We start from the raw sequence: 144,179 nt of genomic DNA on the forward strand, positions 1-144,179 counted from the left end.
GGCTAAGAGTTAGGCTGTACTCACTGTTTGCTGCAGCTGTGGTTTCAGAAGATAAAATCTCCTCTAATGTCCCCGTTTTTGTGTCCCTGTTTTGTCTCTGTTGTCTTTGGGTTTCTCCAGAGAGTCCTTATTAAATGGGTCTCAGGTTTGCAGTTCTTCCAGTGCAAGCTCCTATTATTACACAGAAGCCCTGTTGACAGGGTGGTGAGATGCAGGGAGAGAGGGGAAGAGAAAGGGGAAGCATTCCAAGATCCTATAATCAGGTCTCAGCCTTTTGTAAATCTGTGTCTCTGGGTTGTGAGTTTCACAAATGTTTCTCAGCTTCCTTCCCCCTGTCCAACCTCAGGGGATATAAGAGGGCTAGAGGGGGCTAGATTTGGGTATCTCCCCTCAGGGCAGCTAAGCTTTAGTAAAAACCCCAAACAAACCCTAGTAAAAATTAGTTTCCCTTGAGGGCAGTCCTTGTTAAGGAGAACAGGGAGCTCTGGGCATTTTTCAGAATGGTTACTTTCCTTTGTCTCCCTCCAAAAGCAGGAGGGCTTTTTCTCTGGTCTTTACAGAACCTAGGGAAACCTCTGGAGGGAAAACTCAACAGCAGTTCATTACAAGGGCAAATTGTATCAATGCTAAGAATGAAAAGTAGGGGGTACTATGATAGTACATAATAAGGGAAACTGAGAAAGTCTGTGGGAGCAACGAAGGTTTTCCTAAGGAAAAGAACTTTTCCTAAGGGAAAACTTTTTTGGCAAAAGAAATAGCATGTGCAATTGCTCAGAGTTAAAAAGGAATATGGAATATTTGAGTGAATGAAGGAAAAATCAGGGTGCCTAGGTTGCCGACAGAGTGGGGAGAGTGGCTCCAGATGAAACTGGAAAGGTAAGGAGGCCAAGAGCTTTGATAGTGATTCTAAGAACAATGAGAAGCAACTTTAGGATTACTGGAGTCAAAGACTGGCAATGAAGCAGGAAAAATAATGGACATTTTCTGAAGGTTGTTCCTTTCAGTTGCCCTTTTCCCCTAATTTATCACTTTAGTTTTTCTTTCACTTTGAGTCTATGCCACGGGTTCTAATCTAGGGAGTTAGACTTCAAGGAGTCCCTGAACCAGCAGAAATTATATGCAACATTTTGTATGCACAGACACGTGTATTTTGTGAAGGGTACAGGTTCACAGTTTTATTGAAGAATTCTGCAATTCTCCCACCAAAATTGAGAGTGAGTGATATTATGTTCTTCCATGAAGTTAAAATTAATAGCCAACATCTTGCTAAATGGAAGTTGTATCAATGTAAAGTGTCAAAACCAAGTATTAGTTCATTTAAAAAGAGAGGGATACAGGACAAATAAACGTTAAAGACTAATTAATATACAGTTTAGGGGCGTCTGGGTGGGTCAGTCGGTTAAGTGTCTGACTTCGGCTCAGGTCACCATCTCATGGTTCACAGGTTTGAGCCCTGCGACAGGCTCTGTGCTGACAGCTCTGAGCCTGGAGCCTGCTTTGGATTCTGTGTCTCCCTCTCTCTCTCTGCCCCTCCCCTGCTTGCTCGCTCTTTCTCAAAAATAAGCATTTAAAAATTTTTTAAAAATATATATACAGTTTATAGGCCAGATATTGTCCCATCCTTTATACCTTCTTCAAGTTGGAGGTAATATAAATTAATAGTACTAGTCATGACCTTAAATATTGCAAAATTATGAATTCATACTTACATTATCAAAAAAGGATTAATTATGCCAATATAGTCTTAAGGTTAATTTGAATTTCAATTATTATAGAACAAGTAACCCATGAACTGTATTATTTATATAGGATAACCTTCTGCGTTGCCTTCGCCTTCAAGGTGATATTTTCTCTACTCATCTGCCACACTCCATAAGAGGGGGAAGAGCAAAAACCTGGACTTCCTTGTTTATCCTCCAGTCTCCTGAGTTTGGTCGGCGCAGATGAGACACATTTGCCTTCTAAGCGCGAGTCTTGAACTCTCCTAGTCCGCCCATCTCATTCATACCTGCACCTCAGGATTCCCAAGGTCTGTCTGTGCCTGGGTCTGGGTCTCTCTGCCAAACACACACACACACACACACACACACACACACACACGCATTCTGTAAATGCATTCTCTCTCCAGGAAGGCACGACTCGCCCCTTTCCGAGCAACATTCAGATCCTGAAAGTTCTCCAGCGCTGGATCAGGACTCGAGGCTCCTCCTTCTTTGTTCCCGCGGCGCCAGACCGGTTCTCAGGTTTCCAACCAAGACTGGTCAACTGCAGGTCGGATTGGCTGCGGTAGGAAGAGGAGCAGATGCTCCACCAAATCACAAATCTAGGATTTTAATTTTACTTGGTCTCCTCCCTAGAATCCTGGCAACTGGTGTGCATTGTTTCTCTTAGAGGAGGAACCCTTGCTTGCCTGGGTTGCTAAGGAGATGGGACGCTGTAACTTGCTGAGCAGTTGGGACCCTGAAATCCTTTAACTGACCTCAGCAAAGCGACTGCCCTTCGTTGCCTCTTTCCATATCTGCACTCCTCCTTCATCCAGAATTTTTTTTCTTGACTCTTTCCATGGAAGACTCGACGTCCCCGAAGCGAGAAAAAGCAAACCAAGATCCGAGGGAAGCAGGGCAGCCATGGGAAGAAGTAACAGCAGCTTCTTCCCAAGGTCTTGAGTCTGGGTTATCTGAGCCCTTGGAATTGGAGCAGGGGCTGGAAACTGGACCCCAACCCAGAAGCCCTCCTCAGAGCCCACAGTCCAGAGCCAGCATCCCTCTGGATGACCTCACAGGACCAGGTGCATCATATCCACCTTCCCCTCCACAGGAGGCCTCTTACACTCCTTCTCCCCCGGCTCTGGCCAGACAGGACCTTGCAGCGCCATGGCAGTCAGACAAAACCACTAGTGTGAATCCCGAAGCTGGGACACCTCACTTCCACCATTTGGAACAATCGTCTGATAAAGGAGAATCGACTGCTTCTCACACATTCCAATCAGAGGGAAGCACCTTCCGACAGTCTCAGCAAACCAAACATCACCTGTATGGACCAGAGGATGTGAACTATAACAACTCTAAACAAAAAGAGCTGAGATTTAACATCTTTCAGGACGAAGACTCAAACAGTAACTATGATCTGGATTACGCTGAACCTGGGGTCTCTGAACTGGCCCCCAGCATGCTTGAGATCACCATTCAGAGTGCTAAGGCTTACCTACAGAAGACTAGTAGCAAGTCTGGCTTAAATTTGTAAGTCCTAAAGGGTTAAAGGGGTGTATGTGTGTGTGTGTGTGGATTTGGCAAAGAAAAGGGGGTGTGAGTATCTGTGTATGAGAGTTTGTTTCTGTGGGTGAATGGAAATATATTTGAAAAGTTTGCATTGGTAGGAGAGAGTTGGTGGCTTAATAACTCTTTGCATCACAGGACTCAAAATAGGTCTTTGGTGGCGATTCTTTTCATTTCTTTACAAACCCTTGGCACACAGAAATAAAACCTAGGAATTATGGAATCTTGGGTTTACAGAGATGATGAAGATAGTGAAGTCCAAGAATCTCTCCAGGATCCTTATAAAAAGTAATTGTCTACCAGTGATAGGGAGTGCATGGCTCTACTCTGAGCATCATGGTAGTTGTATGGCTTGGTTTTGAGTTCCCCTGCAGGCCGGCGGGGCGGAGAGGGGGGGGCAGAGGCAGGGGGAGGGCGGGGGGGGGGGGGGAGGGGGAAGGCCCAAGGCGGGGGAGGGGGGGACGGAGGAGGTGCGGGGGATCACCAATTATCTCACTTATCTCAGGACTGTCTTGATTTGAGCACTGAATATTCTGTATCCCGAGAAAACCCTCAGTCCTGGATAAACTAGAAGAATCGATCACAATAATTTTAAGTCTGAAGAATTCTTTATTTAATGTGAGAAATCTTCCCCTAAACCTGAGATTGACACTTTAAAATATTTCTTCTAAAGTACAGTTTTTAAACTATAATTTACTAAGCTTCAAGGATGTGATTTATCCTTAGTGGTTATTCTACTTGAATTTCTCATATGAAGTTATTGTCATAATTCTCTGGGTTAAATAACAAGCATAAATTTACAAACTTTGTTAAAATTCCAGAAAAAATCATACATACTTGAGAGTTAGTTAACTAAAATTTAAAACTGAACACAAACATAAAAATGGAAAATTTTCCTTTATGGAATTGTTTTATAACCGATATTAATTAAATATCAAATTTTATTTTATTTCCAAATGCTAAGTCTCTGAGGTAATAAATATCTTCTATAATATTCACTATTGTCTTCTAAGTACTTTAGAGCCTGCAGTTAAAAACCATTTGGTAAAAATGACTTTAACTCTATCTCTTATATGCAATTCTTATTTGACAGCCATGAAAAATATTGTTTTTGTTGCAATTGAAACAGTCTCTTACTAAAATACAAGATCTGACATTGGTTTTGCTCTGTTGAATAAAATTAGCCTACAAAAAAGAATTGCTTCCTCCTTCTCTGCCATTCTATTAAAACAAATTATTAAACCTCCCAAATTGAAAAAGCTATAACTATGAATTAAAATCCACATTTTATAATTTGACACAAAGGCATTTTCAGATGTGGACCTCTTAAAAAACCAATGCAATATCTTGCCTGAAGAACTATAAATAAAGCACAAGCAGACATTATATTAAAGCCTGAAAAATAAAATAAAATTTGGACTTAGAGTCCTCAATTCAATGGCATATATGGTCCCTACTGGAGCAAATCAAGAACTCCAGTTACAACCCAGCTGCCTAGTAAGCAATAATATTTTTATCCTGACTCATTCTCCAGGAGTTTCAATACTGAACAAATATTAAGGAAGCATGATGAAGTTTTAAACAAACTCCATTTCTGTTCACCTACAAGAATAGCAATATTTTGGGAAAGAAGGATTTATTCTTCACATGTATTTTTAAATGGCCCTTCACATTGGTTGCTCACATAATCTGCATATTTTTTCTTTGATATTCCTGAGACCCATTAGATAAATAAAGATATAAAGAAAAAATGAAAAATAATAGTTATGGGCAACTAGTAGAAAGTGGGCAGTTATTGAGTATCTATTTTGTTTCACTCTAATAAGGGAGAGGATGCATTAAAACAACAACATCAAGAACTTAGTTTTGGCCACGTAAGAACCTAATGCAGTTGCTGAGTGGGAAATATATCATCTACACAATTGCATAGCAGTGGATTGGTGATCTCAGAGAAGCCCATTGAATGGTTTTCAGGAATGACTAGAGTGATAAGTCCTCAAGGACAAAATATGTTTTAAATGATTTCTTGAGAGAAATTATATATATGGCACATAGCAAGCAAAAGCTCTCAGGTTAGGACTTAACAACTATGTGAAACTGATTTTGAGTAGATTTACCTCACTGGGGCAGACATTCTAATTGAGCTAATTATTAGAAATGAAATTGGAGAGATGTAATCCTTATCTGCCAGAGGAGAAATTCAGGCAAGTTTGCAAATTGGACAAAGGAATTTCTATCTAACTGAAGAGCACTTTGACAGACATTTTTTGCTCTTAAATAGTAAATTCACACAGAAAATCTGGTATTTGAAAAAACACACCTGAGCAGTATAAAATGTAATGAATTAACCACTTTTAGGCAGTTTCACTAATTCAGTTATGAAATAAGTACCTAGGACGGTGTTGTTGTTGTTGCTTTTAAATGTTTATTTATTTTTGAGAGAGAGAAACAGAGTGCAAGCTGGAGAGAGGCAGAGAGAGAGGGAGACACAGAATCTGAAGCAGGCTTCAGGCTCTGATCTGTCAGCACAGAACCCGACGTGGGGCTCGAACTCACCAACCGTGAGAGCATGACCTGAGCCAAAGTTGGATTAACCGACAGAGCCACCCAGGTGCCCCCTTAGGGCTGTGTTTTTAATAGAATAGGACAAAAGTGTTAGAGTACATCACATTTTAATAAAGATGAATAATATTTGATGACATTTTTCAATTGTGTGTGGGGAAGGGTTGCAATATGTAATGTATTTCTTATAGGTCTAAAAACCACTGAAGTAGATAATTGGTCCAGGAAATGGAAAGGAAGAGAACATATTTAAGAGTCAACAGGATTTAGAAATCAAATTGGATTTGATGAGTGTAGGGGAAAGGGGATGAAAAAGAAGTTAAGGGAAAAAATGTAAAATAAGGTTAATCTCTTAAATATATAACTAAGAGATTTCAAATCAAATAAAATGTGAAAATGTATCTGATTCAAAATATGTATCTTGCCATAATATGTGTTTTAATAAGTTAAATATTCATATCACATTGGAGGCATTTCTTTTTTTTTTTTTTTTTAGTTTTTTTTTCCAACGTTTTTTATTTATTTTTGGGACAGAGAGAGACAGAGCATGAATGGGGGAGGGGCAGAGAGAGAGGGAGACACAGAATCGGAAACAGGCTCCAGGCTCCGAGCCATCAGCCCAGAGCCTGACGCGGGGCTCGAACTCACGGACCGCGAGATCATGACCTGGCTGAAGTCGGACGCTTAACCGACTGCACCACCCAGGCGCCCCTCACATTGGAGGCATTTCTTAAGCAAAATTCTAGCATAGGTTCTTTCTGGCAGTGGTGAAATTAACGGTGTTTATCCATTTACGATATCTGAAGGCTTTGAGTTCTTGAAGTTTCCTAGAAACCAACTAACTGAGTCTGCATGTGATGCTTCTTCAAAGGCTTTTTGACAAGGATATTATCTGGAATTTTCTCTTTTCGGGTAGGTATGATCATCTTTCTGATATGCTCGCCAAGGTCTTAGATGAGCGTCCGGAAAATGCTGTGGATATCATTGAAAGTATCAGCCAAGATGTGAAGATGGGACATTTTAGGAAAAAATTAGATACACTCCAAAATGAGAATGAGATGCTTCCAACATATGAGATAGCAGAGAAGCAAAGGGCTCTTTTTCTCCAGGGAAATTTGGAAGGAGCTGATCAAGAACTAGAAGATGAAATAGTAAGTCACTGCTGTAAATTTGAATAGCTCAGTCTTAGAGTTTTATTTCAGATGAGTGGGTGTGGGTTTAAATTCATATCAACTGTCTTTTATAGTTTCCTAAATAGTATGTGTAACCTCATTTCACACCATACATTTCCCTGTTATACTTTCTGATTTTTTTACATTGTGTTTCACAGGGTTGGTTGTTTGTTATATGTTTGTGGGGTTGAGCTCCTTGATGTCAGAGAAAATGATCTCTTCATCTTTTATATCTTCCAAAGTACCTGGTACAGATCTGGGTCTATAGCTGTTTCTTATTAATTTATTAAATGAATTGATTAATGTCAGATAGTTTAAAATTGGACTTTAAAACAAGTTGCATATTTTCCCCTTTAATTTACTAGAATAATTAGAAGTACCTCTAATGTCATTTGCATTCTTTTCCAAGGCAACTTCTTCATATTATGTCTTGATATTATGCATGTTACATCAATGAGGCATGATACGAGGGGAGAGGGATAAGATAGTTATTTTAATCTCTATAGACAAAGCATTGAAAATATTTACAGAGAAAGCTGGCGACAGAGATAAAAAATTATCATTAGAGAATAAAATTAGTTGTACTACAGAAATTTTAGCTCCAAATATTTTTAAATAGTATCAAGCATGCTTTTTCTGTATGTCCATATGCTTGTCATTTATACTACTGAGTAATTTACACTATACATCTACTGAGCTTCCATGTTTTGTTAACCACTAGACTACTTAAATCTGCCTATATACTTGCAAATTTGATGTTTGGTGTAAGATAGTTTCAGAAAAGGATGGAAAGTTCAGTCAGGAAAAAGGAGGGAGGGATCTAGACAGTAGGTACACCATCTAGGGCTCTGCAACCTTTGTGTGGGGATCCAACCTGACACAGTGGGATACAGGGTACTCAGAAGGAACAGGCGATAGGTGCCAAGGAGTTGACATTGGCTGCACCTTTTCTGAAAATATCTTACGCCAAACATGTGGTTAAATAGCCACATACAGTGATGATAAGTCTGGGGGCAATCAGCATGTAGGGATTAAGCAGATAGGTAGACACTGTTATGGAGGAGCTTATCAAAGAGAAGTCAGACTCCAGTATTAGAATGGGGCATTGGGCCATCTATAGGCACAGTATTACAAAGTAGGGGTCTGCATCCTAAAACTAGGGAAACTAGGGGTGAGAACACAAACAAGGTGTTTTGGTCCTGGAACTTGAGCTCTTTAATCAGATTTGATAAATTCTTCCTAAGGAAGAGTAGGGTTGGTTTTAGGGCCAGGAATAGCTGAGCCATGAGATGAAGATTGAAAGTTCTATCTGAAAGAGTAGAAAGATGTAGGAATAGAAAGACACATAGACCTTGGAAGCACTGAAATGTGAGCTTTGTGACCAACTCATTAACTCATTAAGTTGGAATGCCAACTTAATGTTTAGAGTGTTCATGTTTCTATTCCTGTCTTTGACCACATCAGAATTCCTGTTCCTAGTTTTAGCATTCATTTATTCATTTACCCATTAATTCACAAACATTGTGACTACCTACTGCATGCCAGGTACACATGAAAAAGATACACACATGAAATGATATGCACAGAAATGTATTTATTTTTTTTAATTTTTTTAACGTTTATTTATTTTTGAGACAGAGAGAGACAGAGCATGAACAGGGGAGGGGCAGAGAGAGAGGGAGACACAGAATCTGAAACAGGCTCCAGGCTCTGAGCTGTCAGCACAGAGCCCGACGCGGGGCTCGAATTCACGGACCGTGAGATCATGACCTGAGCCGAAGTCAGACGCTTAACTGACCGAGCCACCCAGGCGCCCCTGCACAGAAATGTATTTAAATGTTTATTTATTTTTGAGAGGGAAAACACAAGCAGGAGAGGGGGCAGACAGAGAGAGGGAGGGAGGCACAGAATCTCAAGCAGGTTCCAGGCTCTGAGCTGTCAGCATAGAGTCCGATGCAGGGCTCCAGTTCACAAACCATGAGATCATAACCGGAGCCGAAGTCAGATGCCCAACCAACTGAGCCACCCAGGCAACCCATATACACAGAACTTCCTGACTTTAAGTTGCTCACGGTCTACTGAAACAAGCAAAAAGGACTGTAAAGGTATTTAATTAGTGCAATAATAGAGATAGCCTCATATGGTGGGGCAAACAGAAGATTTCATCTGAATTAGGATCCTAGCTCGATTACTTACTTGCTGTGTGACTATGAGTAAATGATTAAACCTTTACAAGCCTCAGGAGTAATCAGATGGCAACAACTCAAGGGGAGAGTACTATTTATGAAGGGTTTGGCACATACTGGGAGCTCAATGGATAGCAGCAATTGTTATTATGTTGTTTTGACAATCTATGAAACGGAATGGAATGACTAACTCCACTACTGGGAATTGTCCTGGAGGTGGTATTTCATTTGGGTCATGAAGGAGAAGTAGAAGTTCATGAGATAAAGACTGTAAGGAATAAATTCTGAGCAAAAAGAACACAGAAAGTCAGGAAACATTATTTAATATTTGGGAAAGTGAAGCACGAGGGAACAATGAAAACCAAGCAAACAAGATGCATAAAGCCAGACTGCTCTTGTGCATTGTGCATTGATAAGAAAGTTTTTTCTTCTCCACAATGGGAAGTAAGTAGAAGCTTTTACTAGAAAATAGCATAGCCTGTCTTGTGGTTTAGAAAGGTAACCCTGGTGATAATGTGGAGGAGAATGGAAGGAGAAAGACTAGAACAGAGCCTTCTGTGACAGGACAAGTAGTCAGGATGGAGACTCATATGGTAGAAATAAACTAAAGAGGAGGTAATAATGCCAACAGCTTTTTAGGTGGTAGAATCAATATGACTGTAACTAATTAAGTACAAAAGAAGAAACAAGGATAATGGAATTTTCTAATTTGGGAAACTGAGTGAATGGTGATGTTATTGGCAAAGATAGGACATATACAAAAAAAGGGAGATTTTGAGAGATACATGACTTCAATCTTAATTTGAGGTATATGTAGACTATTCAACTGAAATTTCTAGAAACTGGCTAGAAACATGGGTGTAGAACATGGGAGAAAAGTCAGAGTAAGAGAGTTGGGTTTTAAACAACCCACATAACACTTGAAGTAATGTGGGAGGAATATGCCAAGCACAAAGTACTGAACGATGGCTGAAATTTTGAAAACAGCAATATTTAGGACCCAAATAAGGAAAAGGAACCAATTAGAGACTAAGAACAAATAGTTACAGAAGGCACAGTAGGATCATGAGTGAGAGCCAGTGTAAAAACAGTATGGAGATTCCTCAAAAAATTAAAAATAGAAATACCATATGATCCAATAAGTCCACTACTGAGTACTTACCAAAAGAAAGCAAAAATACTAATTCAAAAAGCTATATGCACCCCTATGTTTATTGCAGCACTATTTACAGTAGCCAAGGTATGGAAGCAACCTAAATGTCCACTGAAAGACAAATGGATAAGGACACTGGAATATCACACAGCCATAAAAAATAATGAGACTGTCCCACTTATGACAGCATGGATGGACCTAGAGGTATTACACCAAGTGAAATAAGTCAGAATGAGAAATACAAATACCATATGAGTTCACTCATATGTGGAATCTAAAAAAACCCAACAGATTTATAAACAAACAAAAAGTAGAATCAGTCCTATAAATGCAGAGAACAAATTGATGGTTTCCAGAGGGAAGTGGGGGGTGGGGCATAGGCAAAATGGGTAAAGGGGAGAGGGAGATACAGGCTTCCAGTTATGGAATGAATAAGTCACAGAAATAAAAGGCACAGTATAAGGCATATCATCAATGATATTGTAATAGTGATGTATAGTGATGGATGGTACTACACCTGTAGTGAGCATAGCATAATGTAGAAACTTGTCTAATCACTTTGTGTATATGTGAAACTAATGTACCATTGTGTGTCAACTACACTCAAATTAAAAAAAAAAGAAAAACAAGTGAGGGGTGCAGTAGATGTCAAACATGAAAGAGATGAGGATTGAAAAAAAGTCTTTATGCTTATTTTGACCTCAAAATTACAGTAGAAGTAAGAACGGATCATTTGTAAGAATAGCAAAGTGCTCTCAGTTTCTCCATCTTCAAGGTCTAAAATTTGCAAGTGATCCCTCTCTTAGTTAAGGTTATTTTCTACTTTCTCACAGATGTTTTCTTACAGTCTACTTGAGACTTTGCTTTTTCATGTCTCTGTATTTCTTTTATGAAAATGTTTTTTAAATTTTCTTCCTTATGTTAAATCCAAAAGTATTTATTGTAAGCAGGGGAAAACATCTGACTCAATTATGTTTTCAAAGGAAGTCATGTCTGAGCGCTTATTTTATTATATTTTCCTTTTATTTATCTTGTATATTACCCTATATAGAGGGCTATATTGATTTTTATTTACCCTATCGATTACCATATGTATATAATAAATATTTATCATTTATAAAAATATGGTAACATATACAAACATATAAACATTTTTTCCAAATATATATAGGAGGTAGACTATACTTTATTATTTCAGGATTGTAAAGAGCCCACTTAAATATTTTTTATAAAAAGAGGATGTTGAATTTTTATTATTCATAGTAGCTTAAATTACCTTTACTTAAGATACACACAGATAACAAGGCAACTGTTATATTGACAAGTATAAGACACAATAGAAGTCACATTTATAAGTAATAAGGGAAAAATTGACATACAGGAATTATCAGAGTTTGATCTAAATGTTGCAAGAAATGTCAAAGACATGGTGGCCAGAGAAAGTAAAGCTAACACCAAGATCTTTAAAAAGGAAACAGGAAGCAAGCAGTTCTCTTATAGATAAAACATTAACCACAGCATTTGTATCCCCAGGCAGAAAACGCTCTCCCAAATGTAATGGAGTCAGCTTTTTATTTTGAACAAGCTGGAGTTGGTTTGGGCACAGATGAGACTTATCGCATATTTCTTGCCCTCAAGCAGCTTACTGACACCCACCCCATCCAAAGATGTCGTTTCTGGGGCAAGATCTTGGGTCTGGAAATGAATTATATTGTAGCTGAAGTAGAATTCCGTGAGGGAGAGGATGAAGAGGATGTGGAAGAGGAAGATGTAACTGAAGAGAGGGACGATGCAGATAGCGAAGCTGATGAAGATGACGAAGACCAATTACCAAGGACCTTTTACAAGACCCCACAGGCTATACCAAAAGAAGAAAACAGGACGGGAGCCAATAAATATGTGTATTTTGTTTGCAACGAACCAGGAAGACCATGGGTGAAGTTACCCTCGGTTACGCCTGCACAAATTGTTACTGCAAGAAAAATAAAGAAATTTTTCACTGGGCGTTTAGATGCTCCCATCATAAGCTACCCACCTTTCCCGGGAAATGAGAGCAATTACTTACGAGCACAAATTGCCAGAATTTCAGCAGGGACCCACGTCAGTCCTCTGGGATTCTATCAGTTTGGTGAAGAGGAAGGAGAGGAGGAGGAAGAGGTAGAAGGCAGACGAGACAGCTATGAAGAAAACCCCGATTTTGAAGGCATCCAAGTGATCGATCTCGTGGAATCCCTATCCAATTGGGTTCATCACGTGCAACACATTCTGTCCCAGGTAAGGGTTTTCCAATTCTCAATCTATCAGCCAATCGGCAAATATTTGTTAAATTCCCTCTACAGTGTACAAATGTATACAAAACAAAGTTCTTCAGACCCTAGACAAAGAAACCTTTGAAAAACCAAATGAAGACACAGGGTACTACGTAATTGCCAAGTAGTATAGACCTGGGATCTTCAAACAAATTTTTATTTCCAAACAGAAATAAAGTAAGTATTTCTATGGAGAATTTGACAAGTTATGCAAGGATTTCGATTTATGTATGTTGTGAAATTATGTGCTTTTTAAAAAAAATTTTTTAACGTTTTATTTATTTTTGAGAGAGACAGAGACAGAGTGCGAGCGGGGGAGGGGCAGAGAGAGAGAAAGAGACACAGAATCGGAAGCAGGCTCCAGGCTCCAAGCTGTCAGCACAGAGCCTGATGTAGGGCTCGAACTCAGGAACAGTGAGATCATGACCTGAGCCAAAGTCGGACGCTTAACCGACGGAGCCACCCAACCGCCCCATGAAATTATGTTTTATATGTTAAACATAGATAGGTACTTCAGTTTTTGGAACAGTTGTTTTATTCTATTTCTCTAATACATGGAGGTTTTATATCAAGAAAAATAATATATTATAACAAAAATGAAAACAAGCAGTGCTATATAGCACCTCTTCTGCCAGGTGCTCTTAACAGCACTTTCTGTATATTATCTCATGTAATCCTCCCAACTGTATAAAAGACATATTATCCTTATTTCACAGATGGGGAAATTGAGACAGAGAGTTTAGAAAATGTGACAAAGAGAATATAGCCAATAAGCAACAGGGTCAGATGTGAATGGGCAGAATGGATCCAGAGTCCATCCTCTTAATCACTGTGCTGTGCTGCCTCATCTGCAGGCAGAAAATCCTTACACTTTGATCTACGTAAGAGATACTCTAATATGTCTATGGATAAGAGTTAATTAAATGAAAAATAGCCCCAAGCTTCCTTACCTGACTTTATTATCACATTTAAAAATTTGTTATTACTACTACTAATCGTACCTTACCACTTTCATATAAACTACATGAAAAATTAGTAAAATGCATTATTTTTTCACAAGCGTTTGGCTAATTTTAAAATATATGTTACATGTTCTGTAACTTTAAGAAGTTGGCAAATTTCTGAAATAAATTGTACAATTTTTTTTTTTTTTTTTGCTAGACATAAACGATCAAAAACCTAGCACTTGGCATGTATGTTGAATGAATAAATGATTGACTGGTTAAATTCCCACACAATAGGACATCTTGCAGATAATTGCTTCAATCCAAATAAATATTCCAATATTTCAAGATCCTCATGAGATTACTAAATCTTGTGATACTCATTCCCAGGGCCGCTGTAATTGGTTTAACCCCATACAAAAAAGTGAGGAGGAAGAAGAAGAGGAAGATGAAGAAAAAGAAGAAGAGAAAGGAGAAGAGCCTGACTATACAGAACAGGAAGTGGGGCCACCTCTTTTGACACCAATCTCTGAAGATTTAGGTAATTTTACACAGATTACATAATATACCGTGTATATTATATATACTATGTAGATTATATATATGCATATATGATATAGTATATGTAGCATCCATATATATACTAGGTACTATAGTATATTTTTATATATGTATATATTACATACTATGTATATTATATGGCAAATGGGAGTTGATTACCTATAAAAAGTGGATAATAACCAAAATTTCCTCCTCTTTCCCCTTCATGTGTTTTGGGATAATGGGGAACAGAGAATATAGCTGGCCTCACCGCCAACTTTCTTGGACAGAGGGTGGAGGAGTGATGCAGGGAGGAAACATAAATTGGCTGCAGCTCTCACTGGAAATGCTGACAGTTATCTTGTGTATCATTCTTGTCTTGCATTTTGCAGACCATAAAATATGGCCATAAACACATGACATAGTTACAGTAAAGTATCATATGAGGTACTGTGGCTTTTTAAAATCTACTACTATCTTCATATTCTTGTTTCTTCCTATTCGGTTTTGGGACATTTTTGCTTGTAATCCTTGTTCTCTTCCATAATAAGAAAATTTTAATCTTTTATTTGGTCATTAAGTAATATTCTCTCCACCACATAGGCCTCCTCTCCCTTAGTAAAACTTTTCCCTGTTGCACAGATGGACACACACACGCACACATACATGCATATAAATAATCAAATTTGTTGTTCCACAACATTCGTAAAATATCCTTCTGATTTTATGTTAAGCTGCTTATGTTTAATTTTTATGTCAAGTATGTGTGTTTTAAGATTTATAAAAAGAGCTTCTCTGTTACACTACAGTAGATCCTTGTCTATTTAAGAGGTAAGCTTTTGAATTTCTCTTTGGTTTACAGAAATCCAGAATATACCACCTTGGACAACACGGCTATCCTCAAATCTCATTCCTCAATATGCTGTTGCAGTCCTTAGATCCAACCTTTGGCCTGGGGCATATGCCTTTTCCAATGGCAAGTAAGTGTCTGACGAATTACAAAGCCATTATTGTGATTATTTAAGTGCTAAAAATTGTAACTTATCACTGGAATGTTATGTTCCAGTTTTGTTTTGTTTTCTTTCTTTCTTTCTTTCTTTCTTTCTTTCTTTTCTTTCTTTCTTTCCTTCTTTTCTTTCTCCCCTCCCTCACCTGCTTCTCCAGGTGAAGTACCAACCTGGGCTCAGGAGTTAGAGCAACCCCAGAGTAAGAGACAAGGCTGCCCTGAGTAGTTGTTCAGGGCAGTCATTCGCAATAACCAGGGGAGAGACCCAAGGCCAGGATGGGAGGGGGAAAGGGCATGGGGCAGTCCACCCAGAGTAGGGAGTAGGGAGAGGTGATACCCAGGAAGGTCCAGGCCATGAGCTAGATGTCATGTGCAGCACTGGCACCTACATCTTCCCCATGCGTTCTTATCACAACTGAGAAGAGAGGTCCGCATTTCACAGATTAAGAAACTGGGCTGGGATAAAGAAAGAACAAAAGGCTGGAGGCAGATGATGAAGTCCCCAGACTCCACAGTGGGTAAAATGTCGCTGTCCAGGATGAGCTTCCTCCTGTTGCCAAGATAATCATTTCCAGGGAGCCTACACCACTGCAGTCTGGTAAGCTATTTTCTCACCGGAGCTGTTTTCTCACTGGTGTTCATTTCTAGAGCTGTCTGGTGCCAGGAATGCTTGGTAAGGAGGAAGCGGGTTACTATGGCTTTAATTCATGTTGGCATGTCAAGTGTGTGTGCCATAAGATTTATTCAGATAACATCTGTATTACACAGTGAAGCATCAAATTTAGAACATTAGAGTAACTCAGACTTCTGTCCTTTTAATTAACCAATTAGTGGAGCTAAAATATGGCTTTTATTCTATGATTAATAGATATACTCGTTTTCTAAGATTAATGGAGGTAATTCTATGCGGTGTTTAAATTAATCTCAACAGTTTTTGTTGGACATCTTGATAAAAAATAATTTAAAATATGTATTATTTAAACTATCACTTTCAAGAGAATCAGGATCAAAGAGGATACTCAATGTCCTTTTATTCCTCACCCAGAACATACACTTCCATTTGTCTTATGCTTCCATTTCTCACCTAAGAGCCCTCTGTCAGAAGCTCAGCTAAGCTGGAGAGAGAGCTGAGCTGTCACATGTCAGAGATGCCATTAAAGCAACAAGTCCAAAATGAAAGAGTTAAGCTTGTGAACATTTACTGTGATAAGCAAGAGAAAACTCTGACTGTCCCTGTCCCGTTTTCCCTTGTGGAATGGCACACTGAAGGAAGATCAGTGGATCAGTGTATGTATGGGGGTCATCTCACTGAGGAGTCCCCAGATACCAGGCTTCTGCAGTTTTTATGGCCTTGAAGGCCCAGGAAGCTGGTAGAGGGTGGAGGGAAGGGCTAGAAGTGAAGAAGTACTCGGTACTGAGTCTGGGTGGGGAGAAGTGTCCTTGAGGTATATCTCCTTCCCTAACCCCATAAGGAGGCTGTGGCAGAGGCACCTGAAGACCTCTGCTTAAGGCCTCAGATAAGACCTAGAACGAAGGCACCTGTGCTAGGAACTCAACCATGCAAAGAGCACGGCAGGCCAGATGGCCCAGAGTCCTTGACCACAGCTTCCCTTAGAGACGTCGATGCACTGGCTGGGCATCAAGTCTGGTGTGGGAATGGCAGTCTTCCCCTGTGAGGCCTGTCGGGCAAAACTTGTAATTGCATGCGGTTGGGCCTGAAAAATCACACACAGGTTTGTAACCAATCACAAGAATCCTCCGCCATACCAGCAACGTACTCGTTGTGGTCTAGGTGTAAAGTAGAATTTGACAGGGTCTGGTGGCCTCTTAATCCGCTTAGGCAGTTCGGATCATAGTCATTTCCTGTGGTAGGAGAATCATTGAGGGGTATTTCATCTCTAGCACTTAAAATGTATTGTTTTAAAATTATGGGATTATGACCCTCGAAGAGTGATCGACTTTTAGAGAAGGAGCGATTTTCTTACCGAAAAATTATATAACAATCACCTACTTTCTTTTTTAAACTTTATAGAAAGTTTGAAAATTTCTACATAGGCTGGGGTCACAAATATAGTCCAGACAACTATACACCCCCAGCTCTACCGCCAGTTTACCAAGAATACCCCAGTGGAGCAGAAATTACAGAAATGGATGATCCTACTGTGGAAGAAGAGCAGGCTTTCAGAGCTGCACAAGAAGCAGCTGTTCTTTCAGCTGAGGAAAATGAAGAAACTGAGGAAGACGAAGAGGAGGATGATTATGACCAAGAATAAAATTAGCCCAGGTTTGGGTAAGACTGATCCACATATACCTTATGGGGAACCGATTTTATTTTATTTTATTTTATTTTATTTTATTTTATTTTATTTTATTTTATATTTTATTTTATTTTATTATTTTATTTATTTTATTTTATATTTTGTTTTATTTTTTATTTTATTTATTTTATTTTATATTTTATTGTATTTTATTTTTTTTATATTTTATTTTATTTATTTTATTTAATTTTATATCTTATTTTATTTTTTATTTTATTTTATTTATTTTATTTTATATTTTATTTTATTTATTTTATTTTATATTTTATTTTATTTTAATTTACTTTTATTTATTTAATTTTATTTATTTTATTAATTTAATTTAATTTATTTATTTTAGAGAGAGAGCGAGCACAGAGAGGGGCAGAGAGAGACAATCTTAAACAGGTTCCACACTCAGCACAGAGCGCAGGGCTCAATCCCACAACCCTGGGATTATGACCTGAGCCGAAATCGAGTCAGACTTTCAACCCATCCAGGTGCCCCGGAACCTGTTTTACATACATAACTGTAGCATATAATTACATAAATATTGGCAACTATTCCTGTGCAAAATGTCATTCCTTGAAAATGTCAAGTTTGGAATTTCATACGTGCAGCTATTAATATGTACTTGTAGAAGGAAGCTCAATGGATTTTCCAGAGGCTAGATGACATGTTCTTACATCACTGTTCTGATGACTACGGCTGATAGAAGCATGTGTATTCTTTAAAAAAAAAAAAAAAAAAAAAAAAAGTTTTAATTTCTAATATGGCAAACCTGGGAAGATGTAATCCACAATCTCTTCTTGGTGGTCTTTAATATATTTTGTGTCAATGGGAACTGTGACCAAAAATACTGATAATCACTGAATTAAAGCATGTACTTTTAACCAGTCTGTGATACTATATGCAAATATTGCATATGTATATATGTGTGGGGGGGGGGGTTGGTTTTGTTTTGCTGGGGACAGGATTTATAATTCTATCACCTGCCCAAAGACTGGGAACGCTCAAAATGTTAATACTTTTTGTTACTTCTTAAAAAAATGCTCTCAGTCTGACTCCTTTATCCTAAAAAAAATTGGTTTTATATGATCTGCACAGAGATGGCTAGCTGGGATATCCAAAGACTTAAGATTACTGTTTTTATAGCACTGCATCTCTAAAACTAGTTATTATTTCCATTCCTAAAAATGTATTTTTAAATCCTCTTTGTGCTGGACACTCTGAGATTACTTTTAAAAACTAGACATTGCTCCTGAAATCTTAGAGCTTCCATTCATCAAGGAAGGAAGTATAAAAAGAGAAATAGAAAGTCAGAATAGATTGCAACTTAGCATGTACTGTGAAATAAATATCACAGGATACCACAGAACAGTGCTTCTTAAATCCTGTGATGTACCAATTTAAAAATTAAAATTCGACTCCAATGTCATTATTTTGGAAAATAAAATATCACAATTCTAATTTCTATAATTATCTTGTCAGACTGCCAGTTCACAAAACACTGATCTATGCTTTAAAAAAAAACAGTGCTATCAAACACTTAGAGGGTGCATTTAACCTGGATTTCAGCCATGAAGAAAGCACTCCCAAGAGGTGGACAACTAAGGGGAGAAGGGTCGTAGGTAGCGTAAGCTATTTTTTTTGGCAAAGGACTCTAGGCTGGAAGGAGTGGAACTTTGAGAGTGGGGAGAGACGAGTCTGGAGGTAAGCAGGGTCCAGATTGTTGGAATCCAGGAGCAATGAAGAGGACTCAGGTAGGAAGTGATAAAATCGCATCTATACCTTAGAACATTTGGCTTATATGTGGAAGACTGACTAATAAAGGATCAAGACTGGGAGACGAGTTAGGGGATTATCACATTATCTAGATAAGAGGAAATGGTGGCATGAAACAGGATAAAGTAGAAGCCTGGTTACCAGTCTGAAGGACAGAATATTAGAACGGATGATTTCCAGAATTTTCCAATTGGCAATATTATTCATTCGTAGGAACGCAGCTTTTACTATTTGATGGAGTAGATGATATTTATAAAACTTCAAGTATGTTCTTTTTATTCATGGTGTTGCCTTTGGTTGTTGTTGTATAATATCCATTTTCTTATCTACCGTCCCATGGCATAGTCTCCTGCCAATCAGATGTGCCCTCTCTAGAATCTGAATTTTGTACAGAGACATTCTACCTGGGCTCCTAGACGGATTATTCTGCTGTAAATCTAGCCTCTAGAACTGCCTTTGTTCCAGCACAGTTTCTTAGTTACCTGTGTCTTCTCTGAGCTCTTGACAATCTTTCAGTGCATTCCCTTCTGCTCAAATTGGCTCTAGTAGGTTGCCTGCTTGCAACCTTACTTGACACATCCAACATGAATCTGAAAGTTTCTTTCCTACAGGACATATTAAACACGAAATTCCAATTCAAAGTTGTATGGGTAAGGTATAAACATTTAACAAAAGCAAATCCCTCTGTTAAATATTAAGGTTATTTCTAAGTAATGAGCGGGGAATTTCATTATATATGTTTTACAAGAGAGCAGAATGCTATAACGGAGAGAGCTTCAGCTTGGAAATGAGAAAGCCTGGGTTCACACCCTGGATTACAATCATTTTCTTGGGCAAATTACTAACCTTACAGACATTCAGCTTCCTCACAGGACTAACGGAATTTGTCTCACAGAACTATTTTGAAGATTAAACTAATTAATACATGGAACATACTAAGAATACCTAACACCACTAAGGACCCAATAAATATTACATATGACTATCATACAAAACTAGTTTCTAAAATACGGATAAGAGAGGAAACACAGAATTCATAATGCAAATGAAATAGTTTATTGAAATAATTACTGAACAATGAGGTACTCAAGGTATGATTTAGACATTTTATAAATTAAATTACAAGTTGAATATTTAGAGAATTCAGACTCATAAGTTGTATTAGGGAGTTTAGTATCTCAATTTGGAAAATAAAGTAAAATTCCATAGTCACTGACATGCTTAATTCTTCAAGGAATCTTCTCAGCTGTAAAGACTTGAGATGCTTGTCTCCTGGCCTTGAAAAGGAATTTAAAAAAACTGTTAATTTTAAGCAAGAAGTCCATTATTTAGAATACATATTATTTATCTAACATAAGAAATAAAATCTGGAAATTTTTTCAAGATAATGAAAATTCCTTAAGAAAACTTACAACTTCAAACTTAGGTGATTAGGGATAAACATTTTTAAAGCCAGGCAAAAAAAGAAATTAAACAAAAATACCAGATGAAGACAAAACAAAGTAAAAAGGAAATGTCACTATTTTAAGGAATAAGGAGTCAAAAGTAAAAATGCAGGGCCCCTGGGTGGCTCAGTCGGTTAAGTGTTCAACTTCAGCTCAGTTCATGATCTCATGGTCTGTGAGTTTGAGCCCCATGTTGGGCTCTGTGCTGACAGCTCAGAGCCTGGAGCCTGCTTCAGATTCTGTGCCTCCCTCTCTCTGCCCCTCCCCGACTCACGTTCTGCCTCTCTCTCTTTCTCTCTCTCTCAAAAATAAATAAACATAAAAAAAAAAAACAAAAAAAACATTTTTTAAGTAAAAATGCTGGCTCACAGAAAGAGACATGTATAAACAGATAAAGAAATTATCTCTAAACGTGTTCTATCTTCAGAACGTGAGTTACAAATCAAGGCTAATTTACCAAGCTAATTTAAAACAAAGTTAAGTCTAGAGTGCAAGGATTACACAATGGAAAACAAAGAATGCAGTGATGTAATTTAACCACAATGTATCAAAATATGAAAAGAATTGAGGAACATGGCTATTAAATAGATTTGTATGCATTACTGAACTGAAATGCATTAGAAGTTATTTTCTAACATAAATGCTTTCACCTAAACAAGTACTTGAACATCTACAACAGTTTGGAATTATTAGATATTCAAAATATGGTAGGAATGTATTAAGGTAATTATAAGACAGCTGCCAGGATAAAACAAAGTTTTGTGAAACTTGATTCCTCTCCTTGAGTAAGAGCTGCATATTATTACAATTTATAATTAATTAAACTCCAAATATGAAGAACAAAACATAAAATTCAGTTACAAACATCTACATTTTGGAATATTTTAAAATACTAAATTTGTTCTGAAATTCCTACAATTAAAATCATAGTTCTCACTTAGGGAAAAGATGTTTTAAAATGAGCTATAAAAAAAATAAAAACAAACATGAAATAAAAGTAAAGTCATTAATGTGCCCTTATTTAAAGGTGCAGGTTTCTACCTGGTGATATCCAGATCAATCAGTATATCAGTATTTGCTGACTTCCTAGAGTGTATAAAAGCACTGTAAAATTGACAGAATAACTAACTGTAAGACACAGTGATTAAAAAAAAAAAAAAGGAAGAAACAAAAACATAGGTTTGAAAGCAACATGCAAAAACGTTTACTGATTTTTTTTTTTCAAAAATAGTATCCTATGTTTTCAACAATGAAAGTGAATTGTTCACACATAAGCTTAATTAGCAAACATGAAAATGATGAGACTTTGTATTCTCACAGAAGAAGCAATATAGGGCAGGACTCTGGATGTAAATGGACTGAATCGGAATCCTGCCTCCTGTTACTTAGCAGCTGCGTGACTTTAGAAGTATAACAACTTTTCTGAGCATAAACATCCTCATTTGTAAAATGGAAATAATAGTGCCTACTCTATAGAGCAGTCATACAGCTATTAGTTAATATATGTGTAAAGTGCTTATGATGGTGCCCAGCATAAAATAAGCATTAGAAAGTGTTGCTTTTATTAAAATTACAATTATATCATATTATCATTTCTTCTCTATCTGGCACTATTGCACATCGTCAGCCAAGTTCTAATTCTTTTCGGTTAAAGACACAGCTACTCTCCATGACTCACAAAAAAAAAAAAAAAAAAAAGGAATAGAGGAGCAGTAGCAAATGTACATTTTTAGTATTCTAATATTACTACTGTCTCAGTTTTCAAAACAAGAAAGTTAACAGCTAACTAAAGTGTTCAGCCAGTCTCCATGATAATATTTAACATCACCTATGCTTTCAAAAAAGTTATCTGTGTATTGATTATCAAGCACTTTTGTATTTTATAATGATTAAAATTAATCAAAATAAACTCTTAACTATAGAGAACAAACAGATGGTTACCAGAGGGGAAGTGGGTGGGATACATGATGGGGATTAAGAGTACACTCATCTTGATGGGCACTGAATAATGTATAGAATTGTTTTATCACTATATTGTACACCTGAAACTAATATAACACTGTATCTTTATTGGAATTAAGACAAACCCGGTATGTTTACTGGATTTAAGAAGTCAAAAATAAATAAGTAAATAAATAAAATTTGTTAATCTCTAACTTTTTGCAGCCAAATTTATGACAGAGTGAAAAAAATGAATGCAATTTTGGCATTTAAGTCACTGCAAAGAAACCTTTAAGATATCATAATTAAATGGAAGAACCTCTTAAAACAATCTTAGCCTTTATATCCCAAGTTGTGAGCCTGAAAAGATTGCTCTAGTTCTCTCATTTCAAGCAATTTCAGTCCTTCCTCCCATAATCCTGTTACTCTTCATAAATGCTCTTCTCTAGTCATCTCTTGTCTCCTCAGAGGGAAACAAATCTATGTGGAGTATTCTAATAGGAACATTTTTTTTTTCTTTTAAGATTCTGGGAACTGTGCATTTTCTAGACTTGATATGCCACAACATAGCTTCAGTTTATACCAAGTGGAGGAGGGTTTTCAATCTCTAGAAATTCTTCTATAATGTACCAGTCAACACTTAACTTGTAAGGGATAAAGAGGCAACTGTACTGAAGTTGAATTCTAGAACTGTGTATTATCCAGTAAGTCCAAGTGCATAAAACAGAGCCTTAAGAATCACAAGAATCACATTTAATGAACAATAATTAGATTAAGACCAATATACATTAGGTCTTCTTGGAATAAGTTAGGTTTCCTTAGACCATATATGTTGCCACTTTCATTACTTGTCTGACATTAACAATTACATATTATACAGTTAAATATTTTTATGAAGCTCTGAGTAAAGTATTGGAAAGTCATTAGGTAGGGCGCCTGGGTGGCTCAGTTGGTTAAGCATCTGACTTCGGCTCAGGTCATGATCTCACAGTTCGTGAGTTTTGAGTCCCACATCAGGTGAGCAAAAGCCCTGCTTCGGGTGAGGCCCATTTCTCTCTCTCCCTCTCTACCCCTCGTAGGATTCTTTCTGTCTCTCTATTTCTGTCTCTCTTTCTCTCTGTCCCTTGCTCACTTGTGCCCTCTCTCTCTCAAAAAAAAAAAAGTAAAAAAAGTCATTAGGTAGCATTTGAAATTTAAAGATGCCCACTCCAGAAATTAAATGATACAAAACCAATATATCTTTGCCAACTTAGTAATGCAGAATGAGATACAAAGGGATAACACTGATTTTAACTAAAAAATTTAAACTCCTGAAAGTTCAACTTGTTAAGCATCACATAATCAAATAATTGAGATACTTACAACTTTCTCCTCTGAAGAAAGAACACCCTCTACTGCCACTATCTGGTATTGCTTATGTTTTAAATTTCCTACAAATTTCCGAAGTTGCTTGAGATTGCTAGCCTCCATGTCTTGCTTTAATAGTTTCTGCATTTCTCGAGAAGGACATCCAGGATCAAATATTAGTAAACATAATGTTCGGTTTTTTCTCTCTTCAATTCCAACAACTGTTCGACTATGACCTATCAAAAAATAAAATAACAGCTATATATATGTGTGTGTGTGTGTGTGTCATAACTATTTCTATATGTATAGACATAAGTTACTACATACACACACTATATTATATACTCTCTGTATGTAGTGTGTGCACACGTGTGTTTTGAATATAAATACTGCCAGTCCCTCTGACTGTAGGTATTTGAGCTCTCTCACTCTGAAGACACAATAGTTTTAGTTCTATTTCCTAACCTTCAGTTTTGTCTTGTTCAACTTTTCTTTTCTAAAGGCTTCATTACAAAAAATTCTGTCTACTGTGCCATATATTTTAGTTTTTCTTTCCTAATCCCTTGATCCTTCTTATTCAAATGATCTCAGATGAAAGCATTTGAAAATTACCTACCATGGAACAAAACGTCTCATGATTCCAAAAGGTCAACAAAAATAAATTTATATACTAGAATTTCAATGGAGAGGGTTTGATCTTTATAGCTTATATTCCTAAATGATGAAATCCTCAACATTTACTTCTCCTATTACTATTGATTCAAATCACCCATTCAACAAAATTTACCAACTATCCATGTGCTAGGCACTATTCCAGGAAGTTAGCTTTACAGAAGCAAACAGAACATTCCTGCCTTTGTGGAGTTTATATCCTAAAATGAGGAAATATCCTATAAACAAGTTAAATAAGTAAGCATATATTGTGTTAGATACAAAAAAATAAAGCAGGGAAGAAACACAAAAAATACTAATGGTGAGGGTTTGAGATAACAAGATAGAATTTTAAATACAAGGTGATCAGGGAAGGACTCACTGAAGCGACAGAGGTGAAGACCTAAAAGAAGTAAGGGATAAATAAGAAAGGAAGAGTGAAACAGGTGGCCCAGAATATGCCAGGGATAGCACCCTTCGTTACCCAGGAAGGTACTGTAATGATAATGTGGCTCTGAAAATCAGACTAAGGTCACAATACTCTCCCCCTCCCCATTATCATAATCTTAACCTGTCCTAAAGCAAAAGCCAACTAGTTGTCCTATATAAAGGTATTATCTTATAAGTTACACTTACTATCTAGTGTTATACCAACCTTGATGCTGAAGATAGATAGGTGGCTTAGATGTACACACTACTTTTGGACTCCCTTCTCTCTCTGAAGAATAATAGTTCAATATCCATTCAAATAAACGAGGATGTGTACCCAAAGGGCCAGTTGACTTATGAAAATCAACAATGTGGCACCTATAAAAAATTGACAAAATGGATTATTTGGAGAATACTTTTAATTTTTTATTTTTTTAATTTTTATTATTATTTTTTTCAATATATGAAGTTTATTGTCAAATTGGTTTCCATACAACACCCAGTGCTCATCCCAAAAGGTGCCCTCCTCAATACCCATCACCCACCCTCCCCTCCCTCCCACCCCCATCAACCCTCAGTTTGTTCTCAGTTTTTAAGAGTCTCTTATGCTTTGGCTCTCTTCCACTCTAACCTTTTTTTTTTTTTTCTTTCCCCTCCCCCATGGGTTTCTGTTAAGTTTCTCAGGATCCACATAAGAGTGAAACCATATGGTATCTGTCTTTCTCTGTATGGCTTATTTCACTTAGCATAACACTGGAGAATATTTTTTAAAACATTTTCATCAATGGAGTTATCAAATACAAAAAAAAGTTTTAATTTAGAACTACTTTGATCTCATCAGTATTTTCCTAAGAAGAAAATGAATATAAATTTTATTGTCATTTTATGAATAATTATTTAAATAACTTCATAATAAGGTTGATGACTGATCTAAAAGTTACAAACCTTTTCTGACATAGAAATCTCCATGAATAGTAAATAAGGACCATATTTGGTTTTTAAAAGTCCTCTTCATATAACCTGAGACACAACTTTCATTCTAAAGTCTCTAAACCTGATGATCAATTAGAAGCTGACTTCTAATTTTAATTCTGCAATAGCCATTTACATGTGTCAAAAAGATCCTGAACATTTTTCCTGTTGGCTCTCACAAATTCCAATAATAGACAAGAAAATAATACCTGGAAAGATCTCAGAAAAACCCTGCATGTGCTCCCATCTGTACACCCACCCATCCCCTATTTGGCACTAGACCACAGTGGTATCCCTTCCACAAGAGAAAGTCAACCTTGAGTAAACAAAATTATTTTAACTAGAAGCACTGTTGACATTTCTCATCGATTATTTTCAAAAGGTCAGGTATAACCAAAAGCAATTACAAGCTTTACTGTCATTTTAAAGTATAGCATGGATACCCTGTCCTTGTCTTTCCTAACAATAAAATCTCCAAATACACCAAAACTATAATGGTTGCTATCTTTAGCCTTAGCAAGTTTTGTGTTGGTAACTTTCAACTGATTACTACGGAGTTTCAAATGCTGAAATGAATTTCTGGATAAACTGTGAAAAAGTAGGTACAGGGTTTTTGGGTTAGAAAATTGACCACATGTTTAGATTTAGAATTTGAATAGTGCCCTATAGAATATAACTCATAAACAGGAAAAGGAAGACATTTAAACAAGTAGTAAACAAATGCAGAGAAGGGCATCGAAAAGGCTTTACTCAAAGATTAAACTATTTCAGTCACCCAGAAAAAAGCTGGATATATCAGGTATTTTAGACAGAAATTTTCCTTTCCTTAAACCTGATTTAAAACTCAGTACATGACATATACATAACCTGAAAGTGTGAAAAGACTGGCAAGAAGAAAAAAAGAAAAATAAATAAATTTAGAGGGCATTAAAATCGTCCTTTTGATTTAAAAAATTCAAGAAAGTCATTATACGAAGTTTTCCTACTTAAAAGTTAAGAAATATTTTTTACTGCTGAATCTAATCAATTAATATGATAGAAATGATGTAAAGCAAACATAAAGGAAAACACAGAGCCATGAAGCTTAATGGCAAACGTTCCATTAAAGATGATCACAAGCATCTATCTCTGTTCCCTCTTGAAAGCCCAACAACATAATACTGAAAAGTAAATGATCCAAACACCCAAAGACAAAGAAAATGGAGACAGACAAAACTGCCCTGCATTTTTGGAAAATGAAAAGCAGAAAAGAAAACATAAAAGTGAATGCAAAGAAATAGACAACTGTCTTAAAATTCCAGAGAGGCTAGAAGCTTAGAGGCACTAAGTATTAGGGAGAGTAGTAATACAGCTATAAATGTGAAATGAATTGAAAGTTTGCATAAAGAAGGCAAATCTCTCCTTAAACACCCCCTCCATCAATGCAGGAGCTCAAGGCAGAAGAGTGAGAACTCTTCTCTGAATGGCCTCTGAGAAAACATCCCTTCCTATATTGAAATTTGAGAGTTCCCCAACCAAACAGCAAGCTTCTACCTAATAGTCTGCTCATCTGCTAGCTCCATGCAATCCTACAGGACCTTTTTAGTGCCTCATTCCTCACCCTAGGAATGGACAACTAAGGATTTATAAAAGTTAGAAGAAAGCCCTCAAAATGCAAAAGATTAAAATAGACATGAAAACAAATTAACACAGAAGAAAGTACAAAATGCAAGGAATAGAAAGAAACAAAATGTTGGAAAAAAATTTTTGCAACATAAAAGACTATGATGCTATGAAATTACCCTTAAAATTAAAAAACATGATTGCTAAGATACAAATTTGAATAAAATAGTTGGGAGATAAAGTTGAGTAAATCTAGATAGTAAAACAAAAACAAAGATGAAAAATGAAACTTAACCAATAAACTTAATATCGAGGTTCACTGGCCAACTAACAAAGTTCTAGAAAGAAGAATAAAAAAAATGGAGAGATCATAATTATCAAACAACAGTTAACCTGAGCTCTTAGTACATGCCAGTCACAGTTCTAAGGACTTTATGACCTCATTTAATATTACTACAACTCTATGAGGCAGTTATTTTTACATGTTTTTTTTCAATGGTGGCACAAGACTACAGACAAACTAAGTCATACAGCTAATAAGCAGGAAAACTAGAATCAGTTGTAGGCAGTCAGACTCCACAAAGTCCAAGCTCTAAACCACTACACTGAGATCTTACAACTCATAATTCCAGATTCAGAAGGAAAAACAAATGCCCAATGCAAGGAATTGAAGCCTCACATTCACGGTGAAATTTCATAACAGCAGGGCTAAGAGATGATGCAAAAAAACTTTCAGAGAAAAGAAGTAGGTTACACATAAAAGGAATGAAAATCAGATGACATCTTACCTTCTCAATAGTAATACTGACTGCTAGAAGTCACCAGGGTAAAAACTTAATTTGATCTGAAAATGACTTTGAATTTAGAAGAATATAGCCACCCAAACTATCATTTAAGTAATTAGGACTAGGCATCTTTCCTTAGGAACCTAATGAAAGATGTGTTTAAGCAGAAGAGTAACCCAAAAAAGATAAAGACATGGAATCCAGAAAAAAATCCAGACTCCACTTCAAGAAAACAATGAAGAAATGCTAGATGATTATAGCTTTCAAGGGGATCTAGGAGGCAAATAATCCAGACTAGAGCAAAGACAATAGAGGACTTCAAGGAGGAGGTGTTCAGGAATAGGAAAGCCGCAGATTACGTTAAGTGGAGTGTTTAGAAAAGCTTGAGACCATGATGCAGTCAATAGTAAAAGGGGAAAGAAAAGGCAATCCTTAATTCAAGTAAATTTTTTAAAAGCTTTTCAGGAAAGGAAATAAAATCAGCAATGAATAATATTAATACAGTCATGATGTAAACTCTGACTTTAACTTAATAAAAAAGTGAAATTTAACTAAATTACAAGGATTGAGGGTGAACACAGGTAGGACATGTCAGGGAAATGCAACAGACATCTAAAACTGATAAACCAAAAAAAGAAAAAAAAAGGCCCTGAACGCATATTATTTGGAAACAATGGGAGTAACAGCTGCCTCTGAGAAATAGGACTTGAGAACAGAGAGGAACATGAGATAGGGACTGAACTGCTGGTTTTCAGTATAAGTGTTTCAGTGCCACTTAAATTTTATTTTTTAGCGGTCTCTTTGATAAACGAAAAAAACAACAACAAAGGAAACTTCCCAGAGATGGCAATAACCTTAACTTGGACTTTTAGGTACATACTTTACCCTTAGGGAGGTCAGAAGTGTATACACTTCACATGCTCCGATCCAGGCCTTTGTTCCCTGTAACCTGTTATTAAGTTGAGAGGCACCCTGAGGATCAAAACCTTCCTTCCATGCATCTTCAATCATAGACTGGATTTTTGGAATGCAAGGAATTGACATACCTAAAATTATACAAGCAAACATGTTACATGACAGTTACTAAAGTACTGAATCATACCATTTAGCTGTATGCCATATACTCCACAGGACCTACAACACACTTTTTAAAGACCATCATTCTTGACATTTTTATTACAACATTTTCTCTTTCTCCAACATGAATTCAGGTTTTTAATGTAAATATCCACTAAAATGCTTCCTCATTAAAGCTATGAATTGTGAATACGATTTATTAACTCATTCCATATTATATGTATAGTTGATCCTTGAACAATGCAGGGGCTGGGGCACTGACTGCCTGCACAGTCAAAAATCCGCATGAAAGTTTTTGCTGGTCAAAAACTTCACTACGAATAATTTATTGTTGACTGGAAGCCTTATGAAGAAACATAAACCTAACAGTCAATTAACACATATTTTATATGTTATACATATTATATACAGTATTCTTACAATAAAGTAAACTAGAGAAAAGAAAATCCTAAGGAAAAAAAAGAAAAGCATAAGGAAAATACATTTACAATACTGCACTGTAAACAATTCTGTATAAGTGCACCTATGCGGTTCAAACTCATGTTTTTCAAGGGTCAACTGTACGTTATCATATCAGCTGACAGGTTCAGAGTCTTGTATTTCACATACCTTTCAAGCAATCATCATAAGCATCATTTCGCAGTAATGATGAAAGTAGCATTTGGAAATTTCTGTAACCACAACCCCAACCTTTGTCACCAAAAGATGAATGAAAGTGATCCACCTCTGTAGAAAGCCACACACGCCTCACCTCTGTGGCAGCATTCTGATAGTATCTATAAAGTGCTTCAATAATTCCTAAAATAGAAAAGAGATTTAGAAGATTTAGAAGCGTAAGCTAACATTTTCTATGGCTGTCTCATATATTTCTAGTTATCAGTCTCTCCCTCAGGGTCCCTTCTAAATCCTGTCAATTCCATTTTATGTTTTTACTGTTACAACCTTAGTTCATGTCTTTCTTATTACTATGATACAAGTTTCCTAACACTAGCACACTACTAATTACATTGAATTGAAATTGTCCGCACCTTTCATTTCTGCACCTACCAGGCCGAGCACATAAAAGCATACTATTGAATGAATGATATTATTATCTATTATTATACATACTGCTAGATGTTACTCTCTCTGAAGTTCAGTCCTAATCAATTTGCTCCCAATTTAGAAACTTCAATAACTTTGCTATTATCTATAGAATGGTTATAATCCATGGTATACGAAGCCCCACAGCAAGCAATCTTCTGACTTACCTTTTTTCAAACCATTCTTCTTGACATAATTCTGGCTGTGGCCTAACCGAACACATTAAACGTTTTGCCCATGGAATTTCCATTCAATTATAATATCTGATAAGCACTTTTTATATACCTAGCACTATGCTAAGTACTAAAATTACAAAAGATATATATAATAATGTTCCTTGAAATCTCGTGGACTCAGACTATTATAGTAAGTGCTACAATATAGATAAACAAGATGTTAAGACAGGGTATATCAGACTCTGTCCCTTCCCTCCATGCAATCCTGTAATACCAAAATACCCTATAGGGTATTTTGAAACCCTACAGACACTCCAAAGATCAAATGCTCATGTCTTTATAGACCCCTTTCCTGATTCCAAAACCCAAACACAAAGGTCCTCTTTCTCTGAACCCTCACCACATCTATTTGCTGTGCCTCCTACGCATTAGGTATATTCTGTCATGGCAGAACACTACAGTTTTTTGTGTATACTATATTTACAGATTCTGTGAAGCTTATGGGCAGGAAGGTCTTAATTGGGTAGCTGATACTTTCTCCTACAGTATGTGGCACGAAAAAGGCAATCACTGGATTCTTTTCATTTGAATTGAGGGTATCCTATGGGAAAATGGGTTTTGTCCTTAACAAGATGAGAGTCGATAAATCAGAACAATTAAATGAACCAAGTGTTGTAGTTGTGCCTAGCATACGAAAGATAGAAATATATGTAAACCATTTCCAAGGAACTTTAAAAGACTTAGAATCAAGAAAAAGAACAATTAAAATGCTATATAATTGATTATTAAATGTTACAGCATGTTATATTAAATGTTACAGCATTGATAAGGAGATATTTTTAAGTGATTAATTCATCATAAAAATAGAAGTACAGAAATTTAAAAAATGGTTTATTTTAAAATAATTATTTGAACAGTCTCACCTAAAAGTAGATAAACTATGGCTTACAAAAATTAAGCAAAATTCAAATAATTCTTATTATTACTTCGTTGACATATGAAATATTAAAATAATGGTTTGGATGTTTAAGAACTCACCAGAAGTTTTTGTTTTTCCATCATCAATACCAATAGCTAGTGATTCCATCATATCAGCTTTTCTTCTATGAAATTCAGATGGATGCATTCTTCCCCTATTGACTTCTATCTCCATATTACGTAGTTGCTGTTGTTTGTATCCTCCAGAATTATCTAAACCATATTGTCTCTATCAAACATAAAAATGAATCACTTAATTTTTATGCCTCTTTACCTCAGTGAGGATGGAAACGTACTACAATTTTATTTGGAAATGCATTTTGAAACATTCTGGTTTATAGACTTTTATACAAATCAACTTAAAGATTTTTATTAAAGATAAATAACACACACACACACACACACACACATCCCTGAGTTAATGACAGCCTTTCTCTATAAACCACCACCATAGCGAGAGATTTGCTTTCCTTGTAGTAGGGAAAGTAGTGAATCCTGTCTTCCTACTAAACATACTGAAAAAGGCAGATGAGTTCTGAATATAGCACTGATTTATTGAAGAAAATTTGTCCGTATTTGTTATTTGATTCTGAGGCTAGCTTATGAAGGCTTACTTAATCCATACTTCATTCAGGCAATGATTGTACATAGTAAATTAATTGGGTTTTTTTGCATACTGTATAGAGAATCTCAAATGTATAACACAGCCTCTATGGAAAAAGTTTTGAAATCTAAACAACTTGCAAAGTTCCATAGCAAACTCCCTTAAATACTGGAAACCTTGTGTATTGATAATGTTGAAAATTATGTAAGGTAAAAAAAAACATAGGAAACACCAACTTATTTTCCTCCTCTGAATCCTAATGGGAAAATGTTTTGCAAATAAATGAATCACCAAGGAGAAAAATAGCCTAAATCAGATATTCCAAAGCGAGAATTGCACAGTCCTATGTGAGGTATCTGAGAAGACAAACTCAGAAGTCAAGTAAATCTGAGAAAATTATGATTATGTACAATGCACATTAGAATATGAAAGGTTCTGAGAAATCTTGAAGTATACAAACCTGTTTAACTGAATACTTTCAAACCTATTCAATCATAAATCCTTTTTATTTATACATAATCCTATCAGCACATGGAAAAAGAACATTTAGAAACTCTGAGCATTATTAGCACAGATAACACCATAGTCCACAGCAATTAGGATTGAAAAAAGTAGAAACATCTATTAAAAATGTAAACGCATTCGGGGCACCTGGCTGGCTCAGCAGAGCATACAACTCTTGATCTCAGGTTGAGTTCAAGCCCCGCTCTGAGCATGAAGACTACTTAAAAAAAATAAATTAATTAAAAATACATATATATATATATAGCTATATATATATATATATAGCTATATATAGCTATATATATATATATATATATATAGCTATATATAGCTGCTGCCAGTTTAGTTCAGCAGATACCACCATCAACCTAAGATAAAGCCTCAAATATCATCAAAAACACATTTTCCATTAAAAATTGCTCTTTTTGAGTACCTGAATTGCAATCGTTAAGAGTAACACTCAGATGGGAGAGTAAATTGATTAGCATTGAGCTTCAGAAAGAGTAATGTTTAAGAATCTGTACAAACAGTTAAATTCTGAGTCTCAGTTCCCTAATTTGCCCTATCAATTTACATGAGTTTGAATCCAGGCTTTAACCATTTAATACAGCCTGAACCTGAAGAAGTTAAGCTATGTAAGCACTCTTTGTCTCCATTTCTTCATCTGTCACTTATGGAGTTGTAAAGATTTTGAGATACTACATATGAAGTGCTTATCTCAATACATGACCAGAGTAAGTACTTACAAATGGTGGCTGTTATGAATTATAAATGTATATGTAAAAAAAAAAATACTTTGGGGGGCGCCTGGGTGGCTTAGTCAGTTAAGCATCCGACTCTTGATTTCAGCTCAGGTCATGATCTCACTCTTTGTAGGATCAAGCCCCGTGTCTAGCTCTATGCTGCCAGTGCAAAGCCTACTTGGGATTCTCTCTCCCCTTCTCTCTGCCCCTCCCCTGCTTGTGCTCTCTTGCTCTCTCAAAATAAATAAATATTTACAAAAAATATTTTGTATATAAACACAGACAAAAATAATAGGCTGCAGTCTTGACAGACTGAAAAGAACTCCACCAAAGCAAAATATTACATTGTTATTTAATCTTTGTACCTGCAGCTTCTGAAATTCTCCCATTTCTTGTTGTGATTCTTCAGATCTCCTCTTTCTGTCTTCTTCTTGTTGAAGCTGATGAGCCAATTCTAGATCTCTAGAACACTGGACTCTATCTATGCCTATTAGATATTTTTAATGTTTAGAATAAAATAACTTCTGAATATAAATCTGACTTATTATATGTTAATTCATATTTTTAAAAGGGAGTATATGCTATTATTTTGATATTTATTCATGACTGTGATGTCATGGAAGCACTATTTCTGGCAGAACGTGAACAGCTTCCACAAGGGTAGAACCTCCATTTAAATCCCTACTATTCACTGAGTAGTTAGGCTGTGACAAGCATTTTTCATTAATTACCTCATTTGATCCTCGTAACAAACTTAGGAAGTTAGGTATTCTCTACTAAGGAAACCAGAACTTGGAGATATTAAGTAATACTCTTCATTGGTGTTCTTTACTAACACAAATAAGGCAGGTTGGCATTTAAAATAAACTGAAGGGAGAAAAGGAAATAATAAAGAGCATAAAAATATGTTTGCAAAGTGCCACTTAATTACAGTCTGATCTCAAACAAATAGTACAACTTTGTAACATTTTGCCCTGTTTCCTCTCTAGCCAATATCCCACAGATCCATTAGTCAGTGGCTTCTGGCCAGCATCTTGTTTCCCTGACCTCCAATTTGATAGTTTAATATGTATTTGAATATTCTTTCTTTCCTTCCAAATCTCTCAGCCTCTATCACATCTTCCTATTTAGTTATTTGGTCCCCACTTTCACTGCTAGAGATAAGCAGTTTCCAACTGATTTTTAGAGTATTTTGATGCTATCTACAGTGATTCACTCAGGCCATACTTTTCATTATCCACTATAGGCTTACAGAATAATTTATGTACCCGTACAAAGTCTATCATAAACAAAATAAGAATTAGTGGACATTCAGCTTCAGAGAGTTATTTTCCCACTGTAGTTAGGAGAGAACTACCAGAATGGGAGGACTGTTCCATCTTTGTTCCAATAATTTTCATTTGGGGATTAGGCTGAGTGAGCAAGGAAATGTTGTCCATGAAACTCACTGACTGGTATTAGGAACAATAATAATGGACACTAAAGACCCCTGAATTAACAGGAGATAACAATGTAACTTAAGAAACTAAAACCCAATAGAATACAATTGGTTGCTCTTAGGGTCTTATTTCAGTGGAACTCTGAAACTCATATAGAATCTTTCCACTTGTAATGTACCACAATGATTACTTAATCAATGCCACTATTTAAAAAGATAGGAGGCAGAGAAAAAATTGTAGAGTCACTAACAAAACTAATAAGCTATAATATAAGAAACTAGGCAAATTGGAAATGAACCTGAAAAACGTTTAAGTCATATAGTTCATATATACTTTTTAAATTTTATGTGCCATTTGACAGCTTCCTAGTTCATTAAGCCTTTCATGAAGCCTCAACTTCATCAAACAGATTTTTTAAATTATACCATATATCACTGTTTTCTCAATATTGGTGTTCTGGGGCAAAACACTGGGGTACACACCACGAGTTTAGTTGTTGGTTACAACAATTCATCCCATACAACTTTTCTGTGAAACAACTTCTAAAAAGTTGAAGCTACATTACTTTTTTTCTCTATATCACTACTCCAAAAATTAGATGTATCATAGGAAGTAGAAATTAAACCATGAGATTCTTATTTTGAAATATATCAACATACCTTGTCCAAAGCTGCTTTCTTCCAAATGTAAGTCAACATGTTCCTGGAGAATATGGTAATTTGTACAGATGAGCCCACACATAGGACAGTCATACAGTGGTTGATCATGGTCTGTTTTAGAGATATAGTTCAGTTGGTTTTATTTTTAAAACTTTTAGATTTTTCACCCTAAGTCAAAGAATGTCCACTGCCCACTAACCTTATTAAATAAATCAAAGATCTTTGTAGTTGGATTTAAAGCTATTTTCTACTTCTAGGGTCAAAATGGAAGACTGAACAAAAGCACAAATCTCTCTTACCACGATAATAAAAGAAAAAGTTAATAATAAACATTCAGATCTATAGTCAAAGCAAGAAAAGAAAAGTATAAAGGAAAATCAAAATGGTAAGTAGGGGCCATTTTAGGAACTAAATTCTCAGTACCCTCTCCCCAAACTAAGTGGTGAGATGTGAAATTAAGCATAGAGCATTCAGCATAAAGCTTGGAATTGGGATTGGAATTGGGATCATAGCCTGTTTGGGAGCAGAAGATCAAAGAGCTGCATTTATCAAGCAGTACTGCAAGCAGAGAGGTGCAGCTTGCCCAGGACAGAGGCAGTACCTCCCCAAGGCCAAGACCTTATGTCAGTCACGAAAGAGGAACCCATAGTGAAAGGACTGAGCTAAGCAACCATGCATGTAAGGCCTGGTCTGGAAGTGGAATAATAGTATTTAGAAAGTTGCTGAGACTGCTATGAAGCTGTTTATTTCCACAAAGTAGATGTGACTCGTCTCATTTTAGCTGGATCAGCTGACTTTAAAACTGAACTAAGTCAATCTGATATGTCTGGTCAGAGGCTGCAATCAAAAGATTTAAAATTAGTTGATATACCCCATGGTGGTGAAAATGAAAAACAAGCTATTGAGTTATGTACTGATGTTCTTTCCAATGAAATTCATTCAAAAAGAGAAATTAATTCAATACTTGGGTGAAATCAGCCAAGAACAGACAAGTACTGTTTTGGAGCCGAAGATACACTAAAGGTTTTGGAAGTGGGAGCTGTAAAGATTCTAACAGTTTATGAAAATCTGGATATAATGAGAAATATTCCTCATTGTCAAGGCACAGAAGAGGAGAAAATTCTCTAACTGCAGAATAAGATGATAAATCTCATTTCACTGACAGGACAGGTACATGAGCTGATTAAGAACATGTCCCTGCTAGAATGGTTTGCTCACAACTATAAAAAATTTGGAGCTACACTGGAAATTGTGATAAGAAAGATCCCAGTCTGTGAACGGATTTGGTGGAATTGGAAGAATCTTGCAATACTGAGCTCAGTTCCACAGAACACAAAGGAGGACACGATGAATTTTTTTACCTTGATAACTAATAGGTAGTTGACATGAGTCCCACAAAATGTGCCTCACCCTGCAGCATCCAACCCAAGAAGCATACCCCTGATGGAATCCAAGCAGATCCCTGCCTTAAAATTGGACCATTTTCAGAACTTAATCCAGGAGCATCAGATACTGAAAAGAAAACCAAAACAAAACCAGATCCAACCCTACACTTGGTTTTGCCATGGTGCCAACATTGCAACCTACAACTAAGTTCCTAAATGCTACTTTGGACTAATTTAGAAAGAAACCCAGTTTTTACTTTACTTGATGATGAATTGGTTGCTCTTGAATTTTCTGGAAAAAAAATTTTTTTAACCTTCATACACATAAGCAAACATGATTTAAGTGCTATAAATCTTCAAAAGTTAATAAAAGTGACATGAAAAAAAAGAAATGCTAGAGATCAACACTTGGGCTCATTAGTAGGCTGAACACGGCTGAGGAAAGAATCTCTGTGTGTGAGGATATGACAAGAAATATTTCCCAAAATGAAATGAGAAACATAAAATTTCCTAAAATGTAAAGAGAAAAAGATAAAAAAAAAACCTAAAAAACAAAAAAACCCCTCAATATCCCACATATCCAAAAACTGTGGGAGAACTGCAAAAGGTGTAACATACACAAAATACACAAAATTTTGTGTAAAATACACAAAAGGTGTAACATACACCAGGAGAGAAAGAAGGGAACAAAAGTATTATTTAAAGCAATGATGACTGAGAACATCCCCAAATTAATGTCAGACATCAAACTATAGATCTTGGAAGCTCAAAAAACACCAAGCATAGTAAATGCCAAAACAACTACATCTAGGCATATCATATTCAAACTTCAGAAAGTCAAAGATAAAAAGTCTCGAAAGAAGCCAGAGGGAAAAAACACCCTACTTATAGAGAAACAAATATGAAAATTACATACGACTTCTCAGAAGCCATTCAACTAATAAAAGACAGGAGTGAAATATTTAAATTTTCCAGAAAAAAAAAAAAAAAAACTCTACCAACCTAAAATTCTATATCCTTCAAAATAATCTGTCAAAAGTGAAGGAAAAATAAAGAATTTCTCAGACAAATAAAAACTGAGAGAAATTATTGCCAGTAGACCTGACTTGCAAAAAATGTTAAAAGAAGTTATTCAGAGAGAAGGAAAATGATATTAGTCAGAAACATGGATCTCCATAAAGGAAGAGCATCAGAAAAGACATAGGTGAAGGTATAATAAAAACTTTGATTTTTCTCATTAATTGATGTAAGATGTAAGACTTAAGTTTATTCAAAATAAAAACAGCAACAATGCATTCAATTATTTGTGTGTGTATATATATATATATATGCATGTATACATATGTGTGCTTACATTTATGTGAAATAAATGACAACGATGACACAAAGGACAAGGGAAGGAATTAGGAATATTTTATTAACATAAGGTCCTTGTACTCATACAGTGATACAATGTTACCTAAAATTAGACTTAGATTAGTTCTTAATAAAACTGCAAACTCTAGGCCAAGCACTAAAAAAAGTAAAAACAAGGATAATTGATATGCTAAGAAAGGAGAGCATTAATTGAGCAAGTGACATCTCTTGCCTATTACCAGGAGTAGAAGTCCAAACACTGCATCTTGACCCCAAAATCACCAAGGAAAACACGCAGTCAAGCACTGGAGAGAATATTTAACTCATAGTAAACATAGAGAAACACACAGAGAAGAGAAAGAATAAGATCACCTTCAGTATTAGACATTAGTCTGCAATGCCCCATGGGTCTCTTCCAGCAGCCATCACAGGGCAACTGGTCTCTACACACTGCTCTTGTGTCACAGAATGAAGGACAGAGGACAGATCTAGTAGAATGAAGGAGACAGGATAGATCTAGCAGGTGCCATATGACACACATGCTTAAGCAAAACAAAGGAGTATACTTGTTGCCTGAAACAGGGAAAGATATTTCCAAATACAGGCTGTGAGGACTCTTACCTCTTGATAAGGAAGTATTCTGGGCCCAAGGTTCATTCTTATGTGGCCAAGTAGGGGTAGAAAGACTGCATGCATGAACTGTCTTTCCCAACAGAGATAAAATGAAATCATATGAAATGCTCAATTAAACCACAAAAGACAGAAAAAAAAGTAGAAAACAAAAGAAGCAAAGAACAAGGGCAAAAAATAGAATACAGTAAAAAATATGGTAGATATATTAATTCCACTGTAGGAATAGTCACTTTAAACATCACTGGTCTAAACATACCCATTAAAAGACAGACTGTCAGGGTGGAATAAAGTACAAAATCTACCTGTATTTTGCTTATACGAAATTCACTTTAAATATAAATACACTTACAGATTAAAAGTGAAAGAAAGGAGAAAGATGCAGCATGCTAACACTAATCAAAAACAAATACAAACAAAGTACCAGGAGTAGCTCTATTGATTTCAGAGAGGGCAGATTTCAGAACAAGGAATATTATCCAGGATAAGGGGGGGCACTACATAATGACAGAGGGTTCAATACTCCAAGCAGACATAATAATCCTTAATGTGTATGTGCCTAACAACAGAGTGTCAAAATACATGAGGCAAGGGGCACCTAGGTGTCTCAGGTGGTTAAGCGTCAGACTTCAGCTCAGGCCATGATCTCACGGTTTGTGAGTTTAAGCCCCACATCAGGCTCTGTGCTGACAGCTCAGACCTGGAGCCTGCGTTGGATTCTGTGTCTCCTTCTCTCTCTGCCCCTCCTCCCCTGGCACTCCGTCTCTCTTTCTCTCTCAAAGATAAACATTAAAAAAACTACATGAGGCAAAAATTAACAGAATTGCAAGAAGAAACAGATGGATTCGCTATTATACAGTTAGAAAATTTTTAACACTCCTCTTTTAGAAGTAGACAAATCCAGCGGGAGGAAATAAGTAAGGATATACAGTAATTGAACTCAACTGTACCATCAATCAACTGGATATAATCGACACCTCTACACAAGTTCATCCAACAACAGCAGAATATACTTTCTGCTCAAGCTTGTATAAAACATTCACTAAGAAGGTGCCTGGGTGGCTCAGTCAGTTGGGCATCCAACTTCAGCTCAGGTCATGATCTCACAGTCTGTGAGTTTGAGCCCCGCGTCGGGCTCTGTGCTGACTGCTCAGAGCCTGGAGCCTGCTTCAGATTCTGTGTCTCCCTCTCTCTCTGCCCCTCCCCTGCTCATGCTCTCTCTCTCTCTGTCTCAAAAATAAATAAAAACATTAAAAAAAAATTTTTTTAAATAAATAAAACATTCACTAAGACCACATTCTAGGCCACACCACATAATCTAGGCCATTACATCTTAAGAAATTTAAAGAATTAAAATGATACAAAATCTTCTCTCAAACTACAATGGAAATAAACAAAAAGTAACTAACAGAAAGAGCTGAAAAATCCCCAAATACTTGGAAATTAAACACACACCTAAATAATGTATCAAAGAAATCCCAAGAGAAATTTTAAAATTTTGAACTAAATGAAATTTAAAAGGTGCATGGGTGGCTCAGTTGGTTAAGTGTCCAACTTCAGCTCAGATCATGATTTCGCGGTTTGTGGGTTCAAGCCCCGCATTGGGCTCTGCTGACCGTGCAAAGCCTGCTTGGGATTCTCTCTCTCCCTGTCTCTCTGCCCCTCCCCACTTGTTTGTTCTCTCTCTCTCTCCCTCCCTCCCTCCCTCCCTCTCTCAAAAGTACATAAATAAACCTAAAAAAAAAAAAATGTAGTCTTTAAAAAAAAAATAAATGAAAGTGAAAGTACAACTTAAAATGTGTGCAATGCAGCAAAAGCAATGCGTAGAAGGAAACTTAGAACAATGAACACATGTATCAGAAAAGAAGATAAAGTATCTAAGTTTCCACTTCAGAAAACTATAAAAAGAACAAATCAAACCCAAGATAAGCAGAAGAAATAATGAAGAAAAAAAATTAGAGCAGAAACCAATGAAAGAGAAAACAGAAAATCAACAGAGAAAACCAATGAAACCAAAAGGCCTCTAGTCAAGATAAGAAAAAAGAGAACACAAATTGTTAACTCTGAAATAAAAAGGGGGCATCACTACATGTCCCATGTACATTTAAAAGAGAATAAAGTTATAATATGAACTATGACATAAATTTGTAAACTAGATGAAATGGACAAAGACACGATAAGGCAAATTAAAAAAAAAAAAAAAAAAAAGAAACCCTTAGGTAAAAACCTAACGAAATACACAGGGTATACATGAGAAAAAATACAAAATTCTGATGAAAGAAATCAAAGAACAACTAAGGTGAGAGATATTTCTTCTTCAAAATAGGAAGACTCAATATTGCCATGTCTATTTTTCCCAACTTGATCTATAGATTCTATGCAATTCCAATAAAAATCCCAGCAAGTTATTTTATGGATATCAAAAAACTGATTCTAAAATGTATATGAAGAGGCAAAAGATTCAGAATAACCAATACCAACAATATTGAAAAAGAACAAAGTCAAAGGACTGGCACTACCTGCCTTTAAGATTTACTATAAAGTTATAATATCAAGATACTGTGGTACTGAAAAAAGAACAAATAGATCAATGGAACAGAGCAGAGCACCCAGAAATAGACTAACAGCCCAGTCAACTAATCTTTGACAAAGAAGCAAAGGCAAAACTATGGAGCAAAGAAAATCTTTTCAGCAAATGGTGCTGCAACATGGGGACATCAAAATGCAAAGAAAATGAATCTAGAGTCAGACCTTACATCCTTCGAAAAAATTAACTTAAAAATGGATCATAGACCTAAACATAAAATGCAAAACCATGACATCCCTAGAAGGTACCAGGAGAAAACTTAAATGACTTAGGGTATGGCAATAACAACACCAAAGGCAAAATGAAGGTGTAACATAATTGATAAGGTAGACTTCTTTAAAAAAAAATTTCTACTCTGCAAAAAACAGTGTCAAAAAGGATAGGAAGTGAAGCCACAGAATGGGAGAAAATATTTGCAAAAGATACATGTAATAAAGATCTGTTATCCAAAATATACAAAGAACTCTTAAAAATCAGCAATAAGAAAACAAAACACAAGATTAAAATGTGGGCCAAAGACCTTCACAGATACTTCACCAAAGAAGATATACAGATGGTAATTAAGCACTTGAAAAGATACCCATGTTATATTAATGAGCAGCACTTAAAATTAAATTGAGATACCACAACACAAATATCAGAATGGCCACAATCTGGAATACTGACAATACCAAATGCTAATGAGGATGTGGAGCAACAGGAACTCTCATTCACAGCTGGTGGCAATGCAAAATGGTGTTGCCACTCTTTCAGAGTTTGGCAGTTTCTTGTTAAAATTAAACACACTATTATTATACAATCTAGTAATGACATTCCTTAGTATTTACCCAAAGGAATTGAAAATTTCTGTCCATACAAAAACCTGCACCTGGATGTTTATAGCAGCTTTATTTCTAACTGCCAAAACTTGGAAACAACCAAGATGTTCCTTGGTAGGTGAATGGATAAATATACTGTGGTACATTCAGACAATGCAATATTATTCATCCCTAAAAAAAAAAAAAAGAGCTGTCAAGCCATGAAAAGATGTAGAGAAAACTGAAATGCACATTACTAAGTAAAAGAAACCAACCTAAAAAAGCTATATACTGTATGATTCCAATGACATTCTGAAAAAGGCAAAAATACGGAGATATTAAAAAGATCAGTGATTGCCAGGAGTAGCTTGGGAGTAGGGGAGGAATGAGTAGGTGAAGCACATAAGATTTTTGGGGAAGTGAAACTACTCTGCATGATAACTAAAATGGTATTTGTTATTACACATTTGTCAAAACTTGTAGAATATATAACACCAAGAGTGAATTATATAGACCTTCCATTAAGGTCTGGAATGGAAACTGTTGACTTAATGGACACTGTCGACTTTGGGTGATAATGATGGGTCATTGTAAGTTCACCGATTATAACACATGTATCACCTGATACAGATATTGATAGTGAAACAGGATGTAAGTATACGGGGACAGTGAGTATATGGGTATTCTCTGTACTTTGTACTTAATTTTGTTGTAAACCTGAAATGGTTTTAAAAAATAACACTTATTAATTAAAAAAAATGAATCTAAATACTCTCCTTACTCCTTTAAAAATATTAACTCAAATGAAACACAGACTTGAGTGTAAAATTCAAAACTATAAAACTTCTAGAAGATAGGAAAGGTGACTTTAGGTTTGGTGATGAGTTTTTAGAAACAACATCCAAAGCACAATCCATGAAAGAAGAAATCAAGGAAGTTGCACTTCATTAAAAGTGAAAATTTCTGCTCTGGGAAAGACATTGTTAAGAGAATGAGAAGACAAATTCCAGGCTGGGAAAAAATATTTGTGAAACACATATCTGATCAAGCACTTGTATCCAAAATAAATTATTCTTAAAACTCAACAGTAAGGAAAAAGAGAAGATTCTCAATGTACTGTATGCATCAGCAACAAAGCCTCCAAATACATGAAATAAAACCTGATAGAGCTGAAAGAAAAAATAGACAACTACACAATTATAATTGTGAACCACAACAGCCCACTTTCAAAAACTGGTAGAACTACTAGATAGGAAATCAGCAAGGATACAGAAGATCTGAATACAAACAAAATGATCTAAGTGACAAATTTAGAACATTCAACCCAACAAAAGCAGAATATACTTTTCTTTCCCAAGTGTCCATGGAACATGTACCAAGATAGATCATATACAGTATCTTGGGAGATAAAAGAAGCTTCAACACATTTAAAAGAGCTAAAATCACAGAGTGCATTCTCTGATCTAAAAGAGTCAAACTCAGAACCACAGGAAATCAGAGCCCAAGCCAGTTCAGATGCCACTGAGCTAGAAGTAAGTAAAAGAATGCCCCTTGGAAAATGACTGAGTGTATTTCTCCTCAGAAAGGTTTTAAAACTACTCTCAATGTAGTTGAAACACTTATTATCTGAATCAAAATTCTTTTCCATAATAGTATTTTTTATATTGCAATAATAGCAAATGAATAATACTATAAACTGAATTTCAAAACACATTGGCAATAATTTGATTTACAAGCCAACTTTTAGGATACCACATATTAAACCAGGACTACTGTTACTTATTACATAATATTAACATCTTACCTTCTGATGGAGTGTCTAAAAGATTAGCATGTTTTGTTTTCACATGATTTTCCATATCTTGACTACAATCTTCTATTCTTCCACAGAAGGGACATTCTGGAGGACTATACGTTGTTTCATAAATTGATCCTTTTATTTTGGATAGGTCACACTCTTTTTCCTTACTTTTGAGGAACTTTCTAGCTTCAGTTAAGTTCTCTGAATAAAAGGCTTTCTGTTTTAAAGTACCATCATTAGGCAGGCTTTGAGCCAAAATTTTTGGATGATTAGATGCACAAGCTGAATGGACACTAGAATTAACTTCCATTCTACATTGTAAAGTGTTGTCCTTCCTGTTATCTGAAGTTCTATACTGTATTGTATTGATCCTGGCAAAGCTTCTTTCGAGTTCATTCTGCTCAAAATGAGCAGTTTCAATATGAAAACACATTTCATCATAATTCATGCCTGACAACTTGCAAAATGGACATATAACTTCATTTTCCATGTGAACAATTAGAAGGTGAGCCTTCATGTCTGGTTCTGAGGTTACTGTTTCACCACAAATATCACAAGAAAGCATAGTACATCAGGGAGCTAGAAAAAAAAATATAATACTATGTTAAGTTTGAAAATAAGACTGAAGAAAAAGAAATGCACTTTATAAAATGATTTGGAACACATTTTTAACAAGTATTTACTTAAAACTGGATTGTTTAGATGAAGATATCTTCAATGAACTTAATTGTCCCTCAAATATACAGACTTATTTACAAATCTGAACCAAAATTTCACTACTATATTTCAAGTTTATGGTTTCAATAAAACAAATTTATTTTTGAATAAAAATCCAAAAATTTGAATTTTAATAATTCAAATTAAAATACATAATATTTAAAGTATTTAATAATTTTTTTAACGTTTATTTATTATTGAGAGACAGAGAGACACAGAGCGTGAGTAGGGGAGGGGCAGAGAGAGAAGGAGACACAGAATTCCAAGCAGGCTCCAGGCTCTGAGCTGTCAGCACAGAGCCTGATGTGGGGCTCGAACTCACAAACTGTGAGATCATGACCTGAGCCAAAGTCAGACACTTAACCGACTGAGCCACCCAGGCACCCCAATATTTAAAGTATTTCAAAAAACATGTCTGGTCTGAGATAAAGGAAAAAAAAAATGTTTATAAAACTGTCCAAGTAAGATAACTCAGTTAAGGGAAAACTAAAAACAAAAAACAAAAAACCTTATCAACTGAAGTATCTAAACACAGAAACTTAAAGTTGTTAACAATGGGGAGGGTAAATAAACACATCTTAACTCAGTAGTTAACAGTTAAAAAGCTTTAGGTATATCAAAGTAATTTAAGTACATTATCATCATTCTATCTGGAGGAAACCCTGGCTCAGATAGGTCACCACAGCCAGAAAATGGTTAGGCAAACCTTTTGAGAGGCTGTCCTCTCAACTCAAAGTTGACCATGGTAGAAAAGAGCACCAATTCCAGAGCCAAGAGACCTGGATTACAATTTCAGGTTTCAAAATTTTAGGTAAAACATCTCATCTCTTTGAGGTTCAATCTATAAAATGAACTGTACTACACTGGCAGTCTTTTTAAGGTTTTATGGACTAATAAAATACTGGATGCCGAAAAAATGTGATTTTGTTAGAATTTTTAAAAAGCCATCACTGCCACAACCTTTGTCCAGCTAAGGATTATTGAAAAACAAGCAGGAAAAGAATAAGGAAATTCCCATCATTTAAATAAATTTAGTTTCATAAGAACTCCCTACATGGTCCTTAATTTTCTTATTCCCCTTAAGACAAGTGAAAATAGTCTTCGATTTTAGAACGAAATTCCAAACCACCAGCTGAACCAACGTCATGCCTAGACTTTCTTCTTTTCCCGGGGCTGGGGCACGGCTAGACTCAGAGGGATACGCCTGAACTCCCAGTGTGATCAGAACAAGTGGGTGAGAGATGTAAGAAGGCTGGTGACAGATGCCAGGGTAGGTAGGTGGTAAGAGAAGCCGTAAGGGCCGAATGCCGCAAGGCCAAGTGTGCCCAAAAGTCGGCGCCAACGTCCAGGAACCAGAAGCAGAGCAGGCACTGAGTGGGTTAAAGTTTAGGCCGGGGGAATAAGGGATGGGACCTTTAGTTCCTACCGGCCCGAAGATCCGGCCGCGGCCACACTGTCCTATGCTTGGCTTCCTCTTCGGGTCCGCAGCTGACTCCTTCTGGCTCTCGGGCAGAAAAGGGCACGCGCCGCGTCGATTACCTTTACCGGCCTGAAAGACTGAGGCAGGCTCTCCCTATATCCAGAAGTTCACAGTTAACCAAGAAAAAAAAAAAAAAACTGACGACTTCAAAATACTTTCGCTTCCACACATTCAAAAAAGCTCTTCCTCTGACCCCGGGAAGGAAAAGGCTCCCAGCATGCACCGCTCCATGCCAGTCTGGGTTGTAGTGTTTTCTGGGAGTTGTAGTCTTTTTGCATCCTCTTTCCCGGGTTCGGACTCTTAATTTACTAGGAGGCACGCGAGGCTCTGAGAATTTTCAGAATGAATTCGTACGACGGGTCCTAGGACATTACACGAATCCATAAGAACCTAGGGCCTGACTACCGCTATGTATCGATAAAGGGCTTATAATACTACTACGTTCCAAAATCCAAACTATGCTCCACAGATGGAGGATAACTAAGATGAGCTCGTGCCTCAAGGTTACAAGATCACACACACCTTATTTTTAGGGTTCAGTTTTCATTTCATTCAATAAATATATAGCGAGTGTCTATTCGAAAGGCATTTTGCTTGGAACTGGGGCTGCAGAAGTCTTCAAAATATACAAAATGAACACCCTTTGAAGCTTACATGCTAGTGAGGCAGAAAATAAACAAGGAAACGAACTGATCATGATAGGTGCTATGAAGAAATAAAACTGGGTTATTTATAGGGAGGACTAATGTAGTTAGAAAAGGTCTCTCCAAGAAGGTGAGTGTTGTGATAAACTTTGCACCAACAGGAGGAAGAGCATTCCAGGCAAAGAAAATAATTAGAGCAAAGGCTCTAAGATTGGAGCAAAAAGATCATTTTGTGACTTGAGCAGAATGTTCTTGAAGGAAGAGTGGTTACTATATAAGGTCAGAGTTGTAGACAGGGGCCAAATCATGTAGGCTCTTGGAGAAAACTATTTTAATATTTACATAGGAGAGTGGCAAAACCTGATGATGTACAGTATATTTACGGTTTTGTAGTTAAATATGGCAGATTGGACATGTACATTTATATTCCCTGCCTCTCGAAATCTACTAAAATGACAGAAGACTAAAAACAATAATAAAAATAAATGCTGATGAAATTTTAACAAAATGTGAAAGCTAGGAAAAGGATAGATGAGTAGAAACTAACTTGGGTAAGAAGAGAAGTCAACAAAAACAAGTCACTTCATACACCAGAACTCAGGAAATGTTCAGAAATTAAAGACCTGACACATCTGAAAACCATATTAAAACTGGCCTGAAAAGAGGAACATTTTGCTGAAAAGTCTGAAAAAAGAGCAGTTAGAACCATCTCCAGATTTCCTCCAACACTAGGTTGCCAAGTGACTGATCTTTCCGTCCAAGACAGAAGGCTACAGGTTTGGTTTTATGAAGAAAATGAACCAGCAAGGTTATAATGTCAGAAATGCACAGCTAAGTGGAGGGGGGCAGGGAGGAGTCAAGGTGTTGGACTGTAAGTGGGGAAGAGTGAAAGCTAAATACTGAATTACGAGGCTCCTAGCCATTTCCCCCAACACATTCTGATGTCTGATATGTGTCTTCCAGTCAGGAGATTAAAAAATTCTTCTCCAGGGAATATCATTGGTCCAAAAGATAAGACCTACAGATAAGGAAAGTCCTTCAATGAAACAGCCAATATCCCAGGTTATTACTCTGTAGGGAGGACAATTGGCAAGCAGACAATGGGCTGTTAAACAAATTTACAATAGTTTTCTTTAGTGTCTCATTCTTAAATATGAATGGATACTCAAGGATCACTAGGCATTAGAGTACAGCCTGTAGCAGTAAAGTTGAAAACCAAATGATGAAAAAGGAAAAAACAAAACTCTGAAGAAACAGAGACAACAAATGAAGGAGGAAAAAAAATACTTAAAGGAAACTACAATGAATATCTTCAGAGAGACAAAAAAAAAAAAAGATATTTAATCCTTGAATCAAAAAGGAAATAGCTCTTGGGATTAAAAACACAATAGCAGAATCTATGTATGTATGTATGTATGTATGTATGTATGTATCTATCTATCTATCTATCTATCTATCTCGATAGAGAGCCAAAAGGTAACCACGAAATTCTCAGAAAAGAAAACAAAAAGAACAAGAGATAGAAAACAGGATCTTCTTCAGGGCAGCTATCATGTGTTATCTACTATACTCTGTGCCCAGCATTACTTCTGGAAACAGATCTTTTCAATACTGTTGAACTCCAGGGTGGATTACAAAGCTTATGTGTGTTATAGTAATTTAGAGTTCTTTATTTGGAATTATTCATGTATCAATGACTATTTTTTGGTCAAAAATCCACAGATATTATAGAATCCAAATTCTAAATAAATGGCAAATTGAAAAGCTTGAAACAAACCAGCAGGACATAGGAAGAGGTTTAATGAAGCTCAAGAAGGAAAGAGCCTCAGTAAAGCTCCACGAGGTTGAAATTTTTCCAGAGTGCACACTATTTCAGCTCCAATATCTAAAACAGTGCCTAGCTCAGATTAGGCTCTCCATCAATACGATCTTGTAGGATGAGTGACTGAACAAACAAACCAAAAGAACGAATGAGTGAATGAATGAGAGCTCCCATAGAAGACTTAGGGCAGTAGAACTCATTGCTGCCACAGCTACCGCGCCCGATTGAAATCCCGGAGTCAGCGCAGGTACCGGCTCCTCCTTCGGTGGGTGGAGCTCTGCGCTCGCTTCTCTCCGCCCCTCTTGCCGGTCGGTGCAGCCGCCGCCACCACCGCCGCCGCGGTCGCCGCTTGCAAGGGCTTCTGGGAGCCGAGTCTCGGGGTCTCGGGGAAGGGGCGCAGGTAGCCGCCATTTTGAGTTGCGAACCTTGTCGCTACGCTCAACGCTAGGGGCGGAGTGGCGACCCCACTGTTACCTGCAGCGGACGCCGCAACCGGGGACTGGGAAGTTAGGACAGCAGATCGTGCCACATTAATGGGTAAGTGGGAGTGATACAGGCCAGTTTGGGTGAAGCTTGGGTTTGGTCCCTTTGGGGGTTGCTGGTTCCAGGGGTCACTGTATTTAGCCCTTTCCTTGCGAAGGCTTGAGGACCAGGCCATTCTGCCAGGGTTTTTTGCAGGGTTCCCTAAGGGACACATTGGTGGCGGGGGCGTGGCAGCCGGACCTTTTCCTTGCTGACGCGACGGTGCGGGGGATTACAGATCCTCGCAGCCAGCCGGGCTGGCCCTCGGAAGGAGCCTTAAACGGCCGAGCTCATCCTGCCCGGTGCGGCTTCACCGTGCCTTGGTAGCTCCGTTCTCGGAGGTACACGGTCTGGTCAAATGTTGCCATTCAGTCCTGGGACCTAGCGTCTGTGTGGGTCCGGCAGCTTATTAGAAGTTCCACAGTGTCCAGAATACTGCACGGCTGGCCCCGGGGGCCTACTTGTCGCACGCTCGCGGTCCGCCAGCTTCCCTCCTCCACCTGGATGTCGACGCGGGACCGGGTGGGATAGATGCTTCTAATAGCTCCGTTCCAAGATGAAAATTTAACAAGTGTTTCCTCGGTAATGCATGAGAGGCGAAGGATTCGAAAGGTGTGCAACGAGATAGTGATACTTCAAAAGAATATGACATCGGCATTTACTCTTAGGCTTTTAAAAGCATTTTACGTCTGACTTGATGTCTCTTAATAACAGCACTCAGTAAGCGATTTTCTTTTTTGGTAAACAAGAAACAGCCTTATCCTTTAGCTCTTTAAGTACTGCTTGTTTGGTTATAGGGGATGTAGTCAGAACACTTACCCCTTTGTACCAGCCTTATATTTTTACTAATACGCATCCAGACCCGTAGAAATGGAGGCTTTAGGGGCACAAGAAATTCCGTTAATATATATTAGAAGTTCAAGATGCAATTACTTGCCCAACCTCAAAACAGTTTTTCAAAAAGCTGAGTGAAAAATAAGCTTATAACTGGGAGAAGAGAGAGAGAGAGAGAAAGAATCTCTGTCCTGCAGTCTCAAAGTATCTGAATGGCATTTCTTATATTTAAAATAACTTGTATGAGATGGTAACCTTTGAAGTAGTCTTTAAAGTTATTTTACAGAAAAGGGAACAATCCTCTCTGGTGAGGTACCTTTAGAGATTGTTCTTGGACTATATGTCTCCTTTAAAGCAATTGCAGTGAGGATGCAGGTATTAAATAGTACCAGAAAAAGGAACAAATGATACATGAGTTGTTGGGGGTAGATTTTATTTGGTTACCATTTATATTAAAGATTTTAATGTGGGCACCTAGATTAATGATTAATTAGAAGTGCTGTCCAGTGTGTAGGCTGGAGAGGCACAAGGTAACTGAAGTAGATGTGGGGAGAAAATACTAGAACTTGTTTCCTTACCTTTTAAAACTATTCTATAAAAAATTTTTCTATTTGTGAATTTTGTAATGGGAGAGATTATTAGGCTAGTAATACTTGTATATAAATAAACATTGAGGATGAATACACAAATTTATTTATTTATTTATTTATTTATTTATTTATTTATTTATTTAGAGAGAAGAGCACAAGTGGGAAAGGGGCAGAGGGAGAGGGAGAGAGAATCCCAAGCACGCTCTGCACTCTTAGCCTGGTGTGTTGTGGGGCTTGATCTCATGAAGTGTGAGATCATGACCTGAGCCCAAATCAAGAGTTTGATGTGTAACTGACTGAGCCACTCATGCGCCCCTGCACAAATATATTTTGCATACGTAAGGATATGTGATCAAAAAAAGATTAGAGGCCGATGGCCTCGAAAAGCCTAATGTGTAGGTGATAAACATTAAGAGACTTATTACTATGAACATTTCATTTTCCTAAAATATTTTGTATTTATTGAGCATAAGTCAACAACTAATGTTGAAGTCCAGTTTGTTCTGTAGTGAACTCATCTTTTTCTCATCTCAGAGCCAAAGCTGTTATTAATGAGCCAGAATGTTTATATATGAAATACTTAGGGAATACTGCTGCACACTGTTTTTATTAATAAAGTTAGATTGAGCTGTTTCTAATGATAAGTATTTGTAGGTCCACACAGTATTATTGAAATCAATTCATTAATTATTTTAAAGAAGGATTTTGGTCAAGTATAAATATACCTTAATTGCTATAATGTACATGTGTTAAGTTCAGAGGCACAAAGTATCTTTCACATCATTCTGAAGTGCTCAGCCTTTTCCATTCTACTTTTAGCTCCACCACTAATGAAATTTCTCTCACTGTCTTTACCAGTGACCTAATTATCAAATCTGATGCCTTGTGTGGCACCTGGCTTATTGTAGGCACTTAGATTTGCTGGATGAATCAAAGAATGAATAAATCAAGTGGTCTGTTTTCAGTGCTACTATAAATTAAATACAACCTTGTCTTTTGAATTCTCTTCTCTTTCCTCTTTCTTCTGGTTCTCTTATTTCTCTGACCTATTTCTTTTTGGTCCTTTGCTCCTTTTCCCACTAAGAGATAAACATCCTCAAGATTTCAATCCTTGGTCACCTTTCTTTTATAGCTGTACATGATCGTGGATTATCAATTAGGATTCTTCCTGGGGTTTGACCCATATTTTTAACCATCTATAGGTCTAAATTTCCTGTATGTGTCCTAAGTATTATAAATTGAACACATTTAAAATGAAAGTTACTATACATGTATTAGAATGGCTACAATTAACAACAACAAAATTCTGGCAGTACCAACTGTAGCAGAACAAAGAGCAACAGGAACTCTTACACATTGCTGATGGGAGTACAAAATGGTACAATACTTTGCTGTTTGGCAGTTTCTTATAAAATGGGAGGCATAAACTTACCATGTTATCCATCAGTCCTACTTCTAAATATTTACCCGAGAGAAATGAAAACATATTTACACAAAAACCTGTACATGAATATTTATAACATTTATTCATAATTGTACTAAATTAGAAACAACCTAAATGTCCTTCAACTAATGAATCGAGCAACTGTGATATAAGCATGCAATTGAATACTACTCAACAATAAGGAATGAATTATTGATATATGCCAACAATATGGATCTCATAGATACACTATGCTAAATGAAAGAAGCCAATTCAAGACTATACACTGTTTTTATTCCACTTACTGTGAAATTCAGGAAAAGTCAGAACTGTGGAGATAGAGAACAAGTCAGTGATTGCCAGGTATAAGGGTGGAAGAGGGGCTAATTGGAGCAGCATGAGGAAGTTTTTTATTTTTTATTAAAAAAAATGTTTTTTAATGTCCATTTACTTCTGGTGGGGGGGGAGGGGCAGAGAGAGAAGGAGACACAGAATCTGAAGCAGGCTCCAGGCTCTGAGCTGTCAGCACAGAGCCTGACCTGGGGCTCAAACCCACGAACCGAACTGTGAGATCATGACCAGAGCCAAAGTCGGATGCTCAACTGACTGAGCCACCCAGACACCCCAGCATGACAAAGTTTTTTAGGGGTCATGGAGCTGTTTGTATCTTGATTGTGATGGTTTTATGCTGTGCATTTGTCAAATTCATAGAACTTTATACCAAAGGAGTGCTTGTTTTACTGTATGTAACTTTAAAAAGAAAAGTTTATTGTTTTCATCTCAAAAACAAGCTAGCAATCAAACAAAACCATCCCTCTGATACTCCATCTGTATTCCCTGTCTTGGCTTATTTTGTCATTGTACTGAAATAGCTCAAGCTAAAAACCATAGGGTTTCCTAAACTCCTTTTTCTTATTCACCTCATATTTCTTATATTTATTTGGTCTCTTATTCTTTTTGAATCAATTTCTGCAATGTTTCTGGAATCAACAGTCTTCTACATTTCCAGTGTAACTATTAATTTAGTTCTGGTCTTCATCATCAAAGTTCAAAACAATCTTCTCTTTAATTTCTTTAATTCTGTTCCTTAGGATCAAATCCAAATTTCTCAACCTCATTGCAGGAACCATAGGTGTTCTTAGTTACATTTCTAGCTTTATCTCCTGCCTTTTCTCCCATGAATTTAATTTAGGCACACTTAATTTCTTACTGTTTTGTGATTATGCCAGTTTTCTGCAAGAACTGTGCCTTTGCATGTATTCCCTCTGCTTGAAATGCTTGTTCCTTCCCTTTCCCTTTTCATCCTCTTTCCTGGCAAATTCTTGCTCTTCCTTTAAGATAACTGTGAAGATTTTCAGAGCTCCCTGAGGCACAGTTAGCTGCTAGGTCTTCTGGGCTTTCACGGGATTCAATGCATATGTTTCAGCTACTCTACTAATTACAGTATAATTTGCTACTTCATTAGTCTGTCTTTGACATCAGAGATAGCAGATAAATGCCAACCTTCTTTTTCTTCTGTTTACTTCATAGTGTTAATTGATCACAATATTCTCTTTGGTTTCTGAAAGTAAAATTATTATATTATTTTAAATGTAACATGTTACATAAAATACTGTAAGTGCATTTGTAAGAAAATGTTTATATAAATGTTAATGTTTTTAAATACATTTATAATAAAACTACTTAAAAATATATAAGTATTTCAGCATTTAAAGAGAACTAATTATACCATAGTACTGCAAACTAGTATTGCAGTCATGACTGAAGTCATGACCCATGCAGCCTTAGTTTTTGTTTTTTTTTTTTAATTTTTTTTAACATTTTATTTTATTTTCGGGGGGAGACAGAGCATGAACAGGGGAGAGGCAGAGCCACCGACTGAGCCACCAGGCGCCCCCAGTCTTAGTTCTGAAGGCAGCACTTTAAGTAAATAAAAGAAGCCAGACCCCCAAAAATATTTGACCTGTGCTTATTGAAGCCTAATACCATGTTCCCTTGAAAATAAGGTATTTCATTCTGGCCATTTCTTGATCTTGTTGGGAGCATAACTTAGGAGGTTTTTTTTTTTTCAATTCTTTTTTTTTTTAAATGTTATTTTGGAGCCGCCTGGGTGGTTCAGTTGGTTAAGGATCCAACTGTGGCTCAAGTTACGATCTTACGGTTCATGGGTTCGAGCCCCACGTCTGGCTCTCCGCTGACAGCTGAGAGCCTAGAACCTGCTTTGGATTCTGTGTTTCCCTCTCTCTCTGCTCCTCCCCTGCTTGTGCATGCACACACTCTCACTCTCAAAAATAAATAAACATTAAAAAATAAAAAGTTTTTTTAAAAAAATTATTATTATTTACTTATTTTGAGAGAGAGAGGGAGAGAGAGAAAGAGAGAGAGAGAATTCCAACCAGGCTTTGCCCTTCAGCGCAGAGCTTGATGTGGGGCTCCATCTCACAAACCATGACATCATGAGCTGAGCCAAAATCAAGAGTCAACTGCTTAACCGACTGAGCCACTCAGGCACCCCTAGAAGTTTTTTACCCAACTATTTCATGATTGATAATTTCCTGGCTGACAGTGAATATAAGACGTTTCCTACTTCAGAAAGGTTAAAACAGCAGGCTTTGGGGAGTGCGTCTTAAAACCAGTGAAGTTAGGGTAATGACTTTATCTGTGTTTAGACCAAAATCTATTATTTGTTTGATAGTTTAGTCCTTAAAATATTTGGTCCTTTTGCCCCAATTTTGTTATGGGAATGAGGGAATGTATTCTTTGTACATGATCTTTAGAATGGATTTTGTAATTCTATTTAAGCAGTAAGCATGAACTTAGTTTTCCTAGAGTAAACATTTCATGTTGTTTTGAGAGTTACAAGTATCTGTTTCTTCTCTCCTAACCTTAAGATGCCATGGCTAGTCCAGGGAAAGATAACTATAGAATGAAAAGTTATAAGAACAAAGCCCTAAACCCCCAAGAGATGCGCAGACGAAGAGAAGAAGAAGGAATACAGCTTCGAAAACAAAAAAGGGAAGAACAGGTAGGTGTTTCAAAATATTTAATTCTGTTTATCACAAAACTGTATAGATTTTAGAAGTTGCGGTATTATTGCTTATTTTTAGATAATTTTAAATGAAAAAGTGTTTTAGGAAATTGAATATAAGCCTATCCTTTAATTTGTTAGACTCCAGGAGTAATTCATGAATCAGAAACCTGTACTATTTTTAATCATTGAGAGGAACAGCTTTTCTGTTCTATTGATAAAACTTTTCTGTTAATTATATTTTATCCCAGTGCTAAGGATTTTTTACCCTTAAGCCTGTTTAGATCACTTCTGTTTGTCATTGTAAAATTCTTCCCCAAAAAATATTGTATTCATTTGTTGCTTTGTGGTTTTCACAGTTCTTGCTTTTAAGTTAATTGTAGTCATCTTCCTATGCTGATCATACTGTTCCTTCTGCAGTCTCATCAGCCAGCTAGATCTCTAAGACTTCTCTGTTCTGAACTTTGTATATGTGACATAAGGAATAGAAACATCATTAGAAAGAGTGCCTCTCAATGCTTTTCATTCCAAGTTATACTTAAGTTTAGAAATATTTATAAGTAATTAAGAGGGTATAGTCTTCACATGCGTAAATTAAAACTAATGTGCAGAAAGGGCTAGCAATGAAGAAAGTAGAGAAAGACCCTGTTTTATAAATATGATTTGTCATCTCCCTATCTGTATTATCTAGCACAGTCCTAACTATATTATAGTAGGAACTCAAAAAAAAATTAAAAAAATCTGTTGAGTGAATGATTAGAAAGAACTATAGTGGCTGAAGAAGAGTGGTAATTATTTAGCTATCAAAAAGAATATGATACCAGAAATTTTCCTCTCTATTTTGATGTAGGAAATGTATCTATGCATCCTACTCAGTGACTTCTCTATGCTTTATTTCTCTTATCTTTTTTTTCTTTATTATTTTTTTCACTTCTGAAATAATAAGGATAGGGCCATCTTTCCTGAGAGTTGTTCTCTATTCCTTATTAATCTGATATACTAAGTGTGTTAATATGCCACATTATTTTTCTTAGGTAACTAATTTGCTTTTTTATTAAGATTTCTTGGAAAAAATTTTGAAAAATTTTTAGACATCTCATACACTAGTGTGAGCATATGTGCTTTTACAAGTACTATAAAACATAAATGTGTACTGCACTGAAGGGACCCGCCATTGGTAAAAGATCTGAAATTAAGAATGACTGACAGCAATCTGCAGAATAGAGGCTAACCTAGCTTGGAAAGTTTAACTTCTCAAAGATTATTAAGGTCTTCATGGCATAGTGATTGAGAAACACCTAAAATATTTGGAATTTTAAGTGATAAGATTATTAGTTTGTTTTGTACACTTAAATGAAAAATATAATTCTATGGGAATTCAGTGTTTTGTGTATAAAGTGTTTGTTCTTTATTACAGCTGTTCAAACGCAGAAATGTCTCTTTGCCCAGAAATGATGAATCTATGCTAGAAAGTCCAATCCAGGATCCAGATATCAGTTCCACTGTACCTATTCCAGAGGTAGATATTACAAAAATATATTTCAGATTCTACTTCAATAATATTTTGGAGGTAGTGGATACAGCAAATATTATTCATATAAAATATTTAAATGATAAATTATATTTTCTGTGTTTTAGGAAGAAGTTATCACCACAGATATGGTTCAGATGATTTTTTCTAATAACGCTGATCAACAGCTTACAGCAACACAGAAATTTAGAAAGCTGCTTTCTAAAGGCAAGAATTATTATTTTACGAATTGATTTTTAATAAGCAATTTAATTTAGTACATTTATCTTATAAAACCAGAAAATTTAATCATTTAATAAAAGAAGGCTATGGGTCATTACTTTTTCTAGATCAACATGATAAAATAAGCTTTAAAATTTGCTAATGCTAATGGATAATGAACTGAACTAGTAATGACACGATTTAAAATTGATGTCACTTTTTTTTTCCCTCCAAATTTGTATTTAAATTCTAGTTAGTTAACATATAGTGTATATTGGTTGCAGAAGTAGAATTTAGTAATTCATTGCTTACATATAACCTCCAGTGCTCATCATACCAAGTGCGCTCCTTAACCCATCACCCATTTCAGTATGCTTATTTGATATTACAAGATTCTGCACTAGAGTTTTATTTATTGGATTTTTTTTTTAAGGCACTCTTCTTTGTCTGTACGTCTTAATTTTTCTTTAAAATGTACTTTTAAATAAGATATATTTTTGGAGGGGGTCCCTGGATGGCTCAGTCGAGTAAGCGTCCAACTCTTGATTTTGGCTCATGTCATGATCTCACAGTTAGTGAGTTTAAGCCCTATGTCAGGCTACACAGTGATAGCACAGAGCCTGCTTGGGATTCTCTCTCTCTCCTTCTCTGTCTTCCCCTCCCCTGCTTGCGCACACGCACGCTGTCTCTTTCTCTCTCAAAATAAAAAACTTTTTAAAAAATATCTATTTTTTTTAATAAAGTTAATTAATTAATTTTTTTTTTTTAAGTAGGCACCACACCCAGCATGGCGCTTGAACTCACTCAAAACCTGGAGCTCAAGAGTCTTATGCTATACTGACTGATAAATAAGGAACACTAACCGAGAAGTTGCTTGGGAACCATAAGAATATACTTTTTGTTGAAACCAAGGGAGAAGAAAGACTTTTTGGTACTTAGATTGCCAATTGCTAAAATATCTTGGTTTTATTTTTGCGTATCTTTGTTTGAAAATTTCCTAGAGATTTTGTGGTTCTCAAAAGTCCTCTGCATTTCATGAAAATTTATGAAGAATACTAATAGTTCAGTAGCATTTCTGTAAATAATGGATTATACTCTGACAAAATGGAACATAACTTGACTGGAAAGCATTAGCAATGGTTGACAGGGAAGGGGACATCCCTGGAAAGTGGAGTATGCTTATGAAGAATTAGAGGGAACATTATCTTTCAGTTGGTGTTTCGAATGTTAGACTGAAATACTCCATGTTGCGAAGGTGACCTTTGAAATAGCCTTCAACTTACAAAATTAAATATTTGTATAGGAAATATTTTAGGATTTGTCTTACTGTGGTCAATGTAAAAGAATTTGCAGTAAACATTGCAATTAGGAGAACATTTGTTTACTTCAATTACATATACCTGAGGCTTTTAAACTTGGTCAGTGAAACCTAGGAAAGTTATTTTGTGTGTCCTGTTAATTGACACCGGGACCAGATTATTGTCTTTTTGTGTCATGTAATAACTTAATTCTTTTTAATTTTTAGAACCTAATCCACCAATTGATCAGGTTATACAGAAACCAGGAGTTGTACAGAGATTTGTGAAATTTCTTGAAAGAAATGAAAATTGTACTTTACAAGTGAGTTCTAAAGTTTTCTTTCTTAATTCTTTCCAGAAATAACATGTGATTAAAGTTTCTAGTGAAAGTAAGTTCTACAGTACTGAATATATTTAAGCATTCAGGAATAAAGGGAGAGGTGGTGCCACCTGTCTGGCCCTGGTCATGTTTGCAATGCTGGTTTCTCCTAGGAACGTTTGTTCTGTTAAACAATTTTGGGAAAAGTATATAAAGTCATTCTTAATTTAATAAAAATTTTGTAGCTGTCAACCTTTAATAAATTTTTTGTTTTAGAAAACCTCAAAATATTAATGGGTAAATTTTTTTGACCCTTAGCTAATTAGGGTTGTAACATTTTAGTATAAGCTCTTTTACCTCTTAAAATATTTTTATGTGATTAAGTTTTTTTTTTGAAAAAAAAAAAAAAAAAACTAATCAATATAATTTACTGATTATAAAAAGTTAGGTTTGTCCAAAAGAGCATTGCTTCTGTCAGAATACCTGACTCTTTAATACTAAACATTAGTTTTGTGAATTATAATTTCAGATGTGTTCATTTATTGTTCATGATTTTATACATTTTCATTATATTTTTTTCAGTTCTTATTTTTCCAGATTGAGTCTTTTTTTTTAATGTTTTTATTATTTATTTTTGAGAGAGAGAGCAGGGGAGGGGCAGAAAGGACGACAGAGGATCTGAAATGGGCTCTGAGCTGTCAGCACAGAGCCTGCTGTGGGGCACAAACTCACAAACCTTGAGATTATGACCTGAGCCTAAGTTGGACGCTCAACCGACTGAGCTACCCAGGCGCCCCAGATTGAGTCCTTTTTCAAAATTAAGAGTTTTTATTTATGAAATCTGATTAATTTTACTAGTTGTAAATCAGTCTTCCAGGTTGTTCAGCTAAGTCTTTACTCTCCCTCTTTCCTTTCTTTTTGACATTTCTTTGGTGCTCTCACTTATTCTACTTCTATTTTTCCTTAGTTTGAAGCTGCATGGGCATTAACTAATATAGCATCTGGAACTTTTCTGCATACCAAGGTAGTGATTGAAACTGGAGCTGTTCCAATTTTTATCAAACTTCTTAATTCAGAACATGAAGATGTGCAAGAACAGGTATATGTTTCTAATATGAATGGTTATGTTTACTAGATTTTCATGTTTTCTTGAGAGTTGCATGTGCATTTCATTTCTTAAAACACAGTAATTTCTATTTGGTGTCAAATTAGAATGAAAGTAGAATGCACTGTCTCAGGCATAATCCTGGGTTCTCTGTATGATCTCAACTATCAAAAATTACTATTCCCATGTATAACAGAGCATACTGAGACCCAGAAAGTTAGTAATTTACCCAAAGTCACAGTGAATGGCTGAACCAAGTTTTAAACCTGGGCTGGTCTGACTCCTCATTCTTTGCTTGTCCATAGATTATTTTTTTGTTGTTGTTGTTGTTTTTAAATATCACATTATTTTTAATAGAACTGTTTTAAAATAAACATAAATAAATTCTCATAGTTGTTGTAAGAGGTAAATTTTAATCACATATGATTTGTACCAACAAAAGAAAATAAAATGTGGTATTTTTGTTTTGAACTGTTTTTATGGCAGATTTATCTGTTGTCCATTCATCTGTTTAGTTTTATATATACAGTATATGGGGTTTTCACCCCACATAGCATTGATATTAGGAGCCTTTTCTAATGACATTAATTATTCTTCCAAGAAGATTTATTGATTACTCATTATCTAGTCAGATATATTACCATAATTTGTTATCTATCCCTCAGTTATATTATACATCGTGTTATTTCTAGCTTATTAATGTTACTGATATGTGAGGAACATTATATATCAATCTTTATCTGTCTCTTGATTATTTCATTAGGAAAAATGACTTAATTATGGTAAAAGAAAAAATTTTAAGTTCTTATTACATATTTCAAAGTTGACCTCCAAAAAAGTTATATGTATTGATTTCCCCACCAATAGGATATCAATTCCACAGGGTGAAAAATATCATTAATTTAAAAGAGTTTTCTTAAGGTAGCTATATATGGCTTACTTGGTTAAAGCACCTATCTCATAAAAGATCTTTCTTTTTTTTTTTTGAGTTTATTTTATTTATTTTCAGAGTGAGACAGATGGGGAGGGTTAGAGGGAGAGGGAGAGAGAGAGAATCCCAAGCAGGCTCTGCAATGCCAACACAGAGCCCCAATGCAGGGGTTGAACTCATGAGCCATGAGATCATGACCTGAGCCAAGATCAAGAGTTGGACACTTAACCGATTGAGCCACCCAGTGCCCCTTATAGAAGGTTTTTCTTAAAAAAAATAGAAAATAGGGGCGCCTGGGTGGCTCAGTCGGTTAAGCATCCGACTTCGGCTCAGGTCATGATCTCGCGGTCCATGAGTTCGAGCCCCGTGTCGGGCTCTGTGCTGACCGCTCAGAGCCTGGAGCCTGTTTCAGATTCTGTGTCTCCCTCCCTCTCTGACCCTCCCCCGTTCATGCAGTCTCTGTCTCAAAAATAAATAAACGTTAAAAAAAAAATTAAAAAAAAATAGAAAATAAACTTAGGTCTAGAGTTGATGTTAAAAATATTAACTCATGTTTTAAATGTTAAAACTTTGTCAATTGAAAAACGTGACTTGTCTACTTGTGTACTTACTTGAAAAATTTGATTAAGAATATAATGAAATGATGATTTGTATTTGTAGAATTTATCATTTAATTGAAGTTTAATAAGTGAATCTTTATTTCCAATTATTTAAAAAAATTATGATGAATCTGGACTAATTCTAAACTTATTTTCAAAGATCAATCCCAAGCCAATTCTGATATTAGCTTTACCTCACTTTTCTGTGTTTTGTGTCTCCTTCCCTTTTTTTACAAATCAGTCCCTTCCCAGTGAGTGGATTCCTTGGCATAAGAGCAAACCTCTAGTATAAGTAATTAAATAATTCACTAAATTAATATATCTTATCTGAATCCATGTAGATTCGGAGTAGACAGTCTCTTTGTTGAACAGAATAAACATTTCACTAGTATGTAATGAAAAAATTGTTTAATGCCCAATCCTTGAGTTTGACTAAAAATATTAGTAAATGGCACTTTTAAACTTTTCTTACTGTCCATCTAGAATGTTTTGTTTTTTTAAACATCTTGGAAGCTATTACTTTGTTCATTCTGTACTAAAATCTTATTTGTAAGAGAAAGCATCTTATTTAAGATATTGTTGTAACGGGATATCTCTTTCTCATTTTTCTAAGGCTGTTTGGGCACTTGGCAATATTGCTGGTGACAATGCCGAATGCAGAGATTTTGTTTTGAATTGTGAAATACTTCCACCTCTTTTAGAGTAAGTACTTTATCACAAATGAATACTAGTTTTGGGAAAAAAATTATATTCTGCAGTATATTTCTGTATACACAATTGCGTTCTTCAGTGATGCTTTTAAATTTGGCTTCTGTTTAGCTGTACCAAGAGTAATAGCTTGAAAGTAGATTAAAAATGTTTCTACTTTTATCGTATCCATCTTTATTTTTTCTTAAGCAATACTTAACAGTGTTCATTGTGTGCTTGATGCTTACTGTGCTGAAATAATTCTATAAAATGAGGATATAAGTAGTTGCACTACAGTAAAAATTTAAGTTTTGCTAAAGCATGGAATCTTTAGTGCATGAACAGATGATGTATTTAGGATATCAGGTTTTTATATTTGATTTTGAAATGTTCAGAGAACAAAGATCATAAGAGGTTTTTCTTTCAGAGTTAGAATTTTACTTAAACGATTTATCTAGTGGTTTCTTTTTCAAATACATTACACGTTTTTTTTAAAAAGGAATTATTCTAAATCCTTTACAGAAATTTCATGAAATTATTTGAAAGTTAAATTCCTTTATTCATCTTGGCTACCTTTCACTAAAAAGATCTTTTTTTAGGCTAATTGCCACTGGCAAGTAGTGAAAAAGAAAAAAACTAGTTGAGATGGTTGAAAGGAAAAATTTTGTCATTTCTGTGCTATTAGTCATTCTCTCCAAGCTGAAAAATTGAATAGGAAGAATAAACTTTAGATACTAGTTTGCAAAAGATATTTTATTCTTTTAGAGAGGGTAACTTTCCATGAATAGAGTGATTTCTCAGCATTTCACTCAATAACATCGAATATTTAGTATGTGCAGGCCACTGAACCACTTGCTATGTCATTAACTTTGGGCTTGTTCAAAGTTAATGTTCCAAAGTGTTGGAGAATTTAGCTGTGCTATAAAATAAAATACTGATTTAGAGTTCAATATCAGAGTTATTTTGAATTTCATACTGTTAAAAGTATCTCTTAAATTTTCAATTTGAGATTTTTCTGGCCTGATTATAGGGTTTGTAGATTGAGCACTTTGTTTCTTTTTACTTTTGCTGTCTCATTTTCTTATTTGTTAGTATTTCAAGTTGGTAATGGTTTATGAAATAATATGTAAGCATTTCTTAATTCTGATTCCTTTAAATGTTTAAGGAAATTTTAATCATGACCAAAGAAACAAAACAAAACAAAAAAATAAAGCTCTAAAGGAGAACAAAAGCACCCAGCTAAATAGTTATAAACATAATAAATTTCAGAAAAAGAATAGGCTTAAAAAGTAAGTTTCAGTTTCATTAAAAAATTGAGAAAGATAGTGAAAAAGAAATTATGTCAACTTAGCTACCAGATGCATACACTTTAGTTGGGCAAAAGGATGAAAGTTATTAGCTTAAAAAAGATCATGGATTATCTGTTGTTCACATTGAAGTTCACATTTTAGTTGATAAGTAAATGTAAAACTTCTGTTAATGGTTTTATCAATTGTGTTTGAGTTTTAATTTGTTTTACTTTACTTCATTTGATATCAGTAAATATAACTTTTCAGTAAACATAAACCTCTCGGTAAATGTAAACTTCTTACTACTATAGACTTCATATACTGACACATTTGTTGTTTTAATTTAGTTCAACTTTAATTTATATAATAACCCCATTAATATAGTTAAAGAAGAGTAGTATACAACAGAGCTTGGACAACTGCAGTCCTCAGGCCAAATCCGGCCTGCTTCCTGTTTTGTAAATTAAATTTTATTGTAACATAGTCATTCCCATTTGCTTACTTAATATCTATGGTTGCTTTCATGCTAAGTCAGCACAGTTGAATAGTTACTACACAGAAAGGTGTGCAAAGCCTAAAGTATTTATTTAAAAAGTTTCTCAATCCCTGATATAAAACGTCAATATAATTATTTTATTTCTAAATGTGTTACGATTTTAGGAGGTTTCAAAGACTGTAGGAAGACATGTAGAACAGATTTTGTTTTTATGTATGATAAAAGATAATATAACAAAATTTACCATTTTGCCTGTTTTAAAATATACAGCTCACTGGCATTAAGCAGTGTTTTGTACCTATCACAATTATTTAGTTCCAGAACTTTTAACACCCCAAGCAGAAACTGCATGACCCATTAAGCTGTCATATCCTATTTCCTCACAGCCTCAGCTCTGGGAAATCACTAATCCACTGTTTCTGTGGATTTGGCTATTCTGGATATTTCATAAAAATGGAATCATATGTTGTGTGACCTTTTGTATCTGGCTTCTTTCACTTAGCATATGTTTTCAAGGTTCATCCATATTATAGCATGTATCAGTACTTCATTATTTTTGTGGCTGAATAATCTTCTATTGTATTTTGTTCCCTTATTCATCAGTTGATGGTCATTTGGGGTTTTTTCCCCCCCATCTTTTGATTATATAGTATTCCTATGAACATTCATTCTTTTTAGGTATATACCTATGAATAGAATTGCTGGGTTGTATGGTAATTCTATCTTTAACTGTTTAAGAATCACCAAACTGTTTTCCATAGCAGCAGTACCATTTTACATTCCCACCAGCAATGTATGAGAGTTTCAGGTTTTCCATATTCTCATCAGCGCTTGTTATCTGTTATTCTGATTCTGATTTAAGGCTGTAAGACGGTATCTCATTTTGCTTTGATTTGCATTGAACATCTTTTCATAGGTTTGTTGGCCATATGTATATTTTCTTTGGAGAATGTTTATTAAGTCTTTTGAGTATTTTTTTTTAAATTTAGTTATTTGTCTCGTTGTTGTGTTACAAGAATTCTTCATAGGGGTGCCTGGGTGGTTCAGTCAGTTGTGTCCAACTTAGGCTTAGGTCATGATATCACGGTTCATGAGTTCAAGTCCCGCATTAGGCTCTGTGATGACAGCTCAGAGCCTGGAGCCTGCTTCAGATTCTGTGTCTCCCTCTCTCCCTGCCCCTCCCCTGCTCGCGCCCTGTCTCTCTCTCTCAAAAATAAATAAACATTAAAAAAAAAGATTTCTTCGTATATTCTGAATAGATTCTTATCAGGTAAATGATTTACAGTTTGTTTTGTTTTGTTTTGTTTTGCGTTCTCTGGGTTGTCTTTACTCTCTTGATAGTGTCCATCGATTCACAAAAGTTTTTTAAATTGATGAAATCCAATGTATCTGTTTTTTCCTTTTGTTGCTTATGCATTTGGTGTCGTATGTAAGAAACCATTGCCAAATTTAAGGTTGTGAATATTTGCCATTATGTTCTCTTCTAAGAATCTTACGGTCTTAGCTCTTATATTTACATCTTTGATCCATTTTGAGTTATTTTTTTTTTTATATGATGTGAGTTGCATTTGGGCACTCACTTATCCCAGCATGATTTGTTGAACAAAATATTCTTTCCCCATTGAACAGTCTTGACACCTTTGTTGTAAATGAGTTGACTATACATGTGTGGGTTCATTTCTAGAGTCTTAATTCTGTTCCATTGATATATACATCTATCCTTATGCCAGTACCATATTGTTTTGATTTCAGTACCTTTGTGGTAGATTTTGAAACGAGAACACGTGAGTCCTTCAATTTTCTTTTTTTGGTTAAGGTTGTTTTAGCTATAGAGGGTTCCTTGCAATTCCATATGAATCTGTTTTCAGGGTACAGAACTGATTAAATTTATTCCTAAGTATTTTATTATTTTTTTGATGGTGTTTAGGTGAAATTTGTTCCTGGATTTCTTTTTTGACTTGTTCATTGGTAGTGCTTTGTGATCTAACATAAAGTATATCCTGAGGAATGTTTAATGTGCACTTGAGAAGAATATATATTCTGTTGTTACTGAGTTGAATGTTGTATAGGTGTCTTTTATATTTAGTTGGTTTATAGTCTTGTTGAAGTTCCCTGTTTTTTTGCTGATCATCTATCTAGGTGTTCTATCCATTACTGAAAACAGTGTATTGAAGTTTCTAACTATGATTGTTCAACTGTGTATTTCTTCCTTCAGGTGTAACCATTTTTGCTTTGTATACTTTGCTGTGTTGTTAGGTTTTATAAGTTTTAAGTGTTATATCTTCATTATGGATTGATTTTTTTTTATCAATATATAGTATTCGTGTTTGTCTCTTAAAATAACTTTTTTTTAAGTTTATTTATTTTAAGAGAGAGAGTGAGCGAGCAGGGGGAGGGGCAGAGAGAAAGAGAGAATCCCAAGCAGGCCCCACATTGTCAGTGCAGAGCCAGACTTGGGGCTCGAACCCATGAACCATAGGATCATGACCTGAGCTGAAATCAAGAGTCAGTGGCTTAACCAACTGAGCCACCCAGGCACCCCACCTTAAAATAACTTTTAACTTGAAGTCTGTTTATCTGATACTAGTATAATTAGTATTTATCTGATTCCATCCTTTCACTTTCAGCCTCTTTGTGCCTTTAAATCTAAAGTGAGTATCTTGTAAAGTTTATTATAGATGGCTTATAGATTGTTGCTTGTTTATTTTTGGGTTTTTTAAAAATGTATTCTGCCAGTCACTGCCTTCTAATTGAAGGCTTTAATCCATTTGTAATCAGCATAAATACTGACAAGGAAGGACTTCTGCCATTTTATTGTGTTCTGTATGTTTTATATCTTTTTTGCTTCTCAGTTCCTTATTGCCTTCTTTTGTGTTTGATTTTTTGTGGTAAGATATGGTATTGATTCCTTTCTCATCTCCTTTTCTGTATATTTTCTAGTTATTTTCTTAATGATTAATCCAGGGAGTACAGTTAACATCTTAAACTTACAATAACCTTGTTTAAATTAATACCAATTTAATCTCAATCTTATGAAAAAACTTTGCTCCTGTATATTACTGTCCTACCTCCTTTAAGTTGCTATTGTCAAAAATAACATTGTACATTGTATGCCAGTTAACATCGACTTATAATTATTACTTTATTTATTTTTTAAATCCTATAGAAAAAAAAGAAAAATTACAAATCAAAACTACTAGCTTTTATATTAACCTATATACTTATTTTTAGCAGTGTTCTTTTTTTTTTCTTCTGGTTTTGAGTTACTGTTTACTGTGCTTTCAGTTTTAGTTACTTTTGTAAAGCAAATCTACTAGTGATGAATTTTCTCAGCTTTTGTTGTGCAGGGAATCTTTTACTCTCTCTTTGATTATTTTGAAGGATAGTTTTACATGATATAGAATTCTTGCAGGATACAGAATTCTTAGTTGACAGCTTTTTTTTTTTTTTTTTTTCAGCAGATTAAATATAAATCTCATTGCCTTCTGTCCTCCATGGATTTTGATGAGAATTTAGCTGCTGGTCTTAATGAGGAGTTCCTAGTTAGACAAAACAAAGTCAAGCCCCCTGCATCAGTCCTGCAGGCAGCACCCACACAGATCAAAACAGACAGACACAATTTCTCGGAAACACGTCTCTTTAGCTCTATTTTTAGAACCAGGAACTCACAGTGGGAGCTCTAGCTTTCTTCTTCAAGACTGTTGCCAGGGAGTGCCTGGGTGGCTCAGTTGGCTCAGCTGAAGCCTCTGACTTCAGCTCAGGTCATGATCTGTCGGTTTGTGGGTTTGAGCCCCACCTCAGGCTCTGTGCTGACAGCTTGCTCAGAGCCTGGAGGCTGCTCCGGATTCTGTCTCCCTTTCTCTCTGCCCCTCCCCTGCTCAACTCTGTCTCTGTCTCTCTCAAAAATAAATAAACATTAAAAAAAAATGTAAAAAAGACTGCTGCCAGAGTGGGGAGGGAGTTGGGCAAGGGTAAATTATGCTGTTTAAAACCCACCACATTTTAGCCCTTTCCTATTTAAAAGTTTTCTTTGTAAACTTTTGACTGTTTTCAAGAGTTCTTTTTTTTTAAATATGAAATTTATTGACAAATTGGTTTCCATACAACACCCAGTGCTCATCCCAACAGGTGCCCTCCTCAATGCCCATCACCCACTTTCCCCTCCCTCCCACCCCCCATCAACCCTCAGTTTATTCTCAGCTTTTAAGAGTCTCTTATGGTTTGCCTCCCTCCCTCTCTTTTTTTTTCCCTTCCCCTCCCCCATGGTCTTCTGTTAAGTTTCTCAGGATCCACATAAGAGTGAAAACATACGGTATCTGTCTTTCTCTGTATGACTTATTTCACCTAGCATCACACTCTCCAGTTCCATCCACGTTGCTACAAAAGGCCAGATTTCATTCTTTCTCATTGCCAAGTAGTATTCCATTATATATGTAAACCACAGTTTCTTTATCCATTCATCAGTTGATGGACATTTAGGCTCTTTCCATAATTTGGCTATTGTGGAGAGTGCTGCTATAAACATTGGGGTACAAGTGCCCCTATGCATCAGCACTCCTGTAAATTCCTAGCAGTATCCCTTGGGTAAATTCCTAGCAGTCATAAGATAGATCTATTTTTAATTTTTGATGAACATCCACACTGTTTCCAGAGTGGCTGCACCAATTTGCATTCCCACCAACAGTGCAAGAGGGTTCCTGTTTCTCCACATCCTCTCTAGCATCTATAGTCTCCTGATTTGTTCATTTTGGCCACTCTGACTGGCGTGAGGTGATATCTCAGTGTGGTTTTGATTTGTATTTCCCTGATGAGGAGTGGCGTTGAGCATTTTTTCATGTGCCTGTTGGCCATCTGGATGTTTTCTTTAGAGAAGTGTCTATTCATGTCTTCTGCCCATTTCTTCACTGGATTATTTGTTTTTCGGGTATGGAGTTTGATGAGCTCTTTATAGATTTTTGGATACTAGCCCTTTGTCTGATATGTCATTTGCAAATATCTTTTCCCATTCTGTCGGTTGCCTTTTAGTTTTGTTGATTTTTTCCTTTGCAGTGCAGAAGCTTTTTATCTTCACGAGGTCCCAATAGTTCATTTTTGCTTTTAATTCCCTTGCCTTTGGAGATGTGTCAAGTAAGAAATTGCTGCGGCTGAGGTCAAAGAGGTTTTTTCCTGCTTTCTCCTCTAGGGTTTTGATGGTTTCCTGTCTCACATTCAGGTCCTTCATCCATTTTGAGTTTATTTTTGTGAATGGTGTAAGAAAGTGGTCTAGTTTCATTCGTGTGCATGTTGCTGTCCAGTTTTCCCAGCACCATTTGTTAAAGAGACTGTCTTTTTTCCATTGGATACTCTTTCCTGCTTTGTTAAACATTAGTTTGCCATACATTTGTGGGTCCAATTCTGGAGCCTCTACTCTATTCCATTGGTCTATGTGTCTGTTTTTGTGCCAGTACCATGCTATCTTGATGATTACAGCTTTGTAGTAGAGGCTAAAGTCTGGGATTGTGATGCTTTGGTTTTCTTCAAAATTACTTTGGCTATTTGGGGCCTTTTGTGGTTCCATACAAATTTTAGGATTGCTTGTTCTAGCTTCGAGAAGAATGCTGGTGCAATTTTGATTGGGATTGCATTGAATGTGTAGATAGCTTTGGGTAGTATTGACATTTTGACAACATTTATTCTTCCAATCCATGAACATGGAATGTTTTTCCCATTTCTTTATATCTTCTTCAATTTCTTTCATAAGCTTTCTATAGTTTTCAGCATACAGATCTTGTACATCTTTGGTTAGGTTTATTCCTAGGTATTTTATGCTTCTTGGTGCAATTGTGAATGGGATCAGTTTCTTTATTTGTCTTTCTGTTGCTTCATTATTAGTGTATAAGAATGCAACTGATTTCTGTACATTAATTTTGTATCCTGCGACTTTGCTGAATTCATGTATCAGTTCTAGCAGACTTTTGGTGGAATCTGTCAGGTTTTCCACATATAGTATCATGTCACCTGCAAAAAGTGAAAGCTTGACTTCATCTTTGCCAATTTTGATGCCTTTGATTTCCTTTTGTTGTCTGATTGCTGATGCTAGAACTTCCAACACTATGTTAAACAACAGCAGTGAGAGTGGACATCCCTGTCGTGTTCCTGATCTCAGCGGGAAAGCTCTCAGTTTTTCCCCATTGAGGATGGTATTAGCTGTGGGTTTTTCATAAATGGCTTTTATGATGTTTAAATGTGTTCCTTCTATCCTGAGTTTCTCGAGGGTTTTTATTAAGAAAGGATGCTGAATGTTGTCAAAAGCTTTTCTGCCTCGATTGACAGGATCATATGGTTCTTATCTTATTAATGTGATGTATCACGTTGATTGATTTACGAATGTGGAACCAGCCCTGCAGCCCAGGAATGAATCCCACTTGATCATGGTGAATAATTTTATGTGCTGTTGAATTCAATTTGCTAGTATCTTGTTGAGAATTTTTGCATCCATATTCATCAGGGATATTGGCTTATAGTTCTCTTTTTTTTTCTGGGTCTCTGTCTGGTTTGGGAATCAAAGTAATGCTGGCTTCATAGAATGAGTCTGGAAGTTTTCCTTCCCTTTCTATTTTTTGGAACAGTTTGAGAAGGATAGGTGTTATCTCTGCTTTAAATGTCTGGTAGAATTCCCCAGGGAAGCCATCTGGTCCTGGACTCTTATTTGTTGGGAGATTTTTAATAACTGATTCAATTTCCTCACTGGTTATGGGTCTATTCAAATTTTCTATTTCTTCCCGTTTGAGTTTTGGAAGTTTGTGAGTGCTTAGGAATTTGTCAATTTCTTCCAGTTTGTCCAGTTTGTTGGCATATAATTTTTCATAGTATTCCCTGATAATTGCTTGTATTTCTGAGGGATTGGTTGTAATAATTCCATTTTCATTCATGATTTTATCTATTTGGGTCATCTCCCTTTTCTTTTTGAGAAGCTTGGCTAGAGGTTTATCAATTTTGTTTATTTTTTCAAAAAACCAACTCTTGGTTTCATTGATCTGCTCTACAGTTTTTTTAGATTCTATATTGTTTATTTCTGCTCTGATCTTTATTATTTCTCTTCTGTGCTGGGTTTGGAGTGTCTTTGCTGTTTTGCTTCTATTTCCTAACAGCACACGCTGTTAGATTTTGTATTTGGGATTTCTTTTTTTTTTTTTTTTTTAATGTTTATTTTGAGAGAGAGTGCTGCAAATGGGGGAGGGGCAGAGAGGGAGAGAGAATCCCAAGCAGGCTCAGCACTGCAATGCCCACTAGGGGTTAGGCTCCATCTCACTGATTGTGAGATCATGACCTGAGCTGAAACTCCAAGAGCTGGATGCTTAAGTGACTTAGCTGCCCAGGTGCCCCTGTCTTCAAGAGTTCTGATAAAGTTGATTCTGACAAAGTTTGCAGATTTTTTTGTTGTTGTTTATATATTTTTTTCTAGTGGGGGACAAGCTGTAAAAGTTACCTTCTCTACCATTTTTGCTGATGTCACTACAGAATAGAGGTTTTTTTTTTTTTAAACCTAGTTTCTGTATAGCTGTGGCAGGTTGCAGATCAAATATACTGAGAGACAATCTATTCAGAACAAAACATCTCTTCTCAGTAGCTGATCTGCATTTGATTTGACCCTGTGTACATACCTTGCTTCCTAAAAGTATAATGTATTATTTTCATGGTAAAAAAAAAAGTAATCCAATACTCTTTTTAAAGTATATAGAAATGAGTCAGTTTTCCATGACACCCTTTATTTTGACATGTTTTATGTCTTGTAAAAATCTATTCAGATCATAGATTCCAATTTTTAAAAATAAAGTGGTGATATATATTTTTATTTCTGGGGATATAATTATTTTTAAAATTCCCCTTTCCTAGTTTACCACTTGGGTTTGACTACCTTATGAAATATATTGCGAATTTTTATACTTTATGATACAAAATAGCTAAAGAGAAAAAATGAATGTAAAGTGACAATTTTCTTTTTTCTTTTCTTTTTTTTCTTTCTTTCTTTCTTTCTTTTTTTTTTTTTTTTTTTTTTTGGCAGGTTATTAACAAATTCAAACAGACTAACAACAACCAGAAATGCTGTATGGGCCCTCTCAAATTTATGTAGAGGGAAAAACCCTCCTCCAAACTTTAGTAAGGTATGAATAAAATATACAAATTAAGGAATCTATCTATGTAAATGTTTAAATCTCCTTATAATAGATTTTTAGAGATTGAAGGAAACATTATGCCTTTTTTTGGTAATTATTTTCTTTATTGACCAGACAATATTGAGATATACAGTGGAAAAGAAGTTTCCCTTCTGCTCTTACTTTACCTCATGATTGCCCCTCAGCAACCATTGTCACTTTGTTGTTTATGTACGTTAATGTTGACTTTAGAAATCCACTAGTCTAGTCCTTTTCATTTATAGGAAATTGAAGCCCCTAAAAAGGTAAAGGTAATTCATCCAGGTCTACTCTTAGTTGTAAAATCTGAAAAGTAATTAGTCCATGGTGGCTTCTGCTTTCCCAGTGTACTTTTTATCTGTTTAGAATATCTTTTTCCCCATCTCCTCATATTCTGCTAAAAGAGTAGATTATTATTAATAAATTCCCAGTCTAGTTCTATTGTCTTACCAATAAGATGCTGTTAAAAAAATAGAATGTAGGTAAATTTCTGGGCTATCATTATACTTCTTCTGAATTCAGTATTAATTAAAGAGGAACAAGAGCTCAAAATCTGGTGTGGATTTAGTGATAATGTTTCTGGGGGCAAAAAATAATAAATTCCTTATTCAAAAATATGCATGAATTAGTATGCCTTCTCATTTATGCTTTAACCATTCCAGTTTTAAAAATGGATGATTTGGCCACATTTCATGTGAACTGCCAACACGACTTTAAAATCTCATTGGTACCATGATTCTGTTGATCTTTCTCCACACCCCATAGCATGTTATGGGTTCAATCATAGTTCATAAAATTCTTATACTACCATCTATGCTTATTCTATTCCATGTTTGTTGACAAGTGCATAATATGACTAAAGAGCTAGTTTAAAGCATTGTAAAGTATGCTAAAAGGAGGAACAAAATTATTATTTTAATCAGAAATTTGGTTTAATAGATCTATATCTTAGAAAAGTTTTGCATAAGTTGTACCACAGCTCCTCGAGGAAGCATATTATAAAACAATGTTGCAACAATGGCCTTATTCAGTATAAAAGGATTTTTTATAATTTTCACTTTAATAGTGAAAGAAGAAATGAGTATTTGGACTGTGTATAATACAAGGAAAAGAATATTATGTGGTACACAAGTACCCCTCAAACAGCCTTAGAAAAAAACCTATATAAAAAAGCTGATTATTTGGCATGATCATTATAGAATTGGAAGGAAAGAAAATGTTCATATTTTATCTAAGGAGATGATAAGGGTCCATTCAACTGATGGTGGTGAATCTTTCACCAGCTATTTATATGTTTAGACTTGCATGTAGAATTTGCTTGCTAATTATATTTATGGTTTTAGCAATCATTGTAATCTATTTTACCTCTTAAAAATGCTACTTTAATTGAGATTTTACTCCGTGAACTTTGGTTTATGCATTGCTTTTCATTTTAAATTTCTTTCTTTAAAATACATTCCTTTTAAGCGTTTGGGGTTTTGTTGCCTTCCTCTGCTTTTAAAATAGTGTGGATCTGTATGTGTATATTTTTAAATAATAATTATGAGATAGTTGTAAATATATAATTAGTTTAAAATGCCATGTTTGATTTTTCCTTTTTCCCTATTAGTAACAGTATTGGATTATTTTTTTAAATATATATTTATTTATTTTTGAGAGAGAGAAGGAAAGACAGTGCACAAATGGGATAGGGGCAGAGAGGGAGAGACAGAATCCCAAGTGGCTCAAACTCATGAACCATGAGATCATGACCTGAGCTTAAATCAAGAGTCAGCTGCTTAACCTACTGAGCCATCCAGGTGCCCCTTAAAATATATTTTATATGTATATATATGTGTATGTGCATATTTCCCATTTCATCTTATAATGTATTCAAAAAAACCTGTATTCAGGAGTTGAGATTTAATAAAATTAGTAGTTTTAACTGTTTCAACAAGTTAATTCTTAAATGAAACTGGGTTTCTCTCCCCTTCTAAGTATGTGGAGGTAAAAAATTCAAAGATCAGTGGTACACTTTGGTACTACTGCCTTGATTTTTTTTTTTTTAACGTTTTTATTTATTTTTGAGACAGAGAGAGAGAGACAGAGCATGAACGGGGGAGGAGCAGAGAGAGAGGGAGACACAGAATCAGAAGCAGGCTCCAGGCTCTGAGCCATCAGCCCAGATCCTGATGCGGGGCTCGAACTCACGGACCGCGAGATTGCGAGATCGTGACCTGAGCTGAAGTCGGACGCTCAACCGACTGAGCCACCCCGGCGCCCCACTACTGCCTTGATTTATACTGAAGTACTGATAGTTTTACCCACCATTGCTTTTGTAGCTTTAGTACAAATGTCAACAAAGTGAAAAAGACCCATTATGTGTTAGAATAATTATGAAAATGGTTTTGGCATTAAAGAGCCCCCTGAAAGTTTCAGGAATCCTCCAGGGGTCCATGGACCACACTTTGAGAACCATTGGCCTACAACTTAATGCTTAGTATCTGCTTAATATGTACCTAATTCCCTTTTCTTCCTTAACTGCTTGCTTATAAATCACCTTTTCCATGAGCTCTACTCTGATTACTGTGTATAATAATGTAATCTGTCACTGCCTCCAGCCACTGACTTCCACATTTTAATCTAATTTTTTTCCTCAGCATCCTTTAACATAGTATGTGTTTTTAAAATTTTTTACATATATTAATTTAAAAAAATCTTCCATTAAAATATAAACTCCTTAGAGTTAGGAATCTTTGTCTCTTCTTGTTTACTTATATATCCCAAGCTTATAGTGTAATTCACGTTAAAAGGGCTTAAGACTTTTGTTGCGTACATTTTCTGTGATTTTTCTATGAGAGATTTTTCCTGTATTGTTGACTTTTTTTGAAATTTTTATTTTTACAATCATATTTTATATTTTCAAGATTTTTTTTTTTGTTTTCTGCTCATTTTTATATAGACTTCTTCTATAAGCTTCTTTTATGGACCTAGCAAATTGTGTATCTGTGAGGATTTACAGTTTTTTTGAGCTTTTATTTTTTCTGGTGTCTCTTTTTTTGTATGTTTTTGTTTTGTTTATGGTTTGTTTGTCTTAGTCTCATTTTTACTGGGGGATCTCCTCATTTAACTGGTGGTCTTGGGTACTCTGGACATACTTAGGAAGCAGGCAGTAAAAGCTAAATGGAAAATGGGTAGATAGGTGGGTGTTTAGACTCATCATTTCATGGACTTCATTACAGAGTAATTGGACAGCAAAACCATGTTTTCTCTGAGGAACTCCAAATTTCAGTATGCTTTCTGAGATCATACTGTCTCCAGAGACGATTTTCCAGTCTCCTGCTGGAAAGTAAATAGATTGGGTTGAGGTGTGGTGTATAGATAATACTACTGGAGATGTGAGAATTGGGTATTGGAAGACGGCTAGAGGATTTCTTCAGTTAGTATGTAAACTTTTACTCTGGAATTTCTGATCCTGTGCTTTATTTCAACCTTGTCTATGCCTGATACCCCAAAGTTCAGTTTCTGTAGTTCACTTTTTGTTGTTCAGCTTCTCCTTAAAATAAACCTCTAGGGGCGCCTGGGTGGCGCAGTCGGTTAAGCGTCCGACTTCAGCCAGGTCACGATCTCGCGGTCCGTGAGTTCGAGCCCCGCGTCGGGCTCTGGGCTGATGGCTCGGAGCCTGGAGCCTGTTTCCGATTCTGTGTCTCCCTCTCTCTCTGCCCCTCCCCCGTTCATGCTCTGTCTCTCTCTGTCCCAAAAATAAATAAAAAACGTTGAAAAAAAAAAATTAAAAATAAACCTCTAGTCTTTGGTAGCATTGAGAATATTAGACACCTACCTATATGGTAGGGACCCAGAGTCTAACCTGTTTCCCATTTAGATTTTTAAGCTCTTTCTGTTTTAACACTGTTCCTCTTCTGTGTTTTCTGTGATACCTGGTACCTCTGATTCTAGAGATCTTTGGGATGATAGTTGGATGATAAATTAGCTTTCTTCTTCTTTTTTTTTTAAGCTTCCTTCTTATTGGTAGCTACCTCTCCAGGCATTGAGGTGCCACCTTTCCCTCCTCATTTATAATCGTGTCCCCTATATATTACGGGCAGGATTACCGATGTCCACTGCACTCCTCAGAGATAGAATTTGTATTTCTCTTTCTTCTTTTCCTTGTTCTGAGAAGACAGTGAATCAGAAATAATTTTATTTTGCGTCCTTTAAAAATATGTAGTACTTCACTGTTTTTTAAGTCAGTACAAAGATATGGATTAGCTATGCTGAATTTTTTAACTCAAAAATTTATATTTGCTTTAAAAATAATTTACACATTTCTCTGTTCAAGGAAGAGAAGGTGGTTGGCAAGGGTGAAGGCATGATTGTTCAGGAAGGATCCAGTTGTGCAGATTTGTTTTACTAACTTACAAACACATCTATTTTGTAAAGAAACTATTTCTTGTTCCAGGGCCCTAGGGTCATCCTTACAGGAGACGGCCCAGCAGAGAACATTGATAAGTATTTTTAGAAGGTTATAGTTTATGTCCTGGCAGTCTTTAAAATCAAGGTAAAGAGAAAATTCATCTAAAATACTAGAGCATGAGGGGCATCTGGGTGGCTCAGTTGGTTAAGTGTTTGACTTCGGCTTAGGTCATGATCTCACGGTCCATGAGTTTGAGCTCCGTGTCTTGGGCTCTGTGCTGACAACTGGAGCCTGGAGCCTGCTTCGGACTTTGTGTCTCCATCTCTCTCTGTCTTTCCCCTGCTCGCTCGCTCTCTCTCTCTCTCTCTCTCAAAAAATAAGTAAACATTTAAAAAAAATTTTTTTTGAATAAAAATAAAATACTAAGCATGAAAAAGCTATCATTACTCTTTTTTTTGTAGCATATCTAAATTTAGCATACAGCCCTTTTCTGAGATAGAAGGGATACTTTAGGTTGCTGATAAAACAAAACAAAACAAAACAAACTTCAAGGACGCCTGGGTGGCTCAGTTGGTTAAGTGTCTGACTCTTGATTTCAGCTCGGGTCATGATCTCACGGTTCATGAGTTTGAGCCCTGCGTCGGGGCTCCGCCGTGACAGCCTGGAGCCTGCTTAGGATTCTGTCTCCCTCTCTCTGCCCACCCCTGTGTGTGGTTTATGTGTGTGTGTACATGCATGCTCTCTCTTTCTCCCTCAAAAATAAACAAACATTAAAAAAAAAAACTTTAAGGAATATAGAATCAATACTGATCATGGCAATAAAAAGAGCCAACCAACATCTCAGTCTCGGTGCTTACTATATGCCAGCACTATTCTAAGATGCTATGTGCATTCTTATAATTTAACAGGACTGTGTTATTCCTGTTTTATAAATGAAGAAAATGGGTTTCAGAGATGTTAAGTAATTTGCCCATGGTCACACAGCTAATGAATCTAGGTCTGTCTGACCTAAGAAAGGAAAGATCATAAATTTATCTAATTCAGCCTTTGTTTCACAGAATTGGAAACTGAGTCTCAGAGATGAAGTGATGTGCTCATTGCACAGCTAATTAGTTGTAATATTAATGCTAGAGGGCTTAAGTCTCTGGTGTGTGTGTGTGTGTGTGTGTGTGTGTGTGTGTGTGTGTGTGTTTAATTGAAGATTCAGGGTTTCATTACATTAAGAAGTAGAGTTTAGTGGTGACTTCCATTTAAAAACCTTTCAGATTTCTTTTTGTATTTTCTACACCTTTAATCCTCAACTGTTATTAGGTTTATTTCCAATAATGTACATATGATGAGTAGGTTGAGATTCATTTATGTTGTATCATATTCCATGATTATTATATTAGACACTTTTAACATTTTTACTTCCCTCTGTTTTGATATGCCTTTTTTGGGTGTGTATGTGTATGATTTAAACATAGAGCATCTCAAATATGTATTTCATTACCCTAAAAAGCTTTAAATTACCACATATCTTATTTAAGATTAATTGGAAATAATTATATGTTCATATATCTGATCATAATTTTAAAATAATAGAATGTGTTAATTTCGCTGGTACTTTTGTATTATTAAATTTTTGTTTTAAAATGAGTTTCTGCATTTGCCTAAGGAAACTTGGTCTTAGAGAAAATTGTTAAATATTGGCTCTTTTCTTTTCTTCCAGGTTTCACCTTGCTTAAATGTCTTGTCACGATTATTGTTTAGCAGTGACCCAGATGTATTAGCAGATGTGTGCTGGGCCCTTTCTTATCTCTCTGATGGACCCAATGATAAAATTCAAGCAGTCATTGATTCTGGAGTCTGTCGAAGATTGGTGGAACTTTTGATGTAACTATAATTTATGATAAATAATTGTATGATTGTGTATTAAGTCTAGCAGTTAGAGTAATGGCCTTGTAAATATCTCAAGAGTCACCATCTTCAGGAAGGATTAAAAAGCCATCAACCCCACTTTTCAGAACAGCTATAATGCTGAAAAGCTATAATGCTTAAATTTGCATCTCATATCCTCTAGTTGGAACTAATCATTTCATTAATATATTTCATTAATTTTAATCTCTTAATGAGTGGGAGGGATTTAATTCAGCAGGTATATATGGAATTCCTATTGCCTCTAGTGTTGTACAAGATATTGTTAATGAAGTATAGAACACAGTACTTGTTCTTACAGAACCTGTAATCTAGTTAATTGTTCATTACAATAGCTAACTTATGTAAAAGTCCATGTAATGAAAACATTTAGTATTTCACTTGTGTTAGTATTTCTCTTGCTGGGCTGTTATTGCTACCTTCTTTAAAAAGAATATATTTTCTATAAAAGAAGTTAAAAACTTGTAAGACAACTTGTTTTAAAAAGATAGTTTCTTGGAGTGGCTGGGTGGCTCAATTGGTTGAGCATCTGACTCTTGATTTCAGCTCCGATCATTATCCCAGGGTCGTGGGATCAAGCCCTTTGTTGGGCACTGTGCTGAGTTTGGAGCCTGCTTAGGATTCTTTCTCTCTCTTCCTCTGCCCCTCCCCTGCTTCCTCTCTTGCTCTAAAAAAAATATATATATATACATATATATACACACATATATATATGTATATATATATATACACATATATGTATATATATACACACACACACACACATATATATATATAATTTTCAAGATGGTTTCTGTATCCTTTTTTTAAAAAAAGATTTACTATATTCCTTCCTTTTGTCAAAAAAACAAACAAGGCAGACAGTACAAAGAAGAGAGGTCTGATAAGGGGTTGTGGCTCCAGTCTGAGGACAACATCTAATGGGGGTATCAGGGCTCAAGCTTGAGGGTGGCACCCATTAGACCAGAAGAGCAGGCAGGCTGGAACAAGGTTTGGAGCCAACAAATGATGGATAACAGCCTAGCCAGATCAGAAGATTGGTTATGTGTGGGGAGATTATGATAAAAGAAGCCAGTTTCTTATTCTAAGAGAATGGAAATACAAATATGGAAGGGAGGAAAGCCAGAATAATCTTGTGGTATTAGATTAGAACTGGAGATTTGAATGTGAACTCATGGCTTTTAACATAAAGAGATGTAGAAATAAATGTGTGTGTGTGTGTGTGTGTGTGTGTGTGTGTGTGTGTGTGTGTGTGTGTGTTTATCCTCTTAAAGAGCCTGGGAGTAGAGATACATCTATATTAAAAAGCTGAACACACAAAATCTTGGTTTTTACTAGTCTTCATTAACAAGAACCAAACTAACGTATTGAATAAAATAGGAGTCCATGAGTCCATACTAAAATAAGTAGGTAGATCAATAGATAAAGTAGAAAAGACATACAGTTGAAATAATGGTATTAGAAAATCATCATTGGCAACAATATGAATAATAATTCAAACAATACACATCAAGAAATGGTGAAAGTAGTGGTAAAAGTGGGATAAGGAATGGGATTTTACATAGTATAAAAGTATATCCTCTCCAAAATATTAATTATAAAGGGAAAAACAGTAATGTTAAAGAGGAGAAATCTGACAAACATCATGCTAATTGACTGGAGTTTTGCACCACTATTGTAGAAAAAACAGGTGTCAGATGCTATACTATGTAATGAAAAGACTATAGCATTTGTGATGTCCCAGCTAAAAGTAGGTGATCTGTGTCTTAATCATGAGGATACATTGGAGGAAAAACAGATAACTGGCTTATGATCATCAAAAATGTCAAGATCATAAAGAAAAAAATAGGAACTTTTTTGTATTGAAAGAGACTAGAGACATGACAGCTGGGTGTAATACATAATCCTGGATTAGATTCTTTATTACAAAGGTGTTACTGGGGTAACTAGTGGAACTTGAATGGGATTTCTGGGTAAAGAGTATACAGGTATTTTTGTACTATTTTTGCATTTTTTGGGTAAATTTTAACTCTCATATATCATGTAAGTTGGTATTTTTATTATTTTTAGGCACAATGATTATAAAGTTGTTTCACCTGCATTAAGAGCAGTTGGTAATATTGTGACTGGTGATGATATTCAAACACAGGTGAGTTCAGACTTTAATATAAATTGTTAACATAATGGATTTTAAGAAATTTACCTAGTTTCATACTACTTGGTTACATATTAATCAAGACTTTAGCATTGCCACAACTATATAGACATCTACAATGTAATGGTAATAAGCATATTCTTGGTAATAAGTGATTAACCTCAAATACCTCTGTGTGAAAGCACTATCCTAGATATATATATATTGATGTAAAGAAGTATAAGATAGAAGGTAGGCTCTTGAGGGATTTATGATAAAATTGAGGAGAAAATACATATTAAAACAAAGTAAATTGCCCAAGTTTAGTATATGTTTGACGAGAGCTGATTGGTCAGTAAATGCGATAAAAAATTTTAAGAAGAGATCACTGTGCTGAGAAATCTTTGTAGATTCCATAACGGAGTTGTAATTAAACTGTATTTTAAAGATGGAGAAGAATTTGAGTAAACCAGAAGAGATTTATATGACCATAGGTACAGAAGTAGATGTATGAGTTGTGTTTAAGAGACAATAAGGTTGACTGGAAGAGGAACTATCAGGGAGAGAGTGATTGATTATAAACAGGTTAGAAGGGGATTGGTTAGAAATGGGAGGGCCTTTTTTAGTAGATTGAAGATCTAGATTATGAGAATGGAAGGAAACATTTCCCGGATTAGTAACTACATGTGTCTGTGTCTGTCTGTCTTTTGGAGAATGGTGACATACCAAAAAAAAGGTGTGATGTCAAGATTACATCTGGGGCAGTCTTTTTTGAAGATAGGAACTTAAACTCTGTAACACATTCAGTTCTCCTTTGCCACCATTAAATAAATTTTATTCTAATTTACATATTGTCTTTCAGTTTTAATTTATTCAAGTCCTATTTAGGTACTTACACATTAGTTATTAAATAGGTAATTCTTAGTAATTGATAGTTTCTAATTTGAAATAGCTCTTTAAATGAGAATACCCTTTTAAACATACACTCTTCAGCAGAATTTTCATATACTGCTTCATGCATTTTTCACCAAGTAAATTTAATGCAAATGATTGTGGGTATTTTGAAAATAGGAACATAATTATGGCATGGAATTAATGTAAAGAGACAAAGCAGAACATACTATTTTATAAAAGAAAAGTGGAATAAACATTTTAATGAAAAAAAATTACCTTATTGTAGACATTGAGGTTTTTTACATTTATAGAATCAGGTACTTTCGACCTGTTTGATTTTTTTTTTTCCATCATCTCATTTGGTAAAACTAGGGGTCGGATACTGGCCAGTCATTAAATCTCTCTTCAAATTGTTGTATCAGTTGAACTCTTGAGTGTATTCCTAAACTTGAAGGGCACACCTCTGAATGTACTGCTAATTCGCATTTTGGTGGTTTGACAAGGGCACTTTCTGCACCTGCATTAGACCAGATTTGGCAAAGAGGGAGGGTAGAAGATAGCAAAAACCTAAGTTTTACTTTGAAAGGAATCCCTTTTTTCCCAATTTAGTTTTCCAGAGTGGTTTTTATATTTCTAAATTAAATCATTAGTATATTTTTGTGTGGATTTTTTTCATTTGTTTTGTTTTTTGTTATTGTTTTTGTCATAAAACTTTGTTTCCATTTCTGATTTTTGTTTTAGGTAATTTTGAATTGCTCTGCATTACCGTGTCTCTTACACTTGTTGAGTAGCCCAAAGGAATCAATCAGAAAAGAAGCCTGCTGGACTGTTTCTAATATCACTGCTGGAAATAGAGCTCAGATTCAGGTAAATACCTTTCAGATCTAAGAAAACAGCAAGATTTCATAAGTCAGTGTGGACAAAAGTCAGCATTTTACCAGTGATTTTTTTTTTTTTAGTGAGTTACTTAAAAAGATCTTGAAAAGTATTTTAAAGAACATAGCCTTTTCTCCTCTAAAATAATAACATTAATTTGTAGGAGTCTAGTGAGGAATTGTGTGTGTGTGTGTGTGTGTGTGTGCGTGCGTGTATAAAATTGCCCACAGTGCTGGCACATATGGCTACTCTTTAAAAAGGATGGATTTATATTAGTTTTAAATAGGTAGTGATCTTCCTTTCTAAGCTTTTAAGTAGTGATTTATTAGGATCTTACCAAGCTTCTTGAGTCAAAAATTATCCATTTTGATAAATTATCCACCTTGTACTTCTCATATTTAAAATTAATATTCTGTTAATATATTCTCCAATCATGAAAGTTTGTTGAAAGATTAGAAAGATTATCAGAGGTATTTCCAAAAAGCCTGACATTTTAAAACCAACGAGTCTCTCCACTTACTAATATGTTTAAAACAGTATTTGCATTGATTATGCTGTATCATTTTTCCTCCTCAGGCTGTTATAGATGCAAATATTTTTCCTGTTTTGATTGAGATTCTTCAGAAAGCAGAGTTTCGCACCAGAAAAGAAGCAGCTTGGGCTATAACTAATGCAACATCAGGAGGCACTCCAGAACAAGTAAGGTATGATAAAAATTTTTTTGATATTTTTTAAAATGTCAATAGAACTAAATGAAGTACTAAATACATTTTATTTGTTGATGAAACTAAAACATTATTTCTAAATCAGTTAGTAAGCATTTTAATGTGAAATGAAAGCATTTGTTACATTAGGTATATTCATTCACAGGTTTTTTTTTTCATTAAAGGATAATTAACACCATTCTCTTTGACAGACTGTATTTAAAAAATCAGAGATTAAAAATCTGAAAAAGAACAGTCTATATTAATTTGCAAATTTTTTTAGACCATTAAAGTCACATACATGTAACTTTATTATATAGAAATGGCTAATGAATTTGAGCATCCCTTATCTAAAATACATTGAAATAGACATTTGTTTGTATAGTAATGTTCTCCTGACTGGTTATTAGCCTTATCTATGGATGGTATCTTTTATTTTTCATTACTAGTATTCTTTCTTTCTTTTTTATGATAACTTTTTGAATCTAAGCCATTTATTGTTTATTTACTTGTTTATTTTACTAACAACATAAATAGGTACTCTGGGCTTTGAAGTCAGGATGCTTTCAAATCCTGTTCCCTCAGTAAAAGTTGCATGACCTTGACAAAGTCATTTTACCTGTTTAATCCACAGTTTCTTAATTTTTTTTTAATTTAATTATTCATTTTGAGAGAGACAGCAAGCAGGGGACAGGCAAAGAGAGAGAGAGAGAGATTGGATCCCAAGTAGGCTCTGCACTGTCAGCTTGGAGCCCAACATGGATGGGGCTGAATCCCACGAACTGTGAGATCATGACCTAAGCCAAAACCAAGAGTCAGACACTTAACTGACTGAGCCACCTAAGCACCCCAGTTTCTTCATTTTTTAAATGAATTTGATTAACAGATAGTACTTATGGTAGTATCTTGATAATTAAATGTAATTCATACATTTAAATGCTTAACATGGTGCTTAAACATTAAATTCTCTACTAAGATTAGCTGCTGTTATCATTATTATGTGTAATCATCACAGCTTTTACGATCAGAATTCTTGAGTTTCTTTTTATCTTGTGCATTTACCCTCTTTTCCCCCATAGCAAGGTTCTACTTTGCACTTGTCTAAAAGCCTAACTTCCTACAGAATCTTCTTGTTCTATGGATTTGTCTGGAAACTCAGGACTTTTTAGGTTTCTTGAAGTGCCTATTTAGGAAGTATTTTCTAATTAGTATTTGATTTATTTCTTAATTTATAAAAGAAGTCAGGCTACTAGCTACTTTACAAATCACTGAGAAGGTTTTGTCTATCATTGCCTACACTTGTACTATATCTTGCTGTCTTAGATTTATATTTCTACATGTTGATAACATCTCTCCTTTTTATTTTCCATTCTACTTGTTTCATTACATTTCCATTTCATTATGTTATGAATATAAGCAGTAATAAAACAAGATCTTTCCTTTGTTCTAGCTTGCATTTTTTATATACTAATATTATTTTTATGTGCTTTGGGTACTAAAGTTTCTTTGTTCACCTATAAATAGTTGTGTTTTTTCAGTTTATATTCATTATTATGTCGTCCATATGTAATTAGATTTATTAGTGTGAATCAAGTGTCCAAACCAAGGTGATTATTTTTCTAACCATTTTCACCATTTCATTAATTCTACATATATCGGAAGAGATCTTAGATTAATTTCAGCATGCATACCACTAATATTTATTGAATATCTGATATTGCCAGTTGTTGTGCTACATCATTTCAGTTACTGAGTGTCAGGAGTATATCAGATACTTTCATGTATTTTATGTCCTTTAACTTCATACCTCTATGAGATATTCATTCAACAAATATATTGATCAATTTTAGTATAGTATATGGCAAGTGAGTGCTCTAGTGAAGGTATATACATTTTTTAAAAAAAGAGAGTGAGGGTGCCTGGGTGGCTCACTCGGTTAAGTGGCCGACTTCGGCTCAGGTCATGATCTCACGGTCCGTGAGTTCGAGCCCAGCGTTGGGCTCTGTGCTGACAGCTCAGAGCCTGGAGCCTGTTTCAGATTCTGTGTTTCCCTCTCTCTGACCCTCCCCTGTTCATGCTCTGTCTCTCTCTGTCTCAAAAATAAATAAAACGTTAAAAAAAAATAAAAAAATAAAAAAAAAAAAGAGAGTGGAAACTAACTTTATTGAATTCTTAACTGTATTTTTACAGCAACACTCTGAGCTTGGTACTGTTATTATCCCCATTTAAAGATGGGGAAACTGAGGCACAGAGCAGTCACTCAAAGTCACATAACTAATAAGGAGTGGATTTGGCCCTTGAAGTCATGCATTCTGGCTTCTGCACATGCTTTTTTCCTTTATGCTTAGTGGACGTTTTGCCAAGTGAATAAATCAGTTACTTTATTTTATAGAGAATGGAAAAGAGCTAATAAAAACTAGAAAAGGACAAAGTATTAAAAAATGAGTGGAATAACTTTTGTGAATATTATGTTAAAATTATTCACAACAGAGCCTGTTTTGCTCCTAGAAGCCTTCTGTGCTTCTGAAACACAGGAGATACCTTAGAACATCAGCTACAATTGTTTTTGTGGGAAATTTGATTTAAATGTCCCTTTTCCCTCTCCATTTCTGCATACTCCCATGCGACCCTGATATGTGTACATAGGCTCACCTTTAAAAAAAGAAAAAAAAGCACCTTGAAGCCACTATTCTTAGTATTCATATTGCCATGCAAAAACAGACCCAAGTACCAACTTGCTTATGTGTATCTTTTTGTAATATTTGTAATATCATTTATGGCTAATTATGTTAAATGAGAGTAGGAGAGTAAAAAGAAGTTTCGGGTTCCTATGTAGATGAATATTTAAATGTTTTCATGTTTGAGTTTATATATGAGTACTTTTCTTAATTGTTTATGTAACATTTCACTAAAGAATATTTTCCTATCGTTGTTGTAAATATTTAAGTCTTTTTAAAATTTTTTTCCTCTACTTTTTTTTTTTTTTTTTAATTACTCTGAAGGTATTTGGTAGCCTTAGGTTGCATTAAACCCCTTTGTGACCTATTGACTGTTATGGATTCTAAAATAGTCCAAGTGGCTTTAAATGGACTTGAAAATATTCTACGTCTTGGAGAACAAGAATCTAAGCAAAATGGAATAGGCATTAATCCATACTGTGCTCTCATTGAAGAAGCATATGGTAAGCAGTCAGTTCAAAATTTATCATTATAGTCAATTCTTTTTGTTTTTAATTGCTGTTTAACATTATGTTGGTTTTAGGTATACAAGATAATGATTCAATATTTGTATATGCTACAAAATGATTACCATAGTAAGTCTAGTTACCAACCATTATTGTACATAGGTATAAAGATTTTTTCTTGTGATGAGCACTTTTAAGATTTACTCTCTTAGCAACTTAATAAATATGTAATAAAATATTCTTAACTGTATAGTTCCCATACTGTACACTATATTCCCATGACTTATTTATAACTGGAAGTTTGTACCTTTTGACCTCCTTCATACCTATTTTGCCAACTTCTTCACGGGCAACCACCAGTTTGTTCTCTGCCTCTAGGAGCTTGGCATTTGTTTTTGTATTTTTGGATTTGACATATAAGTGAGATCACATGGTATTCGTCTTTCTTTGTGTGACTTATTTTATTTAGCATAATGCCCTTAAGGTCCATCCGTGTCGCACATGGCAAGATTTCATTCTTTTTATGGCTGAATAATATTTTATTATATGCATGTATACCACAATTTTTTAATTCCTCTTCCATCAGTAAATACTTAGGTTGTTTATATATCTGGGCCACTGTAAATAGTGCTGCAGTGAACATGGGGGTGTGGGTATCTTTTCTAGTTAGTGTTTTTGTTTTCTTTGGATAAATACCCAGAAAAGGAATTGCTAAATTATATGGTGGGTTTTTTTTTGGTTTTTTTTTTTTTTGAGTAGCTTAATTTTTTGAAAACCCTCTACACAGTTTACCATAGTGGCTGCATCAGCTTACATTCCTACCAGCAATGCACCAGGGTCCTGTTCTCTTCACATCAGTGCTTGTTATTTCTAGTCTTTGAGAACTGATTCTAACAGATGTGAGCTGATATTTCATTGCAGTTTTTATTTATGTTTCCTTGATGATTAGTGAGGTTGAGCACCTTTTCAACCTGTTGGATATCTGTGTTCTTTGGAAAAACATCTATTCAGATCCTCTGCCTATTTTTTAACCAGATGGTTTGTTTTTGGTGTTGAGTTTTATGAGTTATTTATATATTTTGGGTATTAACTCCTTAAAGTATATGATTTTTAAATATTTTCTCCTATTCTGTAGGTTGTCTTTTCATTTTGTTGATGGCTTCTTTTGCTGTACGCAAGGAACAGTAACCTTGCGTTTTAGTTTGATGTAACTTCACGTGTTTATTTTGACTTTTGTTGCCATTGCTTTTGGTGTTAAATCCAAAAATTGCCAAGACCGATATCAAAGAGTTTATCAGCTGTGTTTTCTTTTGGGAGTTTTAGAATTTCAGATCTTACATTCAAGTAATCCATTCAGGGTTTGTTTTAGTGTGTGGTATAAGATAGTGGCCCAGTTTCATTCTTTTGTATGTAGCTTTCCAGTTTTCCCAGCACCATTTTATTTATGTTTATTTATTTTTGAGAGAGAGAGAGGGAGAGAAAGAGTACAGGGGAGGGCAGAGGAAGGAGACACAGAATCTGAAACAGGCTCCAAGCTGTCAGCACAAAGCCTGATATGGGGCTTGAACCCACAAACTGTGAGATCATGACCTAGCCGAAGTTGGTCACTTAACCCACTGAGCCACCCAGGCGACCCCCCAACACTGTTTTTTTGAAGAGATTATTATTTCCCATTGTATGTTACATTCTTTGCTCCTTTGTTGTAATCTGATTGATGTTATATGTGGGTTTCTTACTGGGCTCTCTATTATGTTCCATTGATGTGTTTTTATGCAACTAAGTTTTGATTATTATAGCTTTGTCATATAGTTTGAAATCCAGGAGTATAATGCCTCCAGCTTTGTTGTTTTTAAGATTGCATCTGGCTATTTGGGGTTTTATGTGGTTCAGTACAAATTTTAGGATTGTTTGTTCTGTTTCTGTGAAAAGTACCATTGGAATTTTGATATGGATGATATTGAATCTGTAGATTGCTTTGGATAGTGTGGACATTTTAACAGTACTAATTCTTCCAACCCATGAGCACAGAATATCTTTCCATTGATTTTTGTCGTCTTCAGTTTCTTTCATTATAGTTTTCAGTGCACAGGTCTTTTACCTCTTTGGTTAAATGTATTCCTAGGAATTTTATTCATTTTGATGCACTTGTAAATGGGATTATTTTTTAAATTTCACTTTCTAATAGTTTGTTATTAGTTTATAGACATGTAGTAGATTTTTGCACTGTTTTTGTATCCTCCTACTTTACTGAATTCATTGATTAGTTTTAACTATTTTTTTGGTGGAGTCTTTAGGATTTTCTATTATAAAACCATGTCATCTGCAAATGATGATAGTTTTACTTCTTCCTTTTTGAATTAGATGCCTTTAATTTCTTTTCATTGCATAATTGCTCTGGCTAGTACTTCCAATACTATCCTGTAATAATACAATTGAAGAGGTTCATCTGTAATCAAATGAAAAAGATTTTCAGTATCACTGAGACTTGTGTGTAGATTGTTTTTCTTGGAAGCAATGAAATGAAGTGCTGTAGATTCTGCTTATCTTGTAAAAATAGACATTTTCAGTTTCACTTATAGGTTGTACTTTTGGTAAATTATATAATAGATGCACTGGATTTGCAAATAGTATTCATTCCATATTGGTATCTTCTGGTTCATTCTCTGAGATAATGTGTGTGTGTTAGTTTGCTCACCTTTTGGTGTGTTTTTGTTTTGATGCTTTCCATTTTTGTGCCTTTTATTTAGCATAATTACTTTGGAAAGGACCTGTGGATTTACATAATCTAAAACTGTCATTTTAAAATTGAGACACTAAATTACAAAGGAACCAAACTATTTGGGCAAAATCACACAGCTAGCAGAGTGAAGACTGTGATGTTTTTACCCCCAGGCCTGTGCTGCTTCCTCATACCGCACTGCCTCATGCTCTCATTCTTAAAGTTTAAAGCATAAATGGTGTTAGCTATCAGTATATGCAAAAATTAGATAAAAATAACAGCCCCATTGCTAGTGAACTGACAGATGCTGTGGATTCATTATTTCGGTTCAAATTTATGTTGAAACCTGTGTAACAATTTTCTATATATATGTATATAATAGGTCTGGATAAAATTGAATTTCTGCAAAGCCATGAAAATCAGGAAATTTACCAAAAGGCTTTTGATCTGATTGAACATTACTTTGGTGTAGAAGAAGATGATCCCAGCATTGTACCTCAGGTGGATGAAAATCAACAACAGTTCGTGTTTCAGCAGCAGGAAGCACCAATGGAAGGGTTTCAACTTTAACTTGGTGGGGGAAAAATTAATGGCTAAAAAGGGTAGTTTCAGATATCTCTTCTTTGTTACAGTGTCAGTAGGAATGTTTGGTGTGTTTTTACTTAGAACAGAAAAGAAAAAGTTGATGCACTTTTAAAAAGCAAAACAAAAGTTTCCATTCGGATGCAGTCTTTTGTTATAGTTTTGTTTTTATTTTGGTGTACCTGTATTTGTGTTTCTGTTGTTTTATCTATTTTTTGTATCTACTTGTGAACAATTAAATACATATAAAATTATTTAATAACTTAAGCTTGAAAAGGAGGACTTTGGTAAAGTATTACATAATGGTTCTGAATTTTTTCTAGCATCTTGGAAACTGCGCATTAGCAGTTTTGCATTAGCAGAATTGCATTCTGGCAGTAAGTCTGACATGCCCAATCTATTAAATCTACCTCTATCTTGAAGCAAAAACAAAAAAGCTTCAGAAGCATGAAATAGTGTAAAAGCTAAATTAGAATGTGAAAATATCTGTTACCTTAAATTATAAATCACTGTGCTGTAGGTTATACTTTGCAAAAAAAAAAAAAAAAAGTTACAACAGAAAACCTGTAAAATTTATTTATAAAACATAGAAGTATTGTACTGATAATCAATTAAAATGTGGCAATTGTGAAGAGAAAAGCTGTTCTTCATGTTGAACACATTAAAATGATTACACAACATTTAAATATTTGTTTTTAACATACAAATGCTATTAATATTATTATATTTTGTATTTTGACCAAATATGCTACCATTTTTGAAATAGTGTTTTATTATTTTTACACTCTTCATTTTAAAAAGCATCATGATAGAGATGCCATCATGAATCTAAAGTAGTGCTGCATAGCAAAAATAATATTGTAATTCTTTCTCTGATATTTCAGAGCAGTAATTGAAGAGTTTCACTTTTTGTGTAATAATAAACTTGGGTACTTGAATGGCAAAATTATCCTGAAGAAATCACCTTGTTATGTGTTAAATTTTATTATATGCACTTAATGTTTGGACACTAAAGGGTGACACTAGTGAAAATTGCTAAGGATTCTTTAATATAGTTGAAATCTGTATTGGGGATTTTTTTTTCATAATACAGAGAGGGTCATACCGCTGCTTGTTGTAAATCAGTGTATTAGATTACATTTGTAGCAGATCGGTCAGTATAATGTATCTGTTTTACCTATTAACAGCAAAAACCTCTTCAAACTCTGAAGCTTTTAAAAAAAAAGCTTCAATAGGAAAATTCTATTTATTTATAGATACATATGTATATGGTGTCTGTGTGTTGTTCTCACAGTGCTGTACTTGTTAGAGCTTTCTAAGCAGATATGGTACTGTTGAACTGCAGTCTTTTCATTTATGGTTATATGCAGGCTATTTACATTTCCAATTATATACCTAAAATACTTATTTAAAAATTAGTATACAACTGTCTTAAGATGGGAACTAAAGCATTTTTGATATGATCCATAGTCTATTCTGTAAAGAAAGATTTCATTTATGATAGCGTTTATAATGTTTCTGCTGGAAATCAGAGGCATGTTACAAGAAGAAAATGTATATAGGAGTACTTTTAAAACTTAGTATGACACTTTGTAAATTATGTATCATGAAACCGTGCTTTTGGCAAGACACTTAAAACCTACAGATATAAAATGCAGGTTTAAATGGTGTCCATAATGCTGACTGTATCTGCCAAACCTCTTTTATATATTGTTAAGTAGAGGATTGTATCTGTGCCCTTTTTATTGTGGTGGAAGTTATAAAGTTGAGTAAAAAAAGGTTTTTGTTGTTGTTGTTGTGTTATGTGTATTCAAAAGAACAGGGTAGTTATATCAAAGATTACCAAATTGATGGTGAATTTATGAGGTAAACTCTTCTCTGTGGTACAGATGGTTCTAAGTATCAGGTGACAGGGTATTCCACTCTTTGTAATCAACCGAACTTAATAATGCAGTATAATTCATAAACTAACCAGCTGTGCCTGCTTTTATTTTGAGGACCCTGTAGTCATATTAATAAGTATCAGAGTCAAGTCTTTCAAACAAAGTAGTTCTTATGAAAGGAAAAATAATATATGTGTGTGTACACACCCTCACACATAAAATGATCTTTGAGGGGGCAATTTTTAAATTTTGCCAGTAAAACCTTATATCTCTAAATACAGAATATGACCATATTATAAGCATCTAAATATAAGCTAATATTTAGATCTGTTACTTGGATAATTAATTTGATTAGATTTGAATGCAAGGAGTAGTATCTAATAGCTGGGACCAGCTATTGACATGGTGATGACTTTATTGAACCAAGACTAGCAAATACTTTGTTATTAGAATTTTTTAATATATGTCAACTCCTTTCAAATATAATTTTTAAAATGCTTCAAAATATATTTTCATTATTCTTCACTGACCTTTATGGAAAAAAAAATTGACTTTCTTTCCTAATAAGACTTCTTATATTTCAATCCAAGAGAAACTGTGCCAAAAAAAAAAAAAAAAAATTAAAACATGTTGTAAAGGGGAATGCATACAACATTAATGCAAAAAAAAAAAAAAACAAGAAAATACTTGAAAGAGCCTTTTACATTGATTTAATTAAATTCATTGTTTCATTTTGTCTGAATTTGAATTTTTACTAGTTAATCTATGCAATTATGCTTACTTGTTTTATATTTGTAAGTATTTGACTCACTAGCCTGGTGTTTTTAAACAAGTTTTATTTTGAAACGTGTTCCTAGAACTTAATTTTTAATGTCATTTTGTTCACTTACTGGTAGCACCAGAACAAAAAGCTGAAAAAACAAAAACAAAAAAATCTGCTGGCACAGAAATAATATCATTTGGTAACTGTAAAACTTACTTGCAAGATAAAGGTTGATTTGTCGAATAAAAGACTAGAAGAAACATTACCTTTGCCTTCATATTTTTTCCTAAGGTAACTACTACAAAGTCTAGTGAATTTTTGTTGCTGTTCTGAATTCAGCAATCTCCTGGCTGCTTGTGAAACTGAAATCAAAGTAATTGTTAACCTTTACTCTTTTAGTTCATAGCATTACTGTTTTATGAAATGTGACATATTAGGAGACAATGTGCTAGGGCTCTAAAAGGATAATGTGTCTTTAAATTCTGACTGGGGTGTGGGATGAAGGGAGGATATTCTTGTCTAACTAAATAAACCAACATTTGAGCAGTATGCAATATTATGAAATGTTACCGCATTATATTAAAAATAATAAAATACTATTTTACAATTGCAGTTATATAAATGTGTCTATTTTATTTGTTCTTACTGATGCTATTGTATTCTTATTGGAGCAAAAACAGATGCTCCAATGATTATAATTGATTATAATTCCATGATTATAATTCCATCTACTTTATAAAAACCATTAAGAATGTTGTTTGTAACCTATCTGACAAAGCAGTGTGTTGCCTTTATTTTAGAACTTACGTATTCTGCTATACATCAGATCTGTCTTTGTATTTCAAGCTTTGGCAGTTTCACGTGTTTTGAGATTATTTTTTTCCTTTTCTGTTATTTTAACGCAATACTGTGCATTTATTTAAGGGGAAGAGTTTTAAACCAGATAAATAGAAATTGGAGGGAATGCCCAGTTTAACTTTCTTTTTTTTTTTTTTTTTTTAATTTTTTTTTCAACGTTTTTTATTTATTTTTGGGACAGAGAGAGACAGAGCATGAACGGGGGAGGGGCAGAGAGAGAGGGAGACACAGAATCGGAAACAGGCTCCAGGCTCCGAGCCATCAGCCCAGAGCCCGACGCGGGGCTCGAACTCACGGACCGCGAGATCGTGACCTGGCTGAAGTCGGACGCTTAACCGACTGCGCCACCCAGGCGCCCCCCAGTTTAACTTTCTTAATGTACTCTGGGACACACGGTCCACACCGTAGCCAAGCCTAAGCCTCCCTAGCTTAGAGCTTTTGTTTGCTGCTGCTGCTGCTTGTCGCTTTGCCTGGCTTCATTTCTTTCAGTATTTGAAACTATGTTAATCACAGAGTAGCGAAAGGAATTGGATCCGTTATATTTAGGGTACCTTACTCTCAGTAAGGCAGTCTGCAATTTTAGTGGCAAATGAATTTCTGAAAATGCAATGTACAGGTCAAACAATAGACTGTGCCATTCCCTTCCCGGAAATTCCTAAGTATATCCTTTAATGATGTGTTTGGTCAATTTAATGTACGTTCTTTGATTTTCTTTTCATTTACATTTGAAGAGTTGACTAAGTTCAGTGAGCACATGATTCCCTGCTTTTAGCACATCAAATAAATTTTATATTTCAGGAGTTTAAGTTTTAGGAGGCCTTTACATCATATCATTATTATTAGCACTTTAACGTTTCAATTTTCCATTTTGTTATGAAATAAAACTTTGAAATAATCGTACCAGCTGGAAAGCACCACCAGAACTAAAATGTTGATTGGGGGCAACCCCACCAAATAAACAACTTGGAATGCTCAGTAGTTAATGCACAACCATTTTAATTTGGAGACAGTAGGCAGTTTGATGTGTAATGCCCAAAAGTGCCTACTATTTAAACATTGAGTGTTTTACTGCTGTTACTCAACACAGTGTTGGAAGTCCTAGCCTCAGCAATCAGAGAACAAAAAGAAAAGGCCTCCAAATGAGCAAGGAGGAAGTCAGACTCACTCTTCACAGATGGCATGATATGCTATGTGGAAAACCCAAAAGACTCCATCAAAAAACTGCTGGAACTGATAGATGAATTCAGCAACATTGCAGGATATAAAATCAATGTACAGAAATCAGTTGCATTTCTATACAACAATAATGAAGCAGCAGAAAGAGAAATCAAGGAATCAATGCCATTTACAATTGCACCAAAAAACATAAAATACCTAAGAGGTGAAAAACCATTAAATACCAAAGAGGTGAAAAATCTATACACTGAAAACTGTAGAAAGCTTGTGAAAGAAATTGAAGACACACAAAAAGGAAAACATTCCATGCTCATGGATTGGAAGAACAAATATTGTTAAAATGTTGATACTACCCAAAGCAATCTACATATTCAGTACAATCCCTATCAAAATATCACCAGCATTCTTCACAGAGCCAGAACAAACAATTCTAAAATTTGTATGGAACCAGAAAAGACCCTGAATAGCCAAAGTAATGTTGAAAACAAAAAACAAAAACAAAGCTAGAGACATGACAATTCCAGACTTCAAGCTGTATTACAAAGCTATAATCATAATGACAAGTATGGTACTGGCACAAGAACAGATACATAGATCAGTGGAACAGAATAGAGAGCCTAGAAATGGGTCCACAAACATATGGCCAACTAACGTTTGACAAAGCAGGAAAGAATAGTGGAAAAAAAGACAGTCTCTTCAGCAAATGGTGCTGGGAAAACTGGACAGCGACATGCAGAAGAATGAACCTGGACCACTTTCTTACACCATACACAAAAATAAACTCAAAACAGACGAAAGACCTAAACCTTAGGAAGCCATCAAAATCCCAGAGTTGAAAATAGGCAACAACCTCTTTGACCTCGACCACAGCAAATTCTTACTCAGCATGTCTCCGGAGGCAAGGGAAACAAGCAAAAATGAACTTTTGGGGCCTCATGAAGATAAAAAGCTTCTGAACAGCAAAGGAAACTCATAAAAACTAAAAGGCAACCAATGGAATGGGAGAAGGTATTTGCAAATGACATATCAGATAAAGGGGTAGTATCCAAAATCTATAAAGAACTTGTCAAACTCCACACCCAAAGACCAAATAATCCAGTGAAGAAATGGACAAAAGACATGAATAGACACTTTTCCAAAGAAGACATCTAGATGGCTAACAGGCGCATGATAAGATGCTCAACATCGCTCATCATCAGGGAAATACAAATCAAAACCACAATGAGATGCCACCTCACACCTGTCACAATGGCTAAAATTAACTCAGGTAACAACAGATGTTGGCGAGGATGCAGAGAAAGAGGCACCCTTTTGCGCACTCCTGGTAGGAATGCAAACTGGTGCAGCCACTCTGGAAAACAGTATGGAGCTTCCTCAAAAAAATTAAAAATAGAACTGCCCTACGACCCAGCAATTGCACTACGATGTATTTAACCAAAGGATACAAAAAGGCTTATTTGAAGGGGCACATGCACCCCAGTGTTTATAGAAGTGCTATCAACAATATCCAAATTATGGAAAGAGCCCAAATGTCCATTGACTGATGAATGGATAAAGAACACGAGGTATATATATACAATGGAATATTACTCGACAATCAAAATGAATAAAATCTTACCATTTGCAACAGCATGGATGGACTAGAGTACGTTATGCTAAGCGAAATTAGCCAGATAAAGATAAATATCATATGATTTCACTCGTATGTGGAATTGAGAAACAAAACAGATGAACATAGGGGAAGAGAAGCAAAAATAAGAAAAAAAACAGAGAGAGACAATCCATAAATGTTCTCTTAAATATAGAGAACAAACTGAGGGCTGCTGGTGGAATATTGAGTGGGGGGATGATGGGCTAAATGGGTGATAGGCATTAAGGAGGACACTTGTTGGGATGAGCACTGGGTGTTATGTGTGCCTTTCTTCATTTTTTTTATGTCATGTTTATGTATACCTAAAATATATAGTTTCACTTCCCTGTTTTTGAAATGTATAAAATGGAATATTTTATATATTCTATGATTTTTTAGCTCAATGTTAACAATTTTTGAGATGCATCCATATTGATACATATACCTATGGTTCTTTTTCTTTGCTGTATACTATTGCATTTTGTGACTACATCATGATTATCTGGTAAGGCAAGTTTTCTGTTTTTCAGGATTGTCATAGCTCTTTGCATTTCCACATAAAGAATTCACCTCTCGGGGCGCCTGGGTGGCGCAGTCGGTTGAGCGTCCGACTTCAGCCAGGTCACGATCTCACGGTCCGTGAGTTCGAGCCCCGCGTCAGGCTCTGGGCTGATGGCTCGGAGCCTGAAGCCTGTTTCCGATTCTGTGTCTCCCTCTCTCTCTGCCCCTCCCCCGTTCATGCTCTGTCTCTCTCTGTCCCAAAAATAAATAAAAAACGTTGAAAAAAAAATTAAAAAAAAAAAAGAATTCACCTCTCAAATTCTGTGAAAAGCCCCATAGGGATTTTGGCTGAAATTGCATTTAATCTAGAGGACAATTTTGGAGGAGTTAACATCTTAATTATACTTTTACTACTCATTAGCAAGTTATAGCTTACCATTTACTTAGAGCTTCCTTGCTGTATTTCAAAAATCTTTTTTTCAGTTTTCTCCACAAAAATCATTCAAATCTTTTAAGTTTACTCCTGGGTAGGACCCTCATGTTTTTCATTGTTGTAAAGCATTGTCTTGTTAACTAAAAATTTCCAAATTGTTCCTGGGGTATAGAACTCCAATTGAACTTTGCATATTAATCATATCTAACAACCTTGCTAAATTAGTTCCAATTTGTAGATGATTTTGGGGTTTTGTAGATAATATTAACTGTAGTGACATTCATTTCAAATCCTTGTTTCTGTTTCTTGTTGCATTAAGTTATGGTCTCTAGTATGATATTGATTAGAAGTAATAGTAGCAGGCATTTTAAACTTATTATTTTCTTAAATGCATTTAATGTTTCACCACTGATGATGTAGTAGGTGAAGTTTGTATTTGGAGATTCTGTGTTACCAAATTTGCCCACTCCCTAAAATCAATACTCCCGGCATTTTCATGGTCATTTGTGGACATTGTGCATAGTGGTGAAAAAATCGAGTCACCCAGGACACATGTTCCCAGCTGAGGTTGAACAAAGCAATGCTCTGCTCTCTTATTTCAGCCTTCATACTACAAACAGCTATCCTTTCATGATTTAGTGCCATGTGTCTTGTGTTTTTTTTGTTGTTGTTGTTGTTGATTTTGCTGTTTAAAATGGCCTCCAAGTGTATTGCTGAAGTGCTGTCTAGTGCTCCTAAGTGCAAGAAAACAATGTGACTGCTTTCTATTTATTTATTTATTTATTTACTTATTTATTTATTTATTTATGTGACTGATGTGTCTTTTTTTTTTTTTTTTTTTTTTTGAGAGAGAGAGGGCACAAGTGAGGGAGGGGCAGAGACAGGGAGAGAAAGAATCCCATGAGGGGCAGAGAGAGAGAGAGAGGAAGAGACAAAGAAGTGGGACTCACCCCAAAGCAGGGCTGGAGCTCACGAACTCACCTGATGCAGGTCTCGAGCTCCCCCAAGTGGGACTCACAAGTGAGATCATGACCTGAGCAGAAGTCAGATGCTTAACCAACTGAGCCACCCAGTAGCCCCTTGTGAGTGATGTGTCTTAACAGAAAACACATTTGTTAGTTACGCTTTGTTGAGGCATGAGTTACAATTCTGTAGGCTGTGAGTTCAATGTTAATGAATCATATATATAGTCTTTAAAGAGAAACACCTATAGAACAGGGTATGTATTGTTTGGTTGACAAACATATTACCAGAGGTTCACAGGAACCTAACCCTGTATTTCCCCTAGGAGTAATGATTCAATACTTGCTAATTCAGTGTTTGCAGCAACTTTATACAATAACTACCATGAATAATGATAACTGACTGTATGTTTTTTGTAGATAACTTCTATCAGATTTAAAATGTACTCTTTTTTCCCTAATGTAAGGTTTTTATTTTATTCTGTTTTTAACCTGAATGGAGTTGAAATTCATCCAATTTTTCTCTGCATCGTGAATAAACCTATGGCTTTCCACTGTTAATATGTTGAAAAATAGACTTTCCAGTATTGAACCTATTTTAAGATGTATCCAATGTGTCAGTTATCATTTTATTGCTTTTAAGCTCCAAAAGCACCCTTCCCCAACCTACTTTTTGATATTGGTCCAGGACCTCATAAACATTTCTCCTTTGTCGGTAGAAGGCCATGGAGGAACACTGAAGGAGGAAAAAGTTTCATGACCTATTCCTAGTTTGCTTTTCCTAGCTTTTGTTCCTATGATGCTCAGCCACTGTGCAGAAGACTACAGCGGCTCACCTCCAGCCTAGTGTCAGTGCTACTTCTGCAGGCAGCTTCGTGGTGAGTTTCATTGGCACCTCTAGTCCGCTTCCCAACCAGTTCAGTGGCACTCTCACAGGCAGCCCACTGGAGACTTACCCCAGTGACCTACCTCGTTTTCTAGCAAGTTGCACAGGCTCCCAGTAGGGGGTATCCCAGCTAGTTTCACTGGTGCCCCAGCAGGCTTGCAGGGAGCCTTGCAGGCATCCCAGTGGGCAACTTCTCAGTGAAATGAAGTAGCCCTTGGAAGCAACTTTCTAGGGAGTTCCTCCAGCACCCCTTGAGAGCAACTTACTGGTTAGTTTTGTTGGCACCTCAGTGGACAGTTTTCTGCTTGCCAGCCTCAGCCTGAGACACCCAAAGAACTTTTCTGCCATCCAGTAATGCTACATACCAATGAGGTCCAAATCTTAGCCTTGCTGGAGGGAGACCTATTCCAAATTGATTACTTCCTTGGATACTGACTTTGCCTCAGACATAGTGGCTGTTCCCTACATATCCTGTTATTTATCAGACTTCTCTTTACCAGGAGTAGCCAATGCCTCATTACTAGTCTCTTTACATTAAATTGTCCCTGTTCAGTTTTAGGTGCTGACAGCACTCTGGCAACCATGTGAACATTCCTAAAACACACAAGTGACACAGTACAAGAAAGGCAAAGATTCTCTTTGTGCCCAGGGAAAGCAGTGTTATGACGGGAAGCAGAGTGGCTATGGTAGGTAGACTAAGCCAATTTTCTGGAAAAATTATGAAACTACAAAGAAGATTGTGCTGAGGCTTGAATGTGTTTAGCCCAACTGCAGATCTAAGAGAATGCTGGCTGTTAAGAGATGCAAACATTTTGAACTGAGAGGAGATGAGAAGAGAAAGGACCGAGCGATCTAGTTCTAAGCTTCATATTTTGCTATATTATGAAGACAATAAAATCTTGATGTAATGTTCACCTAAAAATTTTTCCTGTTCAGGTATCAAGGACATGCTATTTTCTTAAAAAAAAAAAAAAAGTTTTATTTGAGATCTTCACCTACATACCATACAATGTATCCACTTAGAGTATACAATTCAGTGGTTTCTATATTCATACAGATGTGTAACTATCACCATAATCAATTGTAGAACATTTTATTTTGTGACTCACTTCTTTCACTTAGCATAAATTTTTTCAGTGTTTAGTCCATGTTGTAGCATATATTGATATTTCATTCCTTTTTTATTACTGAATAATATTCCATTGTATGGATATAACACATTTTATTTATCCATTCATTGGTTGATGGACATTTGGGTTATTTCCACATTTTGGTTATCATGAATTGTCCCCTTTATCCAATAACCCTCTATGTTTGGTAATATTCTTCACTCTGAAATCTACTTTGATGTTAATATAGCCACTCTTACTTACTTTTGTTTTAGCATAGTATATCTTTTCCATCTTTTTACTTTTAATCAATTTCCTCCTTTATAAAGTGGGTTTCTTGTACTTATCTACCAATCCAAGATAAGGATTTTGCTTTTTTATTCTGAGAATCTCTGCATTTTCATTGGAGTGTTTATAAATCATTAACAATTACCATGATTATTGATTTAATTTAGACCTAACTATTTGCTTTTTGTCCCTTTTTTTTTTTTCTGGTCTGCTTTTGCTTTTTCTACACAGTTTTGGATTAGCTAGGTATTTTTTAGTTTTCCATTTCATCTCCTTTGTTGACTTATTAGCTGTAACTCTTTAATATTTATTTTTCATTTTTTATTGGTTGCTTTATAAAGGATTTAAAATAGCCATTTTTCACTCTGGCTACTTTCAAGTAATACAGAAGCATATAACATATAACACTGTACTTTTGAGCACTTGAGATGTGGTAGTACCACTGAGAAATTGAATTTTTAATGTTATTTTATTTTAATAAAGTTAAAAATAAAAACTGATTACTTGGTTATTAGAAAACCTAAGTATATTTGGCACAACTTAGGTATGGGAATTTTTGTTTTGACTATACATTTTATGAAGTGTAAATATAGACTAACTATTTCCAATCAAAATTTAGTCTTTGAACTGAGATGTAAAATCCATGTTGGGTCTCAAAGATTTAAAAAGGAAAAAGTAATATAAAATATCTTATTAATTTTATATTATGGTTACTTGCTAAAATACTATTTTGAACATACTGAGTTAAATTCCATTAAAATTCATTTTACTGATTATTTTTACTTTTTAACATGGCTATTAGAAAATTATAAATTTCCTATGTGGTGTTATTTTTCTGTTTGACAACACTGGTATAAGCAGCTTGAGTACAGTATACTTCCCTTGTCTCCTTCTCTGCCTCTGTCCTGTTGTCATACATTTTTCTTCTCTATATGTCATAAACTCCCTAATACATTTATTGTTTAGCCATAAATTTTTGCTTTAGTCAACTATTCTTAAATTTTTTTTTTTAATGTTTATTTCTTTTTGAGAGAGACAGAGACAGAATGTGAGTGGGTTAGGGGCCGAGAGAGGGAGACAGAATCCGAAGCAGGCTCCAGGCTCCGAGCCATCAGCACAGAGCCCAATGCGGGGCTCGAACTCACAGAGCTGTGAGATCATGATCTAGCCGAAGTCAGACGCTGAACTGACTGAGCCACCCAGGCACCCCTTTAGTCAACTATTCTTGAGGTTTAAAAATGTATGAAGTTTTTTATATTTGCCTGCCTAGTTACCATTCCTAGTGCTCTTCAATTCTTTGTATAGATGTAGATTTCTATCTGGTATCATTTTCCTTCTACATGAAGGACTTTAACATTTTTATATTATAAGTTTGCTAGTGGTGAATACATCAGCTTTTGTATGCCTGAGTAAGTCCTTACTTCATCTTCATTTTTGAAAGATTTTTGTTGGATGTAGAATTTTAAAAACATTTTTTTCCCTTTAAGATGTTGCTCCAGTGTCTTCTGACTTGCCTTTACCTGATAAGAATTTTGCTGTCATTCTTATCTTTGTTCCTTTGTAAGTAATGTTAACTTTTTCTTTGACTGCTTTAACATTTTTTTCTTCATCACTGATTTTAAGCAATTTGATTATGATGTGTTTTGGTTTGCCTTTTTTCATGTTTCTTGTTCTTGCAGTTAGCTGAGCTTCTTGGGTTTTTGAGTTTATAGTTTTCATCAAGTTTGGAAACATTTCAACTCATTTCTTCCAATATTTTCTCAATTCCAATTCCACTTGTATTAGGCTGCTCAAAATAGTCATACCTCTAATACTGATGCTTTGTTCATGTCTCTCTCTCTCTGTGTTTCATTTTGGATAGTTTTCATTGCTTTGTCTTTGAAGCCACTAATCTTGTCTTCTGTTGTATCTAATTTGCTCTTAATTCCATTAGTGCATTTTTCATGTCAGACTTTGTATATTTCCTCTTTAACAGTTCTACTTGGGTCTGTTTCATATCTCCCATATTTCTTCTTATGCTCAAGCTTTTCTGTACTGTGTTGAACACAGCGGGTTTGATTGTAGCTGATACGTTGTACTTATCTGCTAATTCTAATGTGCTCTGTTTTTGTTTTTCTTCTTTTTCTTCATTATGGTTTATATTTTCCATTTGCGTGCATTCTTTTCATGTCTGGTAATTTTGTGCTGGAAACCAGGCATTGTGAATTTTACTTTTTTGGCTATTAGATAAGGATTTCCTGCATATATTCTTAAGCTTTGTTATTGGACGCAATGAAGTTACTTGAAGACACTTTGATCCTTTAGTCTTGCTTTTAAACTTTGTAAGGCAGGCACAGAACAGCCTTTATTTTATTCCTGAGGCAATATCATTCTGAGTACTCTGCTAGTCTGCCAAATATAAGAGTTTTTAGTTGGGCCAGTGGAACTCAAACCATTCTTGGCCATGTGTAATCTCCAAACAAAAATTGTTTCTCCTTATTCTTTCAACTCGTTCTTTTCATGACCATGGGTAGTGGTCACTCAGCTCAGGTGTCTAGAGCTCTCTGCACAGCTTTATCATTTTGGTTCCCTACCCTGTGAAATCTAATTGTCTTATCTTCCCTGGCTTCCTGACCCTTCTCTTCAACTCTGAGAAAATTCTAGGCTCCACCTAGGTTTCCTGTCCACACCCTGCAGTCTTGAAACTCTCTAGGCAGTAAAGTGGAACAATTACAGAGCCCAACTAACTTATTTTCTCTTTTTCATGGATCACTGCCTTTCATTGCCTGATGTCCAATGTCTGGAAACTGTTGTTTCATGTTTTTGTGCAATTTTTCAGTTGTTTCAGGCAGGAGAGTATATCTTGTTCCTATTACTCCATTTTGGCCAGATCAGAAGATGGCATACCAATTCATAATGTTCTTTTTAAAATCTCTGGCTTTAATCCCTGTTATCATTTCTAAACTGTTTTCTTGTACCTTTCATCTCTTATTTTGACGACTCTGCCAAATTCAGTTACATCAACCCTCTATATTCTATGTTTTAATTTACTTCATTAGTTTCTGCTGTTTTATAATTTCCAATCTTTTATTCCCTTTGGGTGTATTCTATATTTCTGTTTCTAATTTCTTAGGGATGTTTAACACATTTGTTATAAACCTTTCATTCCTAAGAAATGCATATTGAGGCTATTAATTTATTTTGAATTACCACTTCAGCTGCATTCCACAGTTTTGATATATAGCTTTTTCTTATCATTCAATTCTAAGCATTTTTAAACTTCTACTATGATTTATTCTTTGATCTGTGAATCATTTAGAAATGTTTTAAAATCCTCAAACTTTAAAAAAAATTGTGACAATAAATGAACAAATAAGTAAACAAAAACATTATGCCATTAATTTCTAAGTTGGGATAGGATTACTCTTATAGTTTAACAGTTGATGAAATGTGCTTTATGTTTTATTATATGCTGTTTTAGTGAATGTTTCATGCATGCTAGAAAAGAATGTATATTATTAATTGATTCACATTTTTAATATATTTACGAGTCAGTGAAATTTGTCAATTTCTAAGAAAGATATGTAAATTTCCCAAGATAATGGTGGGTTTGTCCACTTTTTCCTTATAGTTCTGGTAATTTTTTATGTATTTAGATGCTGCATTACTTTGTGCATACAAATTTATAATTGGTATAATATTTTTCAAGTTCAAATGAGAATTTGTAAATTTATGTGCCAAAAGAACAGAATAGTTATTACAAAATGTTAGTTTCAGATTATGTGATAACTGAATTTGAATAAAACAAACTAGTTGAAACTTAGCTGAAAATATTTTATTTTTCAGTTGTTGTGGGAACAATGGACCTTACTGCTGAAGGCTGAAGACACAGAAGCCCTATTATGCCTAGATGAAAATGTGATCAGATTGAAGGTTCAATCACAGCTTTTCGTGGTGAAATCTATACCAGCGCACTAGAGAATGGCCACTATCCAAAAAGGCAGCCAGTAGATAGAATAAAAGAGTACAAAACCTTTGGTCTAGGATTTACTAATGTTAAAAAGAAAAATAGATGACAGTGAACAGGTTGGTTAATAAAATGATGTAACTAAAACCAAGCAGAAAACAACAGAAAAAACCCTGTTCTCAATCCCCGTTCTAGGTAACTTCACTGTAAACATCTTTGGTGAAAGCAGTTTCCCTTCAGACATTTTCACAGCACAACCAATGGGCTGTCAGCAATTTTGCCTTAAACGGTAGAATATCTGGTTGATAGTTTGGTTTCATTCTCTATTGACCAATCAACCACGTTTGGCAAAGTTAAAGTATTGAAGCTAGATGTCCATTTGTTTTCATTTCTCCACTGACAAAATCCCCATCTTTGTATTCTATGTATCTTAGTCCTCATAATGGTCTATACGTATTCTGTTATTTTAGTTGTGTACTTTGTATACAGTATATTACTGCTTTCAATACATTCTGCATATCTTTGTCTTCTCTTACCAGAGTTTCTTTTCTTTATTCTGACTACTGACATATCTGGATTCATTTTGACCATGTTATTTTGTTCTGTTTCCCCTTTTTTTTCTTTCCCCTTTTCTCTTTTCTCCCCCCTTTTTACCTTTTGATTAATTTCATTCATCTATTTTTTAAAAAAATCTCTACCTGTTTGAGAGTTCGTATTTTCCTGTTACCCTAGGAATCTTAACATATATATTTAACTTAACAAAAATCTAAATAGTTTTGCATTCCTCTCAATCAATGCAAGAACCCTACTCCTCTACAATTTATAAGGTAGTTTTTTTTTTTTTTTCTGAGCCATAAGTTAGATATTTTTAGGATATAGCGTCAATTTTTACTTTAAGTATTTTTACTTTTTTTTCTTTTTCATCCATTCCTTCTCGAAGCTTAGACCCTCCACTGGAGACTGCTTTCCACATTCTTGTCCTTCGGACATAGCCTCTTAGCTCACTTATTCATTTTCTGATATGGCCAGATATCCCAGGATCATCTTATATATTTCCTGTACCACATCTGGGATCAGCCATTTCCCTAAGGAGGCCTCGTTTCTGTTAGTATGAAATGATATTTGGAAATCAAGATCTGTGTGCTAGGAGCATACAACTACTTGGTTGCCCATCGCTAACTAGGCCTTTTCAATGTACAGAGCTAGGAAAAAAATGTATTTTTTAATTACTTATGCTTAATCAATGTATATGAAGTTTTCTTACCAATATCAATATTATTGTTAATAATATGCTAACTGAAAACAGGGGTTTGGTTTTTGGGTGAAGGAGGAGACTTCTTTTTAAAGGTCAAATATATCCCACTAGAGATTTTTAAAAAACACTTGAAATATTTACTCTCCATGTGCCAACTTGATACACAAGTTTATTCATTTGATTTTGCTTTTAAAAGTTGATTGCCTTTTTTAAAGAACGTAATGTTTTTATCATTATGTGAGACATCCATACTGTCTAAAGTAAAATATATAAAACAAGATATATTCAGAAAAGTTTAGCTTCTATCACTGTCCTCTCCAACATATTTCCTTCCTTGTCTTATAAGTCACATTAAAAATATTTTTTTCAGTTTACCTTTCCATTTTTTTAATGTTTATTCATTTTGAGAGAGAGAAAGGGAGAAAGTGCATGCAGTGGGAGAGGGGCAGAGAGAGAAGGAGAGAAAGACTCCCAAACAGGCTTCACGCTATCAGCACAGACCCTGACGTGGGGCTTGATCCCACAACCATGAGATCATGACCTGAGCTGAAATCAAGAGTTGGATGCTTAACTGACTGAGCTACCCAGGCACCCCAATCCTTCCATCTTTTAATGTAAAAATACATTTACATATTTCCTCCCTTTATTAAACAATAGCATAGCACACATGCTTTTCTCTAATGCACTTTTTTCACTCAAGTATATTCTGTAGCTCATGACATAGCAGAATACAGAGCTCTTCATGCTCTACTGTACCAGCATAGTACTCCATTGTGTGGACATACCATTATTTGTTCAATTAACCCCTTAGACATTTAAATTGTTTTCAGTCTTTGGCACTGTAAAGAGTGTGGCAATGAATAACACTGTAAATTTCTAGTTCAATAAATATATATGCAATGTTGCTAGATATTGTCGTATTTCCCTTGTGAGGACTTCCTCTCTCACTACCTTGGAAACATAGGATGTTGTTCAAGTCACTTTTCTTAAAAGCAGCTTTATTGTGGTATAATTTCTCTACCGTAAAATTCACCCATTTAAGTGTAACGTTGCGTTTTCATAAATTTACACAGTTGTGCATTACTACAATCGGTTTTAGAACACTTTTATCACCTCAAAAGCTTCTGTTGTGTGCTATTTTAGCCAAATATTTGGTATGGGTTTATTGGTGGGTGGGCATAACACAGATGGCCTAAATTCTGACCCCAAATACATATGATAAACTTTTGGTTAGGTTTTTTTTTTTTTTTAAGTTTTATTTATTTTGAGAGGGGCAAAGACGGCACATGTGGGGGAGGTGCAGAGAGAGAGATAGAGAGATTGAGAGAGAGAGAGAGAGAGAGAGAGAGAGACATTCCCAAGCAGGCTCCATGCTGCCAGCACAGAGCCCAATGCAGGGTCTGAACTCACGAAATGGAGAGATCATGACTTGAGCCAAAATCAAGAGTTGGACACTTAACTGCCTGAGCCACCCAGGTGCCCCTTGGTCAGATATTCTTTAAGGACTTTTTTTCCTACTTTTCATTTAGATCGAAAGATAATACATAAGTTTCTCTCCTGTCTCTCATTTTCTCTTCTCCTCTCTTGGAGGCACTGTGATAGTTGGTTTTATGTGTCAGTTTGAGTAGGTTAAAGTATCTAATTATCTAATTAAACACTCATCTAAATGTTGCCGCGAAGGTATTCTGGAGAGGGGGTTAACATCTATAGCCAGTTGACTTTAAGTAAAGAAGATATCTTCAGTAGTCTGACTGGGCCTCATCCAATCAGTTGAAAGAACCGCAGAGCATAACTGAAGTCTCCTGAGGAAGAAAAAACTACTTTTGGACTGTAGCCTCAGTTCCTGCCAGAGAGCTCCCAGCCTGTTGGTCTGCTCTACAAATTTCTGCTTTGCTAGTGCCACAAACCTGTAAGCCAATCCTTTAAATAAATCTCTCTCTCTCCCTCTGTGTGTGTGTGTATGTATGTATGTAGGTACGTACACACACACACACACACACACACACACACACAGACATAATATGCAGTAAATGAAATTATACTGTTTCAACTACCTAAGTTTATGACTAAAAATTATAGATTCCAAATGAAAATTATGTGAGGAGATATATAATTTTAAAGTTGTTTTAGAGCTTACTCAAACAACTTTGAAGGCCATTGATTGACACGCAATTTTCTTCTTTAATGTCTTTGTCTCTTTAACTTACTTATACAATTACTGTTTTGGTATTTTTGTCATTTTAGAATAGATTTTGAAATTAATAGTTCTTAGTTTATAAAACTTTTCAAACTTATTTTATCTAATTGCGAGGAATAATGTGAAAAGATTAACCAGAGGTATTATCCAATTACCAAATAGAGTGGAACTTTGGTTGAAAATTCGCTTAGATTTCCAAAGAACCCTTAGTGAGCAACATACACAGAGTGCTCAGTTTAGGCTTATCTATGATGGCCAAAGACTGGACCAAATATCCAGATAAACTATGGCATATTCATACAATGGAAAACTATAACAAAATGAAAATGAATAAACTCATGGTACACAAAATTTTTGGATTGATCTCACAACATAATGTTGAATATCAGGATCCACCTTCACAAGTGCATATTGTGTAATTCTACTTATATAAAGTTCAAAACCAAGCAAAACTAATCTATGGTGATAAAACTCACAACAATGGTTACCTTGGGAGGGTAATGACTGACAGGGGGGCAGAAAGGAGGTTTCTGGGGTACTACTTGTGTTCTGCATCCTGACCTGGGCAGTGATTATGCAGGTGTGTCCATTATGTAAATATATATCAGACTGTATACACTTTTGTGCACTTTTCTGAATATAGTTATACTTCAATACAAATTTTCCTGAAGAGTAAAAATAAAAAAGACTTTGTGCTTCTTTGCACCAAATAAAACCATGGCAATTATCTTCTTAAATATTCTGTTTTATCTATGTTTTATTGTTTTTGATAATAGCAATGATATTCTGATTAACACTTTGTTACTTCGAGTTTCATTTAGCCTTAGCCTGTTCAGCCAATGCAGCTTCTTTACGCCACTTAGCTTTCTTTGCCAGATTCCAACTTGTTAAGGACTCGTGTCGTTCTGCAGCCTAAAAAATACACAACAAGAAAAATTAAATAAATAAATAAATAAATAAATAAATAAATAAATAAATAACAAAGCAATGTGACTCTCTGGAAAAATTTGTGTTTTAGATAGACATACACAGGAGATACTACTCTGTGAAAAGGAGAAGAGTGACTTACAACGTCTGTCACAAATAGTATCCAAGAAAAATGATCCTCTGGTATAGAAAAAAAAATTATTTAAGTTGCTAGACTTCTACTCAACAGGACAGCTGATGTCAGAAATCTGCCCTGACCCTCTCTTGGCACACAAAGACATATTTTGGGGCAAAAAATAACAAAAATACTTTCAAATGCTTACACTCAAAAATCAATAAAGGTAAATCCTCAGGTACCAGGAATGGAAAAAACTAAAAAGGCATGAACTGGTGGGAAATAAGAAGGATTGAAGCCAGGATGGGAAGGAATGGTTTCAGGAAGGGGACATTAGGGAAAAATATTGGTTTTAACAACTGTGAGCTGGAAGTTTAATCTCTACACCAACAGGTGAGTCTAGAGTTTGGATCTGGAGTTGGAAGTATCAGGTACACCAATGAAGTGACTAAAATTCCTCTCACTAGCCCAAGGAACTAGCAAGGAAACTAAGCATTTATCTGGGGCAGCGGCGGAGGTGGGGGGGGGGGGCCGGGGATCACCTGTGAAAAGAAAAGCTGATCAGCATCATAATTAGGAGGCAAGAACTCTAGCTAGAAAATGGATCTGAGAAAATAATCTAAGTGCAGTACAGAGACACAGATAACAAAAAAGTAGAAAAGACGGTTAAGAGACTTGGAAAATAGAATTAGAAGTTCCAACACACATTCATGATAGGTAGAGAGAATAGACAGAATGGGTGAAGGGTCTGTATTTGAAGTTATAACAGCTTAGACTTTTTCAGAATTGAGGCCAGCTATAGGTCCTCAGCCTGAAGAGCACACGAAGTCCTTAGCAGAATAATAAAAAAAAATAATAGATATTGATGAATGCCTAATTTGCACCTTACATTTAATATACCCAAAGTACACGACTTGGTGTATTTTGCCTCTTGTGCCTACCAGTTCTTTCCCCAGCCATCACCCATCTCCAGCGGCACCATCCACCTAGTTGCTTAAGTCAAAAACCCAGGCTTTTTGACTTCTTTCTTCCCTTTCTTGTCTTTTCCCATATCAAATTTACCACAAAGTTCTATCCTTCCTATTCCCACAAATATTATTTCAAATTGCTAACCTTTTCTTCACCTCCAACTATCACAATCTCATTTAAGATATATGCATTAGTTATTTAATCAGATCAGGGTGATACCAGGATAGATGGTGAGGAGTGGTCCAATGGCAGGTATATTTTATTTTTAATTTTTTTAATGTTTATTTTTGAGAGAGAAAGAGACAGGGCATGAGCTGAAGAGGGGCAGAGAGAGAGGGAGACACAGACTCCAAAGCAGGCTCCAGTCTCTGAGCTATCAGCACACAGCCCGATGCAGAGCTGGAACTCATGAACCATGAGATCATGACCTGAGCTGAAGTTGGACGCTTAACCAACTGAGCGCCCCCGGTAGCTATATTTTAAAGTGGAGTCAATAAGATTGCTGATGTATAATGGCTTATTCATGAACAGCTAGAAAGATGACAAAATAGTGAGCACCTGGGCAAGGCCATTTTGGAGGGGGTGGTCACAGAAGGTCTCTGATGAGAATGAGAATAAGCTAGCTATGGCAAGGCCAGGGGAAGGAAGGAAAGCCTAGTGAAGAGAAAGGGCTTGGTATATTAAAAAAATAGAAACGAACTACTGTAGATGGGGCATAACAAAGAGAAGACGTTATGAAACAAGGAGGGTCCAGACAGTATCAGCCTCCAGTCTGTCATTAAGGAGCTAGAGAATCATCAACTTGGTGACAGTCATTTTATCTAGAGTAGGTTATAAAGAAGAGATGACCAAATTTCTTCATTTCCGTGTTTGAATACTTAAGAAATATTTAAGAAATTTGCCATTTGATGAGAATAATTTCAAAGCACAAGTTCTCTGCCAAGCTAATAGAAATGAAAGGGTATGTATATAACATCAGTAAGCTAACAGTCCTCAGGCCCTATGTGAATTACTGGGCTCCGATAGTCTCAAAAACCTGAAAAGTAATGATAGGCAGAATCACAGGAATAGGCACAATGGTAATTGGCTACACACTCACAGAGAGTGAAGAAGTATAGATCCAAGCAAACTCTTCCGTGTGACGAAGTTGTCAAAATCTAGTTCCAACTCTGGCGGCACTATTAGAACATGGTTTGTGATCAAAGAAGTTGCAGTCATGCTCTAGTGCATTCAGTTGCAAATGCCCAGTGAAGAGCGACTCTGATAAACTGGAGTGTGTTCAGAGAGCTCAAAATAGAGAAATTAAGACTGGAGAAGAGAAGACTCATGGGGATGTGTTAGTTGTCTCCCAGTATTGGAGGGCTGCTCTTCATGGTAAAAAGTGCTCAGCAGATGGATTTGGGGAAGCAAGAAACAAAATTAGAGAGCAGTCAGCTCTTAATTTCTCTCTAGAAACCACATACTGAAGACGGCAAAGAGAGGGCTCACATACAGGATACTGACAAGCCGGCCTTGAACACTTCCAACGTTTGCATTTCCATTTCAAGATTTTATGCGATAACTATGATTGAGTTCATGACTTAAGGAATGATCTAGTCTGGAAACTTTCATGCAGCAAACTTCTTGTGCAGATTTTAACCAGGCTATTAACTGTCCTGTTTTTGTTTTCATCTTTTAATTGGAAATTAGCTTTTGTTCCTCCTACCCATGTATTTTGCATTTGTGGACTCAAAAAATTTGTTTCCTGTAGAATAGATATATATGGGCAGCTCAAGGTGTCTAAGATGCAATCGTGCTTACATTAAAAGCACAGCAATAATCCCCAAACTGAGAACAAAGCTCATAATATTGCTTAAAATTCACTAGTCCAGCTTTATTTTAAAGAGATACTCACCCTTTTGGCTGATGCTATCACTGCAAAACAGGCGATAATTGTGAGTCCAATCATTATGTAACAAGCTTTCACCCGAGCTTTGTTTCTTGCAGCATCTATCATTTCTGGCCTAAACCAAGATGTGCATTCTGTTAATCATATTGAAATAATATTATTTTCTGACTGACATGATAGACGATCATTTGTTATGTAAATGTTCCAAAGATGTCTCTGAATGCAAACTGCAGATGTGGAAGACATCCAAATGCTAGCCCATTATGTTACCAATTTCAAATTAACAGGTACATTTTCATCTTAATTAATGTTAGTCACCATGAAACCACAGTGTAGTATATTTAGTTTCTTTTCTTTTATAATGTTTTTTTTAACGTTTATTTTTATTTATTTGGAGGGAAAGATAGAGAGTGAGCAGGGAAGGGCAGAGAGAGAGAGGGAGACAGAATCCCAAGTAGGCTCCACATTGTCAGTGCAGAGCCCGATGTAGGGCTCTAACCCATGAACCATGAGATCATGACCTGAGCCAAAATCAAGAGTCAGATGCTGAACTGACTGATCCACCCACTCTCCCCAGTGTATTTAGTTTCTAATTGCTCAAAATATAACTACTAGAGATTATGGCCTGACTTCCTTTTTTTTTTTTTTTTTTTCCACAGATCAGGGTAAAGGTAAGAATTTAACCTTATACATGTCTCGAATGACTTGTGTTCATTCGACCCCTCTGTTATTAAGCGGGCTTCACTTTTAATTTTAAACAGGTGTTTTTTAAAACTCATTTTCATCATTTTGCTTCCTCTCTAGCCTCCAGATCTCATCTTGCTCCCTCCCATCCTATCCTGATTAAAGAGACTATTACACATTTTGTGAAGATGATTATTAAAGGAAAGGTGTTTCCTTCGTGGCTTTTGCATGAAGTTTTCAAAAGAAGTGATCAAAATTACAAAGATTTGTTGAAGAAAAAGATAAACCATCTTCTTTTTCCTATTATTATTCTGAAATTTTAAATACTTACTTGAATATTAGGTCGTCTTATTAATAAAGTTATAGGCAAGTTGTTTAAGATTTTAGCAGTGCTATTTAACAAAGCAGTGTTATGAAAGTAATCATGCCTGTGGGCTTTTTATACTGAAATAAACTTTAACAATTTGGAATAATATGAAGTGGAAGTTTACAGATATACATAATTAAAGAATAATTCTTGAGAATGTGTTCAGCAGTATTCTTTATTATCTAATGTCAAGTTTAAATAGAATGTAGTTGCACTGAAAACAAAATTTAGAAAGACAGGTCGCAATTTCGCTTACAAATGAAAAAAATTTTTTTAACTTTTCTACCATTTTAAAGAGCACAGAAAACCAATATCTAACTCTTTTCCTTAGATTTTTGACAGATTAATGTACGTTTTAAGATGCTAGTTGTAAACAGGTGAACATATGAAAACATTATTAGATTATATTTGTTGCTGACTTTTGTTCCAGATGGAACCTAAAAGATATGATCTTTTTTACCCATCCATCTGGCTTTGATCTGCTATACCAAATTAGTTTAGCTCTGAAAAAAGAAGAAAAACACAGTTATTAAATATCATTAGGGTATGGTATGACGATTATAGTTCACTAATTAATTATATGCCCATTAAGAGCATGCACAGTGAAAGCTGTTTACATTGTAAGTCTAACAGTTTAGGAGGCACAGCCCTCCTAAAACAGCAGTGCCTTGAAATATATATATATATATATATATATATATATATATATATATATATATACACACACACACACACATATATATATATATATATAACAGCAAAATGAAAAATATTCAAGTATTTTCATGTTTCTGACCCAAAACTACAATTCCTTTCTTAGGCATCTTATTCAAAGTTAAATTCTCCTGTTTATAACAAGTATTTTGACTATGATCCTGGGGCAATTAAATTATTTCTGTAAAATGGGTCTCTTCACACGTAGAGCTATATTAATGCAATACTGGGTCTACTGTGTTTTGACAAGTATTAGTTTACACTACTGCAAGTTCTTTACATTTTTTTTTCTTTTTTTAGTTACCAGTTTATTTGTTTCTATTTACTACTGAAGTATTGATTGCTCTGTTGTAGCACTAAAACCCAAAATTCCAAAAAATCAAGCATGGTGTTTTAGCTTCTCTGAGGATAATTTCGGCTTTGGGCTAAGTCTGTAGTTTGGAGTCTATAGATTTCAAGGAAAACAATATTTTTTTATAATATTAAGAAATGTCTCTGTGGTTGAATAAATGCTAAATACAGTTTTCAGATTCTGCGTTATTTTCAAATTCCATGTCTATTCCTCATTGAATAATTTGATCCAAGAAAGGGACAAAAATGTTTGAGAATTCATTACTGACTGAACACTTGGCATCACATGTTTTTTTTTTCCCATTTATTTGAGATGCTTTTGATAACTAGTAAATAAAAAGTAATAAAAGTGTAGACAAGTACAGCTGAAACTTACGTAACATGTGTTAACTATACTTCAATTAACAAAATGTAAATTTAAATTTAAAAAAGTGTAGTCGATATGAGCAGAACAAGATATAGGCCCAGTTTCCAATTTCCATTCTAATAGGCATTGCTTACATTATATAAACATAATATACAGGACATCTGAAATCCTTATTTGATATTACAGTTCTAGTCTCCCCATTAAAAAAAAAAAAAGATCAGCTTAAAAGGTAATAGATTGATTTTATCCTTCCTTCCTCCCCTTTTTTATCCACTCCCTTGTGAAAACGCTGGAAAGTAACTTGGGCTTGCATGCACTGAAACTGTAGAAAGACAGTTTTTACAGGTTAACTTTACCCTTGGGGTGAAACCGTCAGCTTGAGTTTTATCATTTAAGCGAACCACTATCTTGGGTTTGGGATGGTGAAGAGGCCAGCGATGCTGGTGTCCCAGAGTCCTAGCCCGAGTAAACCCGGCGCTCAGTGGGCTGCAGAGCCTCGTATAGCAGGTGTCTCCCGCCCCAAGATAGGAGGTCCTATAGATGGGGCTTCCTCCCAGAGACTCTCCAGTCCTCCCGGGAGCCATGATCCTTCCTTGGGTGGAGCAGGGATCTGTTCCGCCGGCAGAATTTCTCTCCCTCTATGGGGACCCCTCAGGAACCCGGGGACGCACTGGCGGACCATGTCTTCCGTGTGGCCTAAGTGCTTCGCTGCCTTGCGACTAGGAGCTCGCTGGGAGCGGGTATCTGGGCGACGCTGCGAGTGCCCACTGAACTTCTGGGTTTTCACTCAACTTCAGCAATCTCCCTGTAAGCTTATGTGCCCACTGTCCAGTCAAGGAACTTGACATTTAACCTCACTACGGGGAGGCTGGGGAGGCACATTCCTTAAGGGGGTAGATGTTGTGGACCACCGCGGCCTCCTCCGCTCCCAGGAGAGCCCAGGTCCGGAGGTGGATGGACCCCGCACCCCTTACAGGCGCAAGACACCAGGCGGCGCGGCACAGGCCACACTTACGGGATCCGAGGCGGGATGTCCTCCATCGTTTTGAAACGTCCGGTCCACAGCAGGATTTTCTTGTCGAATTGCGAAGGCTTGTATTCGGCGGGGACCCGGTGCACCTTCCCTGCTGCGAAAGCGACAGGGGTGGACGGAGGGACCGACAGACCGACGGCACAGTGGCTCAGTGCGCACCCACGCCTCCACCTCCCTCCCTCACCCCAGCCCCGGCTCCACGCCGGCCGCTCCGCATCCCCTCCCTCCCAGGTCGTTCCCAGTCAAGACTCCCCCCGGACCTTGGGGCCCAGAGCCGCTGGGGGCACGGCTGCTACAGTAGCGGGGCAGACCCCGAGGCCGCGGAGGCGCGAGGGCCCGCCACGCGGCTTCTCCGTGCGCTCCCGGGGCGCAGCGGAAGATGCGCCCCAGACCGAGGCGCAGGGAGCCCCCGACAGCCGCGAGCATGCTGCGCCCCTTCCCGCGCTCCCAGCCGCCGGCGGAGAACTGCTCAGCTCCCCGGCCCGGCCCGCCCCGCCCCGCGGCGCTCCCAGGGGAGACCCCGGAGCGCAGCTGCAGCCTCTGGCACGCGCACACCCGCTCCCGGTCTCCGCCCCCCGGCCGGCGACCTCGGACCGGGGTGCCACGGCCCTGGGGGGCCGATTCCCTCCCGGACGGGGCCCCGGGGGAGGCCTGCCTCTGCTGGAAAACTCTCGAAGCAGATTCACCACCTCCTGAGACTGCTGCCTGCAGCTCGTTTTAAAGGCATTTCTTCGTACCGAGTAGAAACGCGTTGCCATCAGGCTTTCACCCTTTGGTTCCACTGGTTGGCGCCAAGACAATCGATCTAAACCCTCTCCTCCAGGAAGAACCAACAGTCCTTCAAGGGCAGGACACGCCAGATGGTTTCCAAGTAAGTGTGAGGACGTTCAACACACTTCTCAATTCCGTGAAGAGAGATTTTGAAGATGGCTCTTCACCCCACACTCCACTCCCAGACTTTTCCTCTTTTCTACGTGGAACAGCCTCAGTTACTAGAATTTATTTTTCTCTATCCATTTCTTCCTAAGACCACAGACTCTCCAAATGTTCTTCAAAATGAGCCTTTCTTCTACCCTCCACCATCTTCCCTCTGCAAAAAGGGGGGAGAATCTGCTGTTCTCTGGCATCTGACGGGAAACAGGGACTCAGAAAAAGGGCTTTTAGGAAAGCTGTCTACGCTGAAGGAATTTACTTATTCCGTTTACTCATCTTCCAGGGGCAACAGACCCCAGCCAGGGGAGAGTGATCTTCAGGACCCAGCACCAGGCCCAGCTCACCCTCATCCTGGTTCCACAGACAGACACTTTTAGTTGCATCTCCAGATCTTTCTTTTCTTCCTAACCAGACTGTCAGGCTCTTGCAGACAAGATCTCTGCAACTCCATGTGTCTTTCACTTAACAACGTTTAACAAAAGATTCCTACCTCTGTACAGAAGTATGCATTTAAAGGGGTGGGCTTTGCCTTCATACAAAGGTTGAAACCCCTGCTTTAAGACGAAAGAGTTGCACCATCATGAGCAAATCATTTATGTCATCAGTCTTGGTCTCCTTTGTAAAAGAACTCCTACTCCTCAAGTTCATTCATGCAATGACTAAAAAAAAAAAAAACCTACCAAATCCCAGCTACTTCTCAGAGCTGGGGATAGAGCACTGAACAATGTCAAGTGAGGATTAGTAGATAAAGAAACACATAGCAGGGTGGAGGGAAAAAAAAGTAAGCAGGGGTGGAGTGGGAGCTATTTGGAAAGGGTGGCTAGGGATCATACCCTTCTAATTGTACCTGGCATATAACAACATTTCAAAAGATGTCATTTCTTCCCCATTCACAGCTTTTGTCTCACCAGTCCCACAACACAAGGACATTTTAATTTGTGAAATCTCATGTAGGGAATTGTAGGAGACTATGATGTTCCAAAACGTAAGGATTTTATTTTATTCATCACTGTATCCCTAGGATGTAGCTGAAAAATTGACACTTAGTAGATGCTTAATAAATATTTGTTAAATGAATAAATGAATGCAAGTCTTCAATAATAAAATAGACTGGGCTAGTTAAGAAAAGACTAAAGCACTTGAGAATGTGCTACACAATGAACTGAATGAATTCCTGCTTGACAAAGTATGTTGTCATAGATAATATTTGATTGTTTCAGGAATATACTACTTGAAAATTCTCCCATTATTCAAATGTATTATTTTTCCTTTTAAGATTTTATTTTTCTTTGTGTTTCAGAGAAGAAATATACATAGAGCTAGAGAAAAACATTTCTGGGAAACAACAGTTCATTAACAGTTCATTGAAGAGTACTAAACTAGCCAAGTAAGTTTATTTCCCTGGAAAGAACCAAATGTCAAGCATATACACATGATTTTCTATGTCAAGCTTCTCTAGAATCGCAGAGTGACAGAGCAAGAGAATAAGAGGTTCTTTCATGAGAAAAAGAACAATTTGCATTCTATTCCCTATTCCTTATGGGATTAAAATATCAGTATTTGGCAGTGGTCATAAAATATAGCTGCATGAGATGTTTTCTTTAGTTCTCGAGTTGGATCAAATTACAAAACAAAAAACAAAAAACAAAAAACAAAACCTCAAATCAACTTCTGGTAGAAGAAAAAGTTAATCATAGCTAATTATATTCTATTCTTTTTTTCTTTTCTCTTCTTTTCTTTTCTTTCTTTTTTTTTCAACCAGGACAGTTTACATTCAACAAATATTTACTGAGTGCCTCCTATGGGCTGGGCACTGTTCTAGGATCTGAGGTGGCAGCAGGTAAGCAAATAATAATCTTTGCCCCTTACAGAATTTACTATTAATCCATGGTGGTTTTGATTTACCCATTCTCTACTATATTATTTTTCAATCTCATGATTCATCTGATTTGTATATACTATTTTTAGTTTTGTTCCTTCAAAACTGGTTAGTTTTTTTATTTAGTACGGTTTTGATTTTTGATTAGTATGGTTTATGTTTCCATTTCTTATGATTAGTTACTTCTTAGGATATACTGTTAAAACTAGGAATGCATTTTTTTTTTTTTATTCTTTTCTGAGAGAGACAGAGCCTGAGGGAGGGAGGGGCAGAGAGGGAGAAGGAAACAAAGAATCTGAAACAGGCTCCAGGCTCCAAGCTGTCAGCACAGAGCCCAATGGGGCTCAAACTCACAAACCGTGAGATGATGACCTGAGCTGAAGTTAGATGCTTAACCAGGTGAGCCACCCAGGCACCCCGAGAGGCATTTTAAATAAAGTTATATAGACTAAGTGGAAAGTGTGGGTAATTTTTTTTTTTTTTTTTTTTTTTTTTTTTTTTTTTTTTAGAGAGAGTGCACGCAAGCAGGGGAGGGAATTAGGGAGAGGGAGAGAGAGATCTTAAGCAGACTCCATACCCAGCATGGAGCCCAATGCGGGGCTTGATCTCACGACTGACTGTAGGATTATGACTGGAGTTTAAATCAAGAGTTGGACATTTAACCAGCTGAGCCACCCAGGTGTCCCAAGTGTGGGTAAATTTTAAATTATTTAATTACTATTATTTGTTATTAAGGACCGTGTGTTCGCTATGGGGCTAAGGCACGAGATGTCACCATTGCTGCAGAGCTGTTCCTGAGATGCTCCCATTCTGGCTAGGGTGATAGTCCCTCGTCAGTAAATGCCTTGCTCCCAAATGAAGGGTGGGATAGGACCTTAACTAATTTGTTTTCCAATCCCCTACTAATCTTTCTGTAGGGAAAGTTCTAAAGAAACAGTTTACCTGCAGACCCAACTCACATTAGTGCCCAGTGCTTCAGGCAACCTTATCTAAGTAGGTGGTCCAAGCGAGAGCCCAATGACCCTATAGGTATTAAACACAGGTTTAGTACACAAGCAGAAAGTCAAAATGAGATCTGAAAAACCATTAATGAGATGATCCTACATATGGATCTCCTTGTTGTTCCTTTTAATTCCCTTTTCCATTGCTGGAATTCAGTCTTTCATTCCCTCTCAACCATGCTGTCGGAATGACCTCCAAAGCATTTTCCCCACCTCTGGTCAGTTCTTTCTGTAATCTTTTCTCTGTCTAGTTTCCAGAGATAATTTTTCAAATCATGGGTGCAATGATGTAAAACTTTCATGGGACCAGTCTCGCCCCTATTCCCTCTCAGACCCTGCACTCCACATCCCTATCCACAGACTACAAAGAGGACCCTGAAAAAAATCATAACGAGGCAGGGAGGACTCTTTCAAAGTCTCCTGCTTTGATATTCTGCATGGTCTGACTTACATTCTTTGTCTTCTCATATCCCTAGACATTTAAAATGTCACTAATCACAGGTCGGTAGGACACATAGAATTATTGTGCTAATACTGATGCACAACCGCTATTGATTAACATTACAGTTGAGTTCTAGCTTGGAGAGCTGGGTCTGCACTGTGTGTGTAACCAGTGCTCATCAGGGCGTGGCTGGGTTCTGACTGGTTGAGTCACATGTTGTCCCACTGTCCTAAATATTACTCTGAGAAATACATTCAGAAGAAAGCAGGTTGGATTAACTGCTCCTGCACTGTTCAAAACCTTTTCTGTGTCCAATAATACATACCTTCTATTTGTTCTGGAAATAGCAGATCTGAAATGCATGCATACTTATTAAGTACTGTTTATGCAGACTGCCCCGGAATAGTCATTGAAAGGGCAGGTGCCATGGCCATGTCTCTCACATTCTTTGGCTAAAAGGTTATTTTTGTAGTCTACTTCAATGTCTCTTAAGACTGTTTCGTGTGTCAGACTGTATGCAGTTGCCTAATCACTTTATAATGGGGGCAGCCTCTGGTCCCCAGTGATCAATTTCAAACTCCAAAATTCCTGGTAACAATCTTGTGTGATGAAGTTAGCATTTTACAATCCCAAGAACTGAATGTGATATACAGTTTTCACACTTTAAGCACAATGACTGTGTGATTCAAATCTGCATGCTTTGGTAGAGTTTTGCGATGACTTACTTGTGCTTTTCCTGTCCCACACCATCTTTCTCATACACATATAGAAAGAAGTGGTCGTGCAAAATGAATCAGACCCCTTATAAATGTGTACTATAATACCTTTCCTAGATAGTTACAATTAAAGAAGGTTGTTCTTTCATAATGTGAATGATGCTGCCCCCAATTCCCTTAAGATAATTATCTCTTATCCTACATGCATTGTGCAGTTCTTCATCAGCTTCTCTCAGCTGCTTATTTCTCTCTTGACTTATACATTCATGTTATCTTGGAAATTGGGAACTGGCGGGCACCTGGATGGGTTCAGTTGGTTGAGCATCTGACTCTTGATTTTGGCTCAGGTCATAATCCCAGGGTCATGGAACTGAGCCCCAAATTGGGCTCCACACTCAACATGGAACCTATTTAAGATATTCTCTCTCTCTCTCTCTCTTTCTGTCTCCCCCTGCCCCTCTTCCCCACTTGTGTGCTCTCTTTCTGAAAAAATAAATAAATAAATAAATAAATAAATAAATAAAAAGAAATTGGGAACTGGCCTGTTTGAATGTTTTGTCTTTTCAGGGATAAAAAAGTCAACATATCAAAATAATTGTTTTTTCTCTTTCAAACCTTTTTACTTGGGGTACTTATACTGACTTCTGATTTCCAGTGTGAAGTATAATAATATCTAAGCATAGCTAATTAAAAGGGCAGTGACGAACTTCTGTTGTTATTCATACTTTTCATTACACCATTATCTACAAATGGAAACAATTATTATTTATGATCATGATAATGAAGATTCACGACAGAATTTGTTGCAGATGATTAGCGCAAATGATTTAAATTATCAGAGCTCTCTAACAAGAGGTCTGGGTTGGGTTAAAAGACCAAACTCTAGGGAAGGTTTTTATGGTTGAAACTGAATAACTAACAGAATGTTAGAGGTTAAAAACCAGCTATTTTATTTGTTCATTAATTTCTTCATTCTTTCTTTCAACCAGAAAGTATAGATTAAACATCTATTCTCCTGGTTTTGGAATTTTCATTATAACCTCTGCTGCAGTGAGGATTCTTGACGTATCTCCTTGGGGGTGTGTGTGTAATAGTTTGTCTTGGGGTGTTTACCTAGGAGCAAACTTTCTGAATCTAGGAATAGTCTCATTTTGGAAACTAAATGTCTAATTTAGTGTCATGATAAATATTCTGGGCTTTATTTAAAATGAAGCTGGCCTCCCTGTCGGAGCTCAGGTCTGTTTCAAGCTGGAAGGCTGCCATGAGGATGGGTGTGTGTGTGTGTGTGTGTGTGTGTGATCAGCTTCTTATCTATCACCTCTCTGCTTTACGCTTCTCTTCAACCTCTGCTTGGCCCTACCTCTCATCTCCTTTACTAGGTCCCCCAGGGCTCCCTCAGGTCTGGAAAAGAGAAGGGACAGGAGAAGAGGAGAGGGACAAGAAAGGTCTTACTTGATAGATTTTTGTGTGTGATCTGATGTAGGCACTCTCAGTCTCTGATGCTGTCAGCAGCTGACTCTTGCTCTTGGTCAGGGTGGTGGCACTTTTTATAGGTTCCTGAGAGATACTGTCCACAACCCTCCGCCATACCAGTGGAGTTTGAGTTTGCTCCTGGTGCACGTACATCTCTTTTCTGCTGCCAGACAAACAGCTTCAGTCACAACCTTCTGCCTTTAAATTTCTTAGTCAAGGGTCAAACTGCAGAGTATGTGTGTCAAGTTCTCCAAGAGGTTCTTCCCAAACTTCTCTCACTTGGTTTGAAGTGAGAGAGAAGAATTTTTCCTCCACCACCCTCCTACCAATCCTGGAGTGGGGCTGAGGGAAATTCCAAAGCAAAATCTAGACTGGTGTTTGACTATCTGGGTATCATGGGCTTGCCAAGTTGACGCATAAAATTAACTATCACGGATGTCTATTAGAACTCCAGTAGGAGGTGATATGAAATCTGATGTGAAATCGGCATATGAATATACAAGTGTAGAGTTTAGGACATGAATGGAAGATCTTTCAGCATATGAATGGTATTAAAAATCAGGGGTTGTTGGGATCACCAAGAGAGTGAGTATAGATAGCAAAGAGGACCAAGGACCGTGTCCTGGAACATTACAACATTAAGAGATCAAGGACTAGAGAAGGAACCAGCAAAGGAGAGTGAAACAAGCATCTACTTTGACTGGGAGAAGAAGGAAGAAAGAGTGCAATGTTTTCGAACCAAAGTAAAGAAACTATTAAGGAGGAAATGTGGTCAACCGTATCCAATACTACTGAAGGTCAGGTAAAATTGAGACTAAGAAATGGTGATGTTAGTATTTAGCAACATGATACCTTACCAAGAGTGTTTTTTTGGTGCAATAGTGGGAGATAAAGCCTGACTGAAGTGGGTTTAAGAGAGAATGGGAATCCCTGAAAGTGTTGGGATGGCTGTTGTCCTGGCATAATTATTATTAGTGCTTTCTTTCATTCCCAGAATGTTCCTGTTTGCATGATAAAATATATGTTTACCCCAGAGGAGAGAAATTGGAGACAGAGAATTTAAATATTCTCTTAAAAGGAAATTTGGAATACAAGTGACAGAGCAGAAAACTCCTCAGACATTAAATAAGCAATTGTTACTTGGTTTTAATATTAAATTTTAGCACATAATGATTAATAGATGCCCAACTTAGTAGTTTTCTCCTCATCTCCGTTAGTCTGAAGTAAACACGAAGGCATATTTAGTAGCTCATGAAGAAGCCAGCTGCAAATCACTTGAGAATATATACTGCAGACATGTTTGTTCTTCAGTTTGGTTATTCCCTATGCCCCTGTCCAGCTCATCTTCAAATACTCCAGGAAGAGCAAAGTTTGCATCTGGGGAAGTGCAAATTCTCCTGTGGTCTCAGTATCATCAGCCCAGCGGTAATGGCTAAGGGTAGATACATCCCCAGTAACATATGCCATGGCCCTTGTAGCATGTTTTTGGCCTGATGTTAAAGAAGCTTGTGTTTCTCACCAGGTCTTATTTGTTTCTGATGCCCCAGCTCCTCACATAATTCCTAGAAGGAAATCATAGCTATGATCAGAACTGGGCAACGGAGGCTTTGCACCAGGAAATCCAACTTACATGATGCAAAAAATTTCTAATAAAGATTGTTAAAAATTTTTCAGTTTTAAATTTTGTCTCATTTATATGTTGACAACATAAGCACTTCTATAGCATCAAAGAAATACTTGAATTTAGTACTGAGTGAGCACAGAGTTAAGCTAGGAATACCAGATGGTGTTTAATGCTTATTATAATAATCAGTGAGCCATGGCATGAATTGTGGAACATATTTGAAATGTCAAAATGATTTTTCCTGCATCAAGGGTGCATATTGTAAACATTGGAAAATCTTCAATGAATGAATAAATGGTGAAAAAGTTTCCAGTTTTTCAGTGAAGATTTTGTTCGTATGCATTATAATTAGAATATTTGGGGGGGGGAAAGGCAATTTCTATAACCATGTTTCACCAAAGGAGAAAAATGTGTGAAAGTTGAAACTGAGGATTATTGCTCGGATAATATTAAAAATTGTATTTTTTCAAACAATCAATTTAAAAACAAAACAATCAATTTAAAAGTCTTTGCTAAGACTGTATCTTACCATTTATTTATTTGTTTATTTGTTTATTTATTTATGTTGGTAGACTAATAAGATACATAGTTTAATGCCTGTATTAGTCAGTATTGGGATAAATGGAACCACCAGTATTAGTGTTTATCAGGAAGTTGTTCTAAAAGTGTTCTATGAGGATCTCAATTCTTGTTATTCTGTGGTCTATAAATAAAAAGTAAAAACATAATTGCCCACCAGGTGGCAGTAGTATGTCAAATTGTTCTACAAACGCACCAGCAGTGTAGGGGCACTTTACTAAATTCTTGGGATATGAAGGAATTGAGTTCTGTCCCTGCCGTCAACTAACTCAGTCTCTTCTGCAGCTGAAATATATGTGCTTTGTGTCTTTTTTTTCTTTTTCTTTTGGTAGTAAAAATTGTAAGTATAGACTATTCTCTTGAGTTAGAAGAAAGTCAGGCTACCATAGTTATTTTGCCAGTGTGGAATCTGAGCTACCAAGTGGTTTTGTGATGTTCCTGGAATCAAATTATGAGCATAGTGTCATTCCCCCTCTGAGCCAAAAGTAAACCTAATAGAAATTCTGTGATGGTATTTCCGCTAAAAAAAATATGTGGTTTTAGGCATTGTGGTTTTTTCATATTTCTCAGCCTCCAGACAATTAAAACTGGTATTTATTGATTAGAAAGGAATTCTACTTTTAAGGTCACATCCTAACCAGTGTCAACAGAGCTGCAAGTTGGTGGGAACAATCTTACTCTCATCATCTGTACATTTCAATATACTCCATTAGGATATTTGAATATATTGTATGTTGTTATAATCATATTAAAGGTAACGCAAAATTATCCCATTCCCATATCCTCAACACAAATATTTTCTATCTCTCCATGCTTCTTTAGAATCTTTATCTACATTTATACACAGTACTAATTAAAGTACTCATAACATTTAAATTTTTTCACTTAGTTCATAAACCATATTTTATCTTTTAACTTCATCTTTACATTTATCTTTTTATGTGGCATCTTAATATTTAGTTACAAAGAAATGTTCTAATTTATTTTATTTTTGTGGTGAATACAGGTTGTATGTAATTTTATATGTTGTAGTTTATAGAATGTGTGATGTTCTGGGTGGCCTGAGTTCAGATATTTAATTCTGTCTGTAAACATTCTCATATTTGTCAAAACATGTTCTGAATTTGATTCCCAACACCTGTCACAAACCATGTAAATGTGTGTGTGTGCATGTGTGTGTGTATGTGTGTGTGTGTGTGTGTGTGTGTGTGTGTGTGTGTGTGCTTGCCAAGAGTTTTATTCTGGGAAACTGACTTAAGGAAATAGTTCAAACAAACTAGAAAGTCTGAGTAATACAATGTTAAGATGTTTCTTCATACTTTATTTAAATTCTAGGCATGTTAGCATAACTTTATTTTTTGTAACTAATGCTTTTCTTTTCTCTTTTTTCTTTCTGCATTTCTATAGCCAAATGACTGCCATGAAGTTCACTTGGGTGTAAGGTTGAGATCTAAATCAGTTTTCTCGATATTTCACTACAATTATCTTTCTCTATTTATTAAGTAATGTTCACCTTCCTGGAATTATGTGATTCCTATTTCACTGAACATTTAAACACAATATATAAATTGGTTTATTTGAGTTTTAAAATTTTTATTTATGTTTGTTTTTGTTTTAGTATTGCATCATTTAATTATTGTTACTTTATCTGGAAGGGCTTATGATGCTTGGCCACTTCTGTCACCTTTATCATTATTCTTCTCTAGAATATTCTTTACCATTTATTTTTCTATTTTTATTACATAAAACATATTTTTATGATTTTCACTGGGATAACACCAAATCAACAAATGGACTGGTTAAGAAATTATTTTTATTTAAATTTTATTCTGAAACAAAACATGATCATTGTAATGAAAATTCAGACCATAGTAAAACATAGAAAGTGAAAGTCTCAATCACACACTATTTAGGGAAAACTCATATTATCAGTTAGATACCTGTCTTTCCAATCTTTATATATATTATCTATGCAAAAACTACACTATTCTGAAACTGGTTTTCATTACTCACAATGGATGGCAGTCTTTTAATATCTGTTCATATAAACTTGTCTCACTTTTTAAAATGGCTGAACAGTCTTTTATTGAACAAATATATTATAATTTATTTAGCAAATTCTTTATGGACCTTTAATTTTTCAACTTTCTAAAATTGTTTTTATTATTACAAGGATTGTTACGAGTAACATCCTCTAAATAAATACATCTCCCTGTAGTTGAGAATGTATTCCTGAGGTCTAAAATTGTAGCAGAAGGATTGCTAAGTCAGAGACTTCCTTTAATTGTGATAGATAATTCAGAAATTGGCCCCTAAAAAGTTGCTCTGAGGGGCGCCTGAGTGGCTCAGTCAGTTAAGCGTCTGACTTCTGCTCAGGTCATGATCTCCAGGCTCATGAGTTCGAGCCTTACATCCAGCTCTGTGCTAATAGCTTGGAGACTGGAACCTGCTTTGGATTCTGTGTCTCCCTCTCTATCTGCCCCTCCTCCACTCACACTGTCTCTCTCTCTCTCTTTCAAAAATAAATAAACATTTAAAAAATAAAAAATAAATAAAAAGTTGCTCTGAATTATCCTTCCATCTTCAACATCTAATATTTCCTATTTCCAAACTCAACATGTCAATTTAACATATTTTGAAGGTCTGAGAATACCTGTCTTTTTATTGTTGGGTAAACATTCTGTGGAACACCTCCTTTCCTCTTGTTCCATATGTGGTTTTGATTGATTCACTGGAGAAACAGGTTTTTATGATTTTAACCTGGTATTTTGACTTAGATGTCTGTAAAATTATTTAATGTATCTCTTCAAAAGTTTAAGTATTTTAGGTCAAAGCATGAAAATACTTATACAACTCTGGAAATCTTTTCCCTTCTTGATGTTTAGTGCACACAAATTTGTATGGTCAAGTAGCAAGTTACAGAGTGTGGATTCATATCATCTTGAATTCGTTTCCCAAATAGCTGTGGGACTTTAGGCAAGACACTTACTCGTACTGTTCCTTAATTTCCTCCTTGGTTATAGTCACCGACCTCACAGGTTGTTGTGAAAACAAATAATAACAGTGATGAGGATAGTAATAATATTTTGAATAGTGATTTATAGCTTTCAAAGCACTTTGGCGCACGTTATCTCTTTTGATCTTTATAATAACCTTATATGGTAGATAAGACAAGCATTTTATCAGTTTTTCACATAAGAAAACTAAGGCACAGTTAAGATTTGGTAAAATTATCAACAAATGTTTCTTTGAGAAGTCAAAGTTATTACACAAAGGTAATACCAAGGGCAGGGAAATACATACGTGTTCCTAGCAAGGAGCACTAGGGAATACTGTCTGTGTATGGCATTTCTTTTTCCAACATTCCAAGGATGTTTGTTGTGAGAAAAGACTGTTCTGTGACAAGCTTTTTTTTTCCCTTCACATTTTACACCAAAACTCTTTGTATATAGTTATACAAGAAAGTTTAATTACTAGAAAATAGAAATGTATGTGTGATTTATAAGTGCTTACGTTGTATAGAAACTGAGAATTATCAGACAGGCATTGCTTTTACATGGCACTTCATCTCCCCCATGCCCAATGAAGATAAGATAGCCAAGTGTTCTTCCCTCCATCACCACTGGAAGCCTTGGCTATGCATCTAACTGTAGCTTCTGTTTTCTCTTTCACTAGAAATTTATTACCAACACTGATGTGTACACATGCATATATTTTTGGTTTCTGGAGAGGAAGAGCATACACCTGAAAGAGAAGAAAGCCTTGGGGTTCCTTGGTGGCTCAGTCATTTAAGTGTCTGACTTTGGCTCAGGTCATGATTTCGTGGTTCATGAGTTCAAGTCCTTCAGGCCCTGTGCTGACAGCCTGGAGTCCGCTTCAGATTCTGTGTCTCCCTCTCCCTCTGTCCCTCTCCTCTCACACTCTGTCTCTCTCTCTCTCTCTCTCTCAAAAATAAATAAACATTAAAAAATTAAAATAAAAAAGGAAAGAAAGAAAAGAAACCTTGACATTAACAGAAGCATAGCTAAAGTTCCAAAACTTGGATTGTACTTTTTAAATCTATTGTTCCGGTAAATACTTTCAAATGTTCCCTGTTTTCCACAAACAGAGTGCAAAAAATATCAAATCATAAAGTTCTTTATCAGTGGAATGATTAGTAATTTTTCTCTGTAGCTTGGTCTATGTCAATAGTAAATAACTCTTTGGGGCACCTGGGTGGCTCAGTTGGTTAAGTGTCCAACTTTGCCTCAAGTCATGAGTTCGAGCCCCGTATCAGGCTCTCTGCTGTCTGCACAGAGCTTGCTTCAGATCCTCTGTTCCCCTCTCTCTCTGCTCCTCCTCTGCTCTCTTTCTCCAAAATAAATAAACATTTAAAAAATAACTCCTTTGGAGTATTATATTTCCCATAGAATCAGATTTGCAGTACAATGTGTATTTCTCACTTGCGATTAAATATTTCAGTAATTTAATTACATTATTTAGCTCCCTTCCCAGGAAACTGAAATCTGGAAACATGTATCTGACACTGCTTTATTGGGGATACAGATGGGAAATTAGTAAGGAAAAATTTTTGTCATAAAATGATAGGTTTAAAGAGTGGGCAGCCTGTTCTTTTCAATTACAACAAGAAATAGTTATTGAGAGCTTACAAAGTACTGGAAATTTTGGATACCAAAGTAGGTGAAATAATATCCTTGTCCTGAAGGAGTTCACATATTAGTCTAGTTAGAACTATAGAATTTTAGGCTCAAAGGAGGTTTGAAATAAATTCATCCCTTTGCCTTTCATTTTACAGATAGAAAAATGTAACCATTGATACGAAGTGCAAGTGTTTTAGTCATTGTTCTTTAGTTTAAAATAATAGAAATCCAAGAAAAATAAACTGAAGAAAAAAGGAACATTTTCTGTCTTTTATAGCCAATAGTTTAAGTATAGTTCAGCTTTTGGCACAGCTAGATGAAGGTGCTCAAGTGATTCTCTCCCCCATCTCCCACCTCCACCCCCTCCCCTCCCCCTCCCCTTCACCTCCCTCCTCTTGCCTTTGGCCCTCCATTCCTCCCCTCTTATCACTTGACTCTGCTTCACTTTAATTTTGACCTCATTATCTCCTGTGTCAAACTGGTCTCGTTCATGGGATAGGAAAGATGATGATTGGAAGCCCTATCACAAACCAGTATCAGGGAGTCTTTCTGTCTCCCTCTAAGGGCAGAAAGGACACAGAAGGACTCTTATGGCTCAGTTATGAGCCACCCTTTGCCACTGTGGTGCTCCAAGATTGACAGTCCTTCCAGAGGCACATAGAGTGGACAATTCTTCAAATAATTCTGAAAAGGAATGGGGTCTGGTAAGGTAACATAGCAAATCCAGAAGGAGCTGAGACCAGAAAACAAACCTCATAGGCTATGAAGTTTCCAACATTACTGCAGATTATGCCTGTCGAGGGCTCTGGTGTCCACTTCTCTTGTCTGCCATGAAGCCCAGAATGAATGGTACAAGAGCAACCACTATTCCTAGCCTTGATATCAGTTATTATCTGTCTTGTTCCATTCTATGTTTGATTTTTTAAAAAAATACTTATTTTTTTATATGCCATTTATTATTTATTTATTTATATATAAAGATTTTATTTTATTTTTTTAATATATGAAATTTATTGTCAAATTGGTTTCCATACAACACCCAGTGCTCATCCCAAAAGGTGCCCTCCTCAATACCCATCACCCACCCTCCCCTCCCTCCCACCCCCCATCAACCCTCAGTTTGTTCTCAGTTTTTAACAGTCTCTTATGCTTTGGCTCTCTCCCACTCTAACCTCTTTTTTTTTTTCCTTCCCCTCCCCCATGGGTTTCTGTTACGTTTCTCAGGATCCACATAAGAGTGAAACCATATGGTATCTGTCTTTCTCTGTATGGCTTATTTCACTTAGCATCACACTCTCCAGTTCCATCCACATTGCTACAAAAGTCCATATTTCATTCTTTCTCATTGCCACGTAGTATTCCATTGTGTATATAAACCACAATTTCTTTATCCATTCATCAGTTGATGGACATTTAAGCTCTTTCCATAATTTGGCTATTGTTGAGAGTGCTGCTATAAACATTGGGGTACAAGTGCCCCTATGCATCAGTACTCCTGTATCCCTTGGATAAATTCCTAGCAATGCTATTGCTGGGTCATAGGGTAGGTCTATTTTTAATTTTGTGAGGAACCTCCACACTGCTTTCCAGAGCGGCTGCGCCAATTTGCATTCCCACCAACAGTGCAAGAAGGTTCCCGTTTCTCCACATCCTCTCCAGCATCTATAGTCTCCTGATTTGTTCATTTTGGCCACTCTGACTGGCGTGAGGTGATATCTGAGTGTGGTTTTGATTTGTATTTCCCTGATAAGGAGCGACGTTGAACATCTTTTCATGTGCCTTTTGGCCATCCAGATGTCTTCTTTAGAGAAGTGTCTATTCATGTTTTCTGCCCATTTCTTCACTGGGTTATTTGTTTTTCGGGTGTGGAGTTTGGTGAGCTCTTTATAGATTTTGGATACTAGCCCTTTGTCCGATATGTCATTTGCAAATATCTTTTCCCATTCCGTTGGTTGCCTTTTAGTTTTGTTGGTTGTTTCCTTTGCTGTGCAGAAGCTTTTCATCTTCATAAGGTCCCAGTAATTCACTTTTGCTTTTCATTCCCTTGCCTTTGGGGATGTGTTGAGTAAGAGATTGCTACGGCTGAGGTCAGAGAGGTCTTTTCCTGCTTTCTCCTCTAAGGTTTTGATGGTTTCCTGTCTCACATTCAGGTCCTTTATCCATTTTGAGTTTATTTTTGGGAATGGTGTGAGAAAGTGGTCTAGTTTCAACCTTCTGCATGTTGCTGTCCAGTTCTCCCAGCACCATTTGTTAAAGAGAAAAAATACTTATTTTAAGAATTTTATTAAATATGTTTTCCTTTTATAAAATTCACTTCAGATCTTGGAAATAGGTGGTTGCAAACATAATAAATAAACTGTACCCATCAATACTTTTCCTGTGCTTTTGACTGACATGGTGGTCTCTTACTTACTAGATGTTCTCACTTCTATTCAGTCTCATAAAAGGACAAAGCAGTTTTTCTGATATTCTGGATTCCATTAGTTTTATGTGGTAACTCCCAAAACCTGGCTTCAGGTTTTCTGTTTTATCTGAGTATTTACAATGGATAACCCTTAAGATGAGAAATACTTTTAACACAGGCTCACTAGTTAATTTCACACTGGATTTTTTGCTTTTGGCTTGTACATTTTTTTTGTCATGCCTTCTGTGTCTAACAAGCAAGAAACATCACATTAACATATTTATAGATATTATAGGATGGCTATTTGTAAAAATGAGAAAATATTTGGTTCGTTTGTTTTTAGGTAGGTCTGGAATTTTCAAAATTTCATTTTCTCATAATCTGATTTTGGCTGGAGATGTAATGCCAGGTACCAGAAAAATTATGTAAGAGTACGAGTTGTAAAATGGAAGAAATTTCAGTCACCTGAGATTTTCCTACAAGGGGCTCTTGGACGTGAATATATCTACTTGCTGTGTTCAGTCTCCCAAGCTTCACAGTCTTTGTGGCTTGGCCAATCATTAAAGCAGACAACAGGCAGCCCACACATGAGTTCATCAGGCTATTTGCTTCTATTACATATTCTCTAAGCCCAAGAAATCCAGGGCTGAAAAGTAGCTTCATAGTGTTGGCCACCAACACTTCTTCTGTCTTGTTGCCCCGCCCTCCTCAGCATGCAGGTCCCATCTCATGGTCCAAGATGGCTGCTCCACTTCTGCATAGGAGTCAGCAAGAAGAGGAAAGGAGCAGCGGGAGGGCATACTCCTGTCTTTTTAGTAAGTTCCACTTACCACTTCCATGTTCAGTTGTTCATGTGTTTATACTTCACCTTTTAACCCAAGTTTTGAGGATTCTGCAATTAACTTTTCTACTTTAACTTTTTGGAAGTCTTACGTTGCTGATAATGGCAGTAAGGGCCTATGTAAAGGTTTGGCTGAAAGGCAGCTCGCGATTCTAGTATCAGAGGGGAAGATTGGAAAAAAAATATCATTGAGTTGCTATGCTGATCAAGATATTAAAGACATTTGTGAGAACATTAAAGTTACTTATGCAATACATATCGAATACTAATTTGGGGGTGGCCTTGTATAAAACGCAGAATGCACAGACCATAATTACACTTGTACCTTGCTCTTGAGATCTTCAGAGCCTGGGCTAACCAGCTTCAGATTTCATCCTGCCAGTAAAGGCTATGGTGTAATGTGTACTCTTCCCTCATCCCTGAATTTTAGCAATAAGATATTTTACTATGTGTGTCTCTGTGAGCAGAGTAAGAGGATAACTATATAGGCGAGTTTGTCGCTTGAACTCTAAATGTTCCCCCACCCCCAGATCAATTTGTCTTGATCAGTGGGAAAGTTTCTGTCTGAATAATGATTTGGACTTGATTAAAACAACCTGTACATAAAAATAGAAAATATATTAGGGGTGCTTAGATGGTTCAGTAGGTTAAGCGTCCGATTTTGGCTCAGGTCATGATCTTGCAATCTGTGAGTTTGAGCCCCATGTCGGGCTCTGTGCTGACAGCTCAGAGACTGGAGCCTGCTTCGGATTCTGTGTCTCCCTCTCTCTGCCCCTTGTCTGCTCACTCTCTCTCCCTCTCTCTCTCAAAATAATAAATAAACATTAAAAAAATTTTAAAAATAGAAAATACATTTAATTGGAATATATGTGTACACACATGCATGAATATATATAAAATCACAAGTGTATGTATATATTTAATCACTCTTTTTTAATATACACATATATTCCATGTATGTATGCATGATTTATTTAGAATTAAACTATACTTCTAAAATAAAAAATACAGAGTATTTAGCTACAAATCACACACAAAAATTAAAAATAAAACAACCTGTAAAATGTTGACTACTTACATAATGGTGAGTTGTTGGTTGGTCATAGAGTTATAAGTTCTTTTTTGTGTGTGTTCTTTTTGCTTAATTTTATTTTCTTATTTTTAAATAATATTTAGATATCGCCTTTATAATAAAAAAGAAACACTTGATTCCAAAAGAAGTAAGCAAACTTAACTTATACCAGTTGAATCTATGAGCCTCAAAAGTTAACAGAGAAATGAAAAGTACAATAGTCATTTTCTTAGTTGTTTGTTTTACATGATGACAAAGATATAGTTTGGGCATCAAGACGTTCAGAACTTAATTTCTTATGTTAAATAGGATTTTTAAAAAATTCTGGGATAATTGTTGAAAGTTATGTAACTGTAATAAAAGTCACAACTCTTATGAAACAATATTCCTTTCATTGTTGTATTGGCACAACAGTGCTGAGATTTCTGTTTTGTGTGATCACACTCAAGAATCTGGAAGCTCTCCTATAGCTTTGCTGTCATGTCAAAACTATTTTCATATCAACAGAGCAATGAGTCAGTGAAATCACAAACAGAATACTCTTTTCTTAACACTTTCATGTACATCAGGATATTTTTTACCCTTAACAATTTTATGAGTCGTTTTCACAATGTTATATATGAATACATTTAGAATAAGCAGTAAACTAGGATTAATGTCTTGTGTGTGTACGTGTGTGTGTGTGTGTGTGTTTAACATTCAATCCATGTTGGGGTAAGACTGTGGAAGGTCCTTCTTAGGAAGGTAGGGGAATTTAACTTAACTCTGAAAATGATAGGAGATTATTAAATTTTTCTGAATAGGAGAATAACTTTGGAACTAACTTGAAAAAGATTGATCTGTGATGATGTATTCTATATATTAGAAGAGGAATCTTGGGGTAGAAACTAGTTTGGACTGTTTCAGCAACAGAGGTGTGGAGTCATGAGGGCCTAAACTGTGATGATGATAGCCGTGGTAGTAGAGAGGAAAGGACAGCTGAGAGCATTGCTCCAAAAGAACTGATTGCTCACTGTAAAATGGCAAAAACACCAGAATATAAACTCCTCGAGAGGAGACAACATGTCTGGATTTTATCATTGTATATTCCCCATGCATAGAATCATGCCTGTTACATGGTAGGCCCTTGGTAAATGTTAGCTGTGTAAATTAAAATAAAAACAAGTAAATGCAATAGAATGTAACAGGTGCAGTGATGGAGGCAGAAAATAAGGCCTGGTAGAAGGAGAGATGCTAGAATTGTGTCTGGTGGATTAGCTAGAGTGTTCCAGGAGGACAGGGCAGAAAGGACACCAAGGCCAAGAGGAGAGGCAGATTCTGAGGCATGGAGCAGCATGGTGTGTGTACAATCACCAGAAGGTGGCCATTTCTCAAGGGTAACATACAAGGTAGGAAGGGGCAGCAGTTGATACTGGACTTGGAGAGCCTGGGCGTCAGGATAAGGAGTTTTGACTTACTGCAGGTTTTAAGACAACCAAGTAACATAAAGAGGTTTTTATTCTAGAAATACATCAAGTGGAAGCGAGCAGAAGGCTTAGGGAGACCTTCTCTACATTTGAAATAAAATGAGAGACCAGGGTCAAATTAGGAAGCTATCGTAACCATCTATGAAAGAGATGGTAAGGGGCCTAGATTAAGAAAATAATAACAGGAATAGAGATCTTGGCAAAGTTCTGAAAAAATACAGGAGTTAGAAGATAACAGGTAATGAATTAAAGGTGTAGAAGGGTGAAGCAGATGGTAGAGTCGGAGATGAATAGGATGAACCTCAGGGTTCCAGTGAGTCCACATGTGGGACGACATGCTGAGAAATGGAAAAAAGGAGGAGGAGCCAGGAGAAGGAAATGATGCATTGTCCTTGATAAGCCAAAATACAAGGGACAGTAGGTGGGCTGGTTAGAGTGACCTGGACCAGAGATGTGGTTTGCGGAGTTATCTAGGACAAAGTTAATATATGAAGATGGATGATATTGTAGTGAGGGAGCATGATTTAGACTGAGGGTGGTACTCTGGTGAATACCCACATTCAAGGGTCACGTGGAGGAAGACACATGGTCAGGATGCCAGAATAGAACCAAAAGAGTCTTTGCATCAGATTGAAGAGTCTTGCATAATTGAAAGCTTTAGAAAATCATGTAGGGAATGAAGAAGGAGAATTTCAAGGAGGAGGAATTATACCACAAATGCCAATCAGATTCAAGGGAGGTGAAAGCTTAAAAATGACCATTGAATCTGAGAGATAAAAATTCACAGGCAACTTTCTCTGAACTATTTTGGCAGAGTGGTGAAACTAGAAGCCAGATATCAGTAGGTTCAGTGGGTCAAAAGTCAATAAGGACACTGTTCCTTAACATTCAGTTGTGAAGAGGAGGGGGAAATAGGGTCGTAGTTAAAGAGAATGTCAAGATTGGAGACAATGCTATTTTGTATGTTGATCTGTTTTACAAGGATGGGCAGCATCGTGAACATGGCATTCAAATCCTCATCACCGGCCCTGACCTATCTCCTGAGCTCAGAGTCTTAGATCCATATGAATGCTTGATATATCTTGAAATTACTCTAAACCAGTCTTTTTCCTGCACTGCACATTTCCTTCAATAAACCAAACTAGAAGCTTATACTTCATCCCTCACCAACTATTTCAGGTAAATTACCACTTCTTATATAGCAGAATACATATTCATATTCTTTATTCCCTGATGTAGATCTTAATCCTATCCCAATTAGACTCCATCCTCTACCCTATATTAAAGTGATCTTCCTAAAATGGGACTTTGAACCTGTCATCTTTCTGCCAGATGCTTTTATGACTTTCTTACCGCAAAATAAAGACCTAAGTTCCTTATAAAAGAACTCCACAGATGCCTGGGTGGCTCAGTCGGTTAAGTATCTGACTCTTGATTTCGGTTCAGGTCATGAACTCATGGTTCATGACATCAAGCCCCTCATTGGGCTCCACACGCTTCAGATTCTGTCTCTCTTCTCTTTCTCTGTCCCTCTTCTTCTCTCTCTCTCTCTCTTTAAAAATAAATAAATAAACTTAAAAAAATAACTCCAGTCTATGGTATTCATTCATGATGTAATCTCTACATGCAAAAGAAGACTCCTCTCTAGTAATACCAAATGACTGTACTCCCCCTAGCATACCTTCTTGACACACTTCCTGCTGCTGCTCCTTGCTTTCCCCCTTTTTCTAGAACAGCTTTCTGACTTTCTTTGATTAGCTCTTACTCATCTTTCAAGACTCCCTCTAAACATCATATCCCACATTTAGCTTTCTTTGAAGCTCTCTCATCATCCCCCAGGGTGGCTAAGCACCCCCTTCACTATCTTGTCACAGTGCCATCTGCACAGGACAATCATAGAAATCCCCACACTCAAATGATGATATCTGTATGTGACTGTCTTCCTGGATTTTGAACTCCTTGAGGTCAGAAATGATGCTTTGATCCTCCTTGTACTTTTGTATTTAGCATGTCACCTGGCTCATGGTAACTGCTCAAATGCTTGTTCAACTGAACTGAGCCCTGGAGGTGGGAAGATAAAGATACTTAGGGCAGAAGGAGGACCCATATGAAAAGGTCTGAGAAGAGGAGATAGAGGACACAATGAGCATGATATATGATGGGCTAATTTCAAATAGAAAAGAGACCTTTAACTATGTGTCTAAGAAGAAGGAGATAAAGATGGAGACAGATGGAGGTGATAAGGAATGAAGGCATTTCCAGGCTGAGGGTACTATTTTCTTTGTTAAAGAAGTGGTTGGACAGAGGGAGTGTTCAACCAAAAATTGGTGAACACGGTGGCAGTGAAGAAACACATAGAATATATTTGTTGGGAAACAAATGCACATTTTAAACACAGAGACCCTGGAGACATTTTATTCCAGAACATGCCATTTCTTAAGGACTCCTTCATATACTTGACATTCTTTTTCGAGGCAAAGTTTTAGACATACTTGCAGCGTTTTCTCTGCGTATGTGTGCAAATGCCTGTGCCTGAATATCCCTGCTTTCCTGCCAGGCTGCAGGCCTGCCACTGGAGCTGGGATTGGTCGCTGTGATGTTGCTGCTAGAGGAGTCCAGGGAAACGTGACTCATGGCAAGGCTGCTTGCGCTGTGGGAAGAGTAACTGTAAATCATCTTGAGAAAGGCAGATTTTGTGTTAGTCTCCTGCTTATAAAGAATAACATAGCATTTGGGGAAGAATGTGCAACACAGGATCCCATAGTTCGATATTAAAATAACGATAATCTCCACAGCTGGTAAATATTTACCAAATGTGGTAGCATAGACGGGGACGAATGTGATCCAAGCTATGAAATAAATGAGCATGCCAAATGTTATGAATTTGGCCTCATTGTAATTCTCAGGTAGTTTCCTGCCTTTGAAGGCAAATACGAAGCAAATGAAAGCCAGGATGGCAATATAGCCCAGCATGATGCCAAATGCAAGGATGGATCCCTCCTCACATTCCAGGATAATGACTCTGGGCAAGGAGACATTCTCTTCCACAGCAGGTGCTGCAAAGATCAGCCAGATTGTGCAAATGGCAACCTGGATACCTGTGCAAGTGAAGATGATGGGGATCGGTTTATAGAGGCACTTCAGGAAGTTCTGCAACTTGGGGTCGAAGCTGAAGGCTAGCAGAATTTTCAGGGACTTCACCAAAATGCAGGAGATGCAGAGAGTGAAGCTCACACCAAAAAACGTCTGCCTGGTTTTACATGTGAAGTCTTGTGGTTCTCCAATGAAAAAGCCCGTGCTGGCAAAGTTGAGGAAATGACAGAGAAGGATCACATAGCAGACCAGCAATCCCCCGGACGATTTCACAACAGGCGTGTTCAGGTTTCTTGTAAATATTATGCCAATGGCCAGAACAAACATGATTCCTAGTAGGGAGAGGGCCAGGAGCAGTATGGCCAAGGAGTCATTCCAACTGAGATACTCCACTTCCTTTTCAAAGCATGCTGTGCTCCTTACAGGGGCCCACTGAGTTTTGTTGTTACATAAAAGGCAGTGATCCATATCTAAAAGACAGAGATTCAGTTACATTGCAAACATTTAAGCCAGGTGATTGATTGTCCACAATGATGCTACAAATGAGACTCCTTCTTAGTAATAGTGAGGACGAGAAAAGGATATAGATAATTGTCACATTGGTTACTTATTAAAATAAAGCATGCACAGAACCCAAAAGAAGTTGAGAGAAAGTGTGAGGGTGAGGGAAGAGAAAGCAAAAAGCCCAGCTGGGCTGTGAGTCTTAAGGGAATCCATATACTCAAGATAGATGCCAGCCTCTTATGAACTTGCTATTATAGGTGGCAGTTCAGGGACTCTGTTAAGAAGGGCTTTGAAATATGGGTGCCTGGGTGGCTCGGTTGGTTAAGCATCCAACTTTGGTTTCAGCTCAGATAATGATCTCAGGGTTCATGAGATCAAGCCCCACGCCAGTCTCTGAGCTGACAGCACACAGCCTGCTTGGGATTCTCTCTCCCTCTGCCCCTCCCCCTCTCAAAAATAAATTAATAAACTTAAAAAAAAAAGAAGGGCTTTGGAATCAAATGTATCTCAAGTCCCTTTCTCTATCACTTATAATTCCCTTAATCTTGACTAAGTGAATTGAACTTTCTGAGTCTATTTTCAAATCTTTAAAAAAGAAAAAAAAAAAAAAAAAAAAAAAAGGGCTCTGCCTCACTGGGGTGCTGCATTCAATGCCCAGAATAAATGTAAACTTCTTTGTGTGGAGTGTTACACATAGTAGACACTAAATGTAGTGAGAAATGCTATTATAAATAAGGCTGCAGTTCTTTTAAAAGCAGAGAAAATATGGCTGAGTCACCCTGAAAGCTCTCTAAAAGTGAGATAACACAGGATTGTAACCACTTCAGTTGATGAAAAATTAAAGTTTATTTTTTTTCTCTAGGAAGTCAGTAAACTTGTCAGTAAACATGTCAGTAAACTCACATGTGCAGTGATAAGCTTAAAACTGATTTTGGCTTATTCTGATGGCAGAGAAGGAAGAGTTGATATCAGAGTGGAGTCCCTGGGAGTGTGATTGCATTTGCTCTCCATTTTCACCCCTTAAAGGTGGGGTCCCCCGTATTGCCAAAAGGCGCTCCCTGGGCATCCATCTGAGAACACTCCACAGTGCCCATTCATTTTTATATAGGGCCTGCGTTCCCTTCTTTCATTAACCTCAAAGTCAGGTTGTGTTTCTGTTTATGAACTTCATTACCTCTCCAGCCTCTTCCTCTTTCCAAACCCTGTTTCCCTACAAGAGCGGTTCTTCTCTGTCCTCCCCTAACTGCCACTGCTACCGTGTGCCATTTTCTTCGCTTGTTTGGCAAACGTTTAATGGCCTTGTCTACGTACGAGAGCTGTGTGCTGGAGACAGAGAGAAAGACAGGAGATGATGTCTTTTCATATCACCCTAAATCCTTGCTTTTCCTCCAAAGGAAAAGCAGTCTTCAACACTTATTCTTGCCTTGGTTATCAAAAGAGAGCCCAAATTGTATTTTGAAAACTCTTGTGTGTCTTTATGGGAAATAAATGCGACACACTCTTCCAGCGTTTTTATTTATCCCACTCGGCAGACAGTTGGTAGACATTGCCTGGAAAATCTCTCTCCCCCACAATTACCTAATTGTTTACACAGCAGAGCCCATCTCAGGTTAGGAGAAGCGGCATTTTTGTGAGATAGCCACAGAACAAGACTATTGGAACGTTTATATTGCGATACTTCTCCCCTCGGAGGCAGTGAGAAAAAAGAGTAAGCATCTGAGAGCTGCTCCAGTTCTCAGGTTCACAACTTTTATAGATGAGTAGGGATGCAACAATAAACAAGGGAATACGATGCTTTTAAAGTATGGATTTTGAAGTCAAAATTTGACTCCAGGGAAACTGCTGATTGCTCCTTTTAAGACCCTGAGGCTGCTGACCTTGTTCTTTACTTTGTATATTTTGCACTGATCTTGTGAAATTGTTAAAGACAGGTTAGGCAAATAATCAGTTAGTAGCAGCTCATCTTTGTTAATAGTTTATCCCCTTGTCTCACAGAAGGCTTTTTTTTTTTTAGGCTTTACTGTTTGCTGCCTTTTGGTAGGAATAATGAGATCTCCAGGGTATGCACACCTCTGGGTTTTTATCATGCTCAGTTTAGCTAATTCAACACTTATTTAATTATAGTTATTGTGCCCCAGTTATAAGACCAGCATGTCCATGTGGGGGATACACGGACAAAGATTGGTGGAGAAATCACGTTGTTTTGAAAGATGCAGGAGAGGAAGTCTACTTGAGCAGATGACATCTTCCCTTGGAAGTGAAGTTACTTTTATGTCTCTATTAGGTATTGGTTGTGCATCTGCTGATATAATAGAGCAAATTCCAAGATAAAATGAAATTTTACTGGAATTTAATCTAGCAAGAGCATGAGATGCTTTTTTTTTTAAAATGAAAATGTAAGCCAAAATAGGATTCATGTAAAAAAAATAGTCAGCCTAGGAGAAATGTTTCTGGTGATTCACTGTACATGGTGTAGTGACTATAATCACCTGTCTGGTTACTGTAGTGATTTTCAGGACAGTTCACACATTCATAGCAGCAGATATGTTGACTTCTTGTAGTTTTCTTCATTTGCCCAGGACTGCACTCCTTGGAGCATTTAGACTGAATTTGCTGCAAAGTGAAAGAAGTTTCAAGTATATTTTTAAAAGATTTATTTTCCTAACTAACCTTGATTGATTTAAAGATACATTTACTGGGGCGCCTGGGTGGCGCAGTCGGTTAAGCGTCCGACTTCAGCCAGGTCACGATCTCGCGGTCCGTGAGTTCGAGCCCCGCGTCAGGCTCTGGGCTGATGGCTCGGAGCCTGGAGCCTGTTTCTGATTCTGTGTCTCCCTCTCTCTCTGACCCTCCCCCGTTCATGCTCTGTCTCTCTCTGTCCCAAAATAAATAAAAAACGTTGAAAAAAAAAAAAAAGATACATTTACTAACTAGTATTTTGGTCTCTCCCTCTCTTGTTTTTAAAAAGCACAATAGAATTGTTTTGTCACCTGGAGGCATGTGAACAAGTTTAAAAAGCAGAAGATACTTCAGATAGTGAAGCTGCCTTAGGAAGAAGTACTTTTGTCACATTAATAACTTCTGAAAGCAAATAAGGGAAATTAGCTCTTTCAGAAAGTCCCTAGCAGAGGAACAAATGTGTAATGATGGAACTAAAGAAGGAAGTCATGGCCTGGAAATTTCCAGTCTTGTGTTGTATAAAGAGTTCAACTATATATGAAAAATAGTAACTTAATGGACACTTTTATATTCTTTAGAGGAAGGTTATTAATCATGCTGTCCAAGGACTTTGTCCAGTCTAAGCTTAAAAACAAAAGAGTGGAAATTTTGAACTTAAAGCTATTAAAGTATTAGTGAAAAAGGTAACCCTAGATATATAAATAATATTTTAGGTTATAATTAGGCATGTCACAATGTAAATCATATGTAGCATTCTAATTTTACGGAGCGCTCAGTTTCCAATTTAACTAATAATTCTTTGTACTTCAGCTATGCTTTTTTTTTTTTCCATTCACAGTCCCTTCCTCACGCATAACTTGTGAAGTAAATCTGTTACTGTCTTACCTTTTGAGATACCAAAGCATAATGGGTAAATGAAGCTTTCTCTAGATTCTCTTAATAGCTATTCCTGAGCCAGGAACACAATCCAATGACTAAGCTAACTGGTCTTTTCTCTGGGAGATGAAAATGATCTGGCTGGGAAAGAAAAAGTAGCCAAGATTCAGTACCCCTGAGTCCACAATGGTGGTTTTCTTCTTCTCAACAGTTATTCCTGATCTGGGTTGTCAGTAGGCAGGACATCATTGGGGGGTAAAAGAGAAATACTTTCTTCCCTTATCATAAGATACAACAAAGACATTCTAAAGTCTGGTATTAATAACTTTGGGATAGCAAAAGATTTGGGATTATCTGATGTTTTGGACTTGAGCTAGGAGAAAGGAAGGTACATATGGAAGAGCAAGAAATCTTGTGGGGTTGGAAGAAGAGGCAAGGGGGAGGGGAAGGTAGTAGGAGATGAGGTCAGGTAGGTCCTGGTGGCAGGTCATGTAAGGTTTTTAAAGACATTGGCTTTTACCCTAAAAGAAACAGGATGTATGGGAGTGTTTTGAGTAGAGTATTATAGTTTATAGGATTACTCTGTCTGCTGCTTTAAGAATAGACCACAGTGAGTAAGAGTGGAAACAGAGAGCAGTTAGAAGACTACTGTCTTATTCTGGGTGACAGGTGATTGTAGCTTGGACTGGAGTAGTAGCAGTGGAGTAGAGAACAAAAGGTGGTAAGATTCTAGGCCCATTTTGAAAGTGAAACTTAGATTGGATATGAAGCATGACAAGGATTCCACCAGGTTTTTCCACGAACAACTAAAAGGAAATTGCCATTTATTGAGATGAGGGTAGGTTTGGAAGCTCAGTTTTGGAGGTAATCAGTCAAGATGACTATTAGACTCCAAGGTAGAGATGTCAGTTGCACAGTTGTATATTTATGAGGATAGAACTTCAGAAGATAAAAAGCTGGGAGTCATCTGCCTTCTCTATTAATGAATGACATTATTTAAATCATGAGCCTGGATGAGATCACTAAGGCAAAGTGTAGACCCAGGAAAGGAGCAGTTCTGAGCTCTGGGTAAGCCAATATTTATAGGCAGCTGGAATGATAAGGAGCCAGCAAAGGAGACTAAGAAATAGTGGCCAGAGACAGAGGAAGAAAATCAAGGGACTGTGGTGTTGTGGGAACAATAAAGAGCATTTTACAGAGAGGAGAATAATTAATTACTAATAATTAGTGAGATGATTTTTGGATTTGTTAACATTGGTGAACTAGATAGAAAGAATTTTGATGGATTGGAAAGAGTTCAAAAGAATTATGGGAAGAGAGAAATTGGGGCCAGTGAATGTATTTAAATTTCTCAAGGAGTTTTGATGTCAAGAGAAATAGAGGAATGGGCAGTACATAGAAGGAGAAGTGGAGGATCAATGGAGTTTCGTTCTTTTTTTGGAACATGGAAGGAATAACAGCATATTTATATCACTATGTAGATAATGGAAAAGAGAAAATACTTGAGGATGTGGGAGAGAGTGGAGAATTGCCAGAGCAGTATCACAGAGTAAGTGGTAAAGAGTTGGGATCCAGAGATCAAGGGAGGAGCTGACCTTGGCCAGGAGCAGACAGCCCATCCATAGTGCTGGATGGAAGACAGATGTGGTGGCAGGGGAACACTGCTGTTCTCTTTTGAGTGTTTCACTTTTGTTAGTGACATAGGAAGAAAAGTCACCTAAAAGTGAAGATGGGAAAGATGTGTTGGATCAGAAAAGGGAATAAAAATTATGAAATAGCTATCTAGGAAGGTAGGTGAGGTAATGGACTAAGTAAGGTAATAGTCTGATTGCCCAACAGCGCTAAGGGCCCACTGGAAGTTAGAGATCATGACTTTGAAGTGAGAACAGTCAACAAGGTGCTTTTGGCTTTGTTTTTGTTTTGCCAAGTTCAAGTTCAGCTACATGGGGGCTCTACTGATTAGGCAAAGAGTTGAGTTTAACCAGGATTATGCTCTAGTCAAATGAGTATGATAAAGAGAGCATGTACAAGGGGTGACACACAAGATGACCATAGCATTTAAGGAGGGAAGATGGGGACAGTAAACAGGCAGTAGGACCACTGGAGGTCCTGGTGGGGTCAAGGACTTTTGCAATTGAGGTACTAATTTGATTTGAATGCTATAAGCAGCCTACCGCAAAATTACCTTAAGATTTCTGAACTCATTTTTTGTTTCTTGGTCTGTGATGACGAAGACATCATTCTTCAGATCATATTGTGCTATCTTGGTGATAGTCAGGTGACCATCAATCTCCTTCCAGAGCACAACATCATATCCAGTATTCATATCCCCATGAGCATCAAAATGAAATGAATTCCCTTCATCAGTGAATGTCACATTTTTTAGTGCATCAAGTAACTATAAAATAGAAAATAGAAACAAACATGAATAGAAATATGCATCCATTATATCCCAATTATAACACTGCCTTATATGGAATATCACTTAAAAGTAGAAAAAGGACATTCTGGATCAGTGAGTATGGTAACTAGTTGAGAAGGTTCTTAACTATCTGGCAACAATTTGACAATTCTAGCCTTATTTCTGCCAAAATCTTGTTCTGTGAATCTGAGAAAGCAAGTTAATGTTTATGGAGAGTAGCTTCTCTAGCTTATAAAATTGGAATATGAGGATCTTCATTTTTTCACGTTGCACAATTTCAGGATAGGTCCTCTGGGGCAGTTGCCTGGGCTCTAATACAGGTTCTATATCTCATTAGTGATGTGGTCTTGACACTTCAATTTCTCTCTAGGTCCAGGTTCCCCATCTGTATACCTTATAGGGTTATTGTAAGGATTATATGTAATTAAGCATATAAGGAGTTTATCCCAGTATTAGGGACAGATTAAGATTAGTAAAGGGTATATTAATATCTGTTAACACTATTAGCTAATAAGGACATTGTGCAAATAAATAAAAATATTTTGAGTCTATTAATTATGTCACCTGACGTTCATATATTACTTGATAATTCTCAGAAGTGTGATATCCTTCTTCTCCATAACAACTCAATGAAACAACTGAACAGAGATCATCTTCCTCCTTTCTTAGGTGAGCACCATCAGAAAAGGGGTAAGTGGACTTAATCTGAGGACACACATTTTGACTTTCAGGTCTTTCCATTGCACCTAACAATATTTTAATTCAAGTCCTCCATATTGTATTTTCCATCTGACTCAAAAGCAGTTATCGATATGTCATCTGGAGCTACCGGAGGCAGGAAAATTCATTCTTTCCTTCTAGTCACAGTTGGATCCTTGGCCAAGCCTGAGTGGGTAATCCAAACCAGTAGGTGTTATGCT

At 36.3% G+C, this 144,179-nt stretch overlaps 5 protein-coding genes and 1 pseudogene across 13 annotated transcripts in view; 3 read left to right on the forward strand and 3 right to left on the reverse strand.

The window, feature by feature from the left end:
• Positions 1-2,524: 2,524 nt before the first annotated feature.
• Positions 2,525-17,837, forward strand: RSPH4A (radial spoke head component 4A). 2 transcript variants are annotated; one of them, XM_042937384.1, is made up of 7 exons: positions 2,525-3,239; positions 6,754-6,988; positions 11,882-12,622; positions 13,992-14,142; positions 15,004-15,121; positions 17,180-17,431; positions 17,806-17,837. In XM_042937384.1, the coding sequence occupies exons 1-6, from the start codon at positions 2,563-2,565 to the stop codon at positions 17,418-17,420; spliced, it is 2,163 nt and encodes a 720-aa protein (XP_042793318.1). In that variant the 5' UTR covers positions 2,525-2,562; the 3' UTR covers positions 17,421-17,431; positions 17,806-17,837. The 2 variants fall into 2 exon arrangements, with proteins under 2 accessions (XP_042793318.1, XP_042793319.1); XM_042937385.1 differs by lacking the exons at positions 13,992-14,142; positions 17,806-17,837 and having other exon boundaries at positions 17,180-17,202.
• Positions 17,838-20,254: 2,417 nt separating this feature from the next.
• On the reverse strand, positions 20,255-46,664 carry ZUP1 (zinc finger containing ubiquitin peptidase 1). Of its 3 annotated transcripts, XM_042939674.1 has the most exons (11): positions 46,364-46,664; positions 44,224-44,799; positions 39,027-39,104; positions 35,665-35,775; positions 33,932-34,053; positions 31,776-31,944; positions 30,088-30,276; positions 29,282-29,447; positions 25,269-25,420; positions 23,978-24,198; positions 20,255-20,506 (listed from the first exon to the last, which is right to left on the reverse strand). In XM_042939674.1, exons 2-11 carry the CDS (start codon positions 44,783-44,785, stop codon positions 20,459-20,461), a joined length of 1,818 nt encoding a protein of 605 aa, XP_042795608.1. In that variant the 5' UTR covers positions 44,786-44,799; positions 46,364-46,664; the 3' UTR covers positions 20,255-20,458. The 3 variants fall into 3 exon arrangements, with proteins under 3 accessions (XP_042795608.1, XP_042795606.1, XP_042795607.1); XM_042939672.1 differs by lacking the exon at positions 39,027-39,104 and having other exon boundaries at positions 46,364-46,659; XM_042939673.1 differs by lacking the exons at positions 39,027-39,104; positions 46,364-46,664 and adding an exon at positions 45,992-46,331.
• On the forward strand, positions 36,337-37,908 carry LOC122219264 (annotated as a pseudogene).
• Positions 46,665-49,275: 2,611 nt separating the features above from the next.
• On the forward strand, positions 49,276-104,550 carry KPNA5 (karyopherin subunit alpha 5). Of its 4 annotated transcripts, XR_006202798.1 has the most exons (16): positions 49,276-49,420; positions 55,144-55,277; positions 56,698-56,799; positions 56,919-57,018; positions 58,538-58,632; positions 59,597-59,728; positions 61,878-61,966; positions 71,781-71,880; positions 78,015-78,178; positions 80,291-80,369; positions 81,990-82,115; positions 82,701-82,828; positions 85,831-86,009; positions 98,305-98,397; positions 98,959-99,091; positions 103,628-104,550. XR_006202798.1 is itself a non-coding variant. In XM_042939676.1 (15 exons), the coding sequence occupies exons 1-14, from the start codon at positions 49,417-49,419 to the stop codon at positions 98,364-98,366; spliced, it is 1,494 nt and encodes a 497-aa protein (XP_042795610.1). In that variant the 5' UTR covers positions 49,276-49,416; the 3' UTR covers positions 98,367-98,397; positions 98,959-99,221. The 4 variants fall into 4 exon arrangements, 3 of the variants coding, with proteins under 3 accessions (XP_042795610.1, XP_042795611.1, XP_042795609.1); XM_042939676.1 differs by lacking the exon at positions 103,628-104,550 and having other exon boundaries at positions 98,959-99,221; XM_042939677.1 differs by lacking the exons at positions 98,305-98,397; positions 98,959-99,091 and having other exon boundaries at positions 49,277-49,420.
• Positions 104,551-107,939: 3,389 nt separating this feature from the next.
• FAM162B (family with sequence similarity 162 member B) lies at positions 107,940-115,080 on the reverse strand. Its single transcript, XM_042937387.1, has 4 exons — positions 114,876-115,080; positions 114,598-114,709; positions 111,106-111,214; positions 107,940-108,112 (listed from the first exon to the last, which is right to left on the reverse strand). The coding sequence occupies exons 1-4, from the start codon at positions 115,039-115,041 to the stop codon at positions 108,014-108,016; spliced, it is 486 nt and encodes a 161-aa protein (XP_042793321.1). The 5' UTR covers positions 115,042-115,080; the 3' UTR covers positions 107,940-108,013.
• A 21,053-nt stretch (positions 115,081-136,133) lies between these two features.
• GPRC6A (G protein-coupled receptor class C group 6 member A) overlaps positions 136,134-144,179 on the reverse strand; it is a 21,248-nt gene continuing 13,202 nt past the window's right edge. For 2 of the 3 annotated variants that reach the window (XM_042937390.1, XM_042937388.1), the window contains exons 4-6: positions 143,023-143,235; positions 139,772-139,895; positions 136,134-137,248 (exon numbers count right to left, since the gene is read on the reverse strand). In XM_042937390.1, coding sequence (XP_042793324.1) covers positions 136,134-137,248; positions 139,772-139,895; positions 143,023-143,235 — 1,452 coding nt within the window. The remainder of the gene's footprint in view (positions 137,249-139,771; positions 139,896-143,022; positions 143,236-144,179) is intronic. The other variant, XM_042937389.1, reaches the window with a different exon arrangement.

Source organism: Panthera leo, chromosome B2 (genome assembly GCF_018350215.1).
Source record: "Panthera leo isolate Ple1 chromosome B2, P.leo_Ple1_pat1.1, whole genome shotgun sequence".
NCBI classification, from domain to species: Eukaryota; Metazoa; Chordata; class Mammalia; order Carnivora; family Felidae; genus Panthera; species Panthera leo.

Bases quoted from the DNA above. Each gene is read 5' to 3' on its own strand.
- RSPH4A (XM_042937384.1), top strand. From the start codon at position 2,563: ATGGAAGACTCGACGTCCCCGAAGCGAGAAAAAGCAAACCAAGATCCG. The intron at 12,623-13,991 runs GTAAGGGTTTTC...ACTCATTCCCAG, and splicing joins TGCAACACATTCTGTCCCAG to GGCCGCTGTAATTGGTTTAA. The intron at 14,143-15,003 runs GTAATTTTACAC...TTTGGTTTACAG, and splicing joins ACCAATCTCTGAAGATTTAG to AAATCCAGAATATACCACCT.
- ZUP1 (XM_042939674.1), bottom strand. From the start codon at position 44,785: ATGCTTTCTTGTGATATTTGTGGTGAAACAGTAACCTCAGAACCAGAC. The intron at 39,105-44,223 runs GTAAGATGTTAA...TGGGAAAGACAG, and splicing joins TTTAGACACTCCATCAGAAG to TTCATGCATGCAGTCTTTCT. The intron at 20,507-23,977 runs GTAAGTATCTCA...TTCCTTTTCAAG, and splicing joins TTTCTTCAGAGGAGAAAGTT to GCCAGGAGACAAGCATCTCA.
- KPNA5 (XM_042939675.1), top strand. The intron at 56,800-56,918 runs GTAGATATTACA...TCTGTGTTTTAG, and splicing joins CCACTGTACCTATTCCAGAG to GAAGAAGTTATCACCACAGA. The intron at 80,370-81,989 runs GTGAGTTCAGAC...TTTTTGTTTTAG, and splicing joins GTGATGATATTCAAACACAG to GTAATTTTGAATTGCTCTGC.
- FAM162B (XM_042937387.1), bottom strand. From the start codon at position 115,041: ATGCTCGCGGCTGTCGGGGGCTCCCTGCGCCTCGGTCTGGGGCGCATC. The intron at 111,215-114,597 runs GTAAGTGTGGCC...ATCTTGGTTTAG, and splicing joins GACATCCCGCCTCGGATCCC to GCCAGAAATGATAGATGCTG. The intron at 108,113-111,105 runs GTGAGTATCTCT...TGTATTTTTTAG, and splicing joins TGATAGCATCAGCCAAAAGG to GCTGCAGAACGACACGAGTC.